This window comes from Ischnura elegans, chromosome 7 (assembly GCF_921293095.1).
Source record: "Ischnura elegans chromosome 7, ioIscEleg1.1, whole genome shotgun sequence".
NCBI classification, from domain to species: domain Eukaryota; kingdom Metazoa; phylum Arthropoda; class Insecta; order Odonata; family Coenagrionidae; genus Ischnura; species Ischnura elegans.
In genome coordinates this window covers 111,178,121-111,322,299 of record NC_060252.1, presented here as the reverse complement: position 1 = coordinate 111,322,299, position 144,179 = coordinate 111,178,121, and the positions used below count along the sequence as shown (strand labels likewise).

The 144,179-nt window shown below is 38.1% G+C and overlaps 4 protein-coding genes across 11 annotated transcripts in view; 3 read left to right on the top strand and 1 right to left on the bottom strand.

Annotated features, from left to right (window-relative positions):
- The window catches only part of LOC124162702 (neurobeachin), a 1,312,932-nt gene extending 1,283,807 nt beyond the window's left edge, over positions 1–29,125 (bottom strand). For all 6 annotated transcript variants that reach the window (XM_046539305.1, XM_046539311.1, XM_046539306.1 and 3 more), the window contains exon 1: positions 28,965–29,125. In XM_046539305.1, the coding sequence (XP_046395261.1) occupies positions 28,965–29,123 (159 nt within the window). In that variant the 5' untranslated portion in view covers positions 29,124–29,125. The remainder of the gene's footprint in view (positions 1–28,964) is intronic.
- Positions 29,126–29,358: 233 nt separating this feature from the next.
- Positions 29,359–37,241, top strand: LOC124162703 (septin-2). The gene is made up of 9 exons (XM_046539312.1): positions 29,359–29,484; positions 29,745–29,862; positions 29,957–30,099; positions 30,173–30,366; positions 30,575–30,686; positions 30,776–30,968; positions 32,415–32,542; positions 34,021–34,194; positions 36,047–37,241. The coding sequence occupies exons 1-9, from the start codon at positions 29,455–29,457 to the stop codon at positions 36,227–36,229; spliced, it is 1,275 nt and encodes a 424-aa protein (XP_046395268.1). The 5' UTR covers positions 29,359–29,454; the 3' UTR covers positions 36,230–37,241.
- A 12,067-nt stretch (positions 37,242–49,308) lies between these two features.
- LOC124162430 (zinc finger CCHC domain-containing protein 10-like) lies at positions 49,309–63,441 on the top strand. Of its 2 annotated transcripts, XR_006865558.1 has the most exons (4): positions 49,309–49,641; positions 49,743–49,919; positions 62,793–63,217; positions 63,345–63,441. XR_006865558.1 is itself a non-coding variant. In XM_046538966.1 (3 exons), the coding sequence occupies exons 1-3, from the start codon at positions 49,601–49,603 to the stop codon at positions 63,121–63,123; spliced, it is 549 nt and encodes a 182-aa protein (XP_046394922.1). In that variant the 5' UTR covers positions 49,309–49,600; the 3' UTR covers positions 63,124–63,441. The 2 variants fall into 2 exon arrangements, 1 of the variants encoding a protein (XP_046394922.1); XM_046538966.1 differs by having other exon boundaries at positions 62,793–63,441.
- Positions 63,442–75,476: 12,035 nt separating this feature from the next.
- Positions 75,477–124,315, top strand: LOC124162570 (4-coumarate--CoA ligase-like 1). Of its 2 annotated transcripts, none has more exons than XM_046539148.1 (14): positions 75,477–75,679; positions 91,416–91,518; positions 93,034–93,200; positions 98,894–99,101; positions 101,570–101,749; positions 111,320–111,473; positions 114,822–114,978; positions 115,072–115,242; positions 115,608–115,722; positions 116,504–116,550; positions 117,005–117,112; positions 120,324–120,446; positions 121,944–122,109; positions 123,857–124,315. In XM_046539148.1, exons 2-14 carry the CDS (start codon positions 91,497–91,499, stop codon positions 124,003–124,005), a joined length of 1,767 nt encoding a protein of 588 aa, XP_046395104.1. In that variant the 5' UTR covers positions 75,477–75,679; positions 91,416–91,496; the 3' UTR covers positions 124,006–124,315. The 2 variants fall into 2 exon arrangements, with proteins under 2 accessions (XP_046395104.1, XP_046395103.1); XM_046539147.1 differs by lacking the exon at positions 75,477–75,679 and adding an exon at positions 76,726–76,856.
- The last annotated feature ends 19,864 nt before the right edge of the window (positions 124,316–144,179 follow it).

Here is a 144,179-nt window from a genome sequence, read left to right as displayed (position 1 = left end):
TTTCACAAAAGAAGCATAACATCGTTGTGCGTGACAGCCAATTGAAGACATATCCACCTAATAGTTGCATAAGAAAATCCTCGACAGATAGCGAGATACAGGGATGTAGTCGTCTAAAATGTTCCGAGCATCTGAAAATCGAAATTAAGATACGATAACAACTGCTCGCGATAGCCATTAACGATCAGTTATTTTAAAAGTAAGCATACTGCTACGATGGCCGGCTTTAGTCCTTTTTCTCTTTCAGAGTTACACCACAAAAATATATTTTAAATAACTTCGCAAAAAAATAATAATACTTCGGTCCACTCACAGAGAAAACAGTCTCCTTTCTAAAAACGAAGTCAACACCACAACCATCGCATTCAGAGTGATTAAGGAAGAATGCTTCAGTAAACATAAAACAAATATTAGAGAAAGAGACAGCAAGTGACTCGACGACTCGGAGCAGTGTTAAAATAGATTTAGAAGCTAACGAGAAAGGCATTATCAACTTTAACGTCGCCAAAAGGCACCAGCTGCCTTTGCAGAGATCAGAATCAAATTAGCAAGGAGAAGCAAAGCAGATTACGAGGACCACACCCCGTGCATACATGACGGCGAGGTTCAAGTCAATACATCGCTAGGAAGGTAGAATCCGGCGCCAGAGCCACAAGTGATATCCCATACTTGAAATTTGGAACATAGGCCACGGAAAACTTCCAAAGCAAGCAAAGCCTAAAAAGAGTGGCTATTGTGGATTATAATAATTATTTAATGGGAAGATACTGAGTGCCAAACGAACTTATTGCCTTTTTAATATAGTAGTTAACATATAAACTTATCATTTATATTTACGTATTTTTTCCCAGTAAAATGTGTAAAAAACTCAAATCCAACACAATATTCATGTGCCAATGGTACTTCGCAAGAATTGGAACTTCCATTACATAAATTAGACCTGGCCTGAAATCTATCAATTATCTTTCTGACGAGTTTCTCAAATCGTGAATTTCAAATAGATTGAGTATACCACTAGTTCTACCATAGTCATTTAGTACGTTATTCACAAACCTAATCACACAAATTCATGAATGATTTCAGAAACACCAGCTCCATTGCGGCCAATGAAGAAAAATTACGAGACATGAATAAATGCAGACACAAACCTTTTTTGTTAATGCTAAGCCAGCATCGACATAAACCCAACAGAATAGGTATTAACTTACACATAACTATAATAAATTGCAGCGACAAGCTGTAATTTGAGGACCAGCTCTAACGATTTACCTCCTTTTAATAGCTGCGAGTAAATTAACGATGCATTACGTCTTCATGAGAGTTCTCAATTATAGCAAACATATCGAGACATGGAACTGGAGGGAAACTTGTAGAATAACTCGTATATCGTGAATAAAATTTGTCGAATAATCGGCTTTAAAGCGAATGATACCAGAAAATCTTCTTGGTTAATAGGGTAGATTCCTTCTTCAAAGAAAACAAAAGGCATTGATTGCGATTCGTCACCCACCATTAATGTATTCATAATATACAAATTATTTGGTTTTAGAAATCCCAGTTTAGACGAATGGCAATGGTCAATTTTAACCGCAATTGAAAAAGGCCAGATTGGCGCCCATGCGATGCCACTCCACGTGACGTCACAGGGACCTAGTTTCTATACGAGTAGATAGGAGTTTAGCATCGTCTGAGATTACCAATGCATGAATGAGGCACAGAGTTCAGGGAAACATCTCTTAATAATCACCTATTAAAACTGCCTATGGTCGGAAAGTTTCCTTCGTTCGATAAGGTATTTATAATCCTTATTTAAGCCAAGCGCTACCCGCTAGCAGGGTACTCTGCTACCTGCTAGCAGCCTGCATCCCAACGAAGCACATACCCTCGCCCCAAGGTCACATCACACGGCGACAGCGGGAACCAGAATGACGTTTTTTCCCAGCATTCATACTTAGCCGTCGTGTTTTCGCGCGCTTGAAAACATTCACTTTTAATTTAATCGCGAAAAATAGATATCGTCATTTAAAAATCTAAAAGCGTGAAATGCGTACTCCAGGAGTAGTAATCTTTCGATTTAGGCAATAAAAAAATAATAGGAAACCACCCTATTTCGCAAGTATAAAAAAATATGTTGGAGGGAAATAATCAAATTGTAGTAGATTCCAAGATTATTCCTACCCATCGACCTTTGCTGCCACGCATAACGTCACTATCCACAAATGATTGGTATAACGTCAATATATATATCTAAACTATGTGTGACATTTAACAATCGTGGAAGGTAATTAAGATAATTCCTTTTATAATAAGCGTGTTCCTCCCAGAAGATAAAACTTGATAATCAAACCTCCAAATGCCTCATCTGGGCCTGGTTAAATAAACAAAAAGTCAAAGTCAAATGAATGGGAAGACAGTAAAAAAAAGAGATTCAGTGGATCATAACATAAAATATGGGTCAAAATAACGCCCTTGCTAGTTGGCCGCTTGGTTTTGAGATGTGAAGTGTTGGTACATACGATACAATACCTCCAAAAAAACAAAAGCGTAAAAAGGGAAATAAATATAAACACTTAACTAATGGGATTATCCCGAATACGGAAGTCACGGCGAAGAAAGGAAGGCAGGAGGGTTTAAACTGAAAATAATTCAATGGTCATTCCTTTGGAGCTTGCCATGAACAGGAAGGTAGTCACAAAGAAATTGAAGATGAAGAAGTGAATGGATGTCAATTCAGGAGCCACGGAGGAGAAAATTCTTTGGAAACTCAAGCCTTACAACAACAAAATTCACTAACTCTTGCTTTACTCTGTGGTATTCCATTATGAGTTTTCCTGGATATACACAATTACTTATACCACTTATGGCTTTTCATTCCATGATTCATCGCCTGTTAAGCATACCACTATCAAAAGATGACTTTAAGAAAGAAATCATCAAACAATATACGATATAAGTATGTAGTAAGGGCGCTTCTGCAAATGCGACTTTAATGAATGCACACTAACAGCCCTGCAGTAGCGCATTTCCCTATTGTGGGGAGTGAATGTGCAGCTTAATACTATTTTGTCCTCACCCTTTGTTAAAGAACGAGAAGAATCCGCGAAAATAAGATACTCTCAGAGATATCTGCATTCAAATTGCATCGTTTTCAGCATTATATTAAACCATTTTGCCACAGATTCAAAGGCATTCTAAATAAAATGGCTACCAACTGTAAAATATTACTTAAAAACCTTTTTCCTAAAAAAACAAGCATTCGGAACTTTCGATATAGGGACAATGACATGAATAGGCATCCCTGAAAACTCAGCTGTCTCGCACTCCTCAAATATTTGAGAGATTCCCTTCCAGCTAAAAGTGTTTTACGCATTACACAACGACGTATTCCAACGTTTTTCCAGTAAGTTAACGGAAATCTTCAAACTACTATAAAGCGAATAAAAAATCGAAGATACTTCTGCTAACCACAAAACAAAGGAATGAATAAAGTCGCAATACAGTGAATTATGAGTTGAAAAAGATAGCATATTGGGAATAACTTTAAGTTAGAAAGTTAATTCTCTAAATAAGATCTGGAATGATGATAATCGACAGAAATAAATCAACATCAAGCAAAATGTTCAACAGATTTGTAAAACACACATTAGGTGGCAGGTAAAGCATAAACCCCATTATTATAATCGATTGATGCAATGAGCGAGAATATAGACTAAAAATGAATGGCTGGCTCAGTACACCACTTATTCATTCAAACCTGCAGCACAACTCGAAGACTGGTTATTATTAAGTGCGACACCTTTAATCAATGCAGTTTTCGTAAATGCATGAAAGCTACCTCCAAATTACATTCGATATGCCGTTATGACCTCCTCCATCCCGACTCCTTGCTATTTTTGCAAATATTGATTAATACTTTTGATAAAACTGAACGATAACAACATCCTCAGTCGATAAAGAAATTACGCTGAAGGCGACGATTAAGCATGACAATTCGCTCCATTACAACAAGGTCCTAACTCACATTTTGGTCCAAGACGTGGTGAAAAATATCATATTTGAAATAAAATCCGCAAGTCAAATCGACTTTCCCAACCTTGCAGCGAGAAAATAAGGAAAAAGGAATCTCTAGGTAAATTTTCGACTTTATGGTATCATAAATAAACCACCTGAGATAGGTCAAATGTATTTTTCGTAAGTAACAGGGTTGCAGTGCGAACTTTCCAAACCTATACACAGGTTTGGCATGGGTAAACTTTCCTGAGTAAGGACACGCGGTATGCAATCAATTATGACGCCACTGCCGAACCTTTCATGAAACACACACTTCCCTCGCGACCAGCCTTGAGGAACCGCACGTGCGTAACCATGTGACCTCGAAAATTGCAATTATAAATAAAGGGGAGCCAGATAAAAGAAATTGTGGTCACCGCGTTTGAACATCAAACAAAAGCTTCGTAGTTAAATTTCCGGCACGAAAGGACTTTCCCTCGTAAAACTCGATGCTTTCTCGGTCGAAGAAACGAAATGCTCCCTTCTACAAAGATCATTTAAGAGGCCATTGCAACCTCCTCTTACCCCTTGGCAATCTTTGTATTATAAGGAGATAATAAGCTATACAAAGGAGAGATAGGAAAAGAGCAATAATTAAGAATCGTCGAAAAATATTGAATTTCATACGAAAGACAACAAATACGCAAACCAACACGATTTATTTTGTCCCCATGTTTTTTTTCTAATGTAAATATTGGCTTCCATGGGACGATAAAACAGCAATACTTGTCCAGAATTGAGTTCATCCATTCTAATAATTTTTATGACCGTATGATGTATATGTAATGAAATAATCCCGTTTAGTACACAGAAAAATTATGAGACGCGATACTTTCCAGCGGGCAGTGATTTGTCTTTTTAAGACCCATAACATAGTAACCTCTTTTTATGGTACAATAAGTATGGTGATAAGTTGATGTGGGAAATTGAAAAAGGGGAGGAATTTAAACCATGCACTCCTTGGCGCCTTCTGCAATAACAATGGTGAAAAACAATAGGAAGAAATATTTCGAAAACAAACGTAAATTCTTCGGAAGGAAAGCCTCAGGGCGAGCAGCAAGGTCACCTATTTTCGCGGTCTAAATTCCAGCGCACACACGCAGACCATCACAGAAATCATTACAGAAACATTTGTCCAGAACTGGCACGATCATTTTCAGCAGGGGCGGATCCAGGATTTCTTTCTGGAGGGGGGGGGGGCACAAGCAAGGCCGTATCCAGGATTTTGTTCTGGGGGGCACAAGGATACCTTGTAATACAAAGCGAACGCAATGATAAAGGGACCGTATTAAAAATCTTGCACATTTTTAAGGGTACGTGCCCCCGTGCACCCCCCCCCCCCCCTAGATCCGCCTACGATTTTCAGTAACTGCCAAAGATATCTAATGAATGCATCTGATAGTATGAACGACGATAAATATGTATATTAATAAGAAACGAACTGAAAATCAAAACAATCATCGTCAATAAATTTTGATTGAATTTTGAAGACATTTTTAGAGTTGACCCGATGGATTTATCTCATTTGAAGGTTGTATTGTTTGCAGTTTTTATTTAAAAATATACTTTTTTAATAGCAGAATCGGGATTTTTATATTTTTTGAACTGGGATTTATTCTATATTATGCTTTCGATGTGGCAAACACGTAATGCGACTAAAAATCATCCTGCCAGTTTTGTGTAAATGTTACCGCAGTGATTTGTGTGATAGTGTGTCTGTGCTGTACAAAACATAGAGGCTAAATTTTTAAATTTAAGACCAATTCGTTAATGGGGATTAATGGTTATTCTAAATACATCCTGAAAATTTCAAGATATCACCGTAAATTTAAAAGTAGCATTTCGAAAGAAAAAAGACCGTCACTGCGGAAATGGGCGGTGCGTACCCTGGAAACAAAAAACCGGCATGAGATGACCATGCTCTCTTTCCGCCACCGAGCCGAAATCTTAGGGTCACAGGCACTAACAACGGTGCGAAGACCCTTAAGCTACTGGGGCCCGCATCGATTTTCGTGTGTGAGGTATCGGAAGAGAGCCGAAGGGGCTTGCGTGCCCTATCTACGGACTGGATAGTACATCAGAGGGCCTATACCGATCCACTAAGAAGCTCGGTCAAGATGCATGCGTCCGCCGAGCTCACTTCTTCCATGGACCAAAGGCCACTTTCGACAACAGGATTTATAAAGCCACGCTATCATACCAATAATATTCCAGTGATCGGCGTTGAGCTGACTCTTCAAGCAGACATCACTGCCCCTGTAACGAATTTAAAATTAAAAATCCTTGGCCAACTGTTCTAATATTGGCTTGATGCTGCTCTCCACTCAAAAATCTCACATCAGGTCGTCTTTTCGCACTTACATGATTCTTCTGTTTTGCCTCCTTCATCGCCTGTTACATGCATCCCATGCGAGACTTTACTCGGTCGTTCTTCCATTCCAATTACACTTCTATGATTGTCTCCAGCAAATCATCAAGTCCCACTACGAGGCCGATTGGATACTCACAATTAAACACGTATCTTCTTTAAAAATATTTTTCATCAGGGGTCCCACTCTAACTACATTATAAAATTCACTGTTTTTTCCAGGTTTTCACGGTATGAATGTCATCAAATTCACGGTTTGTAGATAAGGCATTTTAGGCAAAAATATTGATCACGTAAAAATCATAAGCCGCACGTAAACTAAAAATGTAACAAACGCAACAGATGCCTTGAATACAAACGCAGCAATGAAAGTGTTATATCTTATGAAGTCACCTATCGTTAGCAAAATTCAGGTCCTGCTAAAGGGTGTGAGTGGGAAAATGGAGAGAGCAGGGTTGCAGGGAAGTGAAGAAGTGCCTGAATTTTCAGCCTGGGTTAATGTCTTCCAATCGCAGGCTTAAGGTCAATGTGCTGTCATGGCACACGGACCAATTAATAATAGCGCTTCGAATACACGCGTGCAGGTTAATGCGTGGACAGTATCTGCACTTGACTCGGCCTTGAAACATGATCGAAACATCGATTTTTCTTTTAATCTGTCTATCGTAGTTCTACAATCAAGTTTGAGAGATTTCTAAGGTTTTATGACGAAATTCACGCTATTTCCAGGTTTTTTCACGGTAGACGAAATTCACGGCTTATTCACGGATTTAAGGTTTTCACGGTTGAGTGGGAACCCTGAAATATACGATATGAGTGAAACAAAGTAAAATATTAAATATTAACAATAAATGTTTACTACTATGATTGCTCACAATGTGAAAATTAGGGTCACAAAAATACGCCAACAGCAGACTAAACAAGAAGGCTGGTGGCAAACTCCACAACGTTAGAAGAGAAGATGAACAACGATGAAAAAAATTTTGAGGTAGGTGTTCTCTTGCGCGGAAGGGTTATCCGAATTCGGAAATGAAAGAAAGAACATGACTTTCGTGAAAATTTCTATCCGAATTCACTTCTGTGCTTTAACTATAATTGAACGGAAACAAGTCGGAGCCTTGGTTTAAAAAGTTGAAATTGAAATGGCTTTTTGTGGATAAAAATTATTTTAACACCTATACGTCAAGTAAAATAATTGATTCTTAAAAACTAGTTTAAAAAATCGCAGAGTTTAAAATGGTTCTCCATCTGAGCTAAGTTGAAGTCATGGACACACACATCAAAGAACCTTTATCACCATTTTGATTTTCAGAGTGGCTGTATTTAGGTTCCCATTATTTCATTCAAATTCGATATGGGTACATATTTAATTTCCTTTATCGCCCCATTTATTTATGCTCCATACACCAATTCATCTCTCGGATTGCCAAATCACACGAATCAAGAATGTGACAGTTGACAAGCATAGATATCGTAAACTTGAACATAAATCAAGATTTGGTTTCGCAGTTAAGATTTCATGATCATGGTTTATATGGGCTGTCGACCGTAACCTTTGTTGGCAATAACAGTCCACCTCCAAGGGGCAGGACAGCACGTAGGCGACCTCAGCGAATGTAAGCACAAGATTTCACCACTCAACTACAAGAAGTACAATACACACACACACACCGTCAGCATAGAGGGCGGAAACGAGAAGGCAGCATTGGCGATAAAACGTAAACACAATCCTCCTTAACTCCTTAAGCACAAGCCTAACTGACGACCTAGGCTTAGGGGCTCGATAAATTCCAGGCGACAGGAGTGACAAATGGATAACCATATTCAAGGCACGTACTAGGTAGTAGACGCTTTCACACGACCGCTTGGGCCATCATAAACACCGATGCGTTTGACCTAGCGATAGCACCTCACGATTACGCCAATCGTAAACTGACATTCCCCCGTCAACTTTAGAGTGTCACGTGGACAGTCACTGTTTAAGTTAACGCTTTAAATGTCGCTAAGAGAATTCCTGAGTAAAACCGTTGTTTTATAGGCGAAAAGCCGATTTTTCAGCATTGCTTAAAATTTAAAAGAGTAGGTATATCTGTTTTCCCTTCGTGCACAGCTAGAGTTTTCATCCGATCGACCTGAAATTAAAGAGAAAAATAGTTTACGTCTTCAAAAAAATCATCGTCCAACGGGCCTGTCACCAATATTAAAACCTGCGTCGCGACACCGAAAGATGATTTCGGCCTCAAATTATCGGGAGTGTACAGCGTCCCGTGTGAGTGCGGTCACGTTTACATTGGGGAAACTGGCCGCACAATCGAAAAACGTCTGACGGAGCATGAAAGATGCATACGCCTGTTTTATCAGCTAAAGTCGGCGGTAGCGGAGCATTGCTTGGACCTCGGTCATAGGATGGACTTAAAAAATACGAAGGTTTTGTGCCGCACTAATAACTATTGGGATAGAATTGTAAAGGAGGCAATTGCTATTAGCCTTGAGGAGAAGAGGTTAAACAGAGATAAAGGCTTCCAACTGAGCAGTGCCTGGAATGCCATAATTAATCGTTACATCCGAACACAACGCAACATAACGTGCAACCAGGGATATGAATAAATAAATAAATACCGTAAAAAGTACCATAAAGAGTAAACCCCTGCAGGGGGTTCATGAAGACGATGGCAGACTCAGCCATTGAAACGTTGGGAGAATTAACCCAACACCACACCCGGTGGGAATCCCGAGAAATTTTTCATCGATCTATACGCCGTGAAAACCTAAAATTTTACAGTAAGAAAGATATTCATGCCAGTATCAAAATGTTTTCAAGAGGTGCTTGCGCTGGACCGCCTCGCATCATGAGTCGGCTACCCAAGTGAACTAGCTGATAAGTATGGGAACCATATCATGAATGGGAAAATATGAACTGAGTGACAGAGTTGACGTTGTGACCAACTACTTTAATAGCAATGTGTACCAAAGGGCATACTTGGTAACTAATACGATTGCAGCTACGGATGAGAAACAGAATAATAACCGATGCTTTCACTTTCACTTCCAACCACGAGTATCATCAAATGGGTAGGTTGGTAATCAACGGTTTTTAAGGAATACGTAGAAGTTATCGACAAGTGTATTTGTTCCGCCACCCGAGAGGATTGTGATAGGATTTGTTGTCACATCGGAAACCCGTGCACGGGTCAAAAAGAGAAAATGTGTAAGCAAAGCAAGGGAGTAGGTATCTGAGATACCTGTTATCGCTATCTTTCCACCTTTGAACCCGAAAATGGTGTCTGGAAGGAGATGAACGAAGGTGCAGTAAGAATGATATGAAACGATTTCCAAAGAAATTCGATTTAATTTGAAGATAATCATGATCCGGATACAGTGCCAGTACCAGAGGCTCTCTACTGACTGAGTCAAGGAACTAAATCTTGAAACATGCAAAAAATAGCACAAAAAACTCTAAGAAAACATGTAAAATTCACCTCCCTAGAGCAGTCACACAGCTAATACATTCTCTCGACTTGGTGCATAGACTAATGCAGGGTCGAATTTATGTACTGATTGCTTTTGAGAGTTTCAGTCGGAATATACAGGTAGATATTACGTTGATAAAAATAAATAAATATCCAAAATAAGTAATCTCCTTAATGCTGTTACAATACATTACTCTATATATAAATACTTTGAAATGCTCCTCGACGAGGTAAATAACATAAAAATACTCCAGGTTGGGCAGAATCACAGGACACAAAAAAGATATAAAAAACACTCACAGTACTAAATTTTCGGTGGCGCATTACCACCTTCCTACAGACAGAGTCTCCTACCTAACTCTGAGGAAGGTGGTAATGCTCCACCGAAAATTTAGTACTGTGAGTGTTTTTTATGTCTTTTTTGTGTCCTGTGATTCTGCCCAACCTGAGGTATTTTTATGTAATCTATATATAAATATATATACTTACAGTTTAAATATATGTGTTCTAATATTGTCTTTAAGCATTGCTATTCCCAAAGAAATTTGTTTTCTTGACGCATCACATAGATTACAACCAAATGCCGGAGACGTTACCTTTCAACAGGGAGAAACAAGTAAAAGAATTTTCTTTTGTCCGACAGAACTGGATTCAACCGCTCTCAAGCAGTAGAACCATTATCAAATAGTTTATGGCAGAATAATTTGAATTTGGCATTCCAAATTAGAGTTATATTATTCAAAATTTCTTAAGACAACCTCCGCCGTCGAAAAGATAGCGCAAAATTATCCAAAATTCGCCCTCCTACTCATTTGGCTACACTTCTACTCAAAAAGAGCAATTATTTTGAGAAGTTCTAAGGAATATCACAGTTTGCCAAAATGCGTTTGAATTTTAATTAACGACTCCTATCTTTTGTCAATGTGAATAATTTGAGTTTCCTGACGTAGACAAATACACTGTTTTCATGAAAATACGAAAAACTTCACCATAATGCATACCTACAAGTCTTGGAAAAGTTAACGGCGGCGGCGGCTTTTTCTCTAAAAGCATTTCAACGCACACTTCCATTCAGAGAAATGAAAGAGCTTTGAATTTGTCCGCAATGCCACAAAAAAAGTGTGAATCAATTGAAGTGAAGAGTGAGTTTGCACCTGCGACGAATTAATCCCAATTGAAGTTCTTCCATCCGGTAGAAACGTTTCCTGGAAATAGGAATGAATGTAACTTCCCATGCCCACGACATCATCTTTCACGTAATTCCATCTTCCATGATCTCAGAGGCCTTTAACTTCGAAGCCCGTGATCAAAATTTTTCCCTGGATTTCCTTCATTAACTTAATAACTTAATTGTAGCATTCTTTCGACGCTCAAAACATAGCAAAAGGAATAATTCATTTACAACGGTAGGATTCTGAGTGAAACTGGCCTTATAATCAAAGGCATTCGAAACGGAACGTCTACGGAGTAAAAGATATTTGGTTCGAGGAAAGGGATAAATATGATGAAGGGTACTCAAAGAAAAGGAGAATAATTATTTAAGGCTTTTATAAAAAGAGGCACTGTGCTTGGGAAACGCTATTAGGAATTCAAGAGATTTCAGAGCCGTGGTTTTTCGTTATACCACCCTGGAAGGCGAAAGACAATTTTAAAACAATGAACACCACAACAAAGAGGAAGAAATGCTGGGAACAGCAAGAAAAAAAATTAAATTGGCAATACAAAAGTATATAGAGGAAAATGAAAAACAACAGGGAGACTTGTGTTTTCTGATATTACACAGTAAAAACGAGCAGGCAAATATTGTGATGGCTATTGGATGGAAACGAACGTTAGTTTCAAGGATAAAAAGGGTAACTGGGCAAAGTAAAATTAAAAATATTTAAGCAACATTAACAATAACTTATTCTATTGATACAACGAAAATAGATGTTCAAAACTCTCCCCCACAGTGAAATATGATACTAATGCGATACATGCTAAGACACCGAACAAAATCCGAAGAATTGCCAGTACCTTTCATCACAGATAGAGTTACACTATTGAAAAGGATAACAAGGAGCTTAACGACTGATGTAGCCATGTTCAGCCTAAATAAAAGAAGAAACACCAATACTCGATCTATGCATATATACATCTATACATCATTTACAATAATGAAAAATCATTTACTTTGGTGATATTTAAAAACCATACAACCGCCAATTTCAAAGTAAACTTCCGGTAACATATTATAAATGATACTTGGAGCAACTTCCGAATTCCAATGAGTTGCTACACATGAAAATTCAAGGAAATTCGATATCTGGTGGACTACAAGCAATCTGCTGCCACGCATTCCACATGAAGAAGCAACCAAATAAAAATTTCGCGGAGACGTGATGGTTCTACGATGAAATAAATATAACAACATCCCACTAACGAACTGGACTGCGAATAAACTTCCTGTAGAGTGGAGCATAAACACTGTTTGAAATTGTAACTGAAGTTTGTTGATCAAAATCGGTGCAGTTGTGCCTTACTCAGAACTCGACACTGCACGAATTCAAAACAAACATAGCCAGTGACAACATCTCCCGTTTCTAGGGCAGTCGCGTGAAAACGAAGACTAAGGTGCTGTCTGTGAGTACAATTATTTGAAAGATGATTTTAAATATGAAGTGTCGGTAGACCTCGGAAGGAGGTTTCCTTGGGAATTCAAAACAACAACAACAGCGCCTTCTTGCATGCCTGATCCTTTCAGAGTGGCGTGTACACAAGATACCATCATACGACCGTCCACTACTCCTGCGCTATTCACTCCTAGCGTATTACATTCGTCCCTACCCAGTCAACCATCATCCTGCTCTCTTTCCTTTGTCACAGCCTGGGATGGCCACTTAACCGGAAAATCCGAGGATGAGAATAGCTTTAGAAAAGCAGGCATTTATGAATCAAAATAAAGTACATATCGCGAAAACTCTCTCAAATATCAAAATGTGTCATAGTATTTTAAAAATTCTTGAAAGTTCTTGAGTATTAAATTGAGAGAGAGATAAGCTATACGCCATTTCATTAAAGGAAGAATACGAATCGAAGCCTTTTTACTGACACTTCGGATTAATGTTTCGAGCAGTACGGTAAATTCCCGCCGCAATAATATTGCATGTAAAGTGGAATACCTTCATTATTTCACTGACATTATTTGGTAGCGGTCGAACTTGATTGAATGCTTATTTAACTGTTTTCAAAATGATTAGTAGAATGACGAATTGTGCTAAAGCCATTCTTGCCATCCTTGTCAAATTATTTTTAAATTTGCTAATTCCGACATACCGTTCAAATTCAATGGATCATGAAATTAGCTTTGTGCTTCACAAGTGTAAGTTACTCAGAATTTCTAAAATACAATGACGAATCTTGATACTTGTAAGAGCCTCCTATTGTTAATCCTTTCACCAAAAAAATGACTCAGAGTCCACCCCGATATGGCCCCATCGGACAGTGTTGCATAACTGATGGGAACAGATTGTCTTCGTTTTTCCAAGTTACTCGGTTGACAAAATTACATTTCAATCAACTCTCACAAACGATAAACACAAAATACTACGTGATGTTACCAATTAAGAGCCTCTACAATAACGTTTTTATTACATATTTCCAAGTCACATCTTTCAGACTGCAAGATTCTTAATCATTGATTATAAATTATATTCTCATTCCAATGTAAAATATAATGCGTAATTTATTCAAAGTTGAGCAGCAAATTCGGCCATTATTTAGTCGACATTACGATAACAAATAGGACAATGCCGCTGCGAATTATTCCTATCTGTTCTTTTATAAATGTTCCCGGTGGCATACCGTTCCGCATCAAATTTATATCTACTTATTTTATTCACCAGTCAAACGTGGGCTTGATATTCTCCCTTCCACAACCATCCGTTTCGCCTTCCACACCGCCACCACTCTCCCGATAGCCTCTTTTCTCCGCGAGCGCATCTTCGTTAGTCTTCCTTTCAGCGTGCATTACTTTCCCCCACTTCAAAGCCCACATTTCAAACGCTTCAAGTCATTCCTCGCTCTCTCTCCGTTTCCAAGTCGCAGCCACACCCCGCAGTAATCAAACCTCTTCACCCCCCTCACCAACCCCCCTTCAACCCCCCTACGCGAGCTGCCAGCACTTTTTCGCCCTCTCTAACAAAGCCCTCCTCAGCTAATTCAATTATCTATCCCCCGATGTCGATAGATCTGATCCCATTCACCCCAAGGTGCTATCCAAATACAACCCCAATGAATCCACCTTTCGCACACTTCCACAGGTCCCCTAATACTCGTATACGTACTTCTAGCCTCAACCACATCGCTTTGCTCAAAAATATAATACTTCATGGAGTAAACACTGTAATCTACGCACATAAAACGTTCCATTAACGCCAAAACCCAAACAATACATTAAAGGTAATCACGGAAAGAGATACTATATTTTAACAGACATTCAGGATATCACACATTCAACAATTTCTAAACGGATTAGAGGGAGACGCACCCCACCGTTTCGTCTGGGAAGTTGCGGGTTAAGAGAATAAGAGGAAACAGCGAACGCAAAGAAAAAATATAAATAAATAGGTTAACATCACCAGCAGGGTTCCCACTCTAACTAAATTATAAAATTCCCTGTTTTTTCCAGTTTTTCACGGTCTAAATGTCATCAAATTCACCGTCTGTAGATAAGCCATTTTAGGCAGAAATATTGATGACGTAACAATCACCACCCACACTTTAACTAAAAATTTATCTACCGCGACAGGCGCCGTGAATTCAAACGTAGCAATGAGAGTGCTATTTCTCATGACGTCACCTATTGATATCAAAATTTAGGTGTATCTTAAGGCTGTGAGTGGTAAAAATGGAGGGAGCAGTGAGGTAGGGAAGTAAAGAAGTGTCTGATTTTTCGTCAGGGTTAATGAATTCTTTGTGTGCCGGTCTTCCAATCACAGGCTCAAGATCAATGTGTCGTCATGGCACAAGGACCAATAATTGCACTTCGAATATACGTGTGCAGGTGAATGGGTGGACAGTGCCTGTATATGGCTCAGCCTTGAAACATGAATGAAATCTTTTGATCTGTCAATTGTAGTTCTTTTTCTATAAGTTTGAGAGATTTTTAAGGTTTAATGATGAAATTCACGGCTTCTTCACGGTTTTAAGATTTTCACGGATGAGTGGGAACCCTGCACCAGTTATCAAACTGGCGATTGGTTTGACGCAGCCCACCACTCAATTCTCCAATCGGCTAATCAATTAATGCCTACATAATTCATCTTCTTCACATCCTATTCTATGAATCTCATCCGAGGCCAACATTCTCCCCTTCCACCTGTCTTTCCACGATAATTTTCAATATACCCTCTTGTCTCAAAAAAAAGAGGTAACGGTGGTAAAATAGGGAAATATTGAATAGTGAAAGAGTAACTTTACGGATATTTTGAATATTCAACGTCACTACTCTGAGAAGTATATGAACTAGCGAAAGAGAAAAATTCAAGCAAGGGCCAGACAATTTGATAATTACTACAAGGCAAAGATTCCGGTAAAGGCAATGAAAGCAGATGAAATGAGTAACTTAGGAAAAATAATAGACGTCTGCATGAAATCTCTGGCTTAACCCATTTTTAAGAAATCTCAATAACATTTTGCCATAAAAATAAAAAAAATTCTACCTATTCACAGCCCATAGGCATTACCATACACTGAATACGTGAGCAGAATAATATGAGCACATACTTTAGGCATCAAAGGCATAAAAAAACAAAAGGAAAAGCAAATTTTTAAGCGAATCGTAATCATATCCAAGGTATAGCGCTAAATCAAAGAGAAAAATATGCACAGCGATGGAAAAAATCACGCTCAAACAAGTTCATTGGCGTCTGAATAAGGCCAGCACAGGACTTATTTGAAGACATCCGTCCATAAAATTTGGTCCACGTAATGTTCTCATTCAAAAGGCATTTTTCTAACTACTCACATCTTGAACTGAGGAACTTCAATCAAATGCACAGCAATATGACAACGTGTAACAGATCAGAATTATTCTTTCGCCCTCGTATGATCTAGAATGAGCTTCATTTTCGTCGGGACATCTGTGAACGCTGCCCACGTAATGGACATTGAAGCTGGTACTGAACACAATTGTCCCAGTGATGCAGCGGGGAAAGCGCGATGCTACTCATCAGAGGCTCTAAGAATCAAATATTGGAGACGGATGATTGGGTGCCGAACACTCTGAGTGGACCTTTTTCCTGAGCACAAAGGACTTACCAGAGCATGGAGTCCAAAGGATGACCGTTTAAATCCTAAGCGCTAACTTATTCGTTTGCCTGGTATGGCCATCTGTGTTGTTGACAGAAGAGTTAAATATGACTGTCTACGCCGGGTCGTCGAGCTCCGCTTCGATGCCTCTAATTATTGGCTGCATGTGCGATGTATCACTGTTGAATGTCCAAATGACTAACTGTAAGCAAGGAAGGACTGAAAATTCAACATATTGATAAGCCCTTACGATTTCAACGGCCGTACGTCATCCTCTGGACCTCATGCCATGATCTGCAAAGGGCTTGTGGAAATAAAAAAGGGCAGTACAGCGTTCGTAGCAACCAATCATCCGTCACCGAGATTTGATCCGAAAAACATCTACTCAGTCATCTAGCCTGACAATTTAGATACGAGCTCGTACTACACCACCGGGACGATTGCAACCCTAAGCAATTTCAATGCTCAATATGTCGGCTCCGTTCGTGGGTGTCCCGATGAGAGTACACTCCATTCTAAGCTGAGCCAACGGCGAAAGTGCAATTCGAAAAATTGGTTTCTGGGTCTTGTACGCGTTCTCACACTGCAACGCATATAATTGCATTTCCCCGGTGACGGGAATGTGCTAAGAAAATTCCCGGTTATATGAGAATATTACGTCAGACAACATTTTGTAAGACAGGCATCTTCAAGTAATTCCTAAACTGCCCGAATTCAGAATCCAATGACATTTGCATTTCTATTTTTTCTCGTCACTGTGCCACGATCTTGCGAAACGCACGCTTCCATTAAAGCTAAAATACTAATATTAACTCAATGCACAGCCTTTCAAAAAAATTGAGGAATGAATAAGTAATGGAAAATAGCTAAACAAAAAAGTGGGGAACTTTAAGGGAGCTCAGTCTGCAAATACATGAAGCTGTAGAATAAGCCTTGATCCCAGAGTAAAGTTCCGAAGAAAAAATAATAAAAACGAAGACGTCATGATGCCCAAACATCAATCCCCTTGATTATGTTCACAATCTTCCAACAGTGACTAATGCATTAGTACTAATTAAATATGAGACACTACTTAACAATTCTTGCTCCAAGTGATATAAGTAGGACTGCATCACAAAGACATTTCTCTATTACGAGTATTCAAGTCATTTTTCATCAAAAAGACCGTAAAAATGCTCCTGGTTCGGAACCAGTGGTTCCAATTAAACTTGATTAAATCGCTACATTACAAGCATGAAAAGCGACCCTACACACGTAGGGTCAAAGATATCAGCAGCCTATTCGGTACATCAACATCGTTTCCTCCCGCTTTTTTTAAGCTTTACAGGCAATCAAATACGACATTCCTTGAGGCATTATTTGATAATGACCTTAAATAATATCTGTGTTACCTCCCACACAACTGCGTTGATTACAACTCCTTTAGTAATGGCTTCCTATATCATCCGGAAGAGGTTATTAATTTCTCTTTTCTATTAAGCGCTCTGAGGAAAATAATCACATCAGGCATTGATTTTCGGAGTAACTGGGTTCTCTAAGCGATCCCTTGGGCCAGACCTCGAGATCATACGCTATCATGAGTACTTCCAAGGTTTTGGTACGCCAACAACTTCAGTGACCGTTCCTCCATTTCAAATACCCCACATCAAAGTCTGGCGGAATCATTCTAACGTTGTTTCAAACTTGATAGGCCTTTCAGAGCTTTTACGCGTTCGTTACCTATTGATGTGGGCCATCTCCATCCCGTCACATGGAGTACTTCCTGGCCGCCGAACACAGGCAGTTTTACGTCACACCATTTCGCAAGAGAGCACACATCACCTTTGACCACGAAATATTTCCCAGAGTGGGTACGGGAATGTGTCATCAAAGAGGAAAGAGCACAGGCAAGCAACGGAACTGTAAAAGAGTGCCTCTAAATAAAAGAAGACACATCCATAGAGAGAAAATCAAGAGCGCCTTTCGATTTTCAATTTGAATTTTGCCGAGTCTACCAAAAAAATCAGATGAACGTTACAGAATCCTTGAAAAAAGTGCGATTGATTTATGATATTTTTCAACGCCATACATTTTCCTCCGAGAAAATGTCGTAAAATCTTAAAATAAATATGCCCAATGAAAAAAGCCGATTTTCGAGATAGGAAAAAATTATTTCATGACCTATTTTCCTAAAAACTAGAACCATACATTACGTGCATATGATCAAATGCAAATTTCCAGGAGTATCTTTCGGTCTACATTCGGTCACAATAAAAAATAACAGTTGATTAAACAAATGTGCTCTCTAAATCTGATATGGAATACCAAAAAAACTACAGTGCACTCCACAAGCCAATAAAAGCATTAAGAACCGTGATGGATTTAAATAAGACCTCACTTTTAAAAAAAGTATAAAAATTGGCTATTGTAAAAGGAATTTATAATCAGTAATTTCCGAAATTTTGGCCGCAATTTCCGTAGACTAAAATTGAGGAATTAGTCTATAAAAAGAAAAAACTAAGCGAGTTACATGATTTTTCAAACACACAAGGATGGGCAGAAAAAATACGGACGGAAGCGCACTTTATGCAGGGCATAAATCCGTTCACGAACTAAGAATAAAATAGGGAGGCAGGATATGAGCGTAACGGATAAGAAACAAATGCCTAGATGCCGGCGCAACTTCGGACTCGTACTAGTCAAGAGACATTCAAGATACTTTGATGGGTAAAAAGCACAAATGCACCCGTAACTTTGGATCCATACCAGATAAAATACATTCACGCTTCGCGAGGGAAAGAATAGTGCACCTCTAAAACGTCTACTTACACGGAATGGCGCGTTTCATCATTTATTGGTGTCATCACGACCAACGTGCAACCCAGACTCGACCCAGTTGTAAATCGGTGATGAAGGGACTAGGATCAGAGGTACGCAGTTTTAGAGGAGGATGGGAAGAGGTGAGTAAAGGGAGGGTGGGAGGGGTGGAAAATATCGGAGAGGAGACCTGCTTTTTAGCCTTTAGTACTAAATTCAGATATCATGGCAGTAGGCCACTTCACAATCCGAAGATTCATGCTTTGGGTGTCCAAAGTCTTCACCAGGGATTTGAACCCAGGACCCTTCCGTCAAAAGCCAAGCACTCCACCCACCAATCTCCCCAAAATACTAATTAAAGGGTCAAGTAAAATTATTACGCCAGGTCAAAAATGTATTATAATCCTTATCAAAAACCTTTGGTCAGCTAAATATTTTGCATATGATAATGTAGACAGTTGATTGGAGTGATACTCTCTCAGAGCCAATTAGCACGGAGTAGGCCAGTGCCTTTTGTGATTGCTAACTGGCCTGAGCTATCTCGAACGGTATCCACCACCACGAATAAAAACTATAGTTATCCAGATATTTTGAAAGAATAAAATAATAATGAGTTAACGTCGGATTAATAGCCTGACGCTTGCATTCGATGAATTTCAGCAGTAGGGAGGGCAATTGTACATGAAGACAAAATTCGGTAATTATCAACCAAACACCTTTTACAGATCATGTAATTTGGTAAATAAACCTGGTCTTGGTTGTAAATTGAATGAATGAATGAAATTAACCAACTCACCTCTCTGAAGAACGAAGTGCAAATCTGAACACACGATTAACATAAAACTGTATTCGTACGTGGAACAAAAATAATAAGGAGACTTGAACCCCTTAAATTTAAAGTGACACAGTATGTTTAAGAATAAATTAAATACAAATAAATAAAATAAAATTCCGAATCGTGAACAGCTATGTAAGTATATTGTATTCCATTTTTAAGGGTAGAGAGATTTTTTTGCTTAGGGAGGAAATTTCATGCGCCAAACACATTTACTTCGAATTTGCGGTGGTACACAACAGTTAACGAATACTGGGGAAATATTAAAATTCATAATAAGGTTGGGCACATATTTCACTCGAATAGAGTATAGTGAAAACATCCCCAGCATGAATTTTCGTTGGATAAAGATGGATTTTTAAAAACGACTTTCGTTCAGGTGCACCACAAGGTGAGGCTCCTGGGCCTACGCTTCGATTAATCTTTGATAGTGATAAGTTTCGCAAACTCAACCGTCTGCTTCCTCAGGTCGCATGCACAAGATGATGTTTTGCCTTTGTTACCCTTTATAGCGACATTTTGGTCTACTTCTAAAACTCCCGGCTAACTTCTATTAACTAACGAGACAAGAGTCTGTATCCAGTTCCTCTAGTCGAAGAAGCAGGCCATAACGCCAGCGAAACATGTCGTCATCAAAGATTCAAAAAACCCGGAAGAGAACCCTAAAAATAACTCTAATCCATACCACATCGCAGAAGCCGTCCCTTCCGACGTTTCGGTAGATACCTACGACCACCTTCAATAGGGCTAAATGGTTTTTACTCGGTTGCTGAGGTGCTTCAATCGAGCTCGACCCTCCTGAAGCCTACCCTCTCCACCCTCAGATCATCTTCTCAGTGTACAGCATCCCGTTTCTCAAAAAATTAGAATTCGCCTCATAACTCTTCAGGCCCACATTTCTCCTTCCGCGCTGACACTCGTCGCATTTAATCATTTATTCGCCCTCTTCTACCTGATCTCGTATCGACGCCGCCTCGGCTGATCTTGAAGCAGAGCACCTAGGACACCCCGCTGCCCCCACCCCACCCCCTGCTCATTCTTCAACCCCATCGATTCCCCCCTCCCCCCTGCGCCCCGGGTCAACCTCCCCACCCCTCCACTCCCCCACCACAAAACTTACGTAATATTTCGCTCAACGAGAGAGAACGCAAGGGACGGGTTGAAGTCCGATGTGATACTGTAATTAGCTTATAATAATTAAACTCTAGAACACATTACATACCACAAATATCTCTCTATTGAGTATAGGTCAAAACAATCCATCCATTTATCCGCCAAAGTTTTTATACATCTATCGCGAAATTAAAGACTAATAGCAAAAAATAAAACAATAGCAGAAACTTGGGCGCAGAAGTAAATTGATCACTAATTTTTATAAAAACTCTAGAGAGGGATATAAGTCCAATTATTGAAGCTGCAGTCTCCGAATTCTTTCAAATGAAATTTTATACAGAGAATGCGTCAACATACATTAGTGACATGACACCGATTGATGCTTCCTCGCTGGTGGTGGAATTGTTTTCGCGCAGTGACCCCAGAAATCGATAGAGAACCAACACTTGAGCAAAAAAAAATGCCGTATGCAGTATTTTTGATAAATAGATACTCCTAGAGTAATTAAAGTTTGAAAAATTGGAATTTTTATGGAGAAGCACGCTTTCAAACTGGTTTTCACGAATAACTCACAAACTAAGTCTATGATACGTAACATACAAAAATGTAGTTAATAAAATAACAAAGATAATTGTAATTTTTAAAGCGATATATGGTTGACGGAAGGGAAATTCTTTGTGGATTCTAGAATCGATACATTCGAAGTCAATTAACGGATAAAATGAGTGATTTCAATGGTAGAATGGCTACAAATTTTTTCTAGTGCTTGGAAATAACTTTTAAACGATCACTAACGTGTGAGTAATAAAACGTGAGTAATCTTACGCGGATGATGCCGAACGTAGTTACTGCTAGAGGAAAACATTTTAATTGTGAAATATTATGCTGCGTCAATATTTGTAGCCAAAAATGAGTTCCCACGTAAACTCTGCCACGCGAGTTACAAGTCAGCCATCACTTTTACACAAAGCAATATTTGGCTCACTCGCATCACCTAGTGTAATGAGCCCATCCTATGCAATCCGAAACCCCTCGCAACGCCATCTAGCGGCGTAGACAAATATACAAACCTAGGCTAAGGAATTCCTCCTAAAGGCGCCTCGCTGTGCAAGGTAGAAGTCATGAGTTCAATTTTAGGTTCAGATGGAAAATCTTCCAAAAATTCGTACGCAACTAACACATATCACGCGGTTCAAAGGTAGTCGACCTAAAGAAGTTCAGAAATTGGTGCTGCATGCAAGAAAGTAGATTTATGATCACAAACATTTGCTTCATAATAACCAATTCAAATATGCCACACACTCTCGTAAATAAATTCTCCCCCACACAAAACTTTTTTTCACCACCGTCAGACAATCTCATCTAAAGAGCCAAAGTGGCGAAGAAAAAACGCTTTATTTGAAATTAGAAAAAAAATTTGATCTTGTAGGGCTAAAATATAAAATAAAAAAATAGCCGTATATGAAAACTAATAGCAAGTACCAAAAACAATTTCCATTTTTTCTCCCATCTAACCGCCACAATCTATATTTTTATATCTAAAAAAATGGATTTCAAAGACATCAATTGAACAGCAGCATCAATTTCTAAGGCTTTCCACACGGATATAAAACTTAGAGGAGTTATATACACTGACAAGCCCGCTTTTACAAAATGAAATAGTAAACATTTTTAATGCTATCTTGAAATTTAATGTCAACAAAATTTAATCAGTATCGTAATAGAGCTATACCTTAGTAAATTATATGGAACAGGACTAAATATTTTAAAGGTTATCTACAAGTTGAAGTAGGTTTGTGTGGAAGACAACAAAATATTTGCCAATCATCCTCGCCATTCCCCATCCCTTTATCATATCGTAATTGCGCATAAAGTTAATTTCCCTCCATTAAAGTCGGGAATCGTCTTTTCCTTCTACAACTTCCCCGCTAGTCAATCTTCCATCCCTCCATTACGCTTTTCAGCTCGTCTACTCTAGCCGTTTTTCCTCATATCAACAACTTTCAGCACAACCTTGTTCGTTTTGCCCTGCGTCTATTTTAATGTCTCCATCGTCATCCAACATCCATATATATTTAAAGTCGCGGGTCTGTCCTAGTTGTGCTTTCTAAGCGTCCACGTCTCCACCCCTTACCACGTGGACTACTGGACTAAAGACGGAAAATCTTCTTCTTCTAATGTGCCCTCCCACACAATCATCCTTTCGTTAACACTTCACCGATTCATAAACGCCTCTTCCGCCAAAGCCATTTTCTTACTGATATCTTCACTTCTGAGTCCGTATTCCTGTGTGCTTCCCAAACAATTAATTCGTTCCACCCTGATTGAATTCAGTTAAATTGTTGAAACTAAGCTCACGCATCGTTCCTCTCGTAAACTCCTTCTCATCAATCCACGTCTCTTTTGCAGAAGTTATTCGCTACTCGATATCCTGATTGCTGCGTCAGTTTTCCGGAGCTTCCAACACTTCCTCGATCATATACCTCTCCATCCCACCTCCCCTGTTCAATTATCTTTAAGTCTTAACTATTTTGGTACTATAATTAAGACTATTCAATTAAGGACTATTAATTTGGTGCCCTATAAAACATTTAAAATAGCGCTATAAAAACATTTTTGAAGAAGTGAAGCCGTACACGCCTATATTCGTATTCTCCATTTTCCTCAAATCAAAATAGATTCCAAAATAATAGCATCGCCAGTCATTCCTTCCTCGCCCAAGCAAGGCGTTCAAAAAAGGCAAAAAAAAATAATTATCAGAAAAATTCCTGATGCTCTAGGACAAATTTTTGAAAATTCAAATTAATTTTATCGCGGTTTTTTGCGAACCGACTATATTTTTTATAAGTTTTATTCATACTGTGGATTTTTCCAACTAGAGCCATAAATTTATAAAATGAAGTAAATAGAAATAATAAAGAGGCACCATGGGCTAAATAACTTTCGAAGCAAATCAATGGAAAAACTTCCACGTAGGAGTGTTAAGAAGACGAAAACCAGAAGCAGGGTGAATGTCTCACCTGGATATTCTCTGCTTACTCTGTTTCAAAACTGAATTTTCACAATTACGCTCGTCCCCTTGCTCGCCACGTCATATACATGCAACACTGTCTTCGCAGTTGATATTAAAAATAAAATTTGCAAAACATAAATTGAACAACTAAAATTCCCGACTTTAACAGGAAATTCGAAGTTTTTTGCGGTTCAATTGAAATTCACAAGTGATTCCCGAATGTACAAGGATCCGCGGGAACACCCAGACAATTTCCTAGCGCACCACCCTGCATGCGCCCCCGAGGTCAGGCCAATAGAGGCAGGCCGAGTGGGTCACCAGCAGCACCACGGGGGAGGGGACATTTTGAGAGGCGCCTGTCGGGGGTGGTGTCGAGGCGGACGACGATTCGCCGTCTGGGGAATGCGGACGGAGGCAGGGAACCCGAGACGACGACGACGACGCCTGTCAAACAGCCTTGAGGGATAGTCACCGTCCCTCGTGGCCCTGCCGAAGACAGAGCAGGGGGGGGGGGGGTGAATATCCGCCAAAAGGAAAACTGACCCCGCACCCTTGAGAGGCTGCACGCCGGGTTGCTGTGACAACGGGCAGCCCACAGGCTCAAGATCGAGCACTTTGCCGGGGAAGTCATAAAATCATCCCGTTACTCCGGACCACCCTTCTCCCCTCACTGTCCAAAGCGTTCGAATTAAAATACCATGGCTGGTTAACATCAACTTAACTCGACACAACATGGAGCAATTGAGGAATTGGTAACTCAAATTGACCATCTATTGGTTGACCACAACTTAAAATGTCGTAACTCGACTTAAAACATTCAATAGTGAAATGAGCTCGAATTTCTCTTTAAATTTATCAATGTAAAGGAACATAAAAACAATTTTATCAATCGCGAAGCATAAAAACTAGCGTAAGTCCTATTAAATCGATTTCACGATTTATTCCCGTTAGTGCCTAAACAGAAGCAATATGTCATTAATTCGTCTGGTTAACAATATTTCAAGTTGAGTTGACATGAATTGGGCTTAACTCCTGTGAAACGCCTAAAATCAAAACGAAAATTTCGATCATTTACTTTTCATATCATTTTACCAGGATTCGAACTCGAATCTCCCGACAAGTTCCACTGGCTAAAAGTTACTGGTAATAATAGTAACTGGTAGCATACCAAGCCGAAAATCGGAAGATACGGGATCGAAATATGCAAGCCAAAATATTTGTTGCAGCGAATTTCCTCCATAGGTATTTGCACACGAGCGCGTGACTGCTAACAATGTCACTTGCTTATGGATTGCTTTGAAACATCATTCTTGAGAATTTAATCGCCATGAGGTTGGGATCATGAGGATCCAGAATCTAAATTTACACACTTAGTACAAATTTCCAAGGAGAAATATTTTTGGACTACTTAAAAACATTCAAAAATATATGAATAACAATGGTGTAAGGCATGACGGTCAGAAAGGGAACATTATGCTTAAGGTAAGAGAACGAAAAGTTTGAAAAAAGCACACTTTCCGCGAACAATAGTGGCTGTTTAGATCACCATTTATCCATAAATAACCTAATAATATGCTAGTGTCATTTAGTTGGCAAGCGGGATTATGTGAAGATATACTTAAAATCGAAGGAGGCGTCTTCTTGGGCAGTTGGGCAGGAGATTTAAGTCACCATGTGATTCCTTTATTGTCGTGGAAATTTTATGAAAATTGATGGGGCTCAATGCGAGAAGTATTTTTATGCCTTCAGAACGGCTGTGGTCTTCTTAAGATTCCTATTCCCCATGCTTTCTCATCAATAGTGCATAACGACGTCCTTCTTATAAACCCCCAATTTGCAATAAAATTTGAAAGGATCCAGATAAGACAGCGTAGTAGTCTGCTGACAATGTGATGACTGCGGTGCGAGGTTCGTGTCGAGAGCAGCGAGTATTTTTCTCGTGACAATTCATTTTGTTTTCACCATCGCTAATCTACACCTACATAATACCCCGCAAGCCGCCTAAAAGGCGTGTGGCAGGGGTTGTTAGGACACCAGCCGTTTACAGCTTAAAAAAAATGAAGTGCTCTTACGAAGTTGGAACTAGCGTTTATTAAAGTCCTTTATGGTTCGGGGGAAAAACGAATTCCCATATCTATCCGTTCGGCAAAGTATCTCTCTTAATTTATCGCTTCTATCGGACCGGGAAATATAGTGTGGCTCTAATATTATGCTCTCTGTGTCGCTCTTAAAGATATCCATTCTCAATTGTTCAAGCAATCTAAGCCTAGCGCGCAGCCTCCGAGTCTCCAGCGGCTCCCAGCCTAATTCGCTTAACACCTGGGTAACACTGTCTGTACGCCCGTAGCAGTTTTTGACGACACGCGCAACCTTCCTTTGTATTTTATTCAGTTCGCGGATTAAGTCTTTCTGCACCGGATCCCATATACTCGCTGCATATTCAAGGAGCGGTCGGACGAGAGCGAAATAATGTGACGGCGGATGCGAACTTATCTTGCTATTCATGATCACCAATCGAATAGATTATGCTTTTTCATGCATAAGACGAAAAGTAGCATGACTTCGCCGCTAAGAGACAATACACCTCATAACCTTCCGTGACTATCCCATTACTTTGTAATGAATAAGTAACACAAACGCAAGAACTCCATGAAATGTGCCTGCAAAACAACGACTGACTCGCCGAGACTTGACTTATTATGATAATGCAGGCAGGGAAATATGTTCTTCAGCGACGCAGGAGGACACCGACTAAAAGACACCGCTACGATGGGCGACAAAAACTAGAGATGTCAACTAAATTATCGCTTCGAAGACAAAAATTGCGATGCAGTCGACGGACATGCAAGCAGAATTTTTGATCAGCTAGCGGATAGCGACACCTTTGCCTCTGCCCGTTGCATTTCAAACGAATCCATCCAAAGGAGAACGTCGTAGTGGAAATGTGCGATGAAATAGGGTGACGAATAAGCATCAGAGAATTGAAATTGGCCAGCGACAATAAATGAACATACATCCGTTGCATCGCCGACGCCCGAAACCGTAATAAACGAGATTTTCAAAAAAGTTAAAATTTTGAATTTCTCTTTCAGAGATAAGTAAGCTTCAATGGTTTACTTAAGAATGTAAACTAAAGATTTTTTTATAACTGTTTTACGTAATACATGCAAAATACTGATGATAAAAAAATAACACACGATGAATTAATCTTTTCTTCCCTCCCCTACCATTACATAACGCCACTCAGATATACTTCCCACACATTAATAATAACCACTTATTTTTTCGCACAAATCCCAGGGGTAAATATGAGTTCTAAATTTACTTAGAAATTGATCCCTCTCCCAAATCAAGACTCGCTGATGCAATTTTTAAGCATGAAGCTTCAGTAATACTAAGCTTACAAATTCATTTAAATCTAGTAATATTAACAACAAAACACAAATAGAGATGAATTCCATTTCTGTCGTATCATAAGTCCCCTCGTGAGTCAAGGATGGATCCGAAAAAAATAGAAAAAAAATACGCGGAAAGAATGAGACTACTCCTTACAGCATCAATCCCGTTGTTCTTTCGAATTATTATTGAATATAATACGTACACCACTTACGGAACGCTTTCATAGAAAACGACGTTGCAATACTAATCTTCATCCTAACGTTTCCTTCTCCTTTTTTCTTTCTTCAGTTTGGCATACAGCCTACCTCTATTCTAATACGTAATGACCGATTTTTAGGCTTATCCCTCACAGATTCCCTGATGTATCCATACCGCGGTCGCACCATTAAATCGTGTGGTTGCTGTTCGCGAAATCTTCCTCACCAATGGCATAATTTGCGAGGGCGGGGGAGAGAGGGAAAAAGGCTTAGGCTAAGGAGAACTGCGGTGTTCTAAGCAGCGGCTAAGACACCCAAAGAGGGTCCAGGCGCGAGGGGATGCGATGGCTAAAGCATCAAAGGGCAGGTAACATACACGGGGCAAAACCAACACAGTTGAGCATGAAACATTCAACGCCACTCATATTTCGCCCGAGTGGTTGGGCAACAAAACAAACAAGGGTATGTCATCATAACAGCTTCTTAAACGTTATAAAAGAGAAGTTCCTGGTCATGATAACACATTAAAATTCCGTTATAAAGGACACTTTCAACTCCTAAGCAGAGAGCGTCCTTTCCAGAGCGAATAAAAAAAACACACGGGGATAAACAGGTACTCAACAATCATGACGCCATTATAATTTTTTATTGGAAATGCTATTCCGAACAACCACATTCTATCGCCAAGAACCGAACTCTCACGAACCTTTTTTTTCTATTCGCTCACTGACTGTAAGTAATGACAGAACCGCGATCACCAGCAACTGACTTGAGTTCCCACAAGCAAAACAGAACGCTTAAAAGCTCAGTAGCTTTAGCGAACGGAGCCTCCGAAAAGAAGCGACTGGCAGCCCACCCCTCAGAAACCCATGATCAGCTGGCCGCCACAAGACGGTGGCACTAACACCCAACGTGAACAACTCCCTCAGCCAACATAGTGAGTGACACACCCCCATGCGATCCCCACCGGCATTAGGTCAACACCGGAAGTAGACTGGCACTTGCAGTAGCCGATCAATTCCAACCTCAGCGGTACGAAAACGGTGACAGCGAAGACAAACCTGGTAAACAGTGAAGAGTATTACTAGGCACACGCCAAGGATCGCAATTTCTTTTCGGGATAACATGTACACGCACACTGACTTTACCTGCTACTTCCACCGCGGGGCGACGACAACTAAAAGATAATCAGCTTATGATACCTTAACTTAGCATTTCTTTCTCCGTTGTGCAAGGAAACAACCCTCTCAAATAATTTTTGTTGAACTGGGTAAATTTAATGCACAGCGACAAATGACCAAACCCCCACTGACGTGCAGAAACAAATCGCGACAGGTGCGCATGAATTCGCACGGCATGTGTTACGTCAACTAACACGAAACGGAACAGCGCAATTATTGATGTATAAGGTTAAAAAGGCATATACACTTACCAAATGAAGTACGGTGTTCACAACTTCACGGTTAGACACCTGTCCAACTTCTATCAAGCCAATTAGCACTGCAAACTTCAAGTTGTCGTTCATTGCCATCCTCACCACATCTTCTGGTCTTTTAATATCACTAATAGGAGGGTTAAGTGAATCAGCCATGGTTCATCAGCTTTAGGACACGTAAAGTAGCCGGAAATGGTAATTATCTCCGCTACGGGTCACCTCAGCACAGTTTTCACCACATTACATTATAATCACACCCTAGTACGTCTGCCATATTGAAAACTAGAATGGTTGCTTACAATCAGTCAAAGGAGATACAATAAGTCTTCAATTAGAGATTATATATATGTTAGAGTAGCAATTTAAAACTTTTATTATTTATTCAGCATCTAAATAAGTATTTCAGCAATATAATCTCTTTTTTAAAATAAACCTGAGTCAGTCAAACGCTTTATCACATTCGGAGAGCAATTGTCAACATTCAAAGATGGCTGCGGTTGAGACATGTAAGCCTCAGGTGAGTTTTAACTTAGAATTCTTTCTTGTGTATTACCGCTTTATTTATAGTTTATTGATTTTAGTGACAGCATAAGTACCGAATGTAACGGTTAAGATATTTGTAATGCTGTGGACATGAAGACGAGAAAACAGATAAGGGCGTTGTCCCAGTTCGAGAGGAATATGTTTGAATACTCACCGGTTTATGCGTCATCTTTGTCTGTTTTATCTTCTTAATTATCTAATGTTTTGTCTCTCGATTTCGTGAATATATTACAGGATGGTAACAACATCCGGAATCTCAAACTATCTGGTCATGTGGGTTTTGACAGTTTACCGGATCAGCTTGTGAGCAAGTCCGTGCAAAATGGTTTTATTTTCAACATTCTCTGCATTGGTAATGAATGTTTATGGCTGTATGATGTTATACGCTCATTCTATTTCTGTTGTTGTATTGTCAGATTCTTATTATATGTGCATATTTCTTGTAGGAGAGACTGGCCTGGGGAAATCAACCCTTATGGACTCATTATTCAATACAAGCTTTGAGTCTACCCCTGCGCCACATACTTTGCCCACGGTGAAATTAAAAGCACATACATATGAGCTGCAGGAGAGCAATGTCAGGCTCAAGGTGCGTTTGGTTTTTGGATTCTCTGTTCTTTTGTGTACAATTGATGTGTCATTCATTAAAATTCCATTCACAGCTTACCATTGTTGACACTGTCGGTTATGGGGATCAAATCAATAAAGAAGATAGTTTCAAGGCAGTAGTGGATTATATTGACGCCCAATTTGAAGCGTACTTGCAAGAAGAATTGAAGATTAAGCGTTCTCTTCCAACATATCACGACACCAGAACCCATGTTTGTCTCTACTTCATTTGTCCCACAGGTCATGGGTAAGTACATAGGGTGTTATTATACTTAAATTTGCAAGCAGCTTTTATTATAGACGTACATATCCCTTTGCTATGTCCGTGTCTTTAGACCTAATACATTGCGGTGATGCGTTTCTTATTCCCTCTAACGAAGGTTTTCGTATCTCCATTATTTAACATCGTCATTATACATGTTATGACCTCCCTGCTTGTGCCTTTTATGTTATAGGTTGAAGTCCATCGATTTGGTTTGCATGAAAAAGCTTGATTCCAAAGTTAATATCATTCCCATTATTGCCAAGGCAGACACAATCTCTAAAACTGAATTGCAGAAATTTAAGGTATGTCATGGAAATAGCCATGCAAACTAATTCATAGAATATAAGTATGTTACATTGGAACATATTTCAATGTAATTGTTCTTTTCCAGACGAAAATTATGTCAGAGTTGAGCAACAATGGTGTGCAGATTTATCAATTCCCTACCGACGATGACACAGTTTCAGAAATGAATACCACTATGAATGGCCATACTCCATTTGCTGTGGTCGGCAGCACTGACTTCGTGAAAGTAGGAAGTAAGATGATGCGATCCCGGCAATATCCATGGGGCACTGTGCAAGGTATGTTTTGGGAACTTTTTTATTTGTTTGTTTTATAATTTATATGTTACGTATGATGTTACTATCACCTATAAGAAAAGTTTATGCATGCAAATGAAGTTGAGTAATTATTTATTGCCCTTCAAAGTCTCTGTTATGTGCACACTTATAAAAATATGAATATAAATGTCAAAGTAAAAATATGTCAAACTATAAAGATGTCTCAAGGCTTGCAGACAATGCATCAACAATTGCCTCGATACGTGAAAGCATGGACTCCAAAATGCAACCACCCAATATGTATCACTGGATGAACAGAAAATAAGATGTTCTAATTTAATTCATGCTTTTGTGCAAATTCTATTGTGGTCCACCAGAATAGTTCACTTATGAAGTTATAACTACATACATGTTAACGTACCTGGTTGCGAGGCCTTAATTAGGTCCTAATTGAACGGATATTTCTCCACGTCTTGAGCTTCTAGTTAAAAGACTTTTCTTCTGCTCTAATTGTGCCCAACTTCATGTAGCCATTTCACCTGTTTGCATGCATACTAAAGTTACTGTTACGTAATTACTTATATTCCTGCGAACCCAACATAGTTTTTGGCCTTGCCAACTCCATTTCGATGCCTCCACTCTTCCCTGCCTTCCCTCATTTTCTATCTCTACTTAAACTCTTCGTTCTTACATCCAGCAGTACTTGGTCACTCCAAATTAGTTTTGGTCTACCATTAAAAACGTGTTTTATCATACTAGCATCGTCCCCTCTCAATGTGTGTACCAGCCATCTGATTTTTTTTTTTTATTGTTGCAAATATATTCAAATCATTATAAATCTCTCTCCAATTTTCCTGATTCTCCTAACTCCTGCTCCATGAATAGCATTTTGTTTTCTTAGGTTATTAGCTTATTTTCTTTCGATTTTGCTGTCGACCAAACTTCACTTCTGCCGAGTATTAAAGGTTGTGGTATAGTTTTATATATTCTGATTTTGGTTTTCTTACCAAGTAATTTGCTGCTCTGCAGCTTGTTTAGGTCCCAGTAGCATCTATTTAAACATACTTCTTAATTTTGTTATTGTAAAATTAACAAATAATAATGAACCCAGTGTTTTTGGCATTACTCTGTATTTTCTTTGTTGATGACAGCCGTTTTGCCCTTATTGCTAATACCTTATGGTCAGAACAATTAAAATGTCATTAAGTGGATGTTGCAGAAATTTGAAAGCAATTGAGAACTCAACTATCAGTATTTATGTTTAATGTTTTATTTAATACATTAAGTTGTATAAGTATTTATATATATTTTATAGTAGATCAGTATTTGTACTTAGATAGCAAGTACTCAATGGAAGTGAGTTACTTCTTCCAATTTTGCTTGTTTTTTTTTTGCTTGTAGTGATGTAATTCACCTGAATGCTTTAGCCACGGTTAAAATTTTAATGTTCTTGTTGTCTCATTGCAGTGGAGAATGAAACTCATTGTGATTTTGTTAAGCTGCGTGAGATGCTGATTCGTACAAACATGGAAGATATGCGTGAAAAAACTCATTGTCGACATTATGAGTTGTATAGGAAGAAGAGATTGGAGCAGGTAATTTTATCATGATCCATAATTCAGTAAAGTTGTTGAATAGTCATATATTCTGTTGTACTGTGATCATGCCAACCCTGGGGTCACCGTTTTGGCAATATAACAGTTTATTTTATTGTGTTTCACATCTTTTTCATGAGCTTAAAGCATTTGAACAATGAGTCATGACAACTTTTATCTAACGTTACATGTTCTTTATGTGAAAGATAGCTATCTTCGATTCTCAGTGAACAAGATTCAATTTCCTTTTGTTTTAATTTGTATTTTAATGTTAGGTCACTGTGGTGGCATTAAACATCTTATGGCAATCATCAAGTTGCTGACTCACTATTAATATCGTTGAAAAAATCGTACTCATGTGACATGCATCCTCATTACCATGATAACATATGCTGTACTGGAATAGTAGAGGGAGTCGTGGAGGTCTTTAAATTATAACAAACTCCATGGCATCAAGGGCATAGCAGCATGGCCCTCCTCTTCCCGGATCAATGGGAGAGAGGAGGTAGTAATCACAAGGTTGAGGATAGGGCACTACCTCTCGTATACTACACTCGTACTCTACTCGTGCGTATGTCTTCACTGAAGATAAGGAACCTCCCCAATGCGATGATTGTAGATGCCCATTAGGTATTCGACATATCCTCATAGAATGTGATAAGTACCGCATCACGGGGTGACGGATTAATCTAGGGGGAGACCTAGAATCCCTTTTAGGGACCACCGTACCAATTTAAACAATACCCAGCGGTTCCTCAAGGAAATAAGTACTTTTAATAAAATTTATGTTAACTCACACATTTTACGAAGTCAGAATGTACATGTAAATGGCTTTCTTTGTATAGTATTTCCATTGAAATATCAGAATCAAATGATATAGTAGTGGTGCAAAAAGACCTAGCGATCGACGCACCCTAAATAACAATAGCACTACTACTACCATGATAACTATGCTGCCTTCTAAGTACCTAGCCGCTGCTCTCTGTGGGGCTTTAGTGGTTTTAAAAAGTAGAAACTTTCACAAAGGCCTTATAACCCTGTAGTTAAGTAGTGTTATATTTAATTATATTATTCATTAAAGAAATGATAATGTACATTCTCTTTATCTCAGAGAAGTGCTTTGGAAACTTTTCACATTTCTTTTGCCATGTCCACTTCTGGCCAGTTTAAAGCAGCAGTTTTTTTCAATTGTGCTGTAGCCATTGTTCAGACATGCATGAATACTAAGATGCAGGCTCACGGTGGCATGGTTGATCGAAAGCGCAATGTAATGAGATCAGAGTTAGGTTCTTCATGCGAGAGAATCATTACCTTTGTGTCCACTTATTTATTTGTTCATTCAGTAAGTACACCCATAGTATGTTATGATTATCTTGATGAACAGAGAACTTGAAGTGGATCAGTTTGTGATAAACTTTTTCCCCTTAGTCATTTGAGGTGGTGTTAATGTGTTTCTTGTTCGTTCACACTCACTTCAGATGGGCTTCAGTGATGTCGACTCTGACAACAAGCCTGTGAGCTTCCAGCAAACGTTTGAGCAGAAGAGGAGCAACCACCTTCTTGAGCTGCAGCAAAAGGAGGATGAGATGCGGCAGATGTTTGTGGTGAGAGTTCGAGAGAAAGAAGGAGAATTGAAGGAGTCTGAAAAAGAGGTGAGTGTGCTAAATGGGAAATTATATGCACTGCTTTGTGAAAATGTTGTTTCCATTGTGCCATAAATAGAGGCCTATTTAAGTTTCTGATGTTCATCATTTCTATGCAGACTGAGCTATCAAGGAGCTGTGGCCAGCCTGTATTTGTCTTAAGTCATTGTCATTAGTAAATAATCTCATCATTTATGCTGTTAGAATACTATCATTTAAGTCCAGCCCTTCATATCCTTTCGAAATAATGAAGAAGCAGTAGCAATTTCCACAATTTTAAAATAAATGGTACTTCGCTTAATTCATCATCATGACCTGATGATACTGTAAAGCGAAACCGGTAGTACCAATAAAATTTAAAATTGTGGAAATTTCTCCTGCTTCTTCATTATGTACCGTTTCGAATCAATCTCTCCACTCCATCTCGCCTGAAACCTCAGATTATATTCCTTTTGAAATCAATCCATCTATAGCTTTTCTGTAGCTCACTTCCTCTCCCTGCTCTAATGTTTCATGTGATTGTTTAATACTCCTCATAATTTGCAGTGTTGTTTTCCATTCTAGTTCTTCTTATGTAACTCTTCCTGTCCATTATTAATCCTTTTCTGTACTCTCTTGTGTAATCTTTTTGTTCTCTTTTAAATCTTTAAAAGAGTATTGCTAAGTAAAATCTTTAACTGTGAAATTATTGCCTTTTGGAAATTCTTGGGGGAAAATAATATTATTTATCCTCCCAAACGATGAAACCAGGGCTCGTTTCAGGCCAAGACACATTTGCATGGGCGTTTGCATTTGGATAGAATATTTCAGTTTTGTTCGAACTGTGGTGTGCATGAGTTTGGTGTGTACAAACACCAGCATGTCCCTTATTCTCCAGCCTAAACAGGGTTCCCACTCAACCGTGAAAACCTTTAAACTGTGAGTAAGCTTTGAATTTCGTCTACCATGAAAAAAGCTGTGAATTTCATCATAAAACCTTAAAAATCTCTCAAACTTGATTTTAGAACTACGATAGATAGATCAAAAGAAAAATCGTTACGTCGATCATGTTTGAAGGCCGAGTCACGTGCAGATACTGTCCACGCATTAACCTGCACGCGTGTATTCGAAGCGCAATTATTGGTCCATTTGCCATGACGACACATTGATCCTGAGCCAGTGATTGGAAGACCGGCAAACAAAGTGTTCATTAAACCTGGTGAAAAATCAGGCACTTCTTCATTTCCCTACCACCCTGCTCCCTCCATTTTCCCACTCACAACCTTTAGCGGGAGCTGAATTAACGATAGGTGATGTCATAAGAGATAGCACTTTCATTGCTGCATTTGCATTCATTCATTCATTCTGTTGCGTTTGATAAATTTTTAGTTAGCGTACGGCCGGTGATTGTTACATCATCAATATTTCTGCCTAAAATGGCTTATCTACAGGCCGTAAATTGGACAACATTTTGACCTATAAAACCTTGAAAAAAAAACCGTGAATTTTATAATTTACTTAAGAGTGGGAACCCTGTTAAGAACTTTTGTGCTGTCATTTGACCTGAAAAAGGCTTCTCAGTGAAAGGTCAGAAAGCGATATCAGATCACGCTTATAGTTTTTAACGGACACAGAAATACAAGGTGGAATAGAGCAGGAACCCCTTGAAGAAATAGATGGACGTTATGATCGTAAAATGTTGACATTCAGATGGGATAAAAACTCAATTTCATCCATAACATTTTTAATTGAATTAATGGTATTCTCTTTGGCTCCCAAATTATAAGCCTTCAGATAAGATGCCAATTCTAATTTGACAGAAGCACTGTACTTTTAGCATTTTCTGTATTCTATCCTAACTCATCCTTTTGTCTCCTTATAGCTGCATGCCAAGTTTGACAAGCTGAAAAAGGACCATGCTGAGGAGAAGAAGAAATTGGAAGACTCGAGAAAGAAGCTGGAGGAGGAAATGATCGAGTTCAATCGTCGGAAACAACAGTTGCAGCAGCAGATGACAACAAGCAGTCATCACACACTCACCCTGGGCAAGACCAAGAAGAAGTGATCCATGTTACCAACTAATTGAAAGTCGTGGGAGAAGATCTACTTGCTTATCTTGCACATTGAGAAATAAAAGTGTATAACACTAGATTAAGCAATTGTATAATGCTGTCCATAGGAGGCCACTTGAGTTTTAAGGAAATGTCTGATACCTATTTATACAAGTTTTGATTATTTTATTAGTTTTTATATGCTCTCACTGAATTGGTGCAGAGTTTTATAGAGGTCTAATATTGATTGGCATCCTTCAGAATTGTGAAGTGACGGGTCAGCAAATGTTATATTGTGTATTGTTCCTGGAAATTCAATGCGGGAGTTGGTAAGGCTGCATTTATTGGTCCCACGTGTGCGTTTTTGTAATGTGGGTTCTGTGTGGTGTCTTCCTTGTTTCCATCATTCCAGGTTTGAATCTAGCTGCACGGTGATGTAGCACTTTTTTTGCTCTCTTAACTTTGTATGAACAGGAATGAAATTAGAAATGCTATCTTCTATCTATGGAAACACTGATTTTTCTTCCAAAATAAGTATTTGTCAAACTTTACTTGTCTTATTTATCCTCAGTGTTTATGTTGTAATGATTCTTATGCACACTGTTTCACAGCAGTAAATTTGTATTCTATACCTAGCTCTCGAATTTTTTTTTCATTTCATAAACAAGCAAAATGTTTGCAAATGATATATGCTTAGCCATGAAGCATTCTTTTCTATTTCCCTATGAAGTCATCTTTACATTATTTTAGTCATCAATTTAAACTAATGTTCAGTACTTCAATAGTGTATTTTGAGTAAACAAACATTGGAATATACCTATGTAAATGAATATGTATGTACTCTCAATTGAGTCATGGAGGGGATTGGTATTCCTAATACATATGCTTAACCTAAATTAAAGCGGTAAGATGATGGTTGTGTTTGCAAGCAAACCCTGCTGTCGCCAACCTAGTAAAACCTCATGTTCAAAATAAGCTGTCAGTGAGTTACAAATTTGTAAAAAATGATAAAATATTTCATTGCAATTAAGTTTTATTTACATATGCTTTCCCTGACTCTAGGCCTTTGCAACTAAGTCAAATATTACCTTCCACTCCATAATTTTTTTAACATTTGGTAAGTGATAACGGCTAATTATTACGTCATGAAATAATATCGATAGTTGAAATAAACTGATATCCTTAACATTTTTGAAATATTCATGTGGGGATTATTTGAATATCATGAAGATGGAGGAGAAAAAAATGACATTCATAGTATTTGTCTATTTAGAGAAGACATTTGATAACGTGGAATGGAATTCAATGCTTAGAATTCTGTAAGGAATCTGAGTGCTCCACAACGATCGTAGAGCTGTAAAGTGTTGGTAAATAAAAAAATAGTAGCTGTAATAAAATGTAGACCCAACTGTACAGAGGCAAGAATGGGAAAAGGAGAGAGACAAGGCAGCGTACACGTTCCCCCGTCATTTTTAATGTTTACATCAAGAAACCCATCAATGAAATAAAGAAGGCTTTTGGTGTCTATATCCACGGAGAAAATATTAGTATGCTGTGATTTGCTGATGAAATAGCAGCCATGGCCAAGACAAATGGATTTGAAAAAGACTGACAATTATGGAAAGAGCAACGGCCAGATGTCAGCTGGAAATCAACAAAAAGAAGACTAAGATATCGGTATGCTGCAAAAGAGAAGAGTCTAGGAAAGCATAAGCTTGAAGAGGTGATAGACTTTTCCTACCAAGGAAGTCAAATGTGATGGATGAAGCAAGAAAGAAATAGTATGTACAGATGGATGAAGCAAGAAAGAAATAGTATGTACAGATGGATGAAGCAAGAAAGAAATAGTACGTACAGTATAGCCTCTTAACATCGTAATGGAGGGGACCAAAATTTGGGCAATTTGATGTGTGGAGGTTCACAATAGAGAGGTTTCAGTGATGATTATTATTATTACAGTATTCTACCGATTAAGGTAGGTTTCCATGGAGTACTAAAGAAGTGATCTGGGAGCCTCCCTTTCCTTCCAGCGTTACCTTTTTCAATTCACTGTAAGGCCTACTCACCTTCCATCTATCTAAAAATCCTATTCTTTTCCTTCCCCTCCCTCATTTCCCTAACATTCTACCCTCTAACCCCATTTTCAACATCCCCTCCCCACTAAGTATTCGCTCCATCCATACATTCTGTCTCCTCCGTACCTCATCTAAAAGCTGCCTCTCCTCGCCAACCATATCCAGCACTTAAACATTGCTTTTCCTCTCCGTCCATTTCACCCTCTCCATTCTTTGCCACACCCATATCTCGAATACCTCCATTCTTTTCTCGTCATCTTTCCTCAAGGTCCACGTTTCTGCACCGTGGAGCGCTACACTCCAGATCAAACTCTTCACTAACCTTTTCTTTAAACTCTTACATAACGATCCTCTCAGAAGCTCCTTCCTGTTCATGAACGCCTCCTTTGCTAATGCAATTCTCTTCCTAATTTCCTTACTACTGTATCTGTTTTCCTCTAACATACTGCCTAAATAGTTAAACTGCTCAACCTGCTCAAGTTTTTCATCACCCACTTTTATTTTAAATCTAACATTTCTCGCTCGTGATGCTTTACAAAACCGCATAACGCTAGTTTTCTTGTGATTAATCCTCATCCCATACTCCTCGTAACGGTCATATAATGCATCCACTAGAGCCTGAAGCCCCCTTGCTGACTGGCTAATCAACGCCTGATCATCCGCGAATCTCACTGATTTGAACATCATTCCTCCCACTATTATTCCAGCTTCTAACTCATCCCACACTTCTCTTACCATCTCTTCTGTGTACACGTTAAAGAGCAGTGACAATAAAGGACAGCCTTGCCTCATTCCTCGTCCCATTCTTGCCCACCCAGATTCTCTGTCTGCTACCGTCCATTGTGCAGTCTGGGCCATAAACATTACAAATCAGTCGTCTATCCCTCCAATCTGCACCTATTCTCTTGAGAATATCCATTAACTTTACTCAGTTCACTCTATCAAAAGCTTTTTCAAAATCCACTAAGCAGGCATACACATCCTGCTCATATTTTAGGTTCCTCTCGACGAGGGACCTCATTACTGCTATTGCATCACGAGTTGACTTCCCTTTTCTGAAACCAAACTGATCTTCGCCCAAATACTCGTTTGCCCTCGCCTCCATTCGTCTGTTCAATATCCTTAGTACCACTTTCTCTGCATGCGATATTAGGCTAATAGTCCTGTAATCTCTGCATTCCACAGCTTTCTTCTTTTTCGGTAGCGGCATTAAAATCGTCTTCACGAAATCCTCCGGCCAACATCCCTCCTCATAGATCCTGCGTACTAGTTCGAAAAACCTTTTCTTACCTTCCTTCCCTAGATTCTTCAGAAGCTCACACGGGATATTGTCCACGCATACTGCTTTCCTGACCTTCATATCACAATGTGCTTTCTCTATTTCTGAATCTAATATCCCCGGACCAAGATTATCTTCCTCCACTTCACTTTCATCCTCTGAACTCAATCTCTCCGGCCTGTTTCTTCCGTCATACAGATCCTCCACGTATTCCTTCCATCTACTCTGTACCTCTTCTCGCTCACTTAGCATCCTTCCATCTTTAGCCTTAATTTTAGGCATGGTTTGCCTACATTTGCCGCCCGATAATGACTTAACTTTGCCATATAACGCGCCTCCCTCTCCTTCCTTCTGAAACTTTTCCATTTCCTCACACTGTCTTTCCCACCAATCCTCCCTTGCTCTCTTAGTTTCACGCCGTAATCGATAATTAATTTGTCTTTAAATTCTTTTGACCTGTTCTGTGTCCACGTTCTTCCACTTCCTCCTCTCCTCCATTTCCCTTATCATGTTCTCCGTTATCCACGGCTTCTTTATCCTTCTACTGTCAACGTAACCAATTGACTTCTCCACCACTTTGACTATTCCTGTTTTAATATTATCCTATCTTTCCTCAACAGTCTTAGTACTTTCAATCTCCTGTGTGTTCACTAATGTACTATGTCCCAGTTTACTAATGTCCACAAGTTCCTGATATTCTCTCCTCATACTCCTCTTCAGGGCTTCTACGTTCCATTTATTCACCTTCCTAACTTTCATAAGTCTTTTGAATCTTACGTTGCATTTCATAAGTAATAGGTTATGGTCTGAATCCGCATCTGCTGCTGGGAAGCTGCGCAAGTTTTTAACACCATCCCTAAACCTCTGTCTTACCATAATGTAGTCTATTTGATATCTCCCCACATCCCCTGGACTTTTCTATGTGTACCTTCGCCCTTTATGATGATTGAACCACGTGTTTGTGATGAATAACTTGTTTCTCCTGCAAAATTCTGCTGCTTTCTAACCCCTGTCGTTCCAAATTCCTAATCCAAATTCTCCTTTTTTGTTTCCATCCCTCCTTTCCCCGACTGAAGCGTTCCAGTCCCCCATCACTACCAGATTTTTCCTACCCGGTGTATCTCTAATTATTTCCTCGAGCTGTTCATACACCTTATCTACTTCTTCCTCCCTATGATTGCTAGTGGGCATGTAAACTTGGACCACCACAAGGTTGGTGGGCCGTGCCTCAATTTCTACCACCTGAATCCTATCGCTTACCTGGTCTATACCTACCACACACTTACCCATCTTCCCGTTTAATACTAAAGCTACCCCTCGCTGGCTTTCCTCCCCTCCACTATATATAACCCTATACCCATCACTCCAATAGTCCCCGCCATCCCTCCACCTCACCTCGCATAATCCTAAGATATCTATACTCCCTTTATCCATTTCTCTTTTGATATTTTCTAACTTCCCCGCCCTCATATTCCACGTCCCCACATTTACAGCCAACTTCTTCTTCTCCATCTTCTTGGTCTTCCTTTCTTCTCTCTTCATTGATGCTGCTGCTGATGATGATAAGTCTCTGCAAGAATTTTGCATGTTGACGACCCCGAGGACCTTGCCGACCTCGCTGCTGTGCCCGACACCGGGACGGGTGGGTCCCGGTCAATGAGATTCTGAGGCTCATTTGGTTGTACTCCATGTTTTCAGGGAAGAGATAGTTGGTAGGGTTTCCCACTTCCATTCCAACAGTGTTTTTCACATGACACCATCACGTAGACTACCTTTCGTCTGGCTCCTACCCTTCGACCTATCTGGCATGGGTGGCCCTACAGGGAATAATTTAGAATTAATCCCACCAGTGCAGCTCTAGGGGTCATAGGAACATGCAAGCCTTATCACCGCGACAAGGTTGTAGCCCAAGGGAAAGGGTTTCAGTGAATGGCACCATTTTTTCATATCCTTCGGAAATGAAAGGTAACTACTGTATTTTAAACCATTACATTCATGTGTGTAAATAAACATGCATGCATAAGTGAACATATATTTATTATTTAATAATAACAGAAAGCGAGCGATATTGCGTGATTTTTACCATGATTCGAGAGAAAACAATGTAAGCTCTCTTAATTCAACAGTCACTTAAAATGATTAGGATAGTTGGATACCTTTTTTCTTATTTACAGTAAGGTATGCTATCATATGGAACAAAATGTCCTTAACTAATGGTTAACGTGAAAATTACAGCACATTAAAGTTGTATAAGAAAAAAAAAGCATGAAACACTTGTCTTTTTTTTAGATATGCAGCCCTGTGATATGGAAAATATTTTTTTTCTCATCATATGTTCTAGCATAAGCTTCTACTATATGGATTCAGTTAATTAACTATGTGAGTTGCAGATTCATAACATTGTATATAAATGCTATTTCCAGCTTCTCGATTAGTTGACACCCACAAGGGTGCAGCTGGGAATTAAGGCTAGGGGAGGTTGTAGGTGCAACGGATACTGAGGGGCATGCAATATCCATTAGGGTAAGCAGGAAGAGCGCAGTGTACTCCCCCAGAAAAAAATTAAGATAAATAGCTCATAATGGTGTGTTTTACGGCTTTCTGAGGGATGTTTATAAATCCTTTCACTATTCTATTAGTAATGTTAATCCTATTTAGTGAAATGGATCAAACATGAAGTTTAAACTGAGCTCCCAGGGGTGGTTTTACCCCCCAAACCCCCCCCCCCCTGGCTGAGGCACTGGACACCCAAGTCCTTTGCTGCTATTAACAAATGGACTGCTCAGTCTTTCTGCACAGCAATGTAGAAGGTAGCAATGAAGAAGGTGTGATCACTTTGATGATATGGAGTTAAATTCACATTTCTTTGGTGTAATAGGTACTTCATTTTTCAATTTTCTTTTGATCTGGAGTGTACCCTATTTACATTTTTCAACAGGTGTTCCATTGAGTTTTTCTCATTAATATGAAACTCCTCTGATGTGAAATCTTCCTTTGAAACCAAAAAATTACAAATTTTGGGCTTGAGTATTTATTTTTATTTTCTGTTACCACCATTCTTCTACCGTTTCAATGGTTCAAATTTCATATTAATACCATTCTTATCATAATTTTATATTTGCATCTTTTGAAAGTTTCTGAGGGTGCAAAAGATATCCTACGTATTTGACTCATAATCAGACTCCAAAAATCACAGCAACAGACAATTGCAAAGAGAGTTTTCTTTGACCATGATGGATAGCACAGACACTTGGGCTTTTCCTTCACTTCATCTTCTACTGTTAAGCATTCATCTTGAGATACTAGAAATTGCCTGAGTGCCAGGAACAAACATTTTCGGCTACTCTCACATTTGAGATTGAAAGTATTTTTTCCCATTGATGAAAATTACTCCTCACTCTATCAAGTTATTCATCATTTATTATTTTTTCTGAAAAGGTTTTAATGGTTCGAAAAGGTTTGTTCCTGGCACTCGGGCAATTTCTGGTATCTCAAGATGATGTTTAATAGTATAGGAAAATGTGAAGAAAAAACCCAAATATTGACCTCTATGCTGAAACTCACTTTGCAAAAGTCCAATACTGTGATTTTTGGAGTCTGAATGTGAATCTGGGGAAGCATTAATTCGGTTTGTAAAAATAGTGCAGAAGAAGAGGAACATTGAAAATTATGTATTTTTTCTTCCGATTGAGTGAAAATCGCAGTGTATAGTCCTAAAATTATAGTCAAAGGATAGAACCTGACGTCATCAAATGAAAATAGGCATAACTTGAAGTTTAGTTTAGACTGCGACTGCGGTATAATTAATCGGCATGAAAATTTGTCTTCTGGTAATAATAAAATGCTTAAATGCCCATTTTATTTTCATGGATGGATGTTTTAGAAATTTAAATATTATCATTGAAAGGCGAAAAATAATTTCATTAGCATTAGTAAAAATCGTTTTACGCGCTTCTCGTGTTCAGTGGCCTGTTTAGTCACGTGACTTCTGGTAATTCATTGGAAAAATCAATCAATAGCGACTAAATTTGTCGATAAAACTTTTTTTCGATCCCTTAATCATAAAAATTGTTATTGAGTGGTAAAAAAAGTACCTATTCTGGCAGGTAAACACATATTTTCCTAAACGTCATACTGGCCATGAAACAAAAAACAACTATGGTGGACAGCGCTACCCGCTGGCGCTACCTGTGCCGATTAGTCCAAGGCAGGCTGCAAAGATTATATACTCTAGAAAGATGTGTATGTACGTGTTAAAAATGACGTAGCAAGTTTTGGCCGCCTACTGTAGCGCCATCCTACTTTTGCAGCGGCCAAAAAAGTAACTTCGGCTATGCTAGAGCGCGAAATTCAAATTGAACAGCCTTTTTCCCCGCCCCCCTTTCCATGGGATTACCAATATTACTACTTATTAAAAACTCGGGCCAATGACCCGTTATCATAGTTGATATCCATTACGGTTCGCTAGGGTGAAAACACTAAAAAAAATAATTGAGTAATACAAAGCACATTTATTAAGATTTCTTGCATATTACATTGTGATCACACTGCAGTAGCCTTTGACACAGAACAATAAAATGATGCAAAACAATTATACAAAAAGATGGGATTATATCCACAAATGTGAAGTAACAATCAAATGTGCATCAGAAAAGTTTGAGAACTGCACCTCAACATTAATAATGAAATGAATCCCTAAGGGTGCTATTCGTAGACGGCACTTTAAGCTAAAGTATACATTAGCTGGGCTAAAGTCTACTTTAGCCAGGCTAAAGTCTGCTTTCTCTGTTTCATAAACACCACTTTAGAAGAAAAATGGCAGAATTGTCACTTTACCGTAAAGTGCCCAACCGGAGCTCACTTAGGGTAAAGTGTGCTTTACGGATGAATAAATATGGCTGCTTTTGAAGTTGAAATATGAAGATATTTGGGTTACGGAAATTAATAGGAATTAATTCTTTGGTGAGACTCAGCAGAAGACAGGCATATTTCAAGAAATAACCAGACACGTAATGTGTCTCTCTTTCCGGAAAATATATCGAGTCAGTATTGCTGGAGATGACCCATTACTTCTGCAGTTGAACTCTATTAGTTGTTATACTACCTAGGACATTTTTACGATTATGTGATAATTACAGCACAGTAAGTGGTTGAATAGGTTGGCATAATTTGTGTTGATTTTTAAAACAAGCTAATTATGTTCTTAGGTTATGCATGTGTTTATATTCTAGAATTTCCCCCCTAGAAATGATAGCAAATTTCTGTTTATATTGGAGCCAATGGTCCTCTTAAGCAGACTTGATTTTCATATCGTTTGGCAAACCAAATGCTATTTTCTAAACGTTTCATTGTATTTTAAGCGTTTTCATTCCATAATTGCTTTATGTACTCTTTCCACATGCCTCCATATTATGTTAACATTTTCTTGTTTCTGTCATTTTGAAACTAGAGAGTTTTTGTTTCGTTTTTCGATTAGTCATTTGAATGTTTACAATGATGAAATAGTATCTTGCCATGAAAGGCAGCAATAAATAAGTAAAACATACTTTCCTTCATAGTCATATTATCTGCAGCTAAGCAATATTTTATCGAGGATGTATATACATACAGCCCCATACATCAACATCCCAAGAATTAAAATACTGGTAAGAACAAAAAAATTCAATAAACACCAATACCTACTTCAAAATATGCGTCCACCTGAGACAACCACTGATTGGAAAATCTTCAAATTGATTACTACAGTTTCAAGTTAACGTGAGAGAATTTCACTATTTCACCCACCTTCAATGAACTTATACCATCAAACTTCGACTAACATGTAGTCCAAACAACCGTGTGCAGTTAAACAGGCAAGATTATCATAAAATGATGTGAAAATATCAGCATTTGTATCTTTACTTTGCTGAAAACATCGAAGTGCATTTCCAATGCAGGAAGCTAATTAAAAGTGAGCTTTTATTCACCTAACTCAGTCATTATCATACAAAAAAGTTAGTGGGGAAAAGCTTCGGACAACGCAGTATTAATTTACATCTGCACACAAAATGAGAGAACGAGAAAATGTAGCTTAATAAAATCTTTGCACAATACAACATGGAAACCTAGTCCCCAAAAACCTGTAAACAACTTAGCAATTCATATCCTGAGTCAACTTTTTGTTAACCTTTATGAAGCGTTCATTGCCAACACTCAAAATTTCAATGCCTGATCGAGACTTAAGCAGCTACAGTTCCACTTTATAAAGTGAGATCCTGGGGATGCCTTTGAAGTGAACTTTAGCTAAACTCTCACTTTACCGTAAAGAGACTTTGTAAAGTGAGGAATTTTAGTGTCTCTATGAATCGCACCCTTAAATGCTTTTTTACCCCAAAAACACTTTGTATGGCACTGCATAACATAATAAATAAAAATGTAAATGAAATACAAAGATTTCTTAAAAATCTAATGGCACAATTAAGTGGTCATGATCCCAATTGGTTACGCATCATTGTAATTCCAAATACATACAGCTACACCATTGATATAAAAACACTGACTATAAGATGGCCTGTAGGCAAAGATAAGGAATACCTTAGATGTACACCATGGCAATGTCAAAAATTTTACTTTTGCATATTTTCCTATCAAGGTTATTAATTTGGTTAAGAGCAAAGCTTCATTTCCATGTCCATTGCCGCAGGAGAAATCTGCAGGTTGAACCACTTCAGCAACTTCAGTTTCAAGATACTGTCAGAGCAAACAAAAAATATATAAAAATATGTCACCCAATAAAAAGCAGGTACTCATAAAGATGAATGCGAAAGTACATTAGCAATCCCATCAAGTTGATTACATACCTCTAAGCTCCATGCCTTGGAATGTTAGAAATCCAATGGAATTTTTCAATATTCAATCCCATTCATCAGTTTAACTGCTCCATTATCCTGATCTAAGGTTTCACATTGTACTTGGGTGATGAATGACATCAATTCAGATACTGTCAAGGTAAAAAAAAAGATAAATGACAATATGTTACCTGGTAAAAGAGAGATGGCCATAGATATGAATATCAAAGTACATAGTCAATTCCATCAAGTTCAACACGAGCCATTCCATATCAATGCAAAATAAAGTGTTTACCTCACCATTTTAGATTTTGTGGAAATTTGTTACGATGATTGCAAGTGCTGGAGCAATAATTACCAAATTTTCAATTTTTTATCTGAAGCAGTTACAGAAATATGGCTAAGTAATATTTTCATAAACTGACAAAAAAGGGAGAACAAATATTTTTCATCACTCTTTGTGCTGTCTTAATTGAGCTGCAGAGATGGGAAAGGTGTCATATACCAACATTTTGTACACTATTTCCAGTGAGATACAAGTATTAGATAGAAAGTTTTGCAGAAGGGTTATGCAACATTCTTTCAAGTTCTCTGCTGTATTTATCCATCTGAAGATGGCATGTATAGCAGGCATTCCAGTCTGCTTCTTCAGGCTGGAAGTCAAGGTTCAAATGAAAAAAAATGTCAACTGAATTAAAAAATCAGCTTGAGTTGACATAAATAAAATGGACAAGTGCCTATTCAGAAACACCTAAAGTGGGGGAACTTGAAAATTTGGAGAGTGAGATGTTTCAAATTTGATGACTCTCGACATTTAAAGAATATTCTTTTGACAGGTGGAACATCTAAATTAAGTCATAACTTAGGAGTTTGAGACATAATGCAATAGAACCTCTGATGATAAAATAGATGCACATGACTAAGGGCCTATCTGAGGCTTTCTGAGTCCGTACTTCACAAGACTTAATCTACAACCAGATAATGAACGACTATCTTGTTTCTCTGTTGGTGAGACTTTTTCCTTACATTTTTATTGAAGATAAAATTAAGTACCACATGGCTAAGCTATTACATTATGTCATGATGATGATCAAATCTGTTGAGTGATTCATTTATGAGCTTAATTATTAGCTGGACTGAGTGGCCACACCCCACTTGTGAATATTCAACTCAACAAATCATAAAATGAATGAGTGACAATGCCAAGCAAAATGTGGCATAGAAAATAACTTAAGTAATAACAAGCAATGCAGTGTAAAATAGCATTTCAACTGATCACCAATTGATTGAAACATACGTACATAATTCTGAATATTGCCCTTGAGAAACTGTTACACCTAAAACTTTGCAAGACTCCCTTGAAGTAAATTTAAATTTAACATGTTCCACTCTGACTGTAAAATTCAGTTCATTACTGTAACCTTACTCAGACTAGATCATTTAATGTGATCTGTAAAACTGGAATAAGCATAAAATAACCTGCAACATGGCCTCCATTAGGCAACCAGCTCTCTAGCTCCATTAGGACTGCCACAAGTATAGCTGAAACAACACCATTAATGTATGAGCCAGTTTTTCCAAACATAAGAATTCTTATTCCATAAAGAAACTTATATCAATTTTAAAATTTGGTAGATATTTAGTATCAGAACCAGCTATGGGTGTACCACTTTTGAACAATATTAAAATTACGATTTTTCAACAGTAAAGGGCACCCAACAGTTCAGAACCTCAATCATACAAATCCAATGTCTCACGATAGAAGAGGATAATGAATGAAACCATTGACTACACAGCGAAGAAAAAAAGTTCTACTAGAGAAAGACTCCAGTTCAGATCAAAGGGGATGTAATCGTAAAATTAAATTTCAAAGATCATTACCTATTCCATTGCGTTGAAATTTATCCAAAAATCACACCCCAACATGATAGAAATCCAAGAGCATTTTACAACAGATCTTGCCAATATTCACTTAACCATGTCCAGCATACAAAGCCAATGTCTCATGCTATACGCGACTGATGAATTATAGCATAAATTTCACTGTGATGAAAAAAAATAAGATAGGTTCCCATTCGAAGAGGTCATATTCATAGAATGTAATTAGAGTTCTTACCTATTTCATTGAGTTGATCTTTATCCAACATTCACACCTCAACGTGATAGAAATTGAAGAGCTTTTTTCAATAGAATACGCCAATTTTCACTTAACAAAATACACCATACACGTCCAATGTCTCATGCTATATGTGATTGATGAATAATAGCATATATTACACTATGAAGAAAAAAAGCAAATGGGATAAGGTGCACAATCAAAGAGGTTCTAGTCATAGAATTTAATTAAAATAATTACCTATTCCATAGAGTTGACCACGTCCAACATTCACACCTCAACATGATAGAAATTCAATTCAAGGGCACATCCTTCCTTACTCAAATATCGAACATCCATAATTATTTCCACTTATTTTCATGTTTTAATTGTCCAGATAACGAGATAACTGAGTAATACTGGTAATACCTCGAGCAAAACGAATGTTTCTGTCAACAAAAACATAGGCAGGTAAAGCAACTGTACAATGTTCGCATAGTACAGTGGCGTAGGTTACTTTTGCACAATATGCATTAATCCGTATAAAATATCGTTCATATGTATCCGCAGATAACATTACACAATATTAAAATATGTTTCTTCCGCTGCACTGCTCTTTATTTTGCCAATGAAAAGTAATTCACACTAAAAGGATTATGTTGGTAATAGCATGAAGGATATCGAATAGGATGCTGAACTTGATGAATTTTCACTAGCGCCCCAGGTCTTCACGCGGTGTCTTATCCACAACATTAGGTAAGCCGGCGGCCTATACTTCTTTCAGGGCCTTGGCAGGCTGTTTCTATCATTAGATTTTCGATTCATTCCTTTGTTTTACCATGACGTCTCGGCGGTATCCACAGACTACTTGTGCAATTTCTGTTATAATTTTATGATTGTGGTTGACTCTTTTTGCTGATCATTGATCTGAGAAAGAAGGTATACCTTTTTAATTCGTGTGCCGTCAATGCGCAACATCCTCACGGCGCATAACTAATGATATATCAACCTTTGGTTGGAGTCGTGATTCAATCATCAGGGGTAATTAGTGAATATTTTAGCAATTATTTTGGCGTAATTTGCTAAGTAAACCTTTATTGACGGGCGAAATGACTGTCGGTTCCACGAATAAAATTATCGACAAGAAAAAGTAAGTTAAAATTACCTTGAGTTGTTTCTTATTCACGTAGGAATTCATCAGTTATAATCTCCTCCTTCTTCTCCCCTTTTGTAAATGATTCCAAATGTCAGTGCTGCGTATCCTCAAGGCGTTCGATGTCAAAAATGCCTTGAGTATGGCCATTGGACCTATGAATGCACCGGGAAAAGGAAATATCTTCATCGTTCATCAAGGACAGTGCAGTTGAAGAAGCGTATCAAGGCCTTGGAAGAGGTCCCTGAAGGCTCATCATCAATGGCAGGGAAACCGTAAGTATTTCAGCTCATAGGTTGTATTTTCATTCATCAAAGAAATAATCTGTTTTTCAATTAGTATTTTAAACCACCAGAGGATAGCTTTCACCCTAAAAGAAATAAATTGAAACGATTGAAACTTAATTGGAATTGGTAGAGGAAGTGATTCATTTCGTGTACATCTAAGCTCGCGTCTACAGTTTCTGCTTTGGCAATCATTTGCTAAATGTGTCAATTTTTCCTGTGGGCTGGTGGTTACATCATTGTCATGGTTTATAAATTATCAATTAGCTTTTTGGGAGATATTAAGACACTTGCAATATTTCCTCGGATAAATCACAAGGTCGCCTCGTTAGAAGGTAATACTAGACGTGTATGATGTGCTTACGAATTCTTTTTTTAGTGGAGAATACAAAAAAACATAATTTTCGGTGGCACCTCGATTAAATCCTTGATGAAAACACACAAAGCATATGAAAATTGTATCGAAGTTGTTTTCTGCATCTTCAATGTTGGGGGATGGCATATGTCACTGAAGAAATTCATTAATGTTTTAATTCTTATTGATGAAAGCAGTTACGGATGCGTTTGTGGTTCCAAGGCATTTGGATTTTCCCCCACCCTGTTCATCCCTCATGTATTGTAGTTACGGTAGTTTGAACGTTTGCATTCGACGGAAAAGATTCGATATACTAATGATCAGAATCAGAGAAACCATGATTAGCATGCCTTTCATATTAAAGTGAGGCAAATGCATTCATTACTTGCCTCAGAAGCCATATATAGGTTGAATTGAATCAGCATAGGCAATTTCTGAGGTGGCTTCCATAAGACAAGGCTTGTAGGTGTTTTTTTTCATGTTAGAACTTCTGGTACTACTATAAAAGAAATTTTATTAGAAAGTAAATTGGTACTTTGTGCTGTTTTCTTTTGTGTTTGTCCAGTGTATAATTTCTTTAATATTTCCTCTGGGAATGTTTTGCTAAATCCTCATTTCAAAATTTATCAAATGTTGTTTATAACTAGAGATTTAGATTTTTGAGCTTAGTGTAAGGGGCTATTTTTTTGCATTCTCGGTAGTAAATGAGATGCAGAGTTAGTTGACATACTTAGAAAAATATAAGAAAAATACCACTTTGCTATAGAGTGAAATAAATGCTGATTTGTACACTATGTTCTAGTTTGCAGCATATGTACAGTGACATACAATTTTTAAATTTCAGCATAACAGTTTGATCTGAAGCAGATAATGCCTTGATGTTTTGAAAAGAGCCCATTACATTAGCTCCATCAGGTCATAAACATTAGAATGACAGGTCAATTAACCAATTGCATTTTTCTATTGCTGAGCACTTCGTTATCTTTCTGCTGAATTTTTTTGACCCTTAGTATTTTGGTACAAATATGTAATGTAAAATGATTTCTTTTTGGGATGGGTGCTTCAGGTCATGACCAATGACAGCTTTTACCTGTAATGACTGCAAGCCGTTTCTATCTTGTATTTTATTCCGTTATTTAGAATTCTTTGTCGATTCTGTGTTTTAATTGTGTTAAATATTATTGCTTGCACGTTACCACACACACTCATTACTCAAGTATGAGTCTCATGTCTTCAAAACAGTTTTACACGGTACACGGAATTGCACAATCTGACGTATGTGCGAAGGCGCAATCAAAATTGCATCGTGTAAAGCGGTGAATTGCTAGAACACATGCGAGAATGCGTGGATGCGTGACGGCAAAACAGCCCCTGTTCTAATTACGTTCGTGCATTCGCGCAATTCCAGGCCATTTTAGATATTAATGCAGCTCTAACCTGCGCAATTCCGTGCCCAGTGTAAAACAGCCTTTTAAAACAGTTTTTGTGCATGATTTTTACCATTTGTGTGAAGGAGAGACTCATGAGTAAAACTGCAGTGTGTGATGTTGTGAAGATTTGCTGCTAATTATTTTATGCAACGTGCTGATCACTCCTTTAAAGCTGAAATCCACTGATACATTTGTGCGTAGCTGCTGGCAGCCTAGCCAGGTATTGCTGCACCTCCACCCACTAACTTTGCCCACCTCGTTGCTGGCAGGGTTGCCTGGGGGTAAACTTTCCCAACTTATTAGAACCATTGAGTTGCTCCTAAATGGTTTCAACATGGATGCTAGTCAAACTGGGTTCACATGCAACGGGATGCAGACTGTAGAAAGTCTGGTAAAATGGCCTGTTGGATGAGGGAGGCTGAGGAAAAGTCTACTGCAGTTCACATGGCCACAGTGTGGAAATGTAAACAAAATAGACAATGGGTTTTTGAAGACTAATTGAAGTTTAAGAAGGAAATTTAAGTATAACTCAAAGTTATTTACCCTTAGGGGAGCACGTTGATTTTGCTAATATTATAATAAATATCACAGAAGTTCAACGGCAGTAAGACTTGTTTTCTGCTCACTCCCAAACACCAAAGTTGTCTCCATCTCCTCCTGTCCTAGTTCTCATCTTTGGTTACCTCATATCTTCTTTTAAGCCTCACTTCATCTGTCATCTTCAGCCTTCTTCTTATTCACATCTTTTAACCTTCCACTGTTCCCTCGACAGAATTATATAAGATCCCCCTTCCCTCTTAAAATATGCCCAATCCAATTCCCCTTTCTCTTTTGTATAGTTCTCAATAATATTCTTTCCTCCCCAATTCTTTCCTGCATCTCCTCATTCCTCGCTTTATCGGCTCACTTCACTATACGCTGCCTTCTCAACACCCACATCTCAAAATCCTATCACTTCTTCCCTAAGTTCACCTTTCACAGCCACACAACACTCCACACATAGCATTTCATCACTCTTTTCCTCAGCTCTAGGCCCTTACTATTACGTTGTGATCTTCAGCAATAACATCGTCACTAAAAATGCCCTATCTGAGAATTCAGAAGACTTAATGTGTGGACTGTAAGTCACAAGAGCCTTCTAATTTAGTGTCTGTGTTACATTAGAAGGCAATACTTTGTGGCTTCAGGCCTCATGGATATTCACAAGACTTGAGGCCTTAAATTGTTGAAATACTTGAAGATTGTACATCTATTTTATGTGTATTTTTATGAGAGCAATTCTCTTCTAGGCTCATTTTTTGGTTATTCATTGGGCCACTGGAACTTCTGCGACCTTATTCTAACATATTAATCCTAAATGTTAGCTGGATATGTTAATTATATCTCAGACAAATTTTTTGTTCCAATCGCACCTGTTATATTTTTGTGATGGTGTCACAAACAGATTCTATTTCATTGTTAGTTAGCTGGAAAATAAGCATTTTGTAGTGCACTATAATGTCAATATTCGAACCAACGATAAGTAAAAAAAGATCCTGCACTGCTCTTTGTTCAATTCTTCTGTTGATGATCCTTGTCAGTATCTTCGACACATGTGCTGTCAGGCTTATTTATGGTCGTAAAATCTTCACAGCTCTCTGCTCTTTTCCTCTTGGAAATTGGGATTACTATAATGTTTTTCTCAAAGTCCTTTGGTATCTCCACTATCGAATTCATTTCACTAATGATTTTGTATAGCTGGTTTAATGTCTTTTCTCCAGCATTTTTAATTAGCTCTGCGAGAATATAATCAAATCCAGATGCTTTATTTATCCGAAGATCTCTTACAGCCACATCAAATTCTGATCTTAAAATTGGGGCTCCCAAGGCTGTTTGGCACTTTTGTTCGCAATTTTGATGATTTTCCATGTTGATACATAACTTTTGATGAAATATGGATTCATCATTACACTACAGAGACAAAAGAACCGGTTAAAAATGGAATTTTAGGATGAACGGGGTCCAAAGCAGTTAAAGATGGTGAAATGGGTTGGTCTGGTCATGGCAATGATGTTTTGGAGAATAATTTACAACGATTACTTGGATAAGGGAAAAGCAATAACAGGAGAGTGTTATGCGTCGTTATTGGACCGGTTGATAGTAGAAATCAAGAAAAGTGTCCTTATTTGAAACAGAAAATGTTCATCCTTCAGCAAGACAATGCACGGTTGCATTCCATTTCAGTTGTAATAGTCAATATTACAGAATTAAAGTTTCAATTGTTTATAAATTAACCATATTCACCAGATTTGGCCTCCAGTGACTTTTTCTATTTTCACAACTTGAAGAAATGGCTTTGCGGACAAAGGTTTACATCTAAGGAGGAGGTCATCACATTCCAAACCAATGCCTACTCAGAGGATATCCTGAAATTTTAATTTTTGGACGGCTTAAAATGTTTGGAAAAATACTAACAAAAATTTTTAGAGCTGAAAGGAGATTATAATGGAAAACATAAAAAAATTGACCCAATATAATTTTTTTATAGCTTTTTCTAGAGACTTATTGAACGACCCTTGTAATAAATTGTGCAATATTGTTTTTTATATTCATTGTTTAAACTATGTGACAGATTTTTAGTGAAACATGTATTCTTGGCCAATGTTCATCAGGATTGGATTTATGTACATATGTGCAAATATGACCTCTGGACATTCTCAAAAACGGAAATCCCCTTACAGCGTGGGATTACCTGTTAAGTACAAAGCAAATATGATCATTGAAGTGGGAACTTACATTGCATCATCAAGGTTCGTCGTTCGCTTTCGCCTTCCGTAGTTAAGTTTATTATATGGCAAATAGTGGCATGAAAATACGTTTTCTATGGTTGTACGTAAACGAAGTATTGGTTTCCCAAAAGTATACCAAGTGCCAAACGTGAAAAATATTGATCTCTGCATATCTTCAGGGTTTCGTTCCGCGTCAGCTTGTTTGTGGACAACAGTTTTGCTAGCTATCCTGCCAGCGTCTTTAGGTCGAAAGTGTCGGCTGTTGGTTTGTGCCTCGCTTATATCCCGTAGGCTGGATGGGAGATGCACTGTGATTGGCTCTCTGAATAGGCGCTTCTCTCTGATTGGCTCTCTCTTTGATTACTCTTTTCCTTCTTTGGATACTTCCTTCACAGCACGTGGAAAAGAGTAATCAAAGAAAGAGCCAATCAGAGAGAAGCGCCCAGCCAGACAGCCAATCACACCGCAGCTCCCTTCCAGCCTACAGTATATAAGCGAGGCAGAAACCAACAGCCGACACCTTCGACCTGAAGACGCTGGCAGGATAGCCAGCGAAACAGTAGTCCACAAACAAGCTGACGCGGAACGAAACCCTGGAGAAATGCAGAGATCAAACCATCGCCGCGGAAACCTACGTGAAAAATATTACTATATATTCATAGAAACAAGGTTCATGTATACCGCTATATTGTCCTTATTAGAATCAGTCAATTTTATAATTTATTTAATTTAACTTGGTGGCTATAAAGTGGTAGTATTATTACCTTTCCACTGTGTTACTGTACATTTTAAAATGGTTTGTGTGAGCTCGTCTCCCTTAATATCCATTGCAACGTAGATTCTTTAATTCAAGTGATCAGCAGACAATATTTGGCCGCCATGTTTTTGTAGGGTGTAGGGTTGGTTCGGGTACCCTACATCAAGTAGGGCCCGTTTAGTTTCAAAAACGGCCATATGTAGGGCTTGATTTGGTGTATGTAGGGCGAGATCGGTTTATGTAGGGGCTGATGAGGTATCCAGGGTCGGTTGACCCTACAGGGTTGACTAAGAATACAGGCCTTAGTCTCCCTTTCATTTTTCCAGTGCCATTTGTTTTTCTCCTCCTCTGTGTGTTCCTCCCCACTGCCTTCACCTCCCCCTGCTCCTGCACCCTCATGACTGATTGCCAATTTTCATGTCATCCCCATCTACTACTCTCCCACTAAGCCTCCTTACTTTGTCGCAAGGTCCCACCAATTGGGTGTTTCTACGTCCCCCCCACATTCCACTTTCCCATTCAAGGTTAGTGTGTGTGTGCATGCATATGGCTTCTTCAAGCATGCTGTTTGCAGTGTCAACTAGGTCTTCATAATTGCTAGTCATTCCCCCTCTCCCATCTACCTCTACTCCTTTCCAAGACCTTTGTTCATTATACAACTCATTTCATTTGCTTTCTTACCCCCTTGTGTCTTTTCATTTTTCATTCTTCCTTAAGGCCTGGTTACACAGTACATTAACATGCATAAGTTAATGTTCGTATGCATGAATGACTTCTGTGGACCAAAACAGAACATGTACGAATGCACGAACCAAATTAGAACAGGTTCTATTTTCCGTTCATGCGTTCGCACAAGTTGGGTGGTTAAACGTTGCATTTTCGTGTTCATGCACGTGTTCATACATTTAGACATTAACTTGTATGTGTTAATGTATCACGTAACCAGGCCTTGAGGAAATAGTAGTCTTGCTTGGTTCCCAAAATATGAGGATTTTGTATGTAATTCAATGGGGAAAACTCATTTGTTCACAAAGTAGTTTTAGATAAGGCTGATGATGTCAAATTTCAGACTAGTGAAGTCTGTGTTTATAATGACGGCTAATTTTCGTGTTCTCCAGCCGTGTCTGTCGTTTATGGCTGACAACAGTTTCGAAAGCCATCCTGCTTTCGTCTTTAGGCCGAAGGTCAAAACTGTTGTCAACCATAAATGATAGACGCGGCTGGAGAACCCGAAAATTAGCATTCATAGTGAACAACGCTGCGGAAACCTACGCACGAATTTCATCTGTGTTTATATTTTAATGGAGACATTTTCTACAATCTCAGAATGCATGCACAGTTTCGTATGTATGTCTTTTGAGAAGGGAGGTTTTGTTTTTAGGATATTTAGAAAAAACTTATTTTTGAGTTGATTTGCATTCTACTTTAAGAAAATACAGTTATGGGTGTGTCAAATCAAAATTCTAAAATTTAAAGTACAGTGGCGGAAAAAATTAACGTAAAGCTCAGTGGTGTCTGAAAGTGGCCAGTTCACGAACTATTTGTCTTCCAAAATTTTGCCCTCATAATGCTCTCATAAAACCGGGAGTTTTAAAAGCAATATATCCCTTATACAGGGGAAATCATCATGCCCCTCGCATTATGACAAGGCACAAAAGATTCAGGTACGAATTTTTCGCCATATTCTCCTAAGTATGCTTTGCCCATGACACTCCTAGAATGGAGTTTACTCTTGTCATGACATCAGTGGACACAGCCGACATATTGGGCATTGAAACTACCTTGAAACGCAATCGTTCCAGTGGTGTAGTGGGTAAAGTATCATGCTACGAATCAGAGACTCACGGACAGAGGTCCTAAACGGTGGAAAACGCGAACAGTCAAATATTTCTATGACTTCGAAATAACATTAGTTCCATGATAATGATGGAATATTTTAAGAATGTAAGCGTAATGCTCATCTTTTTGGAAAATTTAAGGGCAAGTCTAACCTCTGTTAACTCAATCAATTGGGAATTCCACTGAAAATAGATGATTATGCGATAAAAAAATATCCAATATACTGATAAGTATAGTGAAAGCAGTTCTTCTCTAACCTGCGTATTATTCGTAAAATTCCACTTTGAAAATTGCATAGTAATCTTGCGCTCAAAACGACCCATTGCCATGTTTGCTGAGCGTGACGTCAGAGTCCAGTAAACAATACATTTACGTGGTACCAGTAGACTATTGTCCCAGTTTTAGAAAAACCTATTTATCTCTCAGTACTTTTTCCCAGTAAAATTTATTTTTTCATTGCAATACATGTTAATTTCATCATCAGTCACATGAAATATGTATACAAAATAACTCAAACTGTAGAAATCCTTATTACCGTAGGAGAAATAAGCGACCATGAATTAATCTACCTTCATAATGTGCCCAGAATACACCTTTGCGAAGTCGGAGTCAGCCATTGCGCAATACGTACACAGTAAAATCTTTACAACTGTTCGCAATTGTTTTTGACACCTCCTTCAAGTAATGAATCAGTATCGTCCTAGCTGTTTGTTATCGTCGTTACTGTTTGATATTGCCATGGAACGAATCTGTTTATGTACTCGCATTCTGACGTCACAGGGCGTTCTGGTAGCGCGAAAGAATTCAGTGATTTTCGCAAACTTTGAAGCTCTGTAGCAACAAGAGTATTGAGAATTATGAAGTAATATTTTGCAAACATTTATAACTTTAACTTACTTATCTATACATGTAAAAAAATTGACATTTTAATTTTATGAGAGCACCCCATTGCTCAATGTTTCTGATGAAGTAAATATGCAGACGCCAAAATTTCCTGATTGAGAACTAATGAGTTTGGGCGTCTCGATGTTCTGCCTTCGCTCAGCTCTGCAGAACTTCCAAGGAATTTTCCCTTGAAATGAGGGAGGAGTAGTAGGCCGTGCCACATGGCACGTACAGCTAAAAGTTAGGGGCCTTGAACCTGGGCTGGATGACTTGGAAAAGGAAAAGGTCAAAATTCACTTGGGGATCACTTTGCCAAATAATTCTGACTCGAAAAAGTAAAATTTAAAAAAGCACTGAAATTATGCTTGAGGAGGAAGGTACTTAATTCAAGGCAGGATTACTGTATGAAAACGGTCACTTGGTGGAAGTACTACATGATGATGACCCTAACATATTAACCCTTTTACTGCTAGCCCATTTCAGGTGGGATGTACGAAGGCTGCCAAAGCTATTTTCCAGAATTAGCAGCATTTCAGATTTAAAAATTTTTCAGCTACTTAATTTTATTTAATACATCTAGATTTTTTTCTCAATTCTTAAGATATATTTATATCTTATAACTGTTGATAGATTATGGGGGTTTACATAAATTACAGCAGTTGAAAAGGCCACAATCACGAAAAAAAGTGAAATACAGTAAAACCCCTTATTTACACTTTTCTAGGGACCCAAGAAAAAAAGTGTAAATTGCGGGAAAATGCAAATAGCGGGAAATAGAGAATTTTCACTTTTATTCATATACTGGCTTTTGAAATGTTAATTTTTTAATTGTTCACTAAGCATTATTCCATAACATTGTTTCCCTCAGAAGCACAGTGATTTTGCTGGCAGCAAAAAATTGAAAACTAATCCTGTTTTGTCTGCATTGAAAGCATCTTTTAGGCTGTAACCCTTCCAGAACTCTAATATATTCAGATTCTTTCCACTGAGTTGCTGTCTCTATGTTAACATCTTTGCTTTCACCACTCACCATCTTATATACAAGAGTGTACCTATTTCTGAATCTATCCAACCAACCATTATAGATGCTGTGGAATCTTCGATTCCCAATCTTGCGGGGAATACTTTTTCTCAAGGGCCTTTGGGCCTGTTTACACGATACATTAACACATACAAGTTAATTTCTGCTTGCATGAATGATTTTTGTGGACCGGAACGGGACATGTACGAATGTAGGTAGGGGCAGATCCAGGATTTTTTTCTGGGAAGGGCACAGAGGGCCTGACAGGCAAAAGATCTTGTCTTAATTGAGATTAAAAACAAGATATAACAATGACTTTAAAAAATTCTCTTTATTTTTATAGCAAAGTTATTCTTATTGAGTTAAATGACTAAGCCTCCTTTAGTAATACACAAAACAAAGCGAGCGTAATGATGAACATCAGGCGGATCCAGGATTTCTTTCTGGGGGGCACAAGCAATGCCGTATCCAGTATTTTGTTCTGGAGGGGGGGGGCACAATGATACCACATTATACAAAAGGAACGCAATGATAACCGGACCGTATTAAAAATCTTGCATATTTTTTAAGCATCTGGGCGGGGGGGCACATCCCCTGCCCCTAAATCCGACTACGAATGCATGAACCAAATTTGAACAGGCTCTATTTTCTGTTCATGCATACGCGCAAGTTGGGTGAATACACGGTGCATTTTCGTGTTCATAATTTAGACATTAACTTGTACGGGTTAATGTACTATGTAAACAGGCCTTTAGATGACACCGTTTGCAGGGACATTTGATGATCTTGCACCTAAAAACTACTCTTTTAGAATTCGTTCTATTTCTTCTTACCTGGAATTCTTCACATATTCTCTTTTTTGATAAATGGCCGCACTGGTTTGCATATTTTACAATGGCATCGCGATTTTTCACCATGGTATTGAATGTTGAGACTGGGAATCCGATCGGATTGCCAGTCCCAACATTCGAGTTGCTTCGCCAGCGTTTGAATCGATGCGGGTTCCGGTGTGGGAATCGACTAGCTCTAAAATTTTCATTTTCTCGTCAAATAAAAATGTCCGTTTTTCACCTCGAATTTCCATTTTCAAGCCGGATAAATTCTATTTCCTGTACGAATTGAGGGTAACTCTGCAACACACGAGTATCTGAACTACTCCTCGGCGATCAAGTGCGTAGTACAAACTGTCTTGCGACTTTATAATTTTTGAAAGTTACAATAGTTTGCGATACACTGCTATTTGAATGGGATAATTCAAGTTTAAATAAGTTTTTTTTAAAGTATTTAATTAACCCATAATTGCTACGCAACTGTTGAATGAAGTCAGCGCAAATGATCCCAGTTGTCGGTCAAGTTTTATAGTTCCGGCATTTATCACGTTTCATCACGTCTGGTTTCCTTTTAAACTTTCGTATCAAATTATCGACTACATGATTATTGTCAACATTCCTTCAGGAGTTCTTGCATTATAAATATTACATAGCTCGATTGCTCAAAACACCTACTTTCATGTCATGAATCTTTTCGCCGCTGACAGAAAACGAGATGACGTAGTTCAACTTTCCGACGTTAGTGGCGTTCTGTCCCGCCACATTCAAATAGGGTTGTTCAAGCCTATCAAAACGGTCTAAAAAAACGAATGTATATCACTTCTGATGTAATTTCATTTTGATTGGGATGAATGACAGATGCGTTGAAAAAGTAATGATGGAATTATTAGCAATCAAAATTCGAACAATTTTAAACGCCGCCAAAAACGGTCGGCCATCTTGAAATAGAGGTGATGACGACACAAGCCTGTACGGCTGGCCTGTACCCTCGATCGCTCGATGCCAAGCTGAGTACTCTGCATGCCGACTGGACATTTGCCAAGGTTATTCCTTATTTTGAAATGGCCTATGTTGTGCATGAAGCTTCCGGATGGATCAAGGCGACATGAAATCCATTCTTCAAGTTAGACAGGCGATGTATGTAGCGTTGACAGGAATTGAAAGTTTTGTATTGCTGCATTTGCTAGGAAACTACGTGCAGTGAACTTTCATTGTGCTTCTAGTGCAAGTGAACACAATTTCTGCCCTTAATGTACCCCTAAGTGAATGATTGCATATAGACGATGAAGTAAAGAGTGAAGTGAGTTGTGAATGTAACTGCTTCGACGAAATTATTTATTTCTTCCATGCTAGTTCAATCAACCCTATACATTTCGATCTAAGGTATCTAACTATTGCCTAGGGGATATTTTTCATATTTGAGCTAGTTGTGCTTTAGGGATACATCGAACGCATATTAATTTTCAATCGTTTGTTCGCTTCCATGTTCCGTTTGATTTTATTACCTATTCATTTTGAGCATTCACGAGTGTTTACATTTCACGAATTTCGTTGCGCTGTTGTTTGTTTTTGTTTTGGTCATATTTTGGTTACGGTAAGAGTACGGGTAAGAGTAATAGTGAAATTCGAAGTTTTTTGATGTTACAATAACCGGTTTAGCTATTTGTTTCAGCCTATTCATTTCATTGTCCTCGAAATGTCAATGTGAAATAACGTAAACTGATTCTAAGTCCTTAGTGATGAGTGAGAAGTGAGGTGTGGAGAATCTTTCGAGCTTCAAGGAGTGCAAATTCTTTTAGCGTGTGCATAGTGATTGGAAAACCGATTATCATGTTTTATTAGTGTTTTATATTTATTGTGAGTCAAGTTTTTCATTGAATCAGTTGATTCGGAATATATTCGAATAATTCGTATCAAAAAGACAACTCGTGAAATGTGTACGTTGTAGTGCTATTTATGATATGATGAGCAATAAATATGTACAAGTAAGGGTAATTTTGCTTATTATTACTCTTATTAAAGGATAAATTTGGATTTTATTTAAACACTGATCTGGCGGCAGACGCTGGAGATCTTGAAAAAAAGTGGAATAACCCTGCTGAGCCACTTAAACAACACTGCAGTAGGGCATCTACAGGCTTGTGACGTCACACATCAATTCAAGATGGAAGTAGGGCTTTTTGGCGTAACGTAAAATTTGTCACTGTTTAAAGCCTTCTCTAAACATGTACAATTAAGAAAATAGCATAATATTATTGTCATTGCTCCTTCTGAAGCACGATCTTTCGATTTCTTAAATAAAAAAAATATGGTGAACAACCCTATTCTTCCCGAAAATAGTTCTCATTACGTCTCTCTCTCTTAGATTTTTAAATAAAAATGCGCGAAAGGAAGCCAAAAGACAGTTTTTATGGGCTGATATGCACGATTAATTGTTTTAGAACGCAAATATTTTTTTTTAGTCGGCACGTCGCGATGCACATGGCGGGAAAACGATAAGAACACGGCGTAAATACAGGGTTCTATTTACATTGGAGAGATAGGAAATATGACGGGACCCAGAAAAAAACTTGCAATTTGCGGGAAAACGTAAATTCCGATAACGCAAATACGGGGTTCTACTGTAATTCAGGCCAATAAATCGGCCCCTGGCAGTTTTCGCTTAACCAGCGAGGGCCGATATATCGGCCTGGTGGGAGTTAAAGGGTTAAGGAAGTGAAGTCACTTAAAATGTTCAAAAACTGGTTAATTAAAATTTATCGGACCTTACAATTCATTTCTGTACGTATGTTGCCAAATATTTTCCCAAATTGTTTTATAATTGCTGTTCATTATGTATTATATTTATACTATTTTGATTAGTATGCATTGTTTTCATTGATTGGAAGTTGTTGAAATTTATTTTTCTATACTTAAGGGGCAATATATCAGTAAAAATGAATCAAATATCTTCATCCATGTACATATATTTGATTGCAGGAAGGTGGCCAAGGAGAATGTCGAGAAAGTCGTGAGGACAAAGAAAAAGGTGAAGCGTCGCAGGTCGAGCAGCAGTTCCAGCAGTAGCAGTGCAGATGGCAGCAGTGGCTCCAGCAGCAGTAGTAGCAGCTCCAGTAGCTCCAGCAGCAGCAGCTCCAGTAGTAGTAGTGAGTCGTCCTCGAGTGAGGTGAGCAGTGACGATTCCAGTGACTCGGACTCTTCTTCTAGTTCTTCTTCATCGTCGTCGTCTTCCAGTGACAGTGATGCAAGAGGAGGTGGCAGAATGAAAAGTCACGTGGTGAAAATGAGTGGGCCTGGGACTAAAACTTAAAATTCAACTCGTGGAATCCATTTTGCACTTGCTGTCACGTGGCAATTATGCGAAAGGAACATTACCTCATTGGCGTACTCATGCTTACCTATAAGTGAGTATAATTTTCAAATGCATTTGATTTTTTTATCATATGGATTATGTACTCATTTTGTACAATTGGATTTCTGCATTAGTCATTTTTTTTAAATATTGACTCGATTATAATTTTATCTCTTAAGTTTCAGGAAGTGGTAAGTGGTTTTGAGCAATGTACATAGACAATTCAATGAAATTATGCTTTTAGCTACTCTCCAATAAAGTTCTCATTTTCCATTATTTTAGGATTTTATTTGGGGTGCTGTTTTTGTCAGATGAAATTAGGATTATTTTATTAATTGAATTGATTGATTGATGTCTTTAAATCTTAGTTTCTTACCTTGAATGTGTATTTAAACTGAGTATGGCCCACGGGAATTGATGAGTGAAAATAATACACACATGTTAAAGTGTGTTATGTACTTCATGAGGATCATCATCATGAGGATCAGGTTGCATGAGTGAACAAGACTGCTATTGGCAACACGCAGTGATGTCACCATCCTAACATTGCCTATATCTGATGATTTACAAATGACACTTAACTTATTCCTCTCTGACCATCAGCATCCCCTCTATCTACTCGTCGCCACGTAAGTTTGATCCCCCAGACTCCAACCTCCGTGCGCGCCAGTCTCAAATCCCCCCCCAGGGCAAGTGTAAGGACTGAAGAGCAAACACCAATAAAAGCTGAGTACAGTAACTCCCAAAGAGTATTTGATTTGCTCTCCCTTCGGCAACCTTATCCCCTAAGCACTAAGTAGGTAGAAGTCATCCCATCACGTCATTTTGGTTGCAGTTGTCGTCCCGTTTCAACACAAGATATATGAGATATTTTACGCCAAAGGAATGTGAACATCAGAAAACACTAAAAGCTCTTGCATAGGGCAAATTATTTGTTAAATAAACAATTTAAGTTTTTCCTGGTGAATACTTCTGACAAATATTTCTCAGGTTTGCATCCAGGTTAAAGCTTTTATGTAAGCCGACGTTTCGGAAGACGACTTGTCTTCCATCCTCAAGGCTGTGTTACTTTATCGAAGTTCAATTTCACACTTCTAGAAGTGTGAATTTCAAGTGAAAAAGTTCAATTTCACACTTCTAGAAGTGTGAATTTCAAGTGAAAAAGTTCAATTTCACACTTCTAGAAGTGTGAAATTGAACTTCGATAGAAGAAAGGAATGGAAGAAATCATTCTCGAGAGTTTGGACAACAATGAATGATGCAAGGCCAAGACAAGTAGGAGAGAAGTTGTGACACATTGGGCGTGAGTGGGTGAAAATGTTGAATTACCTGCGAAAGGGTTAATGCTATTGATTTTTTGTCATGAAGAGCTTGAGAATAAGACAGTGGATCTAAAAACAGAAAAATACATGCCAATTCATTTTTAAAACTGTCATATTCGCTTCTGAAGTAAAATTTATGAACGAGCCCATTGCAGCTAAATGTTTTATTTCTATTCAAATATTTTGTGGAGAAGGCAAATGTGCAGCCTCTTAGCTTAGCAAATTTTGCATTGTAGTACTGTATTTGTCATCCTTGTCATTGTAGAAAGTCTTTCAGAAACATTTGCTGGGGAGAATTGGGATTGAGGTGACAAGTGTTGGCTTTCCACCCTAAGGTTCTTGGTTCAAATCCCTAAGTAGGCACAGAGTTTTCAAATGTGAGCCATATTAAGATCCTTGCAATACTCCTGCATGGAGGGTGGTTTAAGGGCAGCGCTCTTACTGTCAGAGGGGATGTCAAGCCATGGTCTGTTTGGTGCCTTTCATTATTAGTCGCATAAATGCTGATGCTAGCTTACTCTCCTCCCTACCTTCCTTACTTGCCTATCTTTGAGGTCTGAGAGACTCAATCTTTGAGTTCTCTTCTCCAAATAACCATACCTCTACTCTGTCACGCAATATAAAATCCTTATTCTCACTGCCTCCCCTCATGATAACAAGTTGAAATGTATCACAAAAATTTATACTGCAAATAAAAATATGATCACTTGTTTATGTTCAAAGAGGAGCAAATAACACTGTCAATGCTAAGAAGTATGGTTTATGAGCTTCTTAATAAAGGGAAATCTTGCAATTCAATTTGACTCCTAAGCAGTGCCAAACATGAGCTTAAATGTTGCTAATTGTTATATGCTCCTTGCAAGTATGTAGCCAGAAATTTGCTTTTGGGCATGCTTAGGAGGTTTGCAGGTTGCCTGCGGTGGATTTAAAAAAAAATCCCATTTCCACACATCATAAAGTCATAAATATCATTAAATAAGTTATAAATTTTGTTCATAAGTCTGAAGTTTATTGTTATCGTTGGTTTTTATCAAAAAAGCCACATTTATTAAGGCTTAGTTTCCTTAAGCTGTTTCAGAAATCCGCCTGATTTTTTTTGTCGAAAAAATTTTAAAATTTTGGGTAGTTAATTTTATCAAATTTTGAGGAAATTTCGAATGGGAGGTACTAATGTCAACTGACAACTTTTGAAGCTCCCAAAGACACCTGGCTATGTGCTTTGCTCATCCTCATAGACAAACGTACAGGTAGGTCGGTGGCCGTCAGTATAATCTTTTGCATCATGTTATTCCAGAATTGGAATACTTGAAGCTGTTGCTGGTTATCACTGAAGGGACTGCTTCTTTCCATGTTCTTATTTGTTTCTTGATTGAATTTTAGCTTATTGATCCTGCACAGGGGTGTCATGGTGCAGGAACGCGCTGGAACGTCGTTCCGGCACTGGTTAACGAAAGACATAATAGTCAAATAACATTTTTATCAATTTTGTTGCCTCAAAATTTCTAATATGTATACATTCGTAATAAAAACAAAAAATGTAATAAAACGTAAATAATACCTTGTAATAAAAAAAACAGAGTAATAATTCCCTTATAAAAAAAAAGTTAAAGAAAGTGCGTTCCAGCACAGCTAATTTTGCCATGATGTCACTGATCCTGCAGTGTTATAATTATTTATGGTCTTAATTAATAATAACACTACATTGTAGCATGATGGATGGCTGGAAGAAAGGTGGATACCCGCAATCTTTCCTTTCAGCATAGTTTCACATGCCCTTGCTTTTTCAAAGTAATTCTTATAGATATGTATTGCTGTGCCTTATGTTTACCATATTGCTTTTATTCTTCTTTTTCAGACTTCAAAGATAGATATTAAAAATTAATAAAAAAATTTGAACATCTCAGCAGACATATTATTATACTTAATTTTGCTCTAATACGTATTAAAAAATTTTCCTTGCTTGTCTAAAATAAGCCTAATTGGAATGTAATCTGAATGAGCGAAGTCATAGTACTGTAGTAATCTCCAGCTCAAAGGTTCCACTGTTTACACTAACTACTGATAGCCGAGGTGGTGGCAATGGGATCTTCATCAAGGAAATTCCAAGAAAATTTTTATGGTATTGGGCACCGTTTTCCCCTCAGCGAAATTTCAATGGGGATGGGGAGGGAGAAAGGTCTCAAATTATGATATTTTACAACCCAACAAAATAAGTCGTGGATATTGTCAACCTAAGGCCCAAATATAGTCAACTCAAAGTCTAACAAGTTACTTTATTTTCTAAAGCATGAAGTGTTTTAGGAATAGGGTAGTTTCCTTCATCAAAGAAAACGAAAGGCATTGATTGCAATTCGTTACCCACCATTAGTGTATTCATAATATACAAATTATTTGGTTTTAGAAATACTGGTTTAGACGAATGGCAATGGTCAATTTTTATCCTCATTTGAAAAAGGCCAGATTGGCGCCCATGCGATGCCACTCCATGTGACGTCACAGGGACCTAGTTTCTATACGAGTAGATAGGAGTTTTACATCGTCTGAGATTACAAATGCATGCATGAGGCAGAGAGCTCAGGGAAACATCTCTTAATAATCACCTACTAAACCTGGCTAAGGTCGGAAAGTTTCCTTCCCTTGATAGGGTATTTATAATCCTTATTTAAGCCAAGCACTACCTGCTAGTAGGGTACTCTGCTACCTGCTAGCATCCTGCGTCGTATCAGCGCTCAAAGCCTCGCCCCAAGGTCACCTCACTTGCGGCAGCGGGAACCAGAATGACGTCACACGGTATTTTCCCGGCATTCATACTTAGCCGTCGCGTTTTCGTGCGCTTGAAAATTTTCACTTTTCATTTAATCGCAAAAAATAGATATCGTCATTTAAAAATCTAAATGCGTACTCCAGGAGCAATAATCTTTCGATTTAGGCAATAAAAAAATAATAGGAAACCACCCTATTGTTCTATATGCTCAGGCAACAGGTTTTGAAATCTCCATGTTAAAGTATTACTGCCTGCAGAGAAATGTCTTTCGTAACACACTTGTGTAGCTGGACAAGTAATTTCTATCCAAAGTTAAAAGGTTTGGGAAACTTGGGAAGTATTATATATGTATAAAGTTAAATCAACGATTTATATAGATCTTGAATGTTAATGGAAGTTTAGTAGATGAAGCGAACGAACAAGAGAACTTAGCTTTAGCTTTTTAGGTTAAAGGAAAGAAGTTTTCTATATTTTTGGATTCGTTTAATCAGCCATAGCAAATTTTTTTGTCGGTTCAAGAAGGAAACTAAATGCAATTATGTAATAAATGAAAATTGATATCAGATGTACGTCGTACTCAAGAAGGCTAATATATGCCACTTACTTATGACTTAAAAAACCGGGAAAAACCGGCATTGCCCACTAAAACCTAAAAGTTGCATTTTTCCATATAAATCCTAACAATTTTTATGTATTCCCAAGGCGTTTGAGTACAGAAAGGATGATAGGGTATAAAAGTATCGCATTAGAAAGTATGAGCGATGCTATGGTCCACTCCGACTTCTCCGAATACGCTGCAGGGGCAGAAGACGGTCGGACGCTGCAGCTGACGAAAAGGTGTTCGGCACCCACGTCGACTACTATAGTGATTGACTGCTATGTATACAAAAGCTGAAACTCCTAGGCCAAGGCGTAAGAATGACTTATCGACCTTATAAACGGTATTACTACATGGGTTCCATGATAGCGCCCTCTGTCGGCAGATTTCTGAACTTAATGGCCTCAACAGTTATGTAAACGTAACTACTCGACTCGACATCCATAATACTACTCGAATCACTAGAGTTGAGTACCATTGACTCGACTCGAATTTTCGAGTACTCGCACATCCCTAGATTTAATAGTCTTTACTGTTGTAAATTGGGACCAATAATTTTTTCCTGGAATTAAAATATCATCTTTAAGTGGTTATAAGTGTCGTGTTAGAAATTTACATAACTTTGTAATCACATCCAAGGTAATACAAAGGAGTCCAGAATGAATATTATAGAATATGTATTTGAGAATAACAAATACCCAATGTTATACAGAAAAAGAATAATAACATAATTTTAAACTTTTTATTTTGAAAATTTGTATCCTATAATTAGCATGGCATTCATGTAATCAAGTACATATTGCAAGTTACGCGTAATAGACTTTTATTACTTCCTGTATATCTGGCATCCAAATTGAATATTTTCAATTATTCATATTTTTATTCCCATCAATATTCAATGGAACTTCCTACTTTTGCAGTAATTTATTTGGGTTATTAGAAATGTACTTTCCACTTTATTTGGACACGTCACCCCTGGTACTATTTTTCCCAGGAAGCAGCTGCCCCACTAAGCTTATTTGAACTATGTGTACAGAAATTAATGTTTTTATGTAATTTGGGGAATAAAATAAATTTTTGTGCTATTATGTATTTGCGAAAGGCCCCTCTTGTATTAAGTAAACTATAATTATGAAAATATTGTAATTATTTTCTAAAATTCTGGTACATCATAAATTATGCATATTTTTCTCAGCCTCCACATTTGAGAACTCGTGTTTATAGATTTAGCAGCATTAAGGAAGATGATGAAAGAGAATGCACACTTGAAATTAGTTTTATGGGGAAGGAGAATGTTCAAAGTCGGTATCTATTGTTTTAAAAATTGCATATCTTCTTGCAGATAAATAACAAATAACACCTGTGAGTGTCCTGTTTCAATGGATAAGGTTCTGTCTTTGTAGATTTTGTTCTAGTAAGTGGCTGCCCCTAACATTGGGTTGACCAAAAAAAACCTGTACATTGTGGTGCGAGTTCTTCCCAAATTTCCGCAGTTTTGATGGTCTTGGGACCAGTTTTATGGTACAGGGTCAGATTTTTGGATACCTCACTTTGCAGCCTTTCTCTGCTTGCTTGCTTACCTGCTGTATAGATTCAGCTCCTACAGTATTGTCCTTTACATGTTACTTGGAATTTCTGGATATCTCTACCATCTGTGAGCCTTTGCTGGTGGTATACCTTTTATTGTCAATAGATGATAGAAAATTCAGTAGATTCCATTTAATGGGTCCACCGGTTACTTGGGGCAGCCACTTAATTGGGGCAGATCTTGAAGAACAGAACCCAATAGAGGAATATCCCAGAGTATTCTCCGCTTAATTGGTACAGCATGCTGCCTTATTGGGCCATGACTCGGTGACATAGACTCTATATTCGTGATGAAATTAAAATTTTTTGTTTTCGGAATACTATTTTTTATATTTTCCTCCTTTGATTTACTCTCATTTTTCATAAATGTTCCTATTCTTGCCCTATTTTGAAAGCTCTTGTTGTTATACTATCCGCAAGAGGATAGGACTTTTCTTTAATAGGACTTAATATAAGGCATTCATTCAGTGTCGCCCGAGGCTGTGAAAAATATTTTTAAATAAATTGTTATAATTCTAAAAAAAATGATACTAAATTAACTAAACTTGCTGATTTATTAATGAAATCAATAGATTAATAAACTTGTATTGCATCTCAAACATTATTAAGTCTTCTTTCTATCATTTCAACGTTTGTTTATGCCAATATACAGGATAGTTCGCCTAATTGGGGCAGCCACTTTATTGGGGCAAAGTGCACAAGTCCGGATGTGTCCCTATTAACCGGAATCTACTGTATTAAATACTTTTCTAACATCCTTCAGGGACAAATCTGCATGCTAATTTTTGTATTTTTCATAAAATAGCAGTACCAAGAAATGCCTTTAATCCTGAATAGATTAATGTGATTAATGCACATCATTCCGAGTTGATGCCAAGGTGACAACAAGCTGGCCACACTCAGGGGAACAGCAAATGCTTTCAGGGCGAGGACCTCTCTGTCCCCTGAAATCAGAAGACAGGAGTAAGCCTTTGCGTCATTGAGCTGTTTGGATTTACAACGATACCTCGGTGAGGTGAAGGGCTTGAGTCTAGGGTTCCTCTGCCTATGATATGGAATCCCTAGGTGGGGAAATATTTGCGTAACTCAGAGTATAGCACTCCCAAATATATTGAAATCTCATTTTGTCATGCCCATAAATGCACAGCGATAGAAATTTTCAAGTTTCTAATTTTGCGAGCAGATAGAACTGTAGTGAAATTTTGTTAGAACTCGATTAAAATTAGCAAGTAATATGCATAATATTTGACACATATGAAATATGGAAAGTAAATACTTTTAGATAATGTACATAAAAATCACTATATCGCTGGCTAAATTCTAACAACACGTGTCTCAAAGTTTGGCCGGTTTGACACAGGTATCTTAAACAAAGTGTAATAACATTAAAAAATAAAATTCAAGCAAAAAAACAACTCTTAGTTGGCAAGTGTATGCTTCTTTTTCAGTTTTATGAATTTTTTGTTTTTAAATATAGTGTACAATTAGAAAATTAATTAAAGACACGTAATTTTTTTCATTTTTCAATCGGTCGGTGAACTGTCGAGCTACGCGCGAAGAAAAATCACCAGCCAAAGCCCTGACTCCGTTAAGTTGATGACATCACGCACTCGTGCAGAGCTGGTGACCGCTCCTCAGCTACTCTTCGGCCTTGTGCGTTTGCCTTCGATATTGTATTCGCTTTAGCTTGAGCGATTCCTTCCCTCAATCAAAGGATTTCTCTGAGTGAATGAGTCAGATTTCTAATAACGTCACCAACTCATGAATAATGGGCGGCAACTTTCGAGTTTCCGTACCTTTAAGTTACGAGTATAAGGCTGAATGGGGATAATATTTTTTTTAACTTATCATATCCGTAAGGTAGACTGCTTGCCAGTTTTACACCCGGAGCGGTGTGAAACGGACAAGCAGTATGCGTTACGGCTGTTGGAGTATTTCATCTTACAATTCCTATTCAAGGCCGTAGAGCGCTAATTTTTTATATTCATCACTTATCTTATTCTTCTATTTATGTAATACCTGCTATAGTACAAAGTGTGTCCTGAAAATAACAGGAATTTTAATTTTTTGATAAAATATTTATTTATTCGTTAGCATTAATATTTTCGCCTTCAAAATAATCCCCATTAGATATTATGTAATTGTGCCAGCGCTTCTGCCATTCCTCGAAACACTTCTTTCTCATACTCGATAATATTTGGGATAGCCTTTAGCTCTGTTAGCAATTTCTTTTATTTTTGACTATAGTATACATATGCTTATGAAACGACGGCCCATTAAAGTTCTCTTTATTTTTGGAAATACGAAAAAGTCTCAAGGAGCCATTTCTGGCGAATTTCGAGGCTAGGGAATTGTTAAGAGGATCGTTGTTGGCCAAAAATGCACTAGCGAGCAATGAAGCACCAGCCAAAAATCGCCGAGCTCATAAAAACATGTTTAGCCTTGGCAGCTGTCACTGGCAAATTAAACAATGAATACAGCTGAAAATTTTATCATAATCCGGGGGCATGTATACCAACACAATGAAAAAATTTGTCAGTCGTACTCTCAAACTCGCTAGAAATTTAAAAATTTAATTCCAGTTATTTTCTCAACACGCCTCGTTTTCTTTTAATAAACTGTTATTTCGGGTGAATGAATGATCTCATTGGAATGAGAATCCCTGTTATTTGTCGAGCGATATTTGACATTGAGAACCTATACTGTTCCAAGACCACTATCTCCCGTTAAGCCGTGGGAGTGGTGGAAAGCATAGAACAAAAATAGTACATATATTCTATTTGGTTGACTCGAGGGTATTTCGCAATAGACTTCGGGGCGTGAGCGAGGCTATCTATTTTTTCTATGTGAAACTCAAAACGCTCTCCAGGAGGTAGTTGAAGCATCGCCAATTATACACCTTTCACGGTCAATATCGCTATCCCGGAACTAAATCATGATTTAAACAGCGGAATGCTCAAACGCAGAAGGAATGCCCCGAAAGTGTTTCATGCTACTGTATGCCTCATTAAAATTTAATAATAATATTCCTGCGTTACACACGATATTAGCGATCAGAGTGCTCGAAAAAATAATAAAATGTAGCATAATTACTGCATTTCAAGGTTTATTTATGTTTAAGGTATTCAACCGGTAAAGATAGGTTTACCGGGACAGGGGCGCAGCTAAGAATTAAGGCTAGTGGGGTTTTAGGCGCAAGTAATGCTTAGGTACTCAGGAGTGTAGAGGTATTGCATACCCGCCAGGGTAAGCAGGAATTGCTGGGACCGTCCTCCAGAAAAAAATAGAGAATTATGGTTCAAAAAGGCGAATTTTACGGCTTTCTGAGGGATATTTGATTAATCCTAACACTATGCTATAAGTAATACTGATCCAATTAAGTAAAATGGATTAAACTTAAAAGTTTCTTTGAGTTCTGGGGGGGGGGGGGTTTATCCCCCAACCCCTCCCCCACTCGCTGCGCCACTGTACCGGGAAACATTGCGGCCTGCTTCCCCTTTCCATTTGAACTTTCCTTATCAATTCGCGGTGAGACCTGTTCCCTTTCATTCAATCCTCTCGTCCTTCCCCCTCCTCCGCTGCTTGCCTAATATTCCTCCATCCAGCACGGTTTTCACTTTCCACCTCTGTTCCTTCCTCTCCGACCTCTCCACCTTCTCCATTCCTCTCCAACTTTCAAAGATAAGGTTTTAAACATTTCTAGGTCATTTGATCGCAACTTTTATACGAGCCGCAATCACGCTCTGAGGTTTTGTGTAGATCATGGGCTTTCCCCGCTAAATTTTGGTAGCAAAGTAGTAATGAGGAACGTTTATCTAAGGTCGAAACTTATATCGATATAAGTGCTATGGGAATTAATGTATAATATGGATAGCGTATGGTCGCAGCGCTGGGGCTCGTGGTTCGACACATGGTCCAGGGGAGTTTTTTTACATGGCAATTTTTGTGACCATTTTTATGTTTTCCACTTTTGCAAGGGAACATTTTTTAATGTCCAATCCGTCAATAAACGCAGCGAATCAGGTATACCGTATCTTACCATTATTACATTGTGAGCCATTTTTTCTTTTAGGGAAACGTATATGACAGACTCCGGGGAACTTCAATCTGAAAAATGTGAGGTTTCGAAGTCAAAGAAAAAACTTTAAGCTGCTCAAAATTTGCAGATTTCGATTTATTTTAGAATACATCTTGTTGTCTTAGTTAGACAATCTTTAAAAAAAGTTTTCTATGCGTTTCGCCATCTTGCGGCATCATAAAGTTAATGAACCATTTTGTTTGAAATAACTGCAAATACGTCATCGCTGTCGTTATGCGGGTATCTTGAATATTTTGAAATGAAGTAACTTTAAAGGAAAATAACTAATTCAGTTCCACTATCCCTTTGTACGAAGTTCAACTAGCCTCACATTTTATAATCCTTTCGAAATACGTAAATATATCAGATTTACTTGTTTCATTTTGAATGATTGTACTCAGCGTATTTTCTCTTCTCAATAGGTATTAATGCTACGCTTTCTTTTTAAACTTTCATTTTTCAGGGATATATTAGGCAAAACACTTCCCGATTGCAAGAATTACTCGCTGTTACGCCATAAGACTGTGAATCGCGTGGCTTTTGAACAGGGTGTCCCATTTATCTTGACCACCCGAAATAACTTTTTGTCCAGATGCAAATTCAAAAATGTGTCAAGCAAATGCTCATTAGCCGTCAGGGGGACATTAATCAGCATGATTTCCTTCCGTGTAGCTTTGTTATTTACAAATATATGAACAGCGGTATGTCTTTTTTAAATGGCACCCTAGACGTGGACGCGGTTGTGGTCCCGGGGGTCCCGGGCTTAAAGTGACTTTTGTGTTATGTTTTGACTTGCTTGTCATTTGTTTACTGCTAACTCCAGTAAGTGAACGAGTTTCTTATGTCTTCAGAACAGTGTGTTTATGTTAATGGTCCACTGTGCTACATTTTTGAATAAGTCTTTAGGAGAGGAAATGAATTGCCGAATAAAAAATATAGGGTGCCATTTAAAAAAGGCATACCGCTGTTCATATCTTTGTATTAAATAACTAAGCTACAAGGAAGGCAATCATGCTGATTAATGTCCCCCTGACGGATAATGAACATTTGCTTGAAACATTTTTATTTATTTATCAAATTGTCCACATACAGCATAGTTTGCCATTTTATAGCGGCACAGTATAACAAACTTAAAAAGTACAAACACAATCAAACATAATAAATATAAATAAATAACAATACATTGAAAGTAAACTTATTGACCTTAAGAGTTTCTATTAAGGTAGGAAAGAGCGCGGTTTTGTAAAGGAGTGGTTTGGAAAGGAGAACGGGTCAATGTGATCTGGGAGGGAATTCATGAGGGAAGAGAGGCGGGAGAGGATGGAACGTTTGGTTAGTGGCAATCTGGGAATGAGCATATGGAGGAGCGAATGCGTTCGAGTGGGTCTGCATGGAACTTTAAAAGTTAGAGTGGAGACGAGATCGGGACAGTCTATGGCAGAGTTTAGAATGCTATGTATTAGTTTTAAATCGGATTTGAGGATTAAATTTGGAATAGTAGATATAGTGTGGAAAACATTATCAGCGGACATATTACGAAGATGAGGGGCTCTGCACTTAACTATATTCGTGAAAAAATTTGTCACACTTTTAAGAGCCAAAAATTGGGTGGGGCTGAGATTGTCCAAATGAGGCTTTGAGATCGAAACTTTGTTGATGAACAGGGACCCTGGTTTTCATTTCGTGGTTTCCATTCATGATTTTTCCGGGCGTAGAAACAAACACTTGTGGATTTGTCGACACCGTTCGCCGGCGCTTGTCCTCGTGGCGGTGATTTTGTGCAACCGTGATCTATTTGTGTCTCGAGGCGTAGTCTTCAGTCGCGAGATGGAGATGGTGGCGATTAGAGCAATTGATTGACGACCGTAGGAGAGGGTGACTCTAGTGTGTGCACCTTGTGGGATAATCCAATCGCGCGAGCCTTGATCGTTCCTGCCGATAAATAGAGTCGGTTATCTCCTTCAAGCGCGAGACAGAAGACGCGCGACGACGCGTGAATCGTCTTCCCGATGAGAGAAGCCACTCGTCTGGGCCGGGGAGAATCCGTGCACTTCAAGTTCCCTGCATTGCGAAAGGTGCAATTGGCTGCACGCTCAACTAGGTGGTGGTGGCGGACAGCTCGAGTGGAAAGGGAAGAGGAAAGGACGCCATATCAATGAGGTTGGGTAAGTTGGAGCCGTCGAGTGGGAGTGGTTGGAGCCGTCGGCCGTATCTATGGTGATGGGGAAGCGTGTGTTGATATTCACGCAGGAGAAATCTAAGAGCGAGCATCGACGTTTTCGCATAGAACTAACTTTGAAATTACAAAAACCTAGATCACGTAATGGATTTTGGTGGTTTACAACGACTTTGTTTTCATGCTCTATATTTTCGTTCGAAATTTTATTTCCATAAAATGTAATGCTTGCGAAGAACGAAGTGCGTCAGGATTTTAATAAAATTTGATGATATTGAAACAACTAGCTCAAATCAGTGCCATGACGCAGAAAAATATAGGCAATGTGACGTCAGTGGTCTAGATTTATGTTAGGACTCAACCCAACCGCCACCTCTCCCTAACCACCAACCCAAAAAATTCCCCACTCCATTTATAACGCAACATTTGGATTGCTCAATTTCCCTGTGCTCCTCACCTTGAAAATGTTAAGCGGTAACGAAACCATGGTCGGACGAAATAAATTACCATTTGGAAAAAGCCAAGTGTTTATTCCTTCAACTCCTACGGTATTAAAATTTCACAACTGTAAATGTTTATGGAGGCTTAGGACTGCATCATGAATGGTGATTATGTGTTTACAGATGCGATAGAAGAAGGCGTCGCAGCTCTTAATTTCCCCCATTCTTCGTCGAAATACTTGGTGGTTCCCACAAGAAGATCGGGTAGGGAAGCTAGGGATTGGATGCTCCTGGAGACGCACATCCATCGTTAGGGGAAGTACGTCGGTGGACTTTATCCGGACGGGAAGTCCGCAGGTGGACGGATGGGAGGGAGGTGTGAGGGAGGATGTGTCAAATGAGCCCATCCCTCCCCTCTCCGCCCCATCAAACGACGTAATAATTACCACCGCCCCAATTACCATCACCCCCGTTTCTTCCTCCAGCCCCCGACTCCCCCCCCCCCCACCCACCAGCCGCGATATGTTTCCAATGGTCTGCCAGAAGGTGTCACATCCTCCCCACTCCCTCCCCCCCCCGAACTCATAATATGTGTCACTCGCTCCGCAGTCCACTCACAGTTCAGCTGCGAAAGGTGGACGCTTCAGTTCCGAGGGTCACGTCACGCCCACCGCTAACCTGGGCTGGAAATCTCCCTCTATGCTGTCGGCTGAATTTTGCGCCCTGGTAAGTTTACTTTTCTGGATGATGCGAAGGACAGAAACTGAAAGGTATGGAGAGGCAGTGGCGCAGCGAGGGGGCAGGGTTTGGGGGATAAACCCCCCCCACCCCATAGCTCAGAGAAATTTTAAGTTTAATACATTTCACTTAATTGGAGTGGTATTACTAATAGAATAGCGTAAGGATTAATGAAATATCCCTCAGAAAGCCGTAAAACTCACAATTTATCTTAAAGTTTCGCAATTTATTAATATCGCACCTACCGCTCATCCTGTTGGTTATTCCATACCCCCACACACCCAGGTATTAGTTGCACCTAAACCCCCCCCCCCAACCTTAATTCCTAGCTGCGCCCCTGTGGAGAGGAGGCATTAATATAGGTCGACCGATCTTAAATTTGTCTTCATTTCCTGTCGTATTACTACTGTTGACTCAAGGTATCATCTTGACATTTTACGAGAAGGTGGTATATTTATAAAGGTGAAGTAGAGGTGCCACTCTTCAGGCCGAGCCTTAACTGCGAGGCAATCATTTGGGAGCCGGCGCAGAAAGATGCAATCTGTGAACTAAATAAAAATACGGACTGAAGCCGCGCGATTCGTCCAAAACTGCTACGAGCGAATGGAGGAAGTTCCACAGCTTTTAAACGAATTAGACTGGGAGTCGCTGAGGCTACGTGCTAGAGCTAAGATTGCAGGAGCAATTAAGAGCGCATATATTTCAGAGCGACTCGGAGAACATTATCTAAAAACCGCACAACATTTCTTGCTCGGACAGGAATGATAGAAAGAGATATACTAGGTGGAAAGTATTGCCGCAGGAATTATTTTTTTCCTCAAACGACGGAAAACAACTTCTTTAATGGATATGTCGGACTCGGAAATTCAAATCTATCCCTATTCGCACCTGAATTTTCAAGTATTCACGCGCAGGTTAACGATCGCTGCCGTATCACCCACCACCAAGCCTGTAGGCGCGACTTACGGGGAACAATGACGATTTAAAGGCAACCCTAGTAAATTATCACCTGCGTCTCAGCTCTGTAGCGAAATTTTTTCCCTATACAGTTACAGCTTAAGTTAAATGTTCACATTTGGGACACCGCTGGTTATTGAAAAAGGCCCACTGTATAGGTAGAAATCCCGAAAATATCAAGAATACAGCGTAAATTTTAAGATGGTGTTAAGTCAGTGAATCACGAAAAAAATACGACCAGTCAACAGGAGTAATTCGTTCTCTTAAGGACACTGTTTCATAGCACGCTTTGGCTTATCTATAGCTGCATTAGTTAACTTTATAGTTCCAATTTGGCCCGTTTACTCTGGGATAGTTCCGTTTTATATCAAAGTTACGTAGCTACTTTTAAAAATTTTCAGTTGAAAAAGACAGTTTTTTCTATGAATGTCTCTCATAATTTTTATTAGATGCGTGAATAAAGCAGTAATAATGACAATATTGCCATCAATTTCCATTATAACTGCTGGAAGAAAGAAATTAATCAGATTCCTCCGGTAAACCTATCTTTACCGGTATTTACCATAAGACGGATCATTTTATCGAACACAATTGTATACACTTCAAACTAATTATTATGGCAGCTTTTTCTAAATTCCGCCGATTTTTTCTTTCATTCCGTAGTGTTTAAATGATTGAGTTTTAAGGCCGTTTTACACGGTACACGGAATTGCGCAGGTTAGAGCTGCATTAATTTCCAAAATGGCGTGGAATTGCGCGAATGCATGAACGAAATTAGAACATGGGCTATTTTGCCGTCTCGCGTCCACGCATTCTCGCATGTGCCCTAGCAATTCACCGCTTTACACGACGCAATTTTGATTGCGCCTTCACACGTACGTCAGACTGCGCAATTCCGTGTACCGTGTAAAACGGCCTTTAGAAGGTGTCATTGTCGGTTTTTGAGCAGGAAATCATGGGAGCCCCAAGTCCCCGGAACCTTCGTCATTCAAACAATGTCGGTTTTCACTACAGATGCGAACAGTCACTCTAAAATCTAAGAAAGAAATCGCTCTCAGTTGTGTTCGTAGGAACTGTGGGACTTTTTTTCATTGATAATGATGGCGTTCAAAGAGGGCAGATGCTGTTCAGCAGATGCAGTTCAAAATACCAAACCTGAAAAGGAATCCAAGGTGTAACTCACTTTCATTCAATTACTAACCTTATGAATAACTTCTCATCCTGTCATTAGGGATGGCTCTCATGATTTTTCTGGAGTAGAACAGCGTTATTACTCTCAGAGAGGTGACTTTTTTTTAACTTGACCGCGTGAAAAATATCAAGTTTTTGAACGGTCACAGAAGTGGCATAAGGGGGAAATGGATGGTGGAGTGATGAGTTATTGGTTAAAAAAATTCATTTTCTCACCAAGAATTTCAGCCCTCGAAAGAATTCATCGAGATGTAAACGTCCTGGTGCGTATTTCGTCTGGAAATGTGCCTTGTTGCAATTAGTTGATTTTATACTCTTATTTCCGAATAATACGCCCGGTGGTACAAATAGATAAAGTTTTTCGTATTTTCATAGCTAGAAATGCATGCAGCTTTTGGTTTTACTGCTTGCGTTGAAGAATGGATGGTGCATAATTGGTGAGAACTAATACCTTATAAGTATATAATCGTTTTATTGAGGTAGTGTCTAACTAAAATTTTTAACAGACAGCCCGAAACAATATTTCCTCCGCGCCCAACAAACACACCAACAAACGGCTTGCAGGTGGGGCAATTATGTGTCCTCACTTTTTTAGGCGCTCTTGGAATTAATTTTGCTAATTTTTAATTAGGTCTACACAAATTTCCTGAAAACCAAGTAATTGTTAATCAAATATATAAATAACTCCATGCTCTGATAGATTATTTCAGTTGAGATTAACGGCAAGACTTCTTTTTGTGAAAAGAGAAGTCTTGCCTTTACGATGTTATGGTTATAGATAATTGGAAATGGCATGGCAGAACTGAGTCTGAATAAGTTGTTCTTGTTTTTTTTCTTAATTTCATTCGTTGCGAGCGACCCAATTCGCAGGGCATCATTCAAATCAAGAGAATCCGGATACTGATCTAGAAAGGTTTCGAGGGGAGACGAGGGCATATCTTTAAGGTCGTCAAGATGTTAGGTGATAGTGAAGGAAAGTTGAGGATTTCACTTTACCTATTTCAGCTTTAGTGTAACCAGAGTGTAAAATCAATATGTATCATTTGATATGGTTCCGCATCAATGGCGGAGGGAGTGGGAGGTTTTGGGGGATAAACCCCCTCCCCAAGAGCTTACAGACATTTTTAGGTTAATTCTATTTTAATTTATTGGATTAATACTGCTTATAGAATAGATTGAGGATTAATAAAATATCCCTCATAAGGCCGTAAAAATCACCATTTTGAACCGTTTGTCTTAATTTTTTTCCGGCGGAAGGCCTCCTCACCTCCCGCTTACCCGGGCGGGTATGCAATACCCCTAGTCCCCCAGTATTAGTTGCGCCTGAATCCCCCCCCTAGCCTTAATTCCTAGCTGCGCCCCTGTTCCGTTTAACGAGCCGAGCGTTCACTTTCCTGGTGAACATGGTGGACTAAGTTTTCCCCAGATAGGAGGGCGTGGATCCAGCCTTCGTGTGGCATTTGAAAGTGGCCACCTACACATGAGGTCATTGAGAGAAGGATACAGAGGGAAAGGCGGAAGGAAACTCGGCGATGCCATCGACTTCCTCTTGATAAAAGGCACCGCGGGGACCACGGAATAGCGTCTCATCCGACGGATGGGCCCTTGAACTCTAAGTGCTCTTCACGCAGTACTCAAGCAGGGATCGGGCAGTCACTGAAAAATATCTGCCACTTCTGGGATTTGAACCCAAGTTCACAGCGTGTGAAGGCAACGATGTAGCCATCTATCCCTACCATTCGCCCTCCCATTCCTAGCTCATTATATCTATGTAAGATATGAAGGGATTGACAATTTACTTTAAAATTTTCGCATAAAATCACGATTTTTTATTTGTCATCTTATGTGAGCTATTATTACCATCATATACCCTAAGATTAGAGACGCGTGAAATTCGCAAATGCGATATAGATGTGATGTGCGCAAATAAATGCGACATAGATGCGATGACTGGACTTTTATGATATTTTTACGCAAATTTGCCTTTTCGACGGCAAAATTCGTACATTTTGTGCCGAGCGCAGTTTAAATGCTCCACCGACACTCACCCCTTAACCCTAGGAAGACTGAAAAAAAATTATCGCGTAGTGGCCTGACTGGGTCCAATGGACCCTGAAACATTTTCCTCCAATATTGCCCGTTTATGATGAATTTATGCTGAGTTAATTGTTTGTTTTACCTTATTTACTTTCTCAACATATTTCTTCACGTCTTTATTGCTGTTAAATAATTTTGTTGGAAGCTTATACTGCACGAAAGCATAATATTTTCCCCCTAACAGATATACCACTCCACCTTTCCCATTTTTATGGATGTTTGCTAGCATAATTACATGTACACAAATTACAAAATGGATTTTTTTCACTGATAAATAAGATATATAACAAATTATATGAAACAAGAGAATAATGCATTTACAAATGTTATTAAAAACTGTTATGCTACTACAAGCATTGATTGCATAAAATTTATGAAAGTTCTTGGCTTATATTTTCATGAAAAAAACTTTCTAAAGGTACAGCACCCACGGAATATCCATAACTATTCGTCAACCATCACGCAGGATCCTGGCACAAATACACATTTCAAATATTCATTCCGCACATCAAATATTTCTCTAATAGATCTTATCTGCTTTTCCTCATTTCTGTCGCATTATCAAATCGAGTAACCGGCAGTATTATTTTGAATCGATCCCACCCTATAATACTATTGAATATTGTTCCCCCGTCTAGTTTACTCCAAAGTTGTGAAACATTTTCATTTTTGACTAGTAAAAACGACAAATATTAGCTATCGCAGAACATTATTTAGTTCAGAGTCATTTTCCTCATTATTCAAAGCTTGATAAACTATACACCTTTCAATAGTGGTCTATTTTCTAACAACATCAAAGATATTAGGACTCAAAATTAGCAACAGGGCAGAAGACAGAATAAATATTCCGCACGGGGCACAGGATATGACGCAAAATGTTACGCCTTCGCGTTCTATCCTTTTTAGTGGCATGAGGTTTTGTTTACCACTCTTTCAGATTGCTTGAAATAAAGATTTTCTCCCGATAGGAATTCCCCATTTTCGTATTTCTATCATCTTCTCAGCAAGATGAAGAAAAATCACCCACGGTACAGTTCGTCTTCATCCTCATTCAACATTTCAGCCTTCATCTCTACCGGAGTCACTACTACCCTCCCCCTGTCAGCGATGTATGTTTAGATGCTAAGCACGTCCTTGTGCCATCTTTAGATGAATGCTGTCTCATATTTTTGTGTCTGATATCATCAAGCAATTCATAGAGCTCAATAAGTTTACTAGAACAGCTAATTTTTATAATAATTATGAACAATGCTAATTGTATTATTGCCTCAAAAGTATCTTGATAGTTATTTTGACTGTAATATCTAAAGAGCGACGACGATTTCTTATATCCTCAACTACACAGCATACCAATAGTCACATTATGAATTCAGTCACATGAATACCTCACTCCACAAATGTTGTGGCTGATCCATCTGTGTGCGACTGATCCATCGAAATTCATCTAAGTAATCCATCTGAGGAGTAAACAATTTGGTGAATGAGTTAAATACTGAAGTAGTGCATTAGAATGAAAGATTATATTCTTTTTTTAATCTTCTAAGGTTTTTGCTTACCATGTACAGCATCAAAATGTAATGATGGAATTCAAATTCTTCAATGTCTTCAGTTCGGTAGGTGGAATAACAGCATATGTAGGCAGGCAGCAAGATCACTCCATCTTGCAAGCGTAACTTCTGACTGACCACCACGAAAGCACCGTAGACGCTAGATGAACGATCTCACATATAAAACTGACAGATTACGGGACTGAATAAAGATATTTCACTCTGCGTATACGTCAAACAAGAAATAATTGCAAAAACTACCCATTACAAAATGACATGGATACATGTTTCTGATCGTATCACTCTAAATGTGAAATTGTAAGATCATATATAATGCTTTAGGCAGTCCATTAAATTGCCCACTACTTAGTAATGAGTATAGCCAACGACTTTTTTCGTAACTCTATGCACATTGAATCACCTAAAAATACAAAGTAAATAAGAAAATTGCGGATAAGTAGAAATAAATTAACCATAGCTTTGAAAATGGTCGACTGGGTCCAATGGACCCAGTCCGTCCACTATGTAACTTTGTATTATACTAAAACAATGTAATTAGCCCATTCTCGTCATTTCTTGCTATGTTATAGAGGACGTAAATTTAGGAAAAGTCACGGCGTCAAAATCAATGTCAAGCATTGTTGACATAATTATAAACTTTCAAAACTACCAACCGGGTCCATTGGACCCAGTCCGTCGTTCTAGGGCTATGAGCTATGATTACCATCATATACCCTTTGATTAGAGATGCGTGAAATTCGCAAATGCGATATAGTTGCGATGTGCGCAAATAAATACGACATAGATGCGATGACTAGACTTTTATGATATTTTTACGCAAATTTGCCTTTTCGACGGCAAAATTCGTACATATTGTGCCGAGCGCAGTTTAAACGCTCCACCGACACTCACCACTTAAAGCATGTGAGCGACTGGCCAGCTGCTAGTGGGACTCTATGTGGCCGCGAACTACAAGTGGGCGCGGGCAAGCTACACCTCCGCCACTATATGTCTAATTCCTTAATTGATTATTGTTCTGGAGCATAATTATTTAAAATATTCTGTATTTTGTCATATATAGGGTGTCCCATTTATCTTGACCACCCGAAATAACTTTTTGTCCAGATGTAAATTCAAAAATGTGTCAAGCAAATGTCCATTAGCCATCAGGGGGACATTAATTAGCATGATTGCCTTCCTTGTAGCTTTGTTATTTACAAAGATATGAACAGCGGTATGTCTTTTTTAAATGGCACCCTGTATCTTTTATTCGGCAATTCATTTCCTCTCTTAAAGACTTATTCAAAAATGTAGCACAGTGGACCATTAACATAAACACAGTGTTATGAAAAATGACTGACTCAATAGCGCTCAGAGCAGGTACGCAGGTGTTGGAACTACTCCACTTGCTGACGGTGACAGTGAACAAATGAAAAAATAGTAAAATGTACACCAGCCATTCATAAAAATATATAGTGTTTCACTACATTTTATCGTCATCTACCTCATTATGAAAATAAAAAAATAGATGCCACAAAATGTGATAAACTGTTTTTGAAATTGCGATAAAATAAAAATGAAAGTGCGATTTTCACCTATGATATATTTTCTTCTCCACTCCATCCTTTCTTCAGTTCCCGGCATCAGTCTACATTCCACGCCCATGCCCCTCAGGTCAGCGGCTGATAACACATCACTCAATCCCCTCCCAAAACTTATCAACATTTCACTATCGGATTTATTTGAGGGGAACCAATCTACGTCTAATTCAATGATTTGATAGTAATTTACTGCGTAAATTTTATTCATTAAACCCTTCCAAAGATTTACGTTAGAGTTTACAGAAAAAGTGAAATGTCTGATCTGTAGTGTTGCGCTTTACGGTGCGGAAATATGGACTATTAGGAAAGAGGGCAAGAGAAACTGGAAGCGTTTGAGATGTTGGTGTGGAGAAGGTGAATTTGGAGGATAGGAGGAAGGAAGATCGAAGTGCTGGACATGGTGGGTGAGGAGAGGCAGCTTTTAGATGAGATACGGAGGAGACAGAAGGTATGGATGGAGCGAGTACTTAGCGGGGAGGGGATGTTCAAAGCAGTGTTAGAGGGAAAAATGTCAGGTAAGCGAGGGAGAGGAAGGAAGAGGATAAGATTAATCGTTACAGAATGATAGAGAGTAGGCATTGTTGTGAATTGAAGAGGAAAGTACGGGAAGGGAGGGGATGCTACCTTAATACTTTGTAAATACTCTATGGAAACCTGCCTTAATCGAAAAAGCACTATAATAATAATAATCCAAGCATAATTTCACGACTCCTCTTAAAAGTTCAACGAGGTCTTTCCCGAAATCTCAATTCTTTAAAAGAACGCGGTGGATTCACGGGAAAGATAAGTTGCGGCGAAAAATATCTTCCTTACCATCCATTCTCTTGTCAGCTTAAAATAAGAATAGCTCTAAAGCGGTCCGCCCAATTTAAATGAGTTATTGACGTACGTTGAGTTTTGGTTCATTGACTCGAACCTTTCATTTAGGAAAGGAATCGGCACCATGAGTTAAAACAAATAATAAACTACGCGAAGTCCATACACGAGACCTATAGAGTACCTGAAGAGCGTAGAGACGCTCGGAACGAGCTCGTGACGTAATCAACTTATCTATGAAAGGGTCGTCGATTTTTCGTCTAGAACATCTCGAAAAGTTGACGCCTGATCGAAAAACAATTTATTTTTAAAACTCCTTCACTATCATAACTGAAATAAAGTTGGTGAAACTAGGACGCTATACGCAATCAGCCCTGCCTCCTCCCTCTTAGGCACACCCGCATCACACACTCCTGGAAATGCCTAGCTATCACTCTCATTTTATGACGCATCAATCGGAAAGAACACGCGTCGGTCCGTAAAGTTTTATTTCCAAGTGGAATAGCTCTATTTTATTCTATTTTATTGCCACTCCATCACGAAAACTTTCAAGCTCAGGTGCGTTGCTTGAACTCACATTATCGCAATGAAAATCTTCGCCTTCGGTCGCATTTCCTTGCCGCCAACCCATATGTTCCGTAGATTATGCCATGATTCGATAAATAATCGTGTTTCATCATTTTGTTTAAGATTCAGAGATACAGATATTTCCTAATATAGTCCTCTGCCAACTTCAATTGTTCATCTCAAACACTCCAGTTTATCTCCGATCTATGCTCTGGTAATTCATTGAGATGGAAGCGTTCACGCTTAATGCCAGAAGTTTCAGTAGGAGGTCGCGTGTCTAGTAATTCGCTTTATTGCACATTCAGATTCTCCATCATTTCTTTCACCATTCAAAAGGTAACTAAAGCATGAGAACTTCATTAGCCGGTGAATTACAACCCGAAGACCATACACTAGAATTTTCACGAAAAAAATACCTATATTTCTTAGTAAAACGTAAAACCTGCCTAAACAATGTCTGCTGCATTTATAAGTTTCTCTGGAAATCTCAAGATAATCACAATGATGAATTTAAAAAAGACAGAACCATCGAAATGAAGTCATTGAACTAACAAACAAAGATAAGGAATACATTTTTTAAGGCGCGGCACGAAATATGTACCACAAAACTGTATGCTAACATACTCCAACCTCAAATTTCAATTAAAAAAACTAGTTTTCTCATCAAAATTGGCCATTTCTCCCTCAATATACGACCCCTGAAACCCCTGAAGAGTTGGACCCCTGCGTCACTGAAAAGAAAACTGAGGAAGGATTTTGACAGGTTGTCTCCTCATCGCATGGATACCAGCAGAATGCGTCTCCAACATTTCGGCCAACTTCCAAGGTCAGTGAAACGGTTCATAAACACCGTTTATCGTGTTTCTTATCTTAGAGGAGTCGGCTACTTGCGTGGAAGAGAATTTCGTGAACGGAAGAAGAATCCCAGCTATCTAGGTCGGAAGTTGAGAACCACACGATCTTTCATCCTCTTACTCTCTCATGTGATGTCAATTTTACTAGGAGCGAGGTTAATGCAAATTGTCGCTGTCGGAACAGTAATACCGCAGAGTATAGTACTCCGTGGTAATATGCGAGGGTTGAATGCGGTCGCGGACCGGAATACGTCTAGCTCAAAATTGGAATGGGATAACCGCGTTGAAAATGGGCGAATTTCATAATTTTTGGAAATCGATACATTTTTTTTAAAGGGCCCTTGAAAATTCTCAATTCCAAAATATCTCACTAGAACTCTGAAAAATCTCGGAGAAGTAAGGTCTAAAATTTGGGGGTGCGGAATCTCGAAAATGGCGAGTGTTGTTAGGCAATTGTTGTGACGTCATCTTCTTCGAGTATGCAAACGGCAGTTGCGTTTCTAGGGAAAAAATATTTGTCCTAATATCAGAACTTTTTCATGAGGAGTTTGCCCTTGGATACTAGTGCCACCCGCCTCATAATCCGATCTGCTTATGCGCCGTCCGAAGCAGCTAGCTCTAAAATCACATCACGAGTGGGCTCTTCAGGTGATAATGTAAACGGTGTAACGATGCTGGCAACACATGAATCGAATGTGTACAAAGATAAGACTATGGGCGCGTTCCGAAATTCACTGGCAGTACTGACAGTGCTGCCAAACCGTTCCATAATCAACTGGCAGTACGGTACAGTAACCGATGACGTCAGTCATTTGATGACGTTCCCTACTGTGAACTCTACTGTGGCTACTGCAAGCCGAGAGCAGCAGTAGCGGCAGTAAGTAGATGGAAGGCAATGTTCACCTGTATTTGGAACACAGCAACCGCTTTGTTTAATAACATATGGTACGCAAGTAAACGAAGTATAACGGACATAATTCATAATCTATTCACGTAAACTGAGAAAAAGAACTCCGATTTTCTGTTATAAATATGTATTGTGGCATCCCACCCCCGACTCGCACGGATACCACAATAGAACCGGGGGGAGACGTCGCACAAAATAAAAAAAATACAAATCCGCGAAGATCCCTCCCGCATGGGACCTACGGGACAAAACTATGCCACTCACTTCTCGTAATTCACATAAAATAAAAAAAATATTCCCCTTCTGTGAAGATGATTGCGGGTGGGGGGTTCCCGATTCAAACTGATGGGTGACGTTCGGGCGCTGATGCACTCGTCCAACACGCATTTACGGGAAGGAAATCAGACGGGGCGAAAGGAAGGACGAAGGATATTTTCAATGAGGTGACCCGTGGAGGAATCATAACAAAAACACTCTCTCAAACACTTTCAATTAAACAAAATATAATTCACACAAATAAGGTTGCATATGACAAAAAACAAAAGGAACCCTCTTATACGCTAATGAAATATGAATTGGTGAAAGCCACTTATGAAACATCGATGATAAATTAAAATAAAAAACAATATAACTTGGTTTCTAGATGAAAATCAATATAGAAAACGATGATAACAAAGTAAAGTTCGGTGGTGAACACGTAAATATGATACAAATTCAATGATTTCTTGACTGGGGAGGTAAATGATAGTCCATCCCGTCGAATGTAAATTTGGGGTGCGAACGTTAATTGTACTTGGTGACTGATTTCACTTTCACTTATGTAACGGGTGCGTTCCGTGACTGTTTTTCTTAATTTGGCTTGGCAGGAGACACAAGGGGGCTTTGGGGGGGGGGGGGGGGATAGCTGCAATCTTACTTTGTCGTAGTCCGAGTCTCGACCAGGTTGGATCCAACACTCTCTCGTTCCATTTACTGCACTCCTTTCTCCCTTGTTGGAGGAAGCTGCATCCGGAACGGAGATAATGCGTCCTCTTCAGCTGGTCCTTTGCTCCTTCGGACGGGGGGGGGGGGAATTCTTCTTCCAGATCAATCTTTCTGGAAACACTTGGGCCCCTTGTCTCCTCCTGCCGTGCGTCGCACTGATTTTGGGCATAGGCTCCGCCCGACAGTCACTTAGGAATTCCCTCGGTTCTCTTACGCGCACCACCTTTTATTATACCTCAACTTGGGGTGGGGGTAATGCACAATGAAGAAAGGGAGGAGTAATACGCCACTCACTCAGGGAAAACCCGAGCTCCCCTCCTCCCACACACACACACTCACACACAACCATACAAAAATCGGCGAAAACACATTCATCCCCTCTTACTCATCCACGCCTTCCTCCACGGGCCATGGTTTGGGGGTGGGGTTTTGGGAAAGGTCGTGGAACGAGCGGGTAAACTGGTAGGGAAGAAAATGCGCCGAGTAGAAATGCATTGTAATGGGGCTTGAACCATTACAGTATTGGATGTGAAAATGGCAAGATGTGTGCGAATGAGTGTTTGATTACCTATATGAAATATTTGTTTTGCTAACTCGGTGCGATTTACCGATGGTGTCTTGGTTAATGTCTCGTAAATTCCAGTGGTACATAAGAAGAAATTACTGAAAACTTCAACGCAAGAAACTATTATTATTAAAATTACGTTCTCAATATATGTATGGGCATCGTGTGTAACATAAATGCATACATAAACTTTGTTGATTTCTTTCATAACTGCAATGCATTGATACATAGACTCTCTTGTTCCGCCGTACCGTTTAATGTGTGAGCATAATAATAACATAAGTAATGGCAAAAGCAATTTTAATTACACGTTGGAAATTCGTCTCTCTATACTACATTATTCTACCATATTAACTGTACGTATGTTATCGTCTGCTTAAGCTTCAGGATACTGACCTAATTGTTTGTTTACATGAAGTACGAATATGTGAAGTGTATAGCGTGTATTGCGTTTAAATTTTCTTCAAGCGTGAATATTGAGGTACACCTAATTAATACCTGTATTGGTGCCTTGTAAATTGTTCTCGATTATGTTTACGCACTGTTTGAAGGCATTTGTCAACCTGAGATTGAAGTACTTTTAATTTTAAAAGTTTTACATGTCTATCCTCAGTTGCAATGGATATTTAAAAAAATATTTATTTAGGCTGCAATCCATCAATTTCGAACTTTCATGCTTACAACGTATATATTCAATTTACTTTGAAAATGGTATTTGCACGATTCATTCCCTACAAACACAGAAAATATTAAATCTGTATTAAACCCGTATTTTGAAATCCATAAAATCCCAATTATATCTTAATCTCTTTCAAAGGGGTTGCTATGTCCACTATTTCCAGCGAAATTATCAACAGCAGCTACTGTTGACCGTTCCGAAATCACTGCTTTGCTTACAGTGGCAGTACTGTTTTCCGTTCCGTTTTGCAGCAGCAGTAGCAGTACTGCCAGTGAATTACGGAACGCGCCCTATATACGGAGCAAGAATGTGACAAATGACGTCACAAGATAAGATTGTTGTTCGCAATCACGTTTATTTCCTTTTTAAATGGTTCAACTATTACTATAATTGACAAAAACGCTGCAAATTCACGACCCGAAATTAATCCTTGGAACTCATCGTTTTTATTTATGAAATGTAGGGAGGCAAGCCCCTTCATTGCCGTGAAATCGAATAGTGTCAATTTGATGATGTCATAATAGAAATCTTACTTATTTCTAAGGGTCATTAAAGGATCTTAAGATAGGATTTTAAGGATCTTTAAAAGTAATGACATTTAACGCTTGACTATGAAAGCGAAATATGATGGAACGGGAAATCTGTATTCGAAGTAAGGTTGACACTTATTTTTTGCTCTCCTATCCATCCTGAAGTTTTAACAGGATTTCTCTTCTTCCGCCGTATTCATTAAATTGATGTTTCTATTTACCGCCAGGTGATTGGCTTCCAAGGATTCTGGCACAATATTACGGAAAACGACTTTTTTCCATCCTATAAAACTCTGATTGCTGTTATGTATGTTTCATCTGGACACAAAACATTTTTGTATGGATAATTTTTATGTTTCGGGCTGCCTTCCCGCAAAAATACGAAAGATAACTGATGAAGCCTAAACGATGGACAATTTATTTGTTTTACAACATTTCGGCGAATGTAAGTGGGTGGAACACCCGAGAAAGCTTCGTTAACTTCTATATTTATTTTTACAACAGATGTTTTTGTTATAAAATATCAAAATTCATCATGATCACTGGTCAACAATCCTAGGATTGGTTTGACGCAGCTCTCCACTCAGTTCTCCTATCAGCTTATCTTTTCACACCTACGTATTTCTTCTCTTCCACATCCTTCTTTACTTGTTCCATATATTTTGTTCGAGGTCTTCCTTTTCCGTTCTTGCCTTCCACTTGTCCATCGACGACTGTCTTAATCAGACCATCATGCCTCAAGATGTGGCCTATAAGGTTGTTCCGGCTTCTTGTTAAGGTTTTCATGAGGCTTCTCCTCTCTCCTACTGTTCATAGGACTTCCTCGTTACTAACTCGGTCGATCCATTTGATTTTCATCATTCTTCTGTAGCACCACATTTCAAAGGCCTCTATCCTCGCTTTCCTCGCTGCGGTCATTGTCCATGCCTCACTTCCGTATAGGAGCATACTCCTAATGTAGGTTCTTATAAATTCTTTACTTCCATATTTAAGTTTCCCGTAAGTAGGTCTCTCTTTTGGTGGAATGCTATCTTCACCTGAGCTACTCTGCTGATAATTTATTTCTTACTTCTCCCGTCACTAGTTATCTTGCTTCCCAAATAACCGAATTCATCCACCTCTATCAGTTTTTGCTTCCCTATTTTAATGTATTCATAGCGGAGAAAATCAGTATGCTCACTACCTAATTTATCATATTTCACCCTCTACTCGTCACATTTCCCCAGAAAAAATTATACTCTACTTTTTGCAGGTGCACCGCCAAAATCATCAATAGGAGAAAAAACCGTGCTCACCTGGAAGACGAGTTCTCTGAGGGATCAACCGAAGCGAAATGCCGGACATCATGGTAAACGGTAGGTTGAGAACGGCCGCCGGAGTGCGGCACCAAATCTGCCGTATTATTATCAGCACCAAAACGCCATCAAATGGGGCCCGTTTAGTTCCAAAAACGGCCATATGTAGGGCTTGATGTGGCGCATGTAGGGCGAGATCGGTTTATGTAGGGGCTGATGACGTATCCAGGGTCGGTTGACCCAACACGGTCGACTAAGAATACGGCCCTGAAACTCGAGAATCTATCTGTGTTTTAAGATTCAATTTAAACTCAGTATATTTTGTATTGACAAAAAAGAACGCATTTTACCTTTAATCCCCTGGGAATGCAATGGTGTAGCGGTTGTGGGTAATCTTACGCGTTCACTTGAAGATTCTGGCGTAGGCGTATGGGGGTAGTGGTAGATCGATTGTATCTACATACTTAATACTTTCAGAGAAAGAGAAGATGTTAAGAAAAAGCTAAAAAATTTTCAATGTCTATATATTGCTCCTAAGTATCAAATCAAATGTAATCATGACCGGAAACTCAGTTACTCTCCATCTATGTATCTGTGCTACTTTTTTACTCAGAAAATTCCTTCTTTATTTCCTTTAGCTAATGAGTATTTTTGGTTGTATGTTTTCATTTCCGCATGAATCTTTGAAGTTGGCCTAATTACAGGCTTATTGCCTTATATAGGCTACCTTACTACCGTGAATGGAAAAAAATTACTGTATGAAATAGGGTGGTTTCCTATTATTTTTTTATTGCCTAAATCGAAAGATAATTACTCCTGGAGTACGTATTTCACGCTTTTAGATTTTTAAATGACGATATCTATTTTTCGCGATTAAATGAAAAGTGAAAATTTTCAAGCGCGCGAAAACGCGACGGCTAAGTATGAATGCTGGGAAAACTCCGTGTGACGTCGTTCTGGTTACCGCTGCCGCAAGTGAGGTGACCCTGGGGCGAGGCTTTGAGCGCTGATACGACGCAGGATGCTAGAAGGTAGCAGAGTACCCTGCTAGCTGGTAGCGCTTGGCTTAAATAAGGATTATTAATACCTTATCAAACGAAAGAAACTTTCCGACCTTGGGCAGTTTTAATTGGTGATTATTAAGCCATGTTAACTTGAGCTCTGTGCCTCACGCATGCATTGATAATCTCAGACGATGTAAAACTCCCATCTACTCGTAAAGAAACTAGGTCCCCGTGAGGTCAGGTGGAGTGGAATCGCATGGGCGCCAATCTGGCCTTTTTCAAATGAGGATAAAATTGACCCTTGCCATTCGTCTAAACCGGTATTTCAAAAACCAAATAATTTATGTATTATGAATACACCATTGGTGGGTAACGAATCGCAATCAATGCGTTTCGTTTTATTTAATGAAGGAAACTTCCCTATTGTATGGAAAATATATCATTATTACTTCCAGTTTATGCTTAGTGTGTCCCTAAGTTATATAAACTTCTTTTTCTGTGGGTCTTTCTCCAACATTTTCATAGTCATTGGATGTAATTAGATAATGCTCCATCTTATTTCTATTTTTAGGACACCCGAATGAGAAGGGGTCTTGTGGTGATGACGACCCAAACATCGTGGTCTCCCCCTACAGTGCCTTCGCGTCGCAAATCAAAATACCCGAAATTCCACTCACCGATTACCTCTTGCAGTGCTTGGACATGAACTACGACCTCCTCAAAGACTTGGATTGGGCGGTAAGAGGATTTCAAGGCATTTCTCTCTCTCCAGTTTCACCACCCCCACGTGCTCTACACTACGCACAGACAGTAGCTCATGGTTCGGGCATATTGTATATGCTCTAATAACATAAATAAATATACTGTAGGAAATAACCATAAACTGTGAATGTTAACCAAAACTCTAAAGAACCAATGCACTTTGAAAATAAGGAATAGGGTGATTTCCTATTATTTTTTTATTGCCTAAATCGAAAGATTATTACTCCTGGAGTATGTATTCCACGCTTTTAGATTTTTAAATGACGATATGTATTTTTCACGATTAAATGAAAAGTGAAAATTTTCAAGCGCGCGAAAACGCGATGGCTAAGTATGAATGATGGGAAAACCCCGTGTGATGTCATTCTGGTTCCCGCTGCCGCCAGTGAGGTGACCTTGGAGCGAGGCTTTGAGCGCTGATACGACGCAGGATGCTAGCAGGTAGCTGAGTACCCTACTAGCAGGTAGCGCTTGCTTTAAATAAGGATTATTAATACCTTATCAAACGAAGGAAACTTTCCAACCATAGGCAGTTTTAATAGGTGATTATTAAGACATGTTTCCCTGAGCTCTGTGCCTCATGCATGCATTGGTAATCTCAGACGATGTAAAACTTTTATCATCTCGTGTAGAAACTAGGTCCCTGCGACGTCACGTGGAGTGGAATCGCATGGGCGCCAATCTGACCTTTTTCAAATGCAGTTAAAATTGACCCTTGCCGTTCGTTAATTCGTTCCTTGCCTCGTCATTTTCTTTGATGAAGGAAACTATCCTATTGTTAATCCACCATTTTATTATACATTTAAATTTTTTTGTGCTGTCCCAAGTTAGACACACCTCCCCCTTACTTGGGACGCCTCTGTTTTCCAATGCTTGGAACACGTTAAAACTAAAATAGCCAAACTTGGGATACTGTAGTAGATTTTTTGTTTACATTAAACAGCCACAAAACTTACCTACAAAAGCACATGAATTTAAGAAAAATATAATAAATCAACACTACTCTCCGAGGACCGTATGATTGTGCAATAATAGATAACCCTCTGAGGACCTACTGTTTACGTCATTGCACCCAATCTGAAAAAGTAAGCTGTCTCCTTTTTTCCCAAGTTAGATCTCTATCCCAACTATGCGTTACTGACTCTACTATTATTTTTCTGTCTCTCATCATTCGTTAAAAGGACATATCATTCCCTGTCAAGGAAAAGCTTTTGTGTTATACGTTGCTCGCCTCTTATTGTTAGAGCTATAGTAGTCTCTCTTTTCCATGTGCTTGTGCTATCATACTTCCTTCATTTTTTAAATTTTGCATTCATTTTAGACTTAAGCTACTTATTCCAACCTTACATTCATCTTACCTCCCCCCAAAGGGTGTAATCTACGCACGGTGCTTTTCGTTGCCTTAACTTTCAGTTTGTAACCATAAAATTTTGTGACAGTTACTTTTCTCCGTCCACCTTCAAATATACCGAAGCTATCACTTCAACTTTTCGCCCAGAATGTGTATGCAACCATGTCAGGGATGGGATATTAACTAAGAAACTGTTAGCGATTACATTTGAGAGAATTTTTACTACAAATCTATGTTTAAAAACGTATCGATTACCTGTAAGCAGCTTGTACAGTGTAAGCTACTCATCGCTTTCTAAAACAATCGTGTTTTCCCCATGCTATTGCACCAAGGAGCTGTGGTCGAAAACTTGAGAATGAGTATTGTTATCTACAATAACAATCATGTTGCCATCAAAGGAGAATGTTTTTGGTGTATTCATTATTTGTTGACAGTGAAAACAATCGCTGAAATTTGGAGTTTAAAAAGATCCCAACGATAGATTATTGTGCACTGAAGTGCGTTTAAAAAATATGAAGAGTTACTGTGACCTTAGTTGCAACTGTAACTACGATTTCCCAATACCTTTTTAAAATCGTAATTGGTCGTAAACGTAGTAAGTAACCGATTATAAATTTAAAAAAGTAATTTCATCTAACTCGATTTATTTTTTATTGCTACCTACTTAAACCATCTCTGAACCGTTTATCAACTCATAATTCACAATTTTAGAGCGGGGAATATATAGAGATGAAGGACTCGCATGCTTTCAATAATTATAAGGAACATATTCGTGGGGTGGTATTAAGTCATATCTCAGCCGTCATTTCCAGCGTATTTTGGCTCGGACATGAAACGCCGTAAAAAAAAATGTGACATCAATAGTAATTAATCGTGTATAAGTGGACTCTGAACAGCCTGTCGTGCATTTTCCTACGTTATCATTTCAAGTTTTGTATTTCGTTTAATATATATATTTTCAGTTAATAAATATTTACCTGCGCTGCTACCATACCCTCAACACGCGGTATTCACTCGATAATTTTTCCATTGAGTGGATCGCCCGCGTGTTAAATATCGTAATCTTAATTTTTGATCAGCATATCACGAAATCCATTCGTAATTGATAAGTCCAAATGAACTCAATTCAAGAGATGACTCAATACGTTATCACGGACGAATCAATAACTATATTATAATTTAATTATCTATGATCTCATACTTTGACATCTTTATCTGAGGATGAATTTCTCCACAACTAGTTATTGAGTCGCAGGATTATTGCGTAATTTCCTGCTTATCTCCAATTTCGTGATTGCAGAAAATTTAAAATTATTGCATATTGAATTACGCAGGGGTATCAACTTGATTCTAAAATGTTTTGTAATATTTATTGAATTTGATCTATTTCTAACATATGCTATGGTTCATACATATAAAAGGTCAAAATAAAGTAGAATGATAGTAAATAGACATATTCTTATGTGGTAAATCAGCTACCTAGAGGAGTTTTTTAAATTTATATTTAAGTTCAGGATTCAATACCTATTTCCACATAATTTTTTTTCGACTGCAGTCAGTTTTGGCCATTTTACCAAGCTAACAATTGGAGGACATTCATTCCACTCCAAATTAGAGAAAATGCGAATGGCGGCATTACGTCACACAACATTAAATAGAAAAATTATGAAAATTTTCAAAATTAATCGAGTGTGTGCCCAACTGAATTTATGTAGCGTGTACGCAGATTGAAACAAAATCGGTGACCATTTTGAAGAACGTAGCGAATCGTGGCAGAGCACTGCGGTGATGTTTGAATTCCACTCGATTTGCTCATAAGAAATTATTTAAATGCAAATACCGTCGAAAGAGCAAATCACGGCTATTGCCCTCATTCAATATCAGTGAAAGGAACTGTTTTTAGAGGTATCGGGCTTGGAGATTTGATGACTGAAAGCTTTAATGAGAAAAAAGCCAATGTTTAAGTTTTCTATACCTTCCCATTAAATCAATTCGCGAAAAACATGCCATAAAATGCATAGAAAGTTTATATTACAATCCAATTGTAAGAATGTTCATGTGGAGAATGATAGATGGATATGGCCTATTGGACGTAAATATTAATAAGTAATAAAATCTAAATTATCGTTCACCATTCCCAAAGACTCCGTGATGCTGCCATAGACCTTAGCTCAACCCTCTTCACAGGAATTAGGACATTATGGAACCTTAAAGATCAACATGATACTTTATGAAGACTATTTAGTATTTAGTATTATTTTCCTGTGTAAGCTACGTAGTTTATTTTACGGTTAATGGTGTAAAGTTGAAGTGTTTCTGTAAATTTTCTAAGGATCATAACATGAGTACTGTTAAGGTCTGTAATTACCCGTTAAGCCGGAAAAATATCCTGCAAATTGCATAGTTATACGTCGCTTACAATAACGTAATGGCGCCAAAATTGTTTGAAATCCCTAAAAATAAGTCATATGGGGAGAATAACCATCAAAAACTCTACGCCACTTACTTAATCCGTCTGATTTTTGAAAAAAGTGAAAAGCGTCACTCTTTAGGAATTTTTGACGCTAGAATTGTTGTATCTATAAGGAAAACACTGGTGTAAGTACTTGAGAAATGAAATTTCATTCATTTTTCGCGAAGAACTTTTTTTTTGTTATCTTGCCATGTTTAAATATATTACATCAATGTAGGTACGTCATATTGGAATTTTGTCTAACTTTTTTTCAGATTTCCATCCCATTTCTTAGCCTTGACATTGAAGCGATCCATTAAGTCATTTGAATGGCATTTAGCGAAGGTGCAGATGCGTCTCGCTTCCCTTTTTTTAATTAATCAGTTTCACAATCGATGCTTTGTCTATAGCAAAAAAATCAGACTATCTCATCGATTATTACGGAAGAGTTTCATAAGAGCGGTTATCTTCCCATGTGTTGCGATAATTAGGTCACCGTTGCTATCGATAACTTCTGTATCAACGCTTCAACGTCGTGTTTTGAATTAAATATGAATTGTTGAAACAGAAAGATTTTCAGTACACATTTTAGATTGTTATTGCAAAACCAATTCTGATGAAATAATTAAAAATATCGAAAAGCAGAAATAAATTAAAAATAAAAAGATATTATTATGCCGACTTCATTATATGCATACAAATTGAAGAACATCGCTCGCTCAAATTACAGAATGACAAGTTAAATGGAATTAAGTAATACCTTTGAGGGCCTCAATGATTGTTGGGACACTGATGCAAGGAAGATACACCGCGACTCAGCTATTCATTGCCCATAGTATGGCGGTGTAATTTCGTGTAAGTATATTTACGTTAAATATTCCTCGAACGTCGAAAGTAGATTACGTTCACTTTATATTTGAAAATGATATTATCTGAATAATGTAATAAAATTTCACTTATAATTTCATGTTACATATCTATTAGTTATCAAAATATAACCAATTATGGCAATGGCTAATCATCTATCTTTTAAGGGCTCAACGCGACGATTATCGTCGTTCATAATGGACCTTGGTAAACATTTTTCACAATAAACCCCCCATGGCAGTGGTCTATGCTGATCCACAGAGGGACCCTTCGGGTATCCAATGTATACTTGATAGAATGGTAATTTTTTTCGGACCCCCACTACTGCTGGGAGACCCCTCCCCCTTGTCCCTGTAAGAATATTTGCGGCATAGCCCTGAATAAATTAGGATTCGTCAAGCGTATTGTGGGAAGATTTTCGGATGAGAAAGTAAAAGAAAGGTTCTATTTCGCTCTCGTCCGACCGCACCTTGAATATGCAGAGAGCGCATGGGATCCGGTGCAGAAAGACTTAATCCGCGAACTGAATAAAATACAAAGGAAGGCTGCACGTTTCATCAAAAACTGCTTCGGCCGTACAGACAGTGTTACCCAGATCTTAAGCGAATTAGGCTGGGAGCCGTTGGAGACTCGGAGGCTGGGCGCTAGGCTTATATTGCTTGAACAATTGAGAATGGATATCTTTAAGAGCGACACGGAGAACATAATATTAGAGCCACACTATATTTCCAGGTCCGATAGAAGCGATGAATTAAGAGAGATGTTTTGCCGAACGCATAGATATGGGAATTCGTTTTCCCCCGAACCATAAAGGACTTTACTAAACGCTAGTCCCAAGTTCGTTAGAGCACTTCATTTTTTTTAGCTGTAAACGGCTTGTGTCCTAACATCCCCTGCCACACGCCTTTTAGGCGTCTTGTTGGGTATTATGTAGGTGTAGATGTATCCTGGTTCCACCAATGCCCCATGGTTATTTGAAGATTCGTTTTTTTCGGTCAGGCGGACGTGGTGAAGGGGACCAGTTACAAGTTCCGCGACCTGAAGCCTCTGTCCACGAAGATCGCGAGCGCCCTCACGCGCCTCGGATTCAAGAAAGGGGACGTGCTCTACTACGTCACTTACGACGTGGCCCTCACCTACATGATCGTGTTCTCCGTGTGGCGATGTGGTGGGGCCGTCAGGGGCTGCTACCAGAAGGAGGGCAAAGGTATGTATGTATGACCTTCCCAACGTCTCCCCTTTAGCTCACTGTCGGGCAATTCGACAGTGAACCGACAACAGCCTCCACCCCCCGATCCCCTCAACTCATATGGTTATTTGCCCGAAAAAAGTACGAAACCTATACATTAAAATGCAATGAAAACAAAAACATCAAAAGTGTAAATAAGTTGTCATCTTTAGTAGTTCTAAAAGTGTTGTTTGTAGGGGCTAATTTTTAAAAAAATTCCAGGAACACTTAGGGGCTATGGAATAGCACCCGCATCAGTGGGGGTGTTTCATAGGCCTTGCTGGGGCAGGCTGGGTAAGAAAAAAAACGCCCATTCTCTTTAACAATCAACGATAGACTCCGTTATTTATTCACACAGTTGTCAGCTGTTTTCCAATAAAAAAATCTAGTGGAGACAGATGGCACCACCAGTTTGCCACAGAGAGCCTCGAAAATATTGCAACTCCAAACACTCCTCCTCAATATTTACAAGGCACACTTACAATTACTCTGGTTTTATTTCACACATACCAAGTTCATTGCGGTGATTAGAAAAAAACATCATATCGTAAACCCTTTGTTAGAGAATCTGCTGTTTGGCTTTCAGATGGAATGTAAATTACATTGATGATCTTATTATTAATTAGGTCTCTAAAAAATTTGTAAACAATATCCATATGTTTTAATCTTTTCTGCTGCCAGTTTGGTAATGCACATATGCATGATTGATTGTCTTCATACATTGTTATGGGTTGAGTAGTTTCAATTTTCATCTCAGCTAATAACTGTTTAAGCCACAACAATTCTGCTGATGCTGAAGCTAATGCCTTAGGACTGCTGACCCCCCCTTCCCCCCCCGACATAAATCTCTCAACTACGCCCATGACGGCGACGCCCCTTTGCCGTGTGAAGACAAGAATTTGCGCGATCACCATCTTGAGGAGGACTTCCGAGCATTACAATCCATTTTCATTTATTTCAGATTTACAAAATACTAGTACTCTAAACCATACTTTTAAGGCATCAAAGAGCAACATCCATTGCACTCGAATTTCTCGCGTTTCCCCATTTCAAATTCGTGGTTAATCGGTCATGCATTGAGGCTCCGGACTAGCTTTAGCGGATGCAGTGCGTGTCGTCCTGCGATGGTCATATCATTGCTTTGTGTTCAGAGTTCAATCAAGGTCAAGGGGTTAAACCCTCGCCTGGGGAAAATGCGACATTTTTGTCTCTAGAAATCACATTTTATGATATTTTTACACTTAAATTACACAATTGATGGATGATCGGGAAGCTTTTTTTCTGCTCGAATAGGGTATATTGGTAGTGTAGAATAAATTCGTTTGATGGGTTAATATTTTTAAACGAGTGATTCGCTAGTACTCTAATCTATATCCTTACGCTCTCTAAACGTCCCTCGCAATAAATAAGTTAGCATCTGTCTACAATACAAGGGTTAGATTCACTGCTATCGTTTCGAATTTGCCATCTCCGCATTCCTATTTCGCCTCTGGTCTATGACATGAAATCACTGACGTCTCTTCAGGTTACCATTAAGTCAGGTTATCTGTATAGCAAAGGATATATACAGGTTGTTCCATTTATCATGACCACCCGAAATAACGTTTTGACCAGGTGTGAATTCAAAAAAGCGTCAAGCAAATATCCATTAGCCGTCAGGGGGACATTAATCAGCATGATTGCCTTCCTTGTAGCTTTGTTATTTACAAAGATATGAACAGCGGTATGTCTTTTTTAAATTGCACCCTATATTTTTTATTCGGCAATTCATTTCCTCTCCTAAAGACTTATTCTAAAATGTAGTACAGTGGACCATTAACATAAACACAGGGTTATGAAAAATGTCTGACTCACTAGCGCTCAGTGCAGGTATGCGGGTGTTGGAACTACTCCACTTGCTGACGTTGACAGTGAACAAATGAAAACATAGTAAATTGTACACCAGTCATTCATAAAAAAATATAGGGTGCCATTTAAAAAAAGACATACCACTGTTCATATCTTTGTAAACAACAAAACTACAAGGAAGGCAGTCATGCTTATTAATGTCACCCTGACGGCTAAAGAACATTTGCTTGACACATTTTTGAATTTACATCTGGACAAAAAGTTATTTCGGGTGGTCAAGATAAATGGGACACCCTGTATAAATGTTTTTCACTACATTTTATCGTCATCTACCTCATTATGGAAATAAAAAAATAGATGCAACAAAATGTGATAAACTGTTGTTGAAAGTGCGATAAAATAAAAATCAAAGTGCAATTTTCACGTATCTCTAATCATGACTGATTAATCTCAACCAAAAAATATGATCACTATGGCAAAAGAAATGATGACTAAATTATTTTTGGCCAAATTTATTGGCTGATTAATGTCCCCCTATATTTGTAGTACTTTTGCTGAGGAGTTATATTATGCACTGTTTTTTTTAAATCCCTTTACAGAGGAGTTCGAGCGTCAAATGCGGGAGACGAAGACCAAATTCGTGATGTGCGACCCCGAGACGGCCGAGGCGGTCAAATGGGCCTCAGCGAGACTCGACTGGCCAGTGCACCTGCTTTCCATCGGGAAGGTCGATGGAGCCATCGATGTCGAGGAGATGATCGAGAAGGAAGACGGGTCCGGTGCGTAGGGTTCGAGTGTGCGCCTCTCTTCTCCTCCCTCGAGTTAAAATGAACGGCGAGAGCCAATTTACGGCTTCTGCGCATGCGCCCAAGATTGAAATGCAAAATACCATGTTAAGATAGTTCTTGGAGTGTAGGTCAATATATGTTATGCAAAAAAGACTAAGGTTGTTAAGGTTATATATGTTATGTTACTTTTTTACATAACATATATTGACCTACACTCCAAGAACTATTTTAACATGATTTGAACGAGGTTAAGATAAGGAAAAAATATATAATCAACCAAGGAGGAAAGTTATCCATCACTTTCATATCACCGCCATCTCATTCTACAATATTACAAGAAGTACAAGGAGAAGAATTCGAAGAAGTAGCTGTATAACAACATCAACCCTTAACCCATTTTTTTGGACGTTGAGAATGGAAAATTTAAGCAGTAATACAAGAGGAAACTTAGAACATATTGAAGCCATGATGATGTTTTAAAATAAACAGAAACGTTGGCTAAATTTTTTTTGCATAACATATATTGACCTACACTCCAAGAAATATTTTAACATGATTTAAACGAGGTCAATATAAGGAAAAAATAATAACTATGCAAAATACCTGCATCACGTGATCCTCCACCCCTCCTCCAGCTTCGGCAAAGAGTGCTGATTTCGACGATAGCCTTTTTCAGATTTGGGATTCCGTCAGCGATTTCCATTGCATTCTTTCCATTACACATAATACTCACGAAGAAAGAGAAGTATCGGGATTTTTATAAAACGTATTGATAAGCAAACGTATTGTTGATAAGCGGGGCCCCCCAAAGCGCGGGGCCCCGCGTTCGTGAATAAAAATTCAATATACGATAGTTTGAAAACGCAATTTCAACTATTACTGTATTGTTAAGTCCGTGCTAGACAAAAAATAATATTATGAAAAAGGAATAATAATGCAGTAATTTAAAGTAAAAAGCGCGCTTTTTATGTTTATTTTACGTTATAATTTTATGAATAAATATAATTATAAATTTTATTTGTATTATACTATTTTGAACTCAACTGCGTGATGGTATCATAACGGCGTAATTACGAAGTCTGAATTTGGGAGGGGAACACATACTTAGCCAGAGAGTGGTAGGGATTCAAAATGCTCGAATTTGTAGATGGGGTATAGAGTTTAATATTTTATTTAGTGAAGGGCCCCGCACTGAAGGTTCGCCCCTAGCCCCGCACCTGCTAGCGCCGTCCCTGTTGATAAGAATTTCCTTTGATTATTTTTTCTATTTCCCATTGCTGGTAATACTGAAGTTGGAGGTTTTAACGTCGGCCTCGGATATGAGTTACTGCGCAGCCACCTTGAACGCCCTTATTTATATTTACTATGATGTCGAACGAAACCATGCTTTAAACACTGCAGTCAATGCAGTAGAAAAGGCGTTAGTCGCGCTCGGGACAGCTGATGTCATGCTGCGGCAAATCAAGACGGCCGATTACTGTGTATTTTAAATGAGAAAATGTGCCATTTCGAGATGCTGCAGTGATCCCTGTATTTAAAGACACAAATCGCAAACCAGTAGAAATAATGTGAGCTCACCTTGGGGCGTATTTTTTAAATTTATTTCCATATCATCGAAAACAGCTCATATTGGCCTTTACATCGGAGTTTTTCAACAAGTTAGCAATTACGTGTGCATGAACAACTACGCTCTGGGTAGGGCCAACCTACCCAGATGAGATTCGAACCCGCCACCACTTCTTTTTTCAGGCGAGGGCTTTAGCCCGCCGCCACTGAGGACGACAAATGCATGTAAGGGGAGGCCGAAGTAAGGAAGAGAAAAAGGAAATTAAGTGCCGCAGTGTGAATTTGCTTAATTAATCATGCGCTGGGTCGTGGTCGCTACTTGCCGCGATACTCCGTCATACATTGTAACCCGCCTGTGGGTGGGTGGGACTGTGGGAGGGTTTGCCCGGGACGGATGGGTCGTGGGTTGGGAGAGAGGGGAGGTGGGGGAACAAAGTGGGGGCGAGAAAGAAGAAAGTGGGTGTGGGGTGGCTTTCTATTGCTGAATGAGGGCTGGCGTGCACGAAATGACGAAGGCTTACGCCACATAACTCCGTCATATATACTATAGCTTATATTTTATATCCTTCGTTTACCATCCTCCGTGTGCATGTGGCGGTCCTCTTGCATGCTGCATGTTGGTGATTTGTCACCCCCTGCCAAACACCCTGGAGGTGGCTCGCAGCGTATTATGTTGATGTAGATGTATTAATTTTATTATAAAATATCATGAAGTTTCCCTGCTTAAAATGAATTAAGCTGACCCTATCTTGGCCACCCCCACTCCCATTTGCCCACCAATTTGAGTTATAGCTGAGCCCGGGTCCGCGAGGTAGAAAGAGGCAAATCGTAATGGCTGAATAACCTAACCTAACTGAGTGTGACGAATATCCTGAAGTTCTCTGACAGGAGTGATACATATCATCTCATTACCGAGGTGACGCTCTGTATTGGGAACAAACTGAAGAGTGTCCAATGGTAGTCTCCTGAGAGAGGAATTTAAGGGATGAAGTCCGTCCCCTTTCTTCACCCCCTCCCCCGAAATTAAGAATCCGTAAACACAGCCGAGCCGACTAGCAAATGTTCTTTGTTGCATGCATTTCCGTATGCATTTAAAGAGAGCGCGAGGCTCTGAGGTCCTTTCCAACGAGGCCAGATGCGCGAAGTCTAGGTTTCACTTGTATCGTTAATCCATCGCATTGAGTTCTATGACGAAACCAAGGGAAAGCTCTTCATTTACAACGTTTTCGTACCATTTTGTGAAAAATGAGTTCGCATATTGCGCTTGCTAACAAGTTGTGGATAGTGCGCTCATGAAATCATAAGCGAAAGAATGATACGATGATACCAACAGTGAACTGGATAGAAATCACTTTTATTTAAATTAAACGTTAAAATACAGCTCGATCCCTCATGCTTCCCACTGACGCGATGTTTCTTTTCGTGAACATCATGTGAGTAAATGAAGGTAATTCCTCATGTTCACTTTTCTTGAGCCAAAACGCAATTTTATCGAACGGCGTAAATGGCTCTTAAAGCGCTCTCTTTATCAAAACTATAACCCTGAGGTTTGAATCAATTTTTCAATGCTTCGTACTTTTTTGAGAGAGTTGAAGAGATTTTTTTATACATCGCTGAGTTGACTTAACTGTGACATACGTTTTATCAGCTGAAAATGTCTTTCTAACAATGCCGTAAAGACGCCTCGACCTGTGTCAAGAAGGTGATATCTGAGGGAAACGTAAGCTTCATAAAGTGAACTATAAGATAGGAAAAAAATTTCAACTTCCGTCGTCATTAGTTCTTTGTATAAAATCACTGGTTTTTACCAATGAATACTTTCTAAATAATACTATCTTCTATCCCTCTTTTAAGTATATTTTTCGAGGAGTCAGAGAGATTACACAAGCGTGATGAGACCTCATTCAGTTATTACGTAAGCATAGGAAAACTCAAAGTAAACAATGAAACATTCTTCCTACCATATCAGTTGGACCTTGTCCGAAGCGTAACCAAAAACAAAATGAGCTTTTCCGTCAAAGGGAGTGAATGGCCTTTCGAGAAAAAAAACTTATAATCGTAACGAGGCATTGAAAGCAGCGTTTCAATGGGAAATAATAATCGGAACTAAATATCTAGTTCAATTTTAAGAGAATATTGCCATCACAATAACAGCTGTTCATTGGATCGAGTGGCGATGTCTTTAAATTTCTTCCAGAGAGGATTTCGGTGTTTACGCTCTTAATTTACAATGCAGAAATTTATTTTTCAATTGAACAATAGAGCACAGTCATAGACATGAAAAATATTTGTGGGGAGAAGGTTCACTAGGAGAGGGAGAATATTCCCAGGATGAGAGATTTCATGTAGAGGGAGCACCTCCCAAACATTTATAATAATAATAATAATAATAATAATAAAATGTGTTTATTCGGGCGAGGTTGAGACTAAGAAGTCCCCTCTTCCACCTAACCCCTCGATAGCGTCAATGCAAACATATTAAAAATAGTAGACAAACGTTTACAATACAACGGATATACAGTATAAAATATTTGTGAAATGTCAAAAATATGACCAATTGTATGTGAAAGTTTTGTGGAAAAAAGGTTTCTGTTAGTGGGAAAAAACATGAGGATAAGGGTGTAGTATTCTTCAGCGAAAAAAAACCACTGCAGGAGTTCGCCCACACAAGAATGGGGCGTGAAAAACCTGCGAAAACCTACTGAGTGAAAGCTAAAATCGTGTTATTTGTAAAATACAACATAGAAACAAAACAAACATTTCGCAGGGTGTAAAAGAAACATTTACCACTCTCTCCCACTGCAGCCGCGATTTGGATCCAAAGGTCACCGTCACGATGGATTTTCTGAACACGCGGAGAGCATGCATGAAAAAACGTCGAAGTTCGGCATGTGGGCCGGTCACACCAAGCGTTTTTTTTGCTAATTGACTTTTTTTGTCCTTGTCATGTTTGTAAAATAAATGGAAAATTTCGATTGGATGGTATTATATTTCCAAATTATTATTATTAGGGATGATCGGATCGGATACCTCGGATCCAAATATCCGCGGACATTGCCTTTCATCGGATACATCGGATCCAAAGTCGCGGAAGACATCGGATTTGGATCCGAATTTTTAAATAATAGCTCCAACGAATGCAACGGGGTGGAAAGAGTTCCGATTTTATCTTGGAATGCGCCGTCGCATGCGAATCTTGTCCTAATCATGAACCGTTTTGTTTGAAAGCTCTTGCAGAGGTTACGTAGGAGAATTTCAGCCGTGGAAAATAAAAAAGGCAAAATACGACTGGCACATAGTGTGACTCTTCCCAAGAGATTGAACAATCATCGGGGGAATCTCAGCGTCAGGAATATGAAAATACATTGGGATCCGAAAATATCCGATTCGAAAGATCCGGATCCGAAAATCAAGGATCCGATCCGAATCCGGACCCGAAAAAATCCTGGATCCGTCCATCCCTAATTATTATTATCAAATTCGAAATTAAAATAACATTTCAATTATTTATCATGCGCAGACCCCTTCTCCAATATTTGCCACAGGATAAAAAAATAGGGTAGTTTCCTTCATCGAAGAAAACGAAATGCATTGATTGTGATTCCTTACCCACCATTAGTGTATTCATAATATACAAATTATTTGGTTTTAGAAATCCCAGTTTAGACGAATGGCAGCGGTCAATTTTATCCTCATTTGTAAAAGGCCAGATTGGCATGCGATTCCACTCCACATGACGTCACAGGGACCTAATTTCTATACGAGTAGATAGGAGTTTCACATTGTCTGAGATTACCAATGCATGCATGAGGCACAGAGCTCAGGGAAACATCTCTTATTAATCACCTATTAAAACTGCCTATGGTTGGAAAGTTTCCTTCGTTTGATAAGGTATTTATAGTCCTTATTTAAGCCAAGCGCTACCAGCTAGCATGGCACTCTGCTACCTGCTAGCAGCCTGCGTCGCAGCGAAGCACATACCCTCGCCCCGAGGTCACCTCACACGGCGACAGCGGGAACCAGAAATACGTCACACGGACTTTTCTCATCATTCCTACCTATCCGTCGCGTTTTCGCGCGCTTGAAAATTTTCACTTTTCGTTTAATTGCGAAAATAGATATCGTCATTTAAAAATTTAAAAGCGTGAAATGCGTACTCCAGGAGTAATAATCTTTCGATTTATGCAATAAAATAATAATAGGAAACCACCCTATTCCCACGTACTACCCTTTTTCCCCAGCAAAGAGTACGACCTTGGGGAATTTATTTTCTTTAAAAGGCCGCGGCCTTTTAACAGTGGGGCCAAATTCGGAGAAAGTCGGCAAAATATCAAGGACTTGTCTGATTTGCATAAAAATTCATATGATTGCATATTATGGGCTGGTTATTAGGAATATGCAATAAAATTTTAAGAAAAGGAAAAGCGGAAAAATTATAAACAAATTAAAACATTTGCATTGAACTTTTGCATTGTTTTTTTTACTGAGAACGGAAATAATATCATATAATAAACTTGAGAAAAACACATGGACATATATAATCACATTTATATGTTTATAAATTTTATAAATATTGTTTTACAAGACAATTAATAGTTTAAGATATAAAAATTCAACTTCCAACATAGCTTTCACTACATAAATTTCAAGTAAAATATCATATCAATCACTTCTTAATACAGATAATACCTTTTTCAAAATAAATTCTAATATTAACAAGTTTAACGCTAAACAAATTCTTAAACATGTATCAGAAAAAAAATTGATTCACTTTGAATTTTTATTAATCGCTGTCTTCGCTTTCACTGTCCGTTGTAGATCTACTAACACTCTGAAAAAGAGCGCAGACATCCGGTTTTAGACTTCCATTCTTTCTCGGAGGTAATGGCCGCAAGGATGAGATAACTGGATCTGACGATACCATTAAAATTTTGAAAAGATCTCTATTAGTATCTTCTCTGGAGGTTTTTCTGCATCTTTTTTCCCGGAATCTCCTGAAATCTTTATTGCGCGCCTCCATAGCCTCTTCACTTAACATTCCTATGGGAAGAAGTGCAACTGCTATTACATCCGAACCATGAATTAATATTCGGTGAACTGATGCGGGCATTGGATACCATGGGTAGAGACGGACATAGTGCCTAGCTGTATGAATTGCATACTCTTGGAATGCTTGCAAATAAACAGCGTAACCATAGGAGAGAGTTCGTAGGATTGTGTCACACCGGCTGATTAGTTCCTCATCTAATTCAGTTACTGCGGCTGACTTTGAAGCGTTCAGGAAGAAACGACGCGCAGTATTTCCGTCGTTACTATTGCCGCTACCTTGCTTGACGATGTCTACTAGAAGACCCATCTCAGACTTGAACTTTTTTGAATTTCAATTTTCCTTCTCTGTATAAGATCTTTAGTATCTGTAGTTTTTTTCCATTCTAGAGTCTCTAACCGGTAGCTTACGTGTAAAAGCCATTCAAAGAATCGAATATAGGCATGGAGAAATGAAAGTCCATATCGAAACGATTCTGTATTTACTCCCCTCTCCAGAACTTTGTCGATGTTGTTCATTTCCCGGGGGAGTGCGCCACAAAGGCAGCACCGTTGAGACGAAGTGTGTGTAATGGCGTTGCATACCTTACCGTCAATCATTGACATTATCGTTGTATGGCGTACTTGAATAGGACCACAACTCGGTATGACAACATTCGAAGGTTCTAGTCTATCAATTTGTGTCTGAACGTTTTGCTGTTCATAAAGTACTGTTTCCTTATTTTCTTTTTTAAACTCTAGCTTATAAATCCTGCAATACCTTGTAGATGAAGGGCAAACATTCTGCCACACCACTACCTTTGCACTATTGTCTTCTTTGTAGTACAACTGAAGAGGGACGACACACGTCATTATAAGATCACTGTCGATAAAGTTGTCTTTAGAGACCTGTTTTTACATAGATTGGGAGCTGCTACCATCAAGCCCCCACACGCAGATCAAATGTAAATTTTGGAGAACGATGGGAGAAAGGGGCTCCATAACGTCCGCTTGCAGCTTGGCGATTCTGGAAACAGTTATGTCAAGTAAGGCCTGTACGTTAACTTCAGCCTTACGTTCAGTGATTATGACCGCAGTGTTGCACGGATAACACTTCTGTTTGGCTAAAAGGACCTTCTTATAAGAGGGATATAGATCTGATCCCCTTTCTATCGCCTGCGATCGTAAGGTTTGATATGATTTGGGAGACAAATCGGCTTCAATCATGAGAGAAAGGGCTTCTTCAGGGGAGTATGGATGGATGAACTTACTCTCTTTCGACTGAGACTTTTTCCAAGCATCTGCTATTTTTGATGCTCGAGTGAGAGTAGAGTGGAGAGCCTCTTTCACCAGTCCAACCTCTGCATCCCTGCCTTGAGCACAGAGAGCCTTTTCGGTCGCAAACGTTAGGGCCGGTGTACTCGTAGTTGCCGTCATTTCCTCCACCATTCTCATCTTACTGCGGTAGCTACTCTCCTCAAAGCCTCTTCTTGGCCGACCGCTGCCTGCAAAAATGTAATCAGCAATTTGATTGAATATACAAATACATTATAGTGTGCAACAGTACAAGTAATATGTCGATCAAAATATTTTAATTAGAATGTAAATACAAAATTATTACGTTGAAAATATTATAAATACCTGAAGTTTTTGTGGTCGTTTTTGTAGTTCAAGGAGTATTGATCACAATTTTAGCATCCAGCCAATCTCCATGGTAGCGAAGAAAGTCCTTTTCAATGCGGTGAGATTCCATCCATTTCTTTCGCACTTCCCCACAAAGCCGCCGCACCGTCCTTTTCATTTTCTCCTCTATCACATTGTCTTTGGGAAAACCAAATACTTCATCCAAATGAAGATATACACGCTGGTAAAGTTCTTTCCATGGAAGACGTTTTTCCGTCATCAACAGCTTATATAACTCATGCCTCGATATCGTTAACATAACCACGAGCACGTTTTAGAACACCGGAGAACCCTACTACCACTGGCCCTATCTCAATCACCATCGAAAAAGTAATGGACAAAATCTTCTCGGTGGCGATATGTGAGAGGTTTTGTTGCTTCCTATACCGCGGCGCGCGCCGCGGAGCGCTTACCAAAGTAATACATAGTTGCACTCTAAAGCAATTATCTCAAAAACCTGCGCGAACCAGCACCCAATTTTTTTCTGGCACTTCGAGCACATAACAAACATTTGATTCAAAGTAATATATGGATCCGACATCGTTAGACATTTTTTGTAGCTCAAGTGACATTTTGTGTTATTCTGAAACTTGTAGCACATGTTATGAAGGCCCAAAAAATGACTTCTTCTAGAAGTACTAGGGCCTGATATTTAAAGGTAGTGATCATCAAGTATTGGTTATCTCGTGGAGAGAAACACTTTTTGCTGGTACTTAGCAGTGGCCGTGAAGAACATGACGAATGAAACCAAAATCTGCGCGTGCTGGCGATGCATTTCTGCATCACTCATGTTTGTAGGGTTGCTGTCTCTACATTAATGACTGAAACGGAAATATTTCTTCAGATTCCATTGCTCCTGACATTATAATACCTAAGAAAAAATATTTAAATAAAATCCGGACATTATGAATTTTAGGGTTTTGGCAGACCAAAACAGTTTTCGCCCCACTGTGGGCCGTCGATCGTTCAGTCACCTATAAAAAATTGATAAAATAATGTTTCTTATACACTAAAGATGATTTATAAATTCAACCCAGCAATTGATTAGCAGGTATTTCAGTCAGGAAAAATGCAAGGCTTAGATAATATGTGTGCGTCGATCGAAGGTCAACAATTTTTCTCCTATTTCCATATTGTAGTTCAAATAATACCTCTATTTTGTAGTAAAAAAATAACATAATAAAAAAATTATTGTCAATAGTTTTTATTTGGTATTAGATTCACCTTACATTGCTTAAAGAACTTGCCTAACTGTAGGATTATATTCTAATTATTCCTTGATTTCAGCATTTCCTCATAACGTCAAGATCAATCCAAAGGAAGATGTCGTGGCGATTCCTAACACAAGTGGAAGCACTGGCCTTCCTAAAGGAGTAATGCACACTCATTATAACTTCATTGGAATGTTGAAGAGCTGGGGGAGACCAGAAAAAATTGAGGAGTAAGTTCTATCTTTCTCGAAAACTTTTATCATCGTCATACATCAACAATCCTGAATTTGGTTTGCCTCAGATCTCCATTCCTATGCGCTAGCGTTTTCATAGCGATATATTTCTTCTCTTTTACATCCTTTATCATCTGTCCTATGTTCCTCATTCGGAGAATTCCCTTGCCCTTCTTCCCTTTCACGTTTGTTTCCATCAGGCCATCATGTCTCATGGCGTGGCCGACTAAGCTATCCCGTCTTCTCCGTAGGGCAGAAGCGTAACTTTAGGGTAGAGGATGAGGGTGATAGATCCCCCCCAATTCTCAGAGAAATAAAATAAATATTTATTTGTCTAGTTTTGACGTCTGACAACTTTATTTGCTTAAAATTAAATATCATTGATTAATACCGTGGCAAAGAGGTACTATAACAATATCATGCTCCATGTGTAGCATCTGATGAATTGCTTCCTTACTTCTATGCTTGTATTCTCAGCTGCTAGAAGATTCTTCTTCTTGTTGAATGCTCTCTTCGCCTATGCTATTCTAATGATTATTTATTTCTCGCTTCGTAGATCGCTGGTTAATCGGGTTCCGAGATAGCAAAATTCTTCCATATCTTCAAACTTTTTGTTTTCCTGGTTTTATGTTAGTCCTAGACTCTTCTATTTTGCGGCATACTAATACCATATTTTTCTTTATGTTGATATATCAGGCCATTTCCTTTACCATATTTATCATATTTCTCTTCAAAGCATGCCTCGACTATGACTGCTGTGTCGTCTGCAAATCGAAGCGTACCAAATATTTTTCCGTGTATATTCCACCTGAATGCTTCTGTTTGATTTCAAAGGGAAGGATTCAGGTTGACTTCATGATGTTGTACAAAAGAGAGTCATATGGAATCATAGTATCGATCGAGGAAGACTAGTTAGTGGAGCGCGTGGCCACTGATCCAATCGACCCGGGTTTAAATCTAGGTGAAGATTTTGGTGCTGTTGGACGAACATCATCGCAGTCCAGGGAAAAGAATCTGCCTGAAAAGAAAGAAGATTTCACATGCTTATAGCTTATCCCAGGATCATCTTTATACCCTCAAGTTCCCAAACCTACTTTCGAATGCACGGCGAGTGAGTGAGAAAAGAACTTTTATTGACTAAATTTCAAGGAGAAAAAAAGGCCTTTTTCAAGCACTGGACAATATGGACTATTGTGAAAGAAAATGAGTCCTAATAATAGTTAGGTTTATAGATAATTCACATTTAATGGAAATTGTAAAAACACGAACCACTGCAGAAAAACAAGGGCCGAGATCGAAAACATTTTCGCAAATGCAGACCAGCAAGAAATGCGCGCTTATTTTGGAAAATACTTGTATTTGCAAATTTCATGCTTTTGGACCCGAAAAAATGTTTAAGTCAAAGGTTTACCCTATGAAAATACTATGACTTATTATGACCGCACTTGGCTAAAAAAATACAATTAAAATCAAATTGTTTTACTGCTTTTATACGCGACGTAAAAAACTTAGTTTGTTTTACGCGACTGCCCGAAAAGAAGTGTTGTTTCATAATTTCAAGCCAGTCAAGTTCCTTGCTACCCGTCGAACCCAGAAATTCAACTAAATGGTGTAAGATACCTTTTATAGGCCCTTTGTCTAATGCTGTATCCCAAGCTATCCCCAAAAACAAATAAAAAGTTGCTTTTTATAATAATAACACCTTGGGTAGACTGTTAAATAATGATAAAGATGTTATTGAACCAAAATTAAAATCTGGCGAATTTAAGTATACCGGGACTAGCCACGGTGATAACTTTACGGGAGTCACCCGCAATGCACAAATTGTGCGAAAAATCCACAGAGAAAAAATTTCCACAGGGAAGAATGACGCCTCGGTAGCTTAACTGGCTAAAGCACTCGGCCGGAAATCGAGGGATCCGGGTTCGAATCCCGGTCAAGGCGAATGATTTTTCTCTGTGGATTTTTCGCACAATTAAAATCTGGCATTTATAAATTAAAATGTAATGATTGTTATTCATGCTACATCGGCCAAACGGGACGAGACTTCAACACAAGGGTAAAGGAAAACAGGGCATGTTGGAAAAACAAGGACGATACGTCAGCTTTCGCCCGTCACCTCCTGGAAATGGGGCACGGAAGTAATTTCGACCCCGAAATACTCCATTTTACCAGTAAAGAAAGAAGGATGGACGCCTAGGAAATTCGAGAAATAGTCATAAATGGAAACCTTGTTAACGACATAACATTTCCCAACCCACCCCCCTTATTACTCATCACCCTCCCAAATCCCCCACCCCAACAACCCACCAAACAAACTGTGTCCCCCTCCCGCCCTATTCTTTTCCACGAATCACCAATCCCAGCTTGAATCTAAACCTTTTCCCCTCACGCCTACACCAACAACCACTATATATACACCTTGCCCCACCATATATTGTATGTATTTGAAAATGGTGTAATAGCGGAAACCGGTAATAAAATAGAAACTGTGAATTTTGTGGAAGTAAAGTGTTTTTCATTATTAATAATTTCGTATGTTTCTTCCGTTGTAGTATGTTAATGGCTGCACCAATTTTGATGAACACGCTATCATGCGTATTGTTTCGTATTCGGCATTGCCACTGGCTTCACTGGAAGGGCCACGCTGACAGGCTAACACTTCTTTAGCATCCTTATTGGCATGCCTCCTTCACATCACGCGTGTGACGCATGGTGGTATATCGCAAGGATCTTGCAAGATAGCGAGATTTATTGCGTGATCGCGCGAAAAAATTCTGCATTGTAGTAGTCATTATAGACAAGGCAATATAATATTTTCAAGACTTCCCGAACGATGCATTTCATCACTAAGATTCTTCAGGGTGAAATTCACTCTTAATTAATCAGGTACATTGGGAATACTTAGTGTACGGCAGATTTCCGTCACTTTATTTACGAAAAAAGTGCCTCGATTATATTGATAACGCGAAAATCTCGACTTTCACTATTTGACAACTTTTAAATGAAATCAACAGTCGGATTTCAGATATCATTTTCAATTTTGTATAAATAAACATGAAAATATCATCAAATGGCCTATTCATGTCACAAGATAGAGCCTAAATTTAACAGACCTGAATGTTTTAATGTAACTAAAATAAGCATAGTTTCTAATTTGACAGAAATACTCCTGAAATGGCCACCATTTACTTATGCATAAGAATCCCAATTATGTACCTGGCTTAAGAATCATTTGCTCACAATTTCTGTTAAGATATTGTCCTCTAGCAATTAATTGTGGCATTACTAGGAATGAACCTCAAACCCAGGCTTCACTCTTCTCTTTACATGACCATGACACAGATCGCAAAGGATTATAAGGAATGTTGTGGGACTCATGCTAAATTATGCCGTTGGATCTGTGATGAATATTGTTAATTCAATATACATGGGATTCACATTTCACTCAATTTCCAAGTTTGACAAAAGTACATTCCTTGATCAACTCATAAAAATTAAGGTAAGGACCTCTCTCTTATTCTCCTTTTTTGGATAAATATGTGATACTCTCTGATTTTGAAATGTTTATCTAATTTAGCCTAATTTATTTCAGCCAGAGTCCATATTTATATTCCCATACGTTGCAAATTGGCTGATTCGCCTACCTGAGTTGGACAACTACGATTTGTCATTCATAAAGCAAATAGGAGTGGGAGGCTCCGTTCTCGATTCTGCCGCAGCCAATATCATCGAGAAAAGGTTACCCTCGGTGACTCTTATACAGGTAATTTCTCACGCTTGGAAGCCTCACCATGGGTTGATATAAATTGAAATCAAAACAAAAGCAAATAATGCAATTGGAGCATACTTAAAAAAATTCAATGCAGGTTATCTATGATCATTATCAACGAGACTTAAATTTTGTGAAAACAGTTGACTTGAGATTTTTAAAAGCTTGACTTTGTTGAATTTTAGTAATTTGAACATGCCAGTATATGAGTCTTTCTAGTTGTATGATGAAAAATGGTTTCTAATCTGATTAATTTGCAAATATTTATCTCACTGAGTTTTTAATATATTTCAGAAAGAGATAAGTAATAGGTAAATTTATATCATTTCTCATATGTGATCATTGAAATTGTCTTTAAGGTTTACGCAAGTACTGAGGCGTTAACGGTGGCATCATCAATACTAAAAGTTGCAGACAGCTCCTCACCTGATAGTCAGCTCATAGCTGGAGTCAAATTCAAAAACTTTAAGGAAGGTATGAAAAATAATTCAACATTATATACGGTGTTGATCCTTACTTCCCAATAGCTAACATGTGACTTAAGTTATGTGCCAGATAGTCTCTTCAACAATTTCTTATTTACATTGATTCTGATGGAGATTGAAAAGTGAAGATGCCAATATGTTTTAGTTTTTCAATTCAACACCAATGACTTGTGAGCCATTCACGGCAAAAAAATTGATGGTCTTAACCCTACTACAGATAAGTTGATGACCTGATTCAGTCCCTCCAAGTGGGTCATTGCTTCACAGCTACTCCTTGGCTTAGCCTTATATTGGCGTCACATCGTTCATTATTGTTAAAATTCATGTGAGTGATCCTTCAATCCAATGATAAAGGACGAGATAATGAAAAGGAACTCTCATGACATCACCAACTCATGAAATGTGGGTGGTGACGTTGAGACGTTTTTTTTCTTATTTTCAACTTGTGATAGAATGTGATTGAGGTAGATTGTTTCTCGTTGTAATTTACCTTTCTCCTCCATCTGCCAAATTATTTCAATGACTTGAAATTTCATTTCTGAGTGAATGACCCAAATATGGCTCACTCATAAGGCATATGCAGGTCTATTTGAAATGCATTTGAACCAGAGATGTGATACAACTTGCTTAAAATTTTTATTGTGCCTAAAATTAGAACTAATTGCGTTATACTAACTGGGTGTTGGGAATGTGGTGGTGTTGCCTGTCTGTGTGATTGCAGGCATCATTACCATAGGCTAGTAATTTATAACAATTCTTTCACTTTGCAGAGGTGCACGTATCATGTGGACCAATCTTGCCACTTGTGAAAGCAAAGGTCAGTAAACAGAGGCAAAGTATTTTATCATTTCCTGCCATGCTTCCCTTGTAAAGCATCTTGTAGAGTTTAGTGTAGTTGAGATTCATTTAATCTAACTTATTTTCAAGTGCAAGTTTGTGATCCACTGTATGACATCTAGCAGCATAAATAAAATCTAAATTCTATGCTTTGCACTGTCCTGAATAGTTGTGGAAGTACATAGAATAGAAAGATACCTAATTAGAGAGATGACTATTCAATTCAATGAACATAGGTACTTATTTACCACAGAGTCTTGGATCCTTCTTTAAGGTTACCTAAAATTCTTAATTCTAGACTGCAAGATTACTATTCAAATAATTGTACCTCACTTTTTTCATATTCAAAATGTTATGAATATGAAATGATGTAGCATTATAGCAATTTTCGTGTATAATATTATGCTTTAGTCATGAGTTTTCTTGCTCAACAGATAGTGGATAAAGACAAGGGATGCAGCGTTGGAAGGCTGGAACCAGGCACCCTGTTTGTCAAGAGTCCATATTTGATGAAGGGCTATTTGAGTTCAAAGCATGAGAAGGTAATTTGCAATATCATGTGCTATTCACATGCCACATTTTTAAGGCTTTCCTTAAGTTCTTGCCATGTCCATTTCACAAACTATTTCCTCAAATACTAACTTCCCAGAGAATATAGAGTTGATTTAATTGTACTTCACAGGGGTGCTGCTAGGAATTAAGGCTGGGGGGGTTTAAGTGCAACTAATACTGGAGGTGTGGGGGTATGGAATACCCACCAGGTTAAGGGGTATGTGCGAGATTAATAAATTGCTGAATTTTAAGATAAATGGTTCAAAATGGTGAATTTTACGGCTTTCTGAGGGATATTTTATTAATCCTTACAGTATTCTATAAGTAACATCAATCCAATGAAATAAAATGGATTAAACTTTAAAAAATTTCTGAGCTCTGGAGTGGGTTTTATCCCACAAAACCCCCTCCTCGCTGCACCACTGGTACTTCATGCCAGTTTTCAATACATTTTGAAGATACTATAAAATGCAATGAAACCGTTTGTGAAGTCAAAGTCAAGTATTTGTGGAAAATTGCCAATTACTTATAATTGATAAATTTTTCACGGAATAAAGGCATCTTATGACTTAAAATAATGATATGCAATATTAGTAATTATTAGCAATTGACACCCACCAAAGGTCAGTCCTGTTCAGGGCCACGTACCGGCAGGTGCAGACTGCTGTGGGCCACACAGTTAAGGGGGCTATTTCTCTTTGGGGCCTCACAGCCAAACTCTACCCTGGCCCACAAGAAGTCTGTGGGCGGCCATGATCCTGTGTGCAAGTGGTGGGCATCAGGGGGCACTGTTCCAATCCATAGATCGACCTAATTTCTTGATAAATGAGCAATTTATAAATAAATACTCTCAGCATGGAATTCTAGGGAAAGGTCTTCCATGAATTGATGCATGAATGGAGAAGATGTTATAGCCAGAACTTGATCCAATTCACCCTCTTCTGGCCTCTCTCTTAAGTGCGTTTCAAATGGCACATAATACGGTGGTTTCCTATTATTTTTTATTGCCTAAATCGAAAGGTTATTACTCCTGGAGTACGCATTTCAAGCTTTTAGATTTTTAAATGACGATATCTATTTTTCGCGATTAAATGAAAAGTGAAAATTTTCATGCGCGCCAAAACGCGACAGCTAAGTGTGAATGCTGGGAAAACTCCGTGTGATGTCGTTCTGGTCCCTGCTGCCGCAAGTGAGGTGACCTTGGGGCAAGGCTTTGAGGGCTGATACGATGCAGGATGCTAGCAGGTAGCAGAGTACCATGCTAGCTGGTAGCACTTGGCTTAAATAAGGATTATTAATACCTTATCAAATGAAGAAAACTTTCCGACCTTAGCCAGTTTTAATAGGTGATTATTAAGAGATGTTTCCCTGAGCTCTGTGCTCATGCATGCATTGGTAATCTCAGACGATGTTAAACTCCTATCTACTCGTATAGAAACTAGGTCCCTGTGACGTCACGTGGAGTGGCATCGCATGGGCACCAATCTGGCCTTTTTCGAATGAGGATAAAATTGACCATTGCTGTTTAAACCGGTATTTCGATAACCAAATAATTTGTATATTATGAATACACTAATGGTGGGTAAGGAATCGCAATCAATGCCTTTCGTTTTATTTGATGAAGGAAACTACCCTATTGTATTTGGCAATCACCATTGCAGAACTTGCATGCCTTATAAGGATCATATCCCTGTGTAAAAGAGCTAATGTACACTTGTTTGATCCCCTGATTGATTGAAGAGGAAAGTGGAACCTTATCTTATTCTATTTAGACAAATATCTATGAGAGATTCATTCAATTTCTAATAAAAAATAATGGGGATAAAGCACTCTCAAAAATTTGCTTCTAAGGTACAGTAGATCCCCAATTTACAATGCGTTCCACTTGCAATGGATTTGGCTTACGAAATGCTCTGATTTTTAGAACTTAAATACATACCGTATATGTCTGAATATAGTCCCCCCTTTTTTTCCAAAAATGCCCGTAGTAAAAGTAAAGGGGGGGGACTATATTTAAACAGATTTTTTTAACTTTTCCCGAAACTCAAGCCTCAAAATTAGGGGAGGGGGACTATATTCGGAGAAATACGGTATTTATAATTTTGCCGATTTTACTTTTTCTGGCACAATTTGTCATCTATCAAGTAATTCCACACCTTATTTGACAACAAAACGCATTTTTACCATAACAAAATATTCAAGTGCTGCTGCTCTTGAAACTGATTCCTCATATAGTAATAATAAAATAGTAAAGTATAGTTAAAAAGATTTTGTTAATATGAACAGCGGTATGTCTTTTTTAAATGGCACCCTATATTTTTTATTCGGCAATTCATTTCCTCTCCTAAAGACTTATTCTAAAATGTAGTACAGTGGACCATTAACATAAACACAGGGTTATGAAAAATGACTGACTCACTAGCGCTCAGTGCAGGTATGCGGGTGTTGGAACTACTCCACTTGCTGACGTTGACAGTGAACAAATGAAAACATAGTAAATTGTACACCAGTCATTCATAAAAAATATAGGGTGCCATTTAAAAAAAGACATACCACTATTCATATCTTTGTAAACAACAAAACTACAAGGAAGGCAGTCATGCTTATTAATGTCACCCTGACGGCTAAAGAACATTTGCTGGACACATTTTTGAATTTACATCTGGACAAAAAGTTATTTTGGGTGGTCAAGATATATGGGACTCCCTGTATAAATGTGTTTCACTACATTTTATCGTCATCTACCTCATTATGGAAATAAAAAAATAGATGCCACAAAATGCGATAAACTGTTGTTGAAAGTGCGATAAAATAAAAATCAAAGTGCAATTTTCACATATCTCTAATCATGACTTATTAATCTCAACCAAAAAATATGATCACTATGGCAAAAGAAATTATGACTAAATTATTTTTGGCCAAATTTTTAAAAGTGAAAAACGTGGTAGTTCATGTGGAGGATTAACTGGTTAAAGCAACTGCATATGTATTAATACTATTTATGAGCAACTTTTGCTGGGTATTTGTACTATTGCCTCTGAGAAAAAAGTATCAAAGTTCATTTTAAATTGCATATACTTATGGTATGAAGAAAATGTATATACTGAAGCAAAGACCAATTTATGCAGTACCTACATATTTGATAAATTTCTTCTCAATATATTGCTAATATTATTGTCATTCCTCTGATATTGAAACTAGGGATATACATGTGAGGATGTTGATGGGTGGCTTGACACAGGAGACATTGGCTTCTTCGACGAAGATGGTGAACTATACATATTGGACCGCAGAAGTTTCATGTTTAAATACAATATGCATCATGTAAGTATTTTCCAAAACTTGATTATAGAACTCATGTAGCTGTGATGAAAAACTTTATAATTTCTGTTAAGGTTGGGTATGGGAGTGATAGCATTCAATTTCTATAGTTTTTTGAAGCTCTTTTTGTGTCGCATGAAAAAGCATGTGTATACTGTCCTGACGTATGTAATGAGAGTGTACTTAACCATTTGTCCCAGGGTGGCGTGAAGAAAAATGCTATCCAGATTATGAAGAAGAATACTTTCCATATTTTTGGGTGCATTAACTCTGTGTTTGCCCAGGTTTTTTTTAATTTTTGGTTTTTATATTTCATATTATAAATATTGCGTTGCTAAGATCTGTGATGGCTTAGTGAAGGACGTGTCCAACTGGAATAGTGAAGTCTATGAGATCAGGTGCCCGTCGTGGGATACCCCACTTTTTCAGTTTCCAGATAATATTTTTCAGCTTGTTCACTCATTTCTGTATTTATTAACAGGTTTCTAATGATTGTAAATTCACCTCATTTGCTTCATATGCTATTTTCTTCTTATTATAAAAATTAACTCATATTACCAAAAATTCGTCAAATAATATAATAAAAAGGTGAAACCACATATAATAAAGGTTTCCTAAAGATTTTGAACATATACATTTGATTGTTTTTGAGACCTAATTTTTTTCCCTAACCCACTGCAAAATCAGCAAAAATGCCTCTGCACTTTTTGCATAGTATGTATGTACCTAGAAAGTCAGTTGACACTCAAAGGGTTAATACATTGATCGATTCATCTTTATAGGCAACTGCAGATTGGTCCAATTTTTTGCACCCATTACAAATTATATGCGTTTGCCTCTATCAGGGATGCCGACTGACAAAAAATATTGGGGGGGCCCAAACTGGGGATCTTGCCACAGTAAATTTTATAAGTAGTGAGTTTTAAGTTATTTAAGCATTTTATAAGAGTCATACCATTCAACAGTCAAAATTAGAACCCTAATAACTCGAATCTCGATATCTGGACACTCTGGGGAAAATCGACAAGCCTGACACATTTTTTCCTCACACCCATAACGAATTTTTGAGGGGGCTCGGGCCCCCTCAGGCCCCAGAGTCTCTGTCTCAGGTGTCATGTACTCACGAACATATCTGCACTTGTGTCTAAGGGAACATTCTCACCCAGACCACCAGGGGCGCAGCTAGGAATTAAGGCTAGGGGGGGTTTTAGGCGCAACTAATACTTACAGGTGTGGGGGTATTGCATACCCACCAGGGTAAGTAGGAGTTGCAGGGGGGCCCTCCTCCAGAAAAATTTGAAGAATAATGGTTCAAAATGGCGAGTTTTACGGCTTTCTGAGGGATATGTGATAAATCCTATCTCTATTCTATAAGTAATACTGATCCAGATAAGTAAAATGGATTAAGCTTTAAAATTTCTCTGAGCTCTGGGGGGGGTTTTATCCCCCAAAACCTCCCCCTCACTGCGCCACTGCAGACCACCACTCTGCTTTCTTCAGGTATCACCTGCAGAACTGGAGACGGTGGTGGGTGAGCACCCAGCAGTCCTGTCTGTAGGAGTCATAGGTGTGCCTGACAAGGAAACCACTTACGCTGCCCGTGCCTACGTTGTCCTGAAGGCAGGTTGCACAGCAACGGAAGAGGAAATAAAGGAATTTGTGGCAGGTAAAAAAGAATTTTTATAGCTAAAATTTTAGTCCGAATTTATTCAGGAGTGGCTGCAGAGGAGAGAAGTTGGAAATTCATGAAGGGAGAGAGATAATTATATGTACATTGTACATAGTAGGTAGGTGCCATTCATGAAATAGCATGGGATACATCACATCTCAACCGTCATTTGAAATTGCTTTTCACTTGAAAAATTCAGAAGCCAACAAAAGGGAATGAAAGTGGATATGGCATTTGTGAATACATAACATCTTAGCTGTAACCAAAAAGTCTCTATTAAATAAGAAACAACGGCTTTTGAACATTTGATACAATAACTGGTGTATTTAAATCTATTAGCAAATTTAGATGGTTAATAAGTGAAAACATGGCCATAATCCTTCGTTTTCAGATTTCTCATGGGAGAATGTCAGAGTTAACAAATTTACTGAAACTCAATTAGATGTTGGTAGATGAGTAGAGGAGCTGATAAGAGTATTTCATTGACATTTTTGGGGGGCTAGAAAATTATTTTGGAGGGGAAGGGTTAGACATCTTTTTTTGAGGGTCAAAGATGGTTGTCGTCGGCATTTAAGTCACTGAGGGGAGGTATGGGATTTATATGACAAGTAAAGCAAGTGCAAAGTCACCGTAGCTATGTTGCCATCCAAACTAATAATAATAATGAATCTAAATTGTACAAGTACCGATTTAGCTGTTTCAAAACAAAGCTTTTTATTAGAGAATACCCATATATTTTAAGATCTATGTGGCTAAATTCTCAAAATATTGCAATTTCAATGAAAAATGTGTGAACAACTTACCAAATGATGACATAAATGATAAGGAATGTATTCAATACATGTTTCCTTATCTATAAAGTTATGAAGACATTCTTTTCAAACTTCAATTAGCTTTCTAGTGACACTTTAAGTACCTAATTTTAACTTTTGGAATTATAGCTTCTCTGTTTTCAATCACATCGTCAACCTATCCTACAGTGATGACGGCACATAAACGGTATGATAACTTTCTTCAAAAATCATTACTAAACAAAGCTATTACAAAACTATTACCATTGCACAAGTATTTATCCCTCGATAAAATATTATTTCTTAAATATGCATCTGTAATATAGCAGAGTTAATTTACATGCTGTACCATTTCAACACATGCTTATGCACTTATCCCTGAAATTGTTACTGCATAAAAAATGCTCCGAAGAGCAAAACTCAATTCATAATAGTAATTTTCCTCCTATGAACACAATAGCCCCTTTCTTTACAAAATTATTAAGTTACAGAGGATCAATCTTACAGCAAATTCAATCACACATTGAATCTCCATTATTTTCGGAAATCAGTTTAAAAAAATATCAGCACAAATACAAAAAAGTATCAGCACAAATGTATCTGTTGCTATGTTAAATTTTTTTATTTATGGACAAGGCAAAGAATTTCATGATTGATGACATAACGTGAAAGTAGAACCAAATCAACAAAACTTTTACATTTTGAAAATAAAAAAATCACCTCATATATTATATGGTGAATCCGTTGTAAGTTGAACCAATCATTAAGCCAAGGTCTGCAGTAATTGTCAACTCTCATGCTTCTGGACTCAATTCAGTGTTGTTGTGTTAATTGGCCAAAACATATTGATGAATTAAAGTGCCTTATTCAATTTACTTTCACCACAATTGCTTTATTACCATCAAGATTTTTTTTCAATGGACGATTAATTTAAGCTCTTTTTCATCATGCAGACAGGAAAGTTTTCTACAAACACTTGCACGGAGGAGTGGTTTTTGTGGATCATCTGCCAGAGAGCAGAGGCGGAAAGTTGGATCGACCAGCTCTCCTCAACATGGTCGTCAGAGAACAAAAATCAAAAGGCACAACAGCTGCCTCCTGATTGGCTAATTACTGGATGGATTTTTAAGTTCTTTTACCCTATAATATATATTATATTCCTGACTGACTATCCAAGTGAAAAGATCCTATGCTGTGGCAAGTTTTGTGGTGAAAAAGAAAGAATTCTTTTAATGGCAGCAGCAGGACACCTTTTTGCCTCAGATTTTAGCGTGTGATTTAAAATACTGCCCAGTGAGACTGAATGAATTTAATTCCTTAGTATTTTTGCTTTTATAATTAGTCAATACTTATGTAAATTATTTCATAATGAAAGCTCAGCAAGCATTGAAATAAAAGCCAATGTCAACTTACACTTTAAGGCTTCCAGCTAAATTTTATCATAGAAAATGTTGGTGAAAAACGTCCATAGGCATTTAATGGGGGTGAATGAATCGTTTAATTTACTGTTCAACCTGAAGTCTGAGGTAATATAACACTGTTTGAAATGAGGTACCCTGGCTTTGTTAAAGGGCGGGAATTTAGTTTCAAAAAGTAGATTAAAACTTGAAGAATGAGTGCACCTACGGGATTTATATGCATAGGATCCACCATATATGTAGAAACTATGCAGGGAAACTATTAACTTTTGTCAAATGAATCAATAGCTTCAACCATACCACATCAATATAAGAAGAGAATGTGAAATATATTTTGAGTCTAGTCAGGGCTCAGATGGTTATACACTGACACAGTATAAACCTTCTTAAACTGCTTTAAAACTTTCGTTTGAAAGTAACCAACAAAGAGAGCAAAAAAATGAGAGTGTTACGGCAAAAAAGTGGAAAAGAATGCAGTGTTAAAGAATTTTTCTATAATTTCTGCAATATTGGATTAAAGCTAGCAAAACATGGTGAAAAGTAAAGAAAATAGATGCTACTAGCATTATCAATCAGAACTGAGCTGAACAATCAGAAATGTGCTGAGAAGGACAAAGTTTGAAAGGTTATATCAAAATATAACCCAGCACCTTTGAGGTAAATCCGTATAAGGGTTAATGACAAACCACTGCCATTTTTACACATGAATTTATGACCCATCTTTTTTCTAAAGAAATGCTAAATAGCATTGCTCCATAAGTTCTTTTCAATAATTGTGAAACCTATTTGGCCTCAAAGGAGAGTCGAGAGTGCTTAGTTTTGTAACCTACTGCTCCATTTTTTCCATAGAATGGCATTGGGCATTTGGTGGTGGTTGCATAGCAGTCCACCACTTCCTGCAGCCTAGCGATAGATATATCCCCATTGAGAGATTAAGAATGAAGGGGATCTCCCTGAGCTTACCCTCAGATCAAAGGCTTCCGACAGAGAGAATGGCATGACCCACCGGTGATCTGTGACTGGTAGCCTGGATAGGTGCTGGGCAATCGCAGCTTTCCCCCAACACATTCCAATGTAGAAAACACACTCAGTCATACCTTCTGATGTCTCTGTTCTGAAGAATTTTCTCATCAGTTATCACAATAGGGTGGTTTCCTATTATTTTTTTATTGCCAAAATCGAAGGATTATTACTCCTGGAGTACGCATTTCATGCTCTTAGATTTTCGAATGACGATACCTATTTTTCGCGATTAAACGAAAATTGAAAATTTTTAATTGCACGAAAACGCGACGGCTAAATAGGGATGATAGGAAAAGATGTATTTCTAGTTTCAGCTGTTGCCTTTTGAGATGACCTTGGGGTGAGGCTTTGAGCGCTGATACTACGCAGGCTGCTAGCAGGTAGCTGAGTACCCTACTAGCTAGTAGCACTTGGCTTAAATAAGGATTATTATTACCCCATCAAACGAAGGAAAGTATCCGAACTTAGCCAGTTTTAATAGGTGATTATTAAGACATGTTTCCTTGAGCTCCGTGCCTCATGCATGCATTGGTAATCTCATACAATGTAAAACTCCTATCTACTCGTATAGAAACTAGGTCCCTGTGACGTCATGTGGAGTTGCATCGCATGGGCACCAATCTGGCCTTTTCCAAATGAGTATAAAATTGACCATTAACATTCGTCTGAACTGGGATTTCCAAAACCAAATAATTTGTATATTCTGAATACACTAATGGTGGGAAACGAATCGCAATCAATGCCTTTCGTTTCCTTTGATGAAGGAAACTACCCTATTAGGGTGAACCACTCTTCTCCCTGCTGGCAATCATTCCAATAGTTTTTTCCTTCAATAATAATATGACAGCACCAGCTGCTCTCTGTATGTGGCAGTCAGTAAGTTTCCACCATCCTTTTAGCAATTTTATGTTTGGTAAACATTATTTAAGGAAATCGATCATACAAGAGGTATCAACTTAACTCATTGCCCTTCTTGTTAGGAATTAAAAGGGACTTTTAATTCCTAACAAGAAGGAATTAAAACATTTTAGCCCTGTAATCCGAATTCTTTGAAGATGATCATACCAAGGTTCTTTAAAATGAAAAACTGAGGGACTCATCTTGATGATGAGTTTTTCATTTGGTAATAAAAAATATGATGGTATAGCGGACTCCTGCCCTAGTAGCATTAAAAGGATTATATCTAGATTTAATACGTATCATAGTATACACTGTATACATATTATATCTGTGTAAAATACGTGCAAATGTCCTCTACTACGCAGATAATATCTAGATATTATACGTATTATATCTGCTGCTATAATATGGATTTTATATAGATTAAATATGTGTAAATCGTCGTAAATCTGTATATTATACATATTTTATACATGTCTGATGATCCCTGGTTACACTGTAAGGAAATTATTTGTATATTTTAAAGATTCTGGTACACATCAAGGACCATGGATCATCAGACATGTATCAAATATGCATAATATACAGTTTTGCAAATCTGTATACCGATATATTCAGAATTCTTAAAAATATACAGATATAATCCTTTTGGTGCTACTAGGGTGATTATCCTGCGGTGGTTTATCTGTGTTGCAGATTACATATTCATAAATGAGTTCACATTGTTGGACGTGATGTGCGATTGCGTCCCGCAGCAGTTGCATCCCGGGCAGCTTGTGAGGGACATGACTTCGTGGCGTGGTGCCTGAAAGTGTAGTTTCGGACGTTGCAGAGTGATCTTGAAGCATTCATGCAAGCAACTTTTCTGAATCCGTGATCTCGCAGCCACGTTTTCGGAAATCAGGTATCATCTAAGAGTGGTAGGAATATGAGTTCAATCACGTTATAGCTGATAAAAAGAGTGGGGTTTGGAGAAGAAAGCTCTCAATGAGTCGGGGAAGCTATCCAAAATAAAGAGCAATTTATGTAAATAATAATAATAATAATAATGCCTTGTTTGATTTACGTGAATAGGGTGGTTTCCTAATATTTTTTTATTGCCTAAATCAAAAGATTCCTGGAGTACGAATTTCATGCTCTTAGATTTATAAATGACAATATCTATTTTTTGCAATTAAATGAAAAGTGAAAATTTTCAAGTGCGCGAAAACGCAATGGCTAAGTAGGAATGATGGGGAAAGTCCGTGTGATGTATTTCTGGTTCCAACTGCCAGCGTGTGAGGTAAACTTGGGGCGAGGCTTGAGCGCTGATACGACGCAGGCTGCTAGCAGGTAGCTGAGTACCCCACTAGCAGGTAGCGCTTGGCTTAAATAAGGATTATTTTTCCCCTATCAAAGGAAGGAAACTTTCGGAACTTAGGTAATTTTAATAGGTGATTATTAAGACATTATTCCCTGAGCTCCGTGCCGCATGCATGCATTGGTAATCTCAAACGATGTAAAACTTGTATAGAAACTAGGTTCCTGCGACGCCATTATGGAATTGCATGGGAGTGGAATCGCGTGGGTGCCAATCTGGCCTTTTTCAAATGAGGTTAAAATTGAATATTAACATTCGTCTAAACTGGGATTTCAAAAACATAATATTTTATATATTACAGTAGTGCAGCAAGGGGGTGTTTTGGGGGATAAACCCCCCCAGAGCTCAGAAATTTTTTAAAGTTAATACCAGTTTACTTAATTGGATTAATATTACTTAGAGAATAGTGTAAATATTAATAAAATATCCCCCCGAAAGCCGTAAATCTCACCATTTTGAACCCTTTATCTTGATCTTTTTCTGAAGGAGTGCCCAAAGCACCTTCTGCTTACCCTGGTGGGTATTCCCCAGTATATGTTGTGCCTAAACCCCCCCCCAGCCTTAATTCCTAGCAGCGCCCATGGTATATTATGAATACACTAATGGTGGGTAAGGAATCGCAATCAATGCCTTTCGTTTCCTTTGATGAAGGAAAATGCCCCAGGATTAAAATAACAAGAAATTAAAGTGAATGTTTGAAATATTTGTGTTTTCTGATTATTCTTGCCGCCTCTCCCAATCATCAGCCCGGATAATCGAGAGTTTGCAGTATTTTATATAATTGACCAGTGAATATGATTATTGGTGGGGGAAATACGGACCAAGAAGAAGGACTGATAGATGGCCAAAAAGAGGAATTGGTATGGTGACTCAAAGGCACCTGGGGGCTGCAGAATCCTTATGTATCAGTCCACATCTCAGCAGTACCAGCACTGAATGTCAAACTCGATTACACACTATCGCAATAAATGGCGGACATGCAGAGTGTGTTGGTTGGTGGTAGAAGAAGGAAAAGGCTAAGGAAAAGAAGAGGACGGATTAAAGTAAAGAAGTGGATTCGAGAGATGATGGGGGAATGCAGCGTCTTTTAAAAGACATATATGGCATTACAGATAGGCTGTAGTTTAAAAGATACTGGATCCAATCTAGGTAATTCCAAAGTTACTAGTCCAAAATTATGGATACATATGCATAATTGAAGAAGAGTTCAACTGTCAGTGCGTAATAATACTGAAGCAGAAAGAAGAATATTTTTAAGATAATTGTAGCTATTTGAGATAAGTTATAACTATTTGAAAGGTTTATCTAGATTAAAATGAAAGAATACCCAACTTCTGAAATTCGGTCAGCAGATTGATGGTTTAAATGTACTCTAACGACACAATGTGGAAAGAAAAAGAAAAGTGTTGGAAAGAAATTGAGAAAAGCTGGCCATAAATCGCTATAGTCTAAAGTATTGCTAGTTGTATGAAACTTTTTGATAATTGGGTATTGTATGGACACAACTGAAACTTACTTAAGATGATTTAGTCCACAGCATTGTTTAGAAGGGCAATAAAATTTAAAAATAGGGGAAAGTTATGCGGGAACCATAGTTACCAGGGGCATGTCGAAATTTTGATATGGGAATATCAAGAGAAAAACAGAATTTCTTCCATTTAAACTATGTTAAAGCTATCTAGTAGCTTCTCATAAGGAATGTGCTGATTGAAAATTGCTATTGAGTCTTTTAAACCTGAAATTTTGGTCATTAAAGCGTAATAAAAAATTAATAGGATTGACAAATATTATTATTGCAAATTTCTCAAAACAAAGGTGTGCCACATTAAATTCTATTCGGAGTCATAGGATGAAGACTCATCATATTCTAAAATATATTTGTTATTCACCAGGAGATTTTTCTCCTCTCGTAGTTTTTTACTTTACCGGGAACTCCCGCAGAGCAAGAAATGAAAGGATCTGAGGCAAGCAGATCTGCTTCGAAGCCTATGGAAAAGGCCATAGTTTGTGGCAAGTCTAGAAACTTTTCTGAAGTGTTCTTCACGATATCTTCTTATATCCTTGTGTCGGGCTTCCAACGCCTCTTCGGAAAGCTGTCGAATGGGAAGTATGGCATTTTTCACGATTTCCGCTCCATGCAGAAAAACTTTGTGAAGAGTTGGCGGCATATGAAACCATGGATAGAGTTTTACATAAATTTTAACTGTTTCAAAGGAATAAGCAGAGAAACTCTAATCATTCACTCGAATTCCTGTCGAGACAGCTCTCAAAATTACCGAGAAGCGGGTAATTAGGTCTTCAGAAATTCCTGGAGGAGAATAGGGTAGTTTCCTTCATCAAAGAAAACGAAAGGCATTGATTGCGATTCGTTACCCACCATTAGTGTATTCATAATACACAAATTATTTGGTTTTTGAAATACCGGTTTAGACGAATGGCAAGGGTCAAATTTTATCCTCATTTGAAAAAGGCCAGATTGGCGCCCATGCGATGCCACTCCACGTGACGTCACAGGGACCTAGTTTCTACACGAGAGGATAGGAGTTATACATCGTCTGAGGTTACCAATGTATGCATGAGGCACAGAGCTCAGGGAAACATGTCTTAATAATCACCTACTAAAACTGGCTAAGGTCGGAAAGTTTTCTTCGTTTGATAAGGTATTAATAAACCTTTTTTAAGCCAAGCGCTACCATTCAGCAAGGTACTCAGCTACCCGCTGGCAGCCTGCGACGTATCAGCGCTAAGCCTCGCCTCAAGGTCACCTCACCGGGCGGGAGGGGGAACCAGAAATACGACGTACGGAGATATTTCCCGGCATTCATACTTGAGCGTCGCGTTTTCGCGCGCTTGAAAATTTTCACTTTTCATTTAATCGCGAAAAATAGATATTGTCATTTAAAAATCTAAAAGCGTGAAATACGTACTCCAGGAGTAATAATCTTTCGATTAAGGCAATAAAAAAATAATAGGAAACCACCCTATTGTAGATGGCGCTCTATTATGATTGTCGATTACCAATAATTTACCAGCTCGCGCAATAATATCATCCTATAGAGCGTTCCACATTTAGTTGACAGTATGGGCTCTTATTATGGAGATTCGTTTCCCGTGTTAATATCCTTACGCAATGTCTTTAAGGAAAATGATATTTTTTTCAAGCAAATAATTTTAAAAACCAAGAGCTGTTAGTTTCTTTAAAATGTTAATTTCATTCACCTTTTCCATGCTTAAATCTTACCTACGACTTGAACAACCATGTTTTGATCCTGGGTACACCCTTGTGTTGATACTTCATCTGTTCCCTTCTAAGCTTACATCATCCAGGGCGTACGTACGTGGATGGTTGGACAACTTCCAGAAAAAATGTACCACCATGCATTTGCTTCAGTCATACATTTTTTTCCTCCTCGTTGGTAGATATTGTGGTTTTGCTATTTTAGTTAATATGCGATCTTATGAAAACTTATGCAAAGACGTTTCGCTATCTTTCACACTGCAACTTAAGTGGTTTATATTTATTATTATGAAAAGTTTTACAATTAGTTTAAAACTCACTACTTAGTACCCTGTTTTTAAAAAAATTTCCCCCTGGTTTTGGACCCCCCAAACTAAATGCCTGGCTACCCCACTGGGCATCATTCTCCTCTGCGAACAATAGGGTAGTTTCCTTCATCAAAGAAAACGAAAAGCATTGACAGCGATTCGTTACCCACCATTTGTGTATTCAGAATATACAAATTATTTGGTTTTAGAAATTCCAGTTCAGACGAATGTTAATGGTCAATTTTAATCTCATTTGAAAAAGGCCAGATTGGTGCCCATGCGATGCCACTCCAAGTGACGCCACAGGGTCATAGATTCTATATGAGTAGATAGGAGTTTTACATCATCTGAGATTACCAGAAAATTAAAGGTATACATTGATGAACTGACATTTAATGCAATAGTAACAATAAAAAAAAACTTAAAATCGAACTAGTAACAATAAACTGACCGCAAAAGTACGCCGTGATGGGCTACCTTCGGGGAAAATGGTCGAGGATTATATTTGCCCAGTTTCCGAGGAAAGGGTCCGGCACCCCTCTAGAAAAGGTCATTAAGTGGAGGGAGCGACTACCTGGACGACTTTTTCCGAGAAAAAACTCCGTACAGGGCGAAAAAGATATGCTCAAAGCCTTCGTACAGCCAAAAGCAACTTCCCGTGAAGGAGCCCGGCGCGAAAAGGTTAATAATAATATTTTGAATTAAAAAAATCTATTACATATACAACAATCGTGGTTGCCTTATGATACTGATGCAATAGCCCAGACGGCACAGGAAGTTTTCGTACCTGAATACGAGGGTGGACCATCAAGATACAAAAATCGCGCTTAGGAAGTTACTAAAAAGGTTTTGTTTCTTTATTTCCTTTAATGACGAAAAAAGATACAAGAGGACTGGCAAATTCATATGCATCGATAAAATTGTATGTCATCGATAAAACTGTATTCGTTCTGGGACTATTTTCTTTCGCGGGTGGTGCCATCGTGCCATATCCTCCTAGAAAGATCACATGCCTTCACAAGCTGGCACAAGCCGTTGGAGATCGCATCGTTTACGTCACGTCTCACCACATTTCAGGGATTTTTGTGGTTAAGTTTGTGAAAAATAGAGTGTCTGGTAATGGTGAAGTTTCCCTTATTCTTTAATGCCATTCACTGGGCTTCAGAAACGTGTTTGTGAGATATTTTTGTTAAAAATGCCTTTCGTGTGTGTATTGTCGGGATGTAATGGAAACTCCGGGACATGGTTCAAGTTTTTAGCTTTCCAAAAGATCCTGAGTTGAAGAAGAAGTGCATTTGGGCGATAAGAAGAAAACATTTCACCCCTACGAAAAACTGTGAGGTATGTACTCTTTCTCGCTGTAATTATTTGGATGTAATTTTAAGTTAGAAGTGGCTTCGGGATGTTGATGCATCAACATCCCGAACTATTCAGTACTGAAGTACTATAATACTATTCAGTACTAAAAATGGTGATTCAAAATATTGTAGCAGCAATAGACCTCTGGACACCTATCAAGGTAAAGACCTTTCTGAAAAGTACGTGTAAATATTAATCTAAGTGATGTAACACTTTGGCCGTATAATCTTGCATTTTTTTATTTCGAGCATTTAAAATAGCTGTCACTTGCCATGCAAGAAGAACGTAATTCGCACCACTGCCATCTTGAATGACGTCAGCTCATGCAATAGTGTTGTTCGCGTCCGTGCGCATTACTGTAGAGGAGGTAAAGAATTAGTGATATTGTGGATATTACGCCGTTTTTGTTGTCGTACGTATTTCGTCGATTTGTCGAAGCGCAGCTATAAGTACTGCATTGTGCCTATGTGCAGTAATACTAGTGGGAATGCCTCAAATAAGTATTTTCACACGGTCCCCCAAGACGGTGAACGACGAACTGTTCGGATGAAAAATTGCCGACGAATTTCAGTTTCTTGATTTATTGGTACTTACTAAGAAAACTCGAATATCATTAACTGAAGTAATTCTCTCTTGAAACTAGGGAAATACTGGAGTTTACAACGTTACAGTAACTCGAATATATGCTTTCAAAACCAAATTAAGTACCGTAAAACCCTATAGCTCTTTGATAGGTAACAAATGTAATAATAATAAGCGGACAGTTTTATCTCCTATATTTTTGCTGCAGGTAAATAATGTAAGGAACAGCAACAGAAAAAGGGGAATTTGTTTATCCCATTAAGTTACTTAAAAGTGAAATTTTGAGCAAGTGGGCTACTTCGAAGAAGTTCCATATTATATTTTCCACACTTCAGGAAATACTAATTGTTAGGTCTATTATATCGGAGATTTCACCGCTTAAAAATTTCATCAGGTTGTTCTACACAAATAAATAACGGGAAAATTTGTTTACCTTAAAATGCCAAATAAAAAAGATACAATACCACTTAAGAGTAAAGTCTTCCGTACCCAAACTGGCTATACAATCCTTACACGAAAGAGTCACAACTTCGCTTTCGCCGCTCTCATCCAAAAGACGGGCTTCAACAACATAGGCCTTCAATCGAACCTACGAATACGAGCACGGACGTTGCATTCATTTTTATCACGCTTAAATTGCACGTAACCTATAGCATCATCGCCGTATTCTTCTCGTCCGACTCTATGTGAAAAAAAGGATTTAGAAACGTTAACATCAACTAATACCCTAAGAAAATCAATTTCCAATCGTGGCGATATACTCACCTAGCCATCTTCACTCCCCGGGTCTCAGAATTTATGTAGTTACTATTTCTACTTATGAATGTAAACATTGAGGCAAGTTTCTCGCGTCTCCCTTATCGAAACCAGGATCCATGATGCCCACAGAAGCAAAATAATATCCCTAGTAACTTTTTCACTCTTCGGAAAAGCACGTCACGGCGATATTATGTACACTTCGCAAAGAGAAACGCTAACGAAGTGCCGATCCGTGCTGAAGACCTTGCAAATACGCCGAACCCCCATGAATTTCATGGGACCGCCGCATGGTTGCATGAGCTGACGTCATATTTCCGTCAGCCAATGGAAATACGTATTGAGGTGGGAGTGTCTGCTGATGAGAAAAGCTTCCTTTTCTTGCGATTAAAAAACATTCCATGGAAAATTATTACATATAATAAACGTTTTACGTATACATTTATCCTTATTGATTTTTTAGAACATATTTGAAGGCAAATTAAAATTTTGTCCAGAGGTCTATTCTTTTAAAAATTCTTGCATTTTAGTTGTCTTTTTTGTATTAATTCATTCGGTAAACGTGTGGTTAAAGGAGAAACTAGGAATAAGCTGCCAAGTTTATAGGATCGAATATTGCTTCTTAGCTTGCCCTATGGTGTATTACACGTCGGCTTTCATCATTTCAAATTATCTTATGCTATAGTTTAAAACAATAAAAATATCAGGCATACAAATATTTACTATATTTACGAGCCTAGTAATTTGATTTCTCACGCAGAAATACCAAAAATTGGAAATGATTTGACCTAATAAGTTACATGGTATTTTATTATTTATTAATTTTAGGTGTGTGAGCTTCACATCGCACCTTGTGATATCAGAAAATAATCTGTGGCCTTGGACGAGAAGACGAGGAGAAAATTCTTGCTGAATTGAAGGTGCCCAGATTGGAGGAAGGTACCATTGCTTCACTGTTACCTGTCGCCAAGAAGACAGCCATTGTGGCAGAAGTGACATATTTGTGGATGTGGATTTGATTTGTGCAAGTTGATGCTGTGATAGTGGACGTTCATCGGAGAAAGTATTGAAGATAGTTTTTATGTATCGACCAGTCCTCTTTTAAATAATTTTCTATTCGAAAGAGAATAAGAGTAATTGTTTCGCTAAATTAGATGTGGGATAGAAGAGAAAATTGGAAATATTATTGTGGTTGACAATAGAAAATACATAATATATGTATTGTATTTCTGTGGGTTTTTTCTTTCCTGCCTCTTTAAAATTTCTTGTGGTGGTGACTTCATGCAAAGTAAGAATAAAATCGGAGGTGTGATCTAAGAGATACCATGTTTTATTTTACAAGTGTTTATGCTGGTGATTTGGCAGGACTTTCATATTTTTAATAGGTTGATACATTTACTGCAGTGACCTAGAGACTTTTACTCATCCCAAATAATTGTTCAAATACTTTAGCGCCTGATATGGGTAAGTTTTAGTAGCTGAGACTGAACTATACGTTAATTTTTGCTTGCATTTTGATGAATTCGATCATACTAATAGCAGATGTGTCAGCAATCCTGTTTCATCGGCAATTTTTATTTAATAATTTTATTTCGTCAGGCTTTAGGGTAAGCTTTTTAATGCTCGTGGGCTATGTGATGTCTTATTTAGTGTCAAAATTAATAAGAATTTACTCTTATTAACATCTCAAGGTTTCCAAGTAAGTACAAGCCACTTAAGAATGCTGCATGCTGGGGATGCGTGAATTAGCCTTGAGAATCTCATTTTTCGCAGTTATTTAAGTGGCCGAATAAGTTTTGTAAGTTCTCAATAGGTAAATAGTACTGTATCATGGTAATTAGAATTCATGATATAGTATTATTTACCTATTGAGAACTTACAATTCATAATGATTCATAACATTCTCGCTACGGTTGGTAGCTATCGATTGTGTTGCGTTCGATACATTTTTCGATCGTGCGAGTTACGATATATCTAATTTTCGACCCAATCGATTGAGATTAGCCTGACTGAGTGCTGTGTTCCGGCGCGCTTCGTATCCTATCGTACGCGCTTCGTCGACAGGCCGCGAATGGAAATTATCCATTGACGAAAAGCGACGGAGCGGCATAGTATCCCCGTAGTCAATGGGTACTATGTACATACGAATTAGATACGGAGGGTTCTGTGCCGTCTGGGAGGGTGGTTTCCCATTATTTTTTAATTGCCCAAATCGAAAGATTATTACTCCTGGAGCACGCATTTCACGCTTTTAGATTTTTAAACGACGATATCTATTTTTCGCGATTAAATGAAAAGTGAAAAATTTCAAGCGCGCGAAAACGCGACGGCTGAGTAGGAATGATGGTAAAAGCCCGTGTGACGTCATTCTGGTTTCCGCTGCCGCCAGTGAGGTGACCTTGGGGCGAGGCTTTGAGCGCTGATACGACGCAGGATGCTAGCAGGTAGCTGAGTACCCCACTAGCAGGTAGCGCTTGCTTTAAATAAGGATTATTAATACCTTATCAAATGAAGAAAACTTTCCAACCATAGGCAGTTTCAATAGGTGATTATTAAGACATGTTTCCCTGAGCTCTGTGCCTCATGCATGCATTTGTAATCTCAGACGATGTAAAAATCCTATCTACTCGTATATAAACTAGGTCCCTGTGACGTTACGTGGAGTGGCATCGCAAGGGCGCCAATCTGGCCTTTTTCAAATGCAGTTAAAATTGACCATTACCATTCGTCTAAACTGGGTTTTCTAAAACCAAATGATTAATATATAATGAATGCACTAATGGTGGGTAACGAATCGCAATCAATGCCTTTATTTCGTTTTCTTTGATGAAGGAAACTACCCTATTGTTGGACGGAGGATTGAGTAATTCAATTGGCCGTCCTTATGGCTCGAATCCATCAGCTACACAGTGAACTGAAATTGGCCTGCGTGCTAAATACTGAAGCTGATATGTGCCAATAAATAATGATTTAAGTGACTAATACTATTAAAAATATCCATGTAGCAGGGGTCCGGATTGTGATCTCATCTGGGTCAGGTAAAATAAACCATAAGTCAAGTCAAAACTATTAATTTTTTGCAAGTTTTACGATGGTAGACTAATTACAGATCACCTGCATCATAGGACGATTTCCAAGATTTTGTGTGATAACCTTAGTTTCTTTCCCTTACCTCATTAATTCTGTTCATCACTTAATGTGTACTCCAGACCTTAGTACTTACATTTAATGATAGCAAGGACAACTTCCTCGTTAACACTAAATCACACATGCCATAATTCACAAAAAAACAGTCACTATCTCACGCAAACTCATTCACACTTAATTATGGCGTTTCTTTCGTACTAAAAAGCACTCATGACACTAAATTAAATACTCTCGTTCAGACTTAATTATATACTCTTAGACACACAAAAATATAACTCCTATAACTTAAATACCATATACCCTCAACCAAACTATACAACTTGTTCACATGACACTAAATTAAGTACACTCATTCAAACCAATAAACATATAACATCATCTTCCAAATTGCATTCACTCTTTAATATACACTATAATTCATAATAAAAACAGTACCATCGCACTAAATTTCGTGCTCGTATTCACACTAAAAATATATATACTCTGATCTCACTAACCTACGCACACTCTTTCACATTTAATGTAATCTCACTCACACTAATTAATCGAACACATCGCCCTAGATTACATACACTAAAATATAAAATATCATGTCAATCATTTAAAAGCAGTGATTCACAATTAACCATACATTCTAATTCATACATAGCAACACTATCATCACTATAAATTACATACTCTGATTCGTACAAACAAATACAATGTCATGTTCCAAACTTTCGTACATTCACATTCACACTACATTAATTACATTCATAGCAAACCCTTAAGAAAAATCTACATAGGTTGAGGCTATAATGTGCAAAATAAAAATACGAACTTTTGAAATTTATTTCAAAGAGATACATAAAAAAATTTATTCGATAGAAAAAGTAAAATACAATGAAATTTACCATTTCTTAAAATTAAACAATTAGAAAACGTTTCCGTAAATTATAAAATATATTATGTACTTTAGAATTCTTATTTCTCACTCAAACAAATAAAATAGGCAGATTTTGAAAGTTATACATAGAAACACACATTATACACATATTTTATTGGAAAAAAATACAATTTTTCCGCTGAGCAGATTTAGAAAATGGATTTTTTTAAATTATTTTTTTCTCCCTTGTTATACATGCATAAATACAAATTTGAAATAAGATATTGGCGCATCATTGAATTATATTGATAAAAACAAGGAAAACACTGACTATTGAATGATATCAAGTACATTGGTTTTTGTTGGCGAGCATAATCAGTTAAAAGTAGACAATTTTTAATTATTTATTACTCAATTAAACCCATGATTTTAGTGGATGATTACTACAATAAATTATGGCTGTTTTATTAGGTTTAATTGAAGATAATATGATGTATAATCAAACACAAAAATATACATGCAATGCTTCTGTAAGACTTACATGGTATAAATGAGTAGTTTTAAATTTTTTTCGCCGAAGCGAACGAAGTAAAGAAACTCTCAAAGTGAAATATTAGTAAATCATACAATTGTACTGGAATTTTCAAGGTTTACATTAAAAAATGGTTGGACATTGAATTGAAGTACATTAAGTGACGGGTTAATTTAACAAGAGGAAAAAGAAATTATTAATCGAATTAAATTAAATTGACATTTAAAAAAAACTGAAACAGTTACAATTGTGAACAATAGAAATGAATGCGTACACACTCCGATACAAAAGTCACCAACTGCATTAGCCAGCGGAAAGTCATGCGTATAGAAACTAGATAACCGGTTTTTACATTTTGAGACCATCAATGTAGTTTGCAAGCAATCAAAGAATTCGGCAAGTTCTGTGATAGAAAAATTAGCAGGAAAAACTGCCGAGCAAAATTTCGAAAGTTTGTTTGGAATCACCATGGTAACCTCGTTGAAACATGACTGTCCGCTGTTACACCCCCTCTCCACGTTGAGGACGCAGTTGGATTTGAGGGGGACATGCACTACTCTACCATTTACTATCTACGCTACCCAAGTTCTACGATTAAAAAAAACAGGCTCTACTTCAGCCATAACAGAAAATGGCTTCCTCCAATGAAAACTAAATGGCACTTTCATTCACTCCAAATATATTAAACCTTCATTCACACATTACGTAACACAAGGTCATTCGCAATATAAACATCACACCATCATTCAGACACATATATCGATAATAAACGCTTAATTATAATAAACAATCCCCTCTCATTCACACTCAATAACACAATCTCGCTCAAACTGAAATTACGAACTAATAATCTCACTCACATTAATATCTCATTCACACCAAATATCATACCATCATTCAGACTACATAATATACCCTTATTCATTCGAAAAAATATACCTCATTCGCACGATATAGCATACAACATTCACATGATATAACATTCCACATTCACGCGAAAAACATACTTCATTCACACAAAAAACATAGCTCATTCCACGAATTAACATACATCATTCACTCGAAATAGCATACCTAACACACATCATATAATATTCCACATTCACACGAAATAGCATACTCATTCAGACTAAATAATATACCCTCATTCACACGATATAGCAAACACCATTCACATCATATAACATTCCACATTTACGCGAAAAACATACCTCATTCACACATAATAAGATCCGTCATTCACACGAATTAGTATACCTAACAAACATCATATAATATTCCACATTCACACGAAATAGCATACTTCATTCACACAAAAAACATAGCTCATTCCACGAATTAACATACATCATTCACTCGAAATAGCATACCTAACACACATCATATAATATTCCACATTCACACGAAATAGCATACTCATTCAGACTAAATAATATACCCTCATTCACACGATATAGCAAACACCATTCACATCATATAACATTCCACATTTACGCGAAAAACATACCTCATTCACACATAATAAGATCCGTCATTCACACGAATTAGTATACCTAACACACATCATATAATATTCCACATTCACACGAAATAGCATACTTCATTCACACAAAAAACATAGCTCATTCCACGAATTAACATACATCATTCACTCGAAATAGCATACCTAACACACATCATATAATATTCCACATTCACACGAAATAGCATACTCATTCAGACTAAATAATATACCCTCATTCACACGATATAGCAAACACCATTCACATCATATAACATTCCACATTTACGCGAAAAACATACCTCATTCACACATAATAAGATCCGTCATTCACACGAATTAGTATACCTAACACACATCATATAATATTCCACATTCACACGAAATAGCATACTCATTCAGACTAAATAATATACCCTCATTCACACGATATAGCAAACACCATTCACATCATATAACATTCCACATTTACGCGAAAAACATACCTCATTCACACATAATAAGATCCGTCATTCACACGAATTAGTATACCTAACACACATCATATAATATTCCACATTCACGCGAAAAACATACTTCATTCACACAAAAAACATAGCTCATTCCACGAATTAACATACATCATTCACTCGAAATAGCATACCTAACACACATCATATAATATTCCACATTCACACGAAATAGCATACTCATTCAGACTAAATAATATACCCTCATTCACACGATATAGCAAACACCATTCACATCATATAACATTCCACATTTACGCGAAAAACATACCTCATTCACACATAATAAGATCCGTCATTCACACGAATTAGTATACCTAACACACATCATATAATATTCCACATTCACACGAAATAGCATACTTCATTCACACAAAAAACATAGCTCATTCCACGAATTAACATACATCATTCACTCGAAATAGCATACCTAACACACATCATATAATATTCCACATTCACACGAAATAGCATACTCATTCAGACTAAATAATATACCCTCATTCACACGATATAGCAAACACCATTCACATCATATAACATTCCACATTTACGCGAAAAACATACCTCATTCACACATAATAAGATCCGTCATTCACACGAATTAGTATACCTAACACACATCATATAATATTCCACATTCACACGAAATAGCATACTCATTCAGACTAAATAATATACCCTCATTCACACGATATAGCAAACACCATTCACATCATATAACATTCCACATTTACGCGAAAAACATACCTCATTCACACATAATAAGATCCGTCATTCACACGAATTAGTATACCTAACACACATCATATAATATTCCACATTCACACGAAATAGCATACTCATTCAGACTAAATAATATACCCTCATTCACACGATATAGCAAACACCATTCACATCATATAACATTCCACATTTACGCGAAAAACATACCTCATTCACACATAATAAGATCCGTCATTCACACGAATTAGTATACCTAACACACATCATATAATATTCCACATTCACGCGAAAAACATACTTCATTCACACAAAAAACATAGCTCATTCCACGAATTAACATACATCATTCACTCGAAATAGCATACCTAACACACATCATATAATATTCCACATTCACACGAAATAGCATACTCATTCAGACTAAATAATATACCCTCATTCACACGATATAGCAAACACCATTCACATCATATAACATTCCACATTTACGCGAAAAACATACCTCATTCACACATAATAAGATCCGTCATTCACACGAATTAGTATACCTAACACACATCATATAATATTCCACATTCACACGAAATAGCATACTTCATTCACACAAAAAACATAGCTCATTCCACGAATTAACATACATCATTCACTCGAAATAGCATACCTAACACACATCATATAATATTCCACATTCACACGAAAAACATACTTCATTCACACAAAAAACATAGCTCATTCCACGAATTAACATACATCATTCACTCGAAATAGCATACCTAACACACATCATATAATATTCCACATTCACACGAAATAGCATACTTCATTCACACAAAAAACATAGCTCATTCCACGAATTAACATACATCATTCACTCGAAATAGCATACCTAACACACATCATATAATATTCCACATTCACACGAAATAGCATACTCATTCAGACTAAATAATATACCCTCATTCACACGATATAGCAAACACCATTCACATCATATAACATTCCACATTTACGCGAAAAACATACCTCATTCACACATAATAAGATCCGTCGTTCACACGAAATAGTATACCTAACACACATCATATAATATTCCACATTCACACGACATAACATACTCATTCAGACTAAATAATATACCCTCATTCACACGATATAGCAAACACCATTCACATCATATAACATTCCACATTTACGCGAAAAACATACCTCATTCACACATAATAAGATCCGTCATTCATACGAAATAGTATACCTAACACACATCATATAATATTCCACATTCACACGAATTAACATGCCTAATTCACTATAAATAGCATACCTCATTCACACAATATAGCATATCTCATTCACACGAAATAATGCACTTCACACAAAGTAACAACGCCATTACACAATTAATAACACACACTCTTTCACCATTAAGCACGTTCTCTATCGCACACTGACTCAATTACTCTCATATACACATATAAACTAAATACCATTCTCACACACAAACCAAATCCCATTCACTCATTAAAACACAAACTAAATCAAATTCATCAAAAAATACAAAAGGCACATACACAATCGAAATAGACACAAATATGCGAAGCAAAATATAATCTAAATCTTCAGACTTCTGATCGCCGCCATTCTTCATCTCTTCAATCTTGAAATGGGTCATATGTTCCTATCGTGTCTTCATCTCTTGACTCTTCAGTTCTTCAGTAATGAATCTACACAATTCGTTTCCTTCTTCATAATTGCTGAGTTCCTGAGTCAATTCCATTGGATGTAGAGGCATTCCATGTTTATTTCATTCCTAAATCTCCTTCTTCAATGTCCATCATTGCAAGCTGCCTCCCTTTCTCCCCCTGCTGATAAAACAGATTATCCTATGTACTCATCCATGAGAAAGAAAGGTCACCTTGTACGGCACAAAGGTTATTATTCTTGAAATAAACAAATGCTAAAGAATAAGAACATAATTGTAAATAAAAAAGGATTTCACCCACATGGTTAGTTCTATAAATAACGGAAAAACTTAGTCCGGGTAGTTGCTGAATATTAGGTTCCTGCTTAAAGTTTATGCTATCTAAAAATACTAATTTTATCATTCTTGGAAACACAAGCAAAACGGAGACAAGAGTAAAAGAATCAACGAAAATCATTTGAAAAAACTAATTTTCATCTGATGGGGCTTGCAGGATATCTTTAAGGAAGCGTAAAAAAAACATCTTCAGGATTAAATAGAAATGGATTGTACAATGATAGGGGAAATTTCAGCTATAATATTCATAGATTTGCCAAGATTTCAGGGTTCCTATAGCGAAGTAGAAAATAAAATTGACGCATGAAAGGATTAACTGACATTTTTAAAGCTCGAAAAAAAAAATTTGCAATTTTCAAAGTACTAAAAAACAAAACTTGGAACGTACCGATTTGAAAAGAATAAGATTCACTAATTCGTAGTGGTAAAATATGATCATCAATACATTCTCATGATAATATTACAAAAAAATCAAATTCCACCAAAAAGACGTACAAAACAAAAGAATGTGAACATCGCGATACTTCCAAATTCACCTGTAGTCACGTAGTTTGCGACTTAGTCAATTGAAGAAAATAAGATTTTGTGCACGAAAAATCATTTCTTCCTAAGAACACGAGGCATAAATCATCATCTTGGATGAAACGGATATGAAAAATATGAATTTTATGGAAATTAATATTAATTTTTATTGTCCAACTACTGTGTAATTATTAATTTTATTCGTTAAAAATTTCTGGATACCATTATCAATGCACGTAAACATTTAGAATTTGCCAAAAATTAGATGGTGTGAAAGGCGTTGTTAAATATTTTCCTGTCAAATATTTTACGAAATAATATTAAATTTTATAAGTTATTTAGAGTTAAATCGTATCTTCTCCCGTCGTGTGATTTCAAAAATTGATAGAGACATCCCATTTTTGTCCATTAAATTATGCCCATTTATGGCACCATTAAAGAGTTTGATGCCAAATGAAGCTACAACGAAATTTCTTCTCAACCAAAACAAAAAAT

Excerpts from the sequence above, each read along its gene's own strand:
- LOC124162703 (XM_046539312.1), top strand. The coding sequence starts at position 29,455 with ATGGCTGCGGTTGAGACATGTAAGCCTCAG. Across the intron at positions 30,687-30,775 it reads CTGAATTGCAGAAATTTAAG|ACGAAAATTATGTCAGAGTT; the intron begins GTATGTCATGGA and ends GTTCTTTTCCAG. Across the intron at positions 32,543-34,020 it reads GGAAGAAGAGATTGGAGCAG|ATGGGCTTCAGTGATGTCGA; the intron begins GTAATTTTATCA and ends CACTCACTTCAG.
- LOC124162430 (XM_046538966.1), top strand. The coding sequence starts at position 49,601 with ATGACTGTCGGTTCCACGAATAAAATTATCGACAAGAAAAA. Across the intron at positions 49,642-49,742 it reads AAAATTATCGACAAGAAAAA|TGCTGCGTATCCTCAAGGCG; the intron begins GTAAGTTAAAAT and ends TCCAAATGTCAG. Across the intron at positions 49,920-62,792 it reads TCATCAATGGCAGGGAAACC|GAAGGTGGCCAAGGAGAATG; the intron begins GTAAGTATTTCA and ends ATTTGATTGCAG.
- LOC124162570 (XM_046539148.1), top strand. The coding sequence starts at position 91,497 with ATGCCGGACATCATGGTAAACG. Across the intron at positions 115,243-115,607 it reads CCTCGGTGACTCTTATACAG|GTTTACGCAAGTACTGAGGC; the intron begins GTAATTTCTCAC and ends ATTGTCTTTAAG. Across the intron at positions 122,110-123,856 it reads AATAAAGGAATTTGTGGCAG|ACAGGAAAGTTTTCTACAAA; the intron begins GTAAAAAAGAAT and ends TTCATCATGCAG.